Genomic DNA, 139,389 nt, shown 5'->3' on the forward strand with positions numbered 1-139,389 from the left:
CCGGGCTGGCTGCCCCGCTGCAGTCACACCAGCCCGGCTGTAAAAGCAGCGCGGCGCCTTCTCCATGCCTCCCTCTGGGCTGGAAGGAGGAAGTGCGGGGGGAATTTAAAATCCCAAGTAACTGTTTCAAACTGTTTCAAACTGTTTCAAACTGTTTCACAGGCTGCCCTGCAAATGGAAAGAAAGTTTCAGCGCTCCCCTTGCTCGTAAAGGATTCTGTCATCTTCCCCCCTGATTTATCTTTACTCCATCACTCAAATCTCAGGACAATCAGATTTGCTTCCCTCCAGCCCTCTGGGAAGAACTATCAGAGGGCCCCGGGGCTTGTCTGAATGGGAGGAGCAACAAAATCCATCCAAATTGCTGGTGAGAGCAGGTTCACAGAGCTTCTCTGTGTGCAAGTGCTGAGGGGATGAGTTCCAAGGGCTTTCACTCTATTCATACCCATCAAAAAATAAAACTCACCCAAGCCAGGCACACCTCCACCTGCCCGGAGAGGAGGCTGACCGGGTCAAAATAAAGCATTTTTAACACATACATTTAATGAACTAAAACTACTTTTGGGGTTTCCATGCACAGAGAAGCCTCTGAATTACAGAGGAGGGACACAAAAAGTTACACATTACAATTTTTTCCTCTGCATAATGCACTTTTAATTACAAACAACACGACCCTGCCAGAAAATCCTACAGAAACATTTCCTGCAGGGCCAGGGTGGCTGCACCTGGGCCATCAGTGCCTGCACCACCACAGGCAGGTCCACCCCTGCTGCGGAGGGATGGAATAATTCTGTTTCTGGGAGGGGAAAAGGTATCACGGTGAGATAAAAGCGCCTACAACACAGCAATTAGCTCTTTTGCTGCTATAATTAGCAGTGCCATAAGGGGAGAATCAATGCTCACAGCAGCAGGCACAGCTCTGCCTCTACCCCAGAGCCGTGCAGACACCCACACCCACACCCAGCCACGTTTTCTTCACAGGGAAAACAGAATTTGCTGAATTCAGGTTTTGGGGGGGTTTTTGTCTTCTTTGCCACTGAGGCAGGCGAGCCCGTGTCCCAGTGGAGAGCTCTGGGTGTGTGCAAAATCCTCCGTGTGAGCACATACACAGACACACAGACACACACCGGGGGAAACCCAGAAAGCTTTGTGAAAACGTGCCTTGAGGGTTGTTTTTGAATTTTTTATTATTATTTTTTGTTAGTTTGCAGTTTGATAAGAGAGGTTGTCTCCTCACATTACACAGGACAACGGGAGCAGGAAGGGGCTGCGGTTCAGGACCAAACCTGGAAATATGGGCTGTGCTCACATTTTTCTCCCTCCCCTTCCACATCTTGCTGGGTTTCCTTAGGCTTCAGTCCTTTTTCTTTTGCCACAAGTGAGCAGCCTGTTTTTGGATTCTCTGTTGGCTCACACAGGCTTGGGCTGACACTGCCACCCCTTCTCCTCTCAGAGTGACCCAAAGCCTGGCCAGAACTCCTCCTCATCCCCCAGAACGGCTGGAACAGGGAAACAAACATGGAAATCTTGCTGAGACAGGGCTGCAATCAACGCAGCCCTATCAAAGAGGGTGCCAAATGCCTGTGAAAGAGCGTGGAGGGCGGATGAGGCACACGGGGCTCGCACAAGATGTATTTTCTTTGAAATCCAGGACAGAAATGCCCCCTAAGGATGGACTGCAGATGTTATCCGAGATCATTATCCAGATCTGAGCTGTTTGTTTTGCCCAGGGGAAAAATGGCCTTGAGCTTTCCAGTCTCCTTCAGGTGTGACCCAACCCTTTTCCGGCTTGGCCCCACCTCCGTGAGCGCCGCTATTCCCAGATAAGGAGGAACCAGGCACAGGAGAGAGGGCACCAAAGCTCTGGGCATTGCACAGCTCTCCCCAGCAGAGAAACCCTCCCGATCCACTTCTCTCTCACTCTGAGCCCATGCTCTGCCTCTCCGTTTGGGAGTCTAACACCAGGCTTGTGTTTGTGGGGCTGAATTCCTCTCTCGTGTCCTCCTGCCCACCGGCAGCTGGGAAGGTTTTTCCCAGCAGGAAAAGATCTTCCATTGGTGCACATCCATCCCCTCTGGGCGCTCCTGCCCTCCATCACATCACTTCCCTGCCCCTGCAGCCCGGCTCCAAGAAAGGAAAATGGGATTTAAACCAGACCAACTGCTAATCTGGGTTTGGGAAAGGTCTCCTCTCACCCCAGAGCATGGAAAGGGGGAAAGGAGAAGAGCAGGGTCAGGGCAGAGAAGCTGGGCCCTTGGGAGATCGGGAGGGACAGGAACACCTGAACCACCAGGGCAGAAACAGATTGTGAAAGCACAGCCTGAATGCTCCCTGGGGATTTTAGCCCCTCCAGGGATTAATGATGGGATTGAGTAGAGGGAGCTGCACCTTTCCCCATTGCCAGGGGTTCTGTGCTGGCTCCCATCCACCAGGTTTGACCCCATTCCTGGCACTCCAGTGGCCTTGGACCCCTCACAAGCACAAACCCTAAAGAGAGTAAATACAGCACAGCCATGAGACTCCATTGGATGTTATCATCCCCACTAATTCCACCTTTCACTTTAATCATGTTCATTCAGCAGAGAGATTAAAAATATTATAATGAGGAGGGATCAGCCTGACATGTGTTTGATTTCCCTCTTCCACTGCAGACAGAGCTGGGGATGGAATCATTCTCTCTTCAGAGCACGGAAACCTGGCAAACACGAGGCCTTAAGGCCACACACTGAACAATGAGAATACACCAAACAATTGAAGAGCAGCTTTCTCCAGCTGCTTCTCCCACGCAATTCGGCATTTCTGGGCAAGGACAGCGCAGGACTGGTGGTCTTCACTCGACAAAACCAGAAATGTTTCTTGCATGCACAAGAAAATTCCTTTTTGTCGCGTTGGCCGGCGGGAAGCTCCAGGGAGCAGCCCCAGGGGACACGGGCACAGCTGGGCACCCAATCCCCAGCGGCGCTGAGGGAACAAAGGCTCGGTTTCTGGGGTTTCTGGCCGGCAGGGTGCGAGTTTAGCCCCCACGGCAGAGTTTCTGGCCACCAGGGTGCGAGTTTAGCCCCCACGGCAGAGTTTCTGGCCACCAGGGTGCGAGTTTAGCACCCACGGCAGAGTTTCTGGCCATCAGGGTGCGAGTTTAGCACCCACGGCAGAGTTTCTGGCCATCAGGGTGCGAGTTTAGCACCCACGGCAGAGTTTCTGGCCATCAGGGTGCGAGTTTAGCACCCACGGCAGAGTTTCTGGCCACCAGGGTGCGAGTTTAGCACCCACGGCAGAGTTTCTGGCCATCAGGGTGCGAGTTTAGCACCCACGGCAGAGTTTCTGGCCATCAGGGTGCGAGTTTAGCACCCACGGCAGAGTTTCTGCCCGGTCTCGGACCGGCGTCTCTGGGAGCCGCTCCCCCAGCCCCGCCCCGCATCGGCGTTCGGCTGCTCGCGTCTGGCTCGCTGCGCTCGGCGCTCTGCAGGGGCGGGGCGCGCCGCCTCACGCTCTCCCGCTCCCCCGCCCGCCCGCCCGGCGCTTTCCCCGCCGCGGCCCCGCGCCGCCCCGCCGGCCATGTCGTGGGGCTCCCGCCTGGCGCTGGCCGTCTCCGCGCTGCTCTCCGCCGCCATCGTGGCGGCCGTGCACATCCAGCAGCGCCGGGAGCTGGAGGTGAGTGCGCGCCACGGGCCGCGGGGGGGAAGGCGGCGAGCGGGGCCCTGCGCCGGCCCTCAATGCGGCTCCGCCCACCGGCCGGGCAAGCCACGCCCCTCTACGCAGACCACGCCCCCTCACCTGGCCGCCCGGCAGGCCCCGCCCCCACCTGCGGGCTCAGCGTGGAGCCTCGCCCACTGACAAAAGCCACGCCCACCGCCAAAGCCCCGCCCCCTGCGCGCACCTGAGCCCGCGTGTCCCTGCTCCATCCATCCTTCCATCCATCCTTCCCTCCATCTATCCATCCTTCCCTCCATCTATCCGTCCTTCCTTCCATTCCTTCCTTCTCTGGCAGTGTTCCCGGGGCTCTCCCCTGTCTGGCTGTGCTGTCCCACTTGTGTGCCCACTGTTTTTCCTCAGCCCCACAAATGCAGCCTGCTGAAGGACAGACAGCCCTGTGCTGGAGGACAGACAGCCCTATGCTGGAGGACAGACAGCCCTGTGCTGTGCCATGCCCCTGCTGCCCTCTTGTTCTGCCAGTGCAACCTGTCAGAAGCACCACGTGGTAATGGAACAGGGTGGTTCTCTGTGCTGTATTTATAAAAATCAGGGAATTCCTGGCAGGCAGCCTGTGTGCCAGGGAGCCCACAGCCAAAAGGTGTCAGCTGTGACCATGGTGAGTCCTAGAGCAGGGCAGCCCTGCCTGGGACTGGAAGCTGTGTGGTTGTGTGAAGCTGTGCTGTGTGGGCAGTGATGTGCTAGTTTGGACCCTGCTGATGAGCCCAGGGTTATATGAGGGCACACAGCTGATCCTTCCCCACTTACATACAAAAAATTTAGAAAATACACACAGAAACAGCCTGTGCTAAATGACACTGAGGCAGTCAGAAGTTACAGAACACCAGAGTTCAACTTCCCAATCCATAGCCCAGCTGGCTGTTGCTCGGGCTTTGTGATACATTCTGTAATTAGAGGATTATATTGTGTTCCCCTCCAGAGATTGTCTGTCAGTGCTTGAGAGGGATGGAATCTGGAGGATGAGGCTGGTATGGGTAAGGAAGGAGGCAGGTTTGTGTGAGGGCACAGGCAGGAGCAAGGACAGGATGGTTGGGATCCTGGAGTGGCAGCTGCACTTCCAGAGCTGATGGATGTGCTGGGTAGATCACCTAACATATTTTGGGTAGATCACATCACATTTTTGTAGCCGGCTGCTCTCTGATTCAGTGTGCCTGCCTTGGGGCACTGAGGATCTGGCAGGAATAGCTGCTAAATGCTCCTAAATTGCAGCTGCAATAAATGGCAGCTGTACTTTGAACGTGTGCAGAATAAACATCACCCTTGGGTGTTTCATGGGACACCTGAACCTCATGGATCTTTTTGACCCAAATCCCATTGTAGGCTAATACCTATTCAGAAGCTCCAAGGCTCAAAGCTTATGTTTTGTAAATTTAATCTGAGATTTTCTTTTTATAATTCTTCATGGCCAAGCCAAGCAGTAGTGGCTTCATGTTCCACAGATCCAGCTATTTAGATAACATAATGGAAATAAACATTTTACAGTCCTGGTGTAGAGATTATTTCAAGTTTATCTTTATGCAGATTAATAAAGGTTTGACTCTTATAAATTGATGTGCCAGGCCCAGAGTGCTTTGAGCTTGCACATGCTTTTCACGCCTGCAGAAGACAAGCAGGGCTAACTTTTAAGAATGGAGGAAGATGAGAAGATTAAGTTTTTTATTTCAGGTCTTTGTCTCAAATTCTAAAGGTGTCCTTTGCAAAATGTGCATTTTCAAAGTAAATGCATCCACCACCTGAAAGATTGCAGTGTTTTGTGAAGGAAAAAGGATTTACATTCTTGGTGCAGTTGATCAGTTACCTTGTATCTCCTCACATCTTTATTGTTATTAACTGATAGCAATGTAATTATAGGTTTATGAACTTTGTATTCAGTTTCAAATTACTGATTTGTAGTAATCAGTAATTACAGTAATTTGTAGCCTGAGTTCAGTTGATGGAAGCTGGTGAGAAGGAACTGGTTTTATTAGATTAATTTCTGGAGAATTTTGATTATTGGCAGACACGTGGGCTGTGCATTTTCTTAACAAGATGAAATTATTTCTTAAACAAAACCTTTCTGTTTTGATTTAGACAGGAGAAATGATTGCATTTGAAGGTGCAGTCATTGGCATGCTAGGTGAGGAATTAAACTGTGTTGAATAATAGTCACAGACATCCTCTCAAATGACTTTGGGGTCAGCTTTCAAATAAATTATTTCCAGGTGCATTTTGGCATCATTCAAATGGGTCAAAAAATTATTGATCTTTCCCCTAATTATCAAAGTATCTATGTGAGTAAAAATGTCCAGGTAAGAGAGAGAGAAGCAGCAGGGATTTTCTTAGGGCTTTTCCCACCCATTGAGGGGTGGCACCCCAGGTTGAAAGCTGCTGGTGTTGTGTTGCACACAATGTATTTATTTATTTATGTGTTATATATTTACATGATTTATAATGAACACTTTAGGTAAAGGGGATATTTGTGAAGTAAGTGCTCTGCTGTTTCAAGTTTGGCATAAGCAGATTGTGGATTTTTTTTAAGATTAGGACATGAGAAGAAAGAAGCGAATGAAGACACATACCAATTTTTCTTAAAATAGTTTCCAGTTTGTCACAGAATTGTGTGACAAACAGAGCAGAGAAGTTTTGAGGAGCTCCTTCTGATGTGGTAAAGATTTAGGTGAGAGAGGAGAGGGATTTTTTAGATCACATCCATCGTGCATGGCACGGGAATTCCAGGCTCCGAGCATTTGTTTGCTCCATAGCTTTGTCACTTAGTGAACCCAGCCATCATCACTAACCAACATCACTTCAGTGAGTGCAAGTAAAGCAGTTTTTGGTGTAGTGATTCTGGATATTGATGGAGTGATTCTGGATGTCCTGAAGATTCCAGCCACGGTAAATTGCTGTGGGAAGACCCTGCAGAGGGAGCAGAGGGAGGGTGGAGCTGGGGTAGGGTTGGTCCCCATCAGCGTCCCCGGGCTGTGATAAACCCTTTGTGTCCTTTGTGTTTTCAGAGGCTGCGGAGTGGCGTGGTCAGAGATCTGGAGCGTCAGAACCAGAAGAAGGAGAACGTTCGCCTGCTGGAAGAGCAGATCGCTCTGACAAAGCGGCTCATTGAGGAGAGAGACAAGGCGCTGAAGGAAAAGCGTTCCCAGCAGCCCTAGGCACGGGCCTGGCTCCTTAGAGGTTTGATTAAAGACGTTTGAAGGTCGTTTGCATCTCACTCTTTGCAGGTGTAACAAACAGAGGTAACCTGTGAAAGACTGGTTATTTTGTATAAATTATAGTCCAGCCCCTGCGGTTTTGGGGCAGACACAAGCCCATTTCATCTGTGATTGGCACTCACACTGTGGGGGCTTGGCTGTGCCGCGTCCCAGGCTGGGCAGGAACCGCTCAGTGTGGGGCAGGCTCCCTCTAGCATGGCCAACAACGTGCACATGGGCGGGCTGCTCAGCCGCCACGACGATGAGGCCACCAGGACCTCCACCTCCGAGGGGCTGGAGGAGGGTGAGGTGGAAGGGGAGACTCTGCTCATCGTGGAGTCCGAGGACCAGGCTTCTGTGGATTTGTCGCACGACCAGAGCGGGGACTCCCTGAACAGCGACGAGGGGGAGACGTCCTGGATGGAGGAGATGTCCTATTACTGTGAGAAGTGCCAGAAGTGGATCCCAGCAAGTAAGGCTGTGTGGTGCTGGCCGTGGTGGTGTTTGAGAGGTGTTTGTGCTGCCCTGTGTTCCTGTTTCACACCTTGGTGGGTGATGCCTGCTGGCAGGGGCTGTGTCAGACTCTGCTGTCCCGGAGCTGGGGCTCTCCTGAGGAAGTCAAACTGTCTTCTTCAATTACTAGAGAGCATCAAAGTTCAGAAATGTGCCCACACTCACAATTCTTGCAGCTATTTAGCGACCTGGCCTCTCTGCTCACTCAGCTAGTGACCCTTGCTGTAAAGCTCTGGGGAGGAAAAGGACTTTTGTGTGTTGCTTTTGTTTCCTCCCTGTCGATTTGTCAAGTCTGTGGAGCATATGGCTATATCTCAACCTTAATATTTTCCCAATAATGTGAATTTAAGTTGGCCTAGAAACATGCCCAGCCTTCAGCAGCCAGCTGTGGGGGTGTTAGGAGCAAGCTGCAGAATTTGGTGCCTCTCCTTTGGCACAGATACATGCTGTTGGCAGTATAACAGACTGCTTTACATTCTAAATTCTGGATTATCTGATCTGTTATTACATTTAAGAGCCAGATATTGATAAACACCTTGGCTTTGGTTTTTTTTTTTTTTTTTTGGTTTTGTTTTGGTTTGGTTTTGTTTTGTTTTTGTTTTTTTTTTTTTTTTAATTTTATTTTTGATTTGGGGGTTTTGTGGGGTTTGTTTATTTGTTTCTGGTCAAAAATAAGGGACTGTTTAAGTGGCACCTGCCTTGCAGATATGTCAGAGCTGCCCTTTTTGCCCTCTTCGGATTTGCCAAAATTTATAGTGTAAAAATCTCCTCTCGAGGTGTGTTAGTGATTGTTTAGGTGTTAATGTAATGAAACCAGCATCAGACTAATTAATTACTATGCAGTACAGGTAAATATTAACTTGAAATGTATTAATAGAAAAAAATGAAGCAGAGTTAAAGGCAGCATGAGCTATCTCACATGGAGCACCTCATTTAACACTCAACTTGTTTTATTTTACAAACATGCTCCTCTCTGCAGTTGCTGTGGAACAAATCCAAGGAGCAGACAAGGCCAGTTGCAAAGCAACGGTAGCCACATACAAATGTGCAGAGTAAACGAGCTGCCAAAGGGAGATACTGTGCTGTTCCCTAATCGTTCAGTTCTAGGGAGTTCAGTTGTCTCATGTGAAAATAAAACAGACAAACAATCACTTTATTTCATTGAATTGCCACTTAGAAATTCTCTTCATTTACCGAGTGTGAGGGTTTTTTCAGATGCAGTTGCAACTTGAATTCTGTATTTCAGTATAGTAGCAGGGTCTCCGTATGTTAAAAATTATAAAGTTATACAGTAAAAGAGATGACATCCTTGTAGAGAAACATCTTAGGAGTGTGACTTTACAGAAACACTCTAGTCTTAACATTGTTTCCCTGTCCTCCGGTGTCACTTTTCAATTGTTCATGTTTGTGTAAATTAACTCCTGGTGAGTTTAGAAGCCCTGATTTCTTTTTTCTCTGCTGTAGAAACACGGAATTAAAACCTGTAACTTTGGATGCATTACAGGTGGTTCTGTCATTTTTGTTCAGACAAACCTGATCTTGGAAGAAATCCAAATTTCCTTTGCAGCACTTTTTCCTGTAAAAGGGCAAAAAGATTGATTTTTCCCTTTTCATTTTAGGTCAACTGAGAGAACAGCTCAGCTACCTCAAAGGAGATAACTTTTTCAGATTCACTTGCTCTGATTGCTCAGAAGATGGGAAGGAGCAATTTGAACGTCTGAGATTAACGTGGCAACAAGTAAGTGAAATGTTTGTGCCCACAGAACAGCCGTGGGACTTTCTGAAATTGTTGGTGGTTGTGTACATGCTACCTGGAAAAGGAGGATCAGGTATTGATAACAAAGGAGCATTTGCATGAACTGCAGAAATTAATTAGCTGAGGATTGCCTGCACATGAGAACTTCAGCATTTGGCAGGGAAATTGAAAGATAATCATACAAACCACATTCCTTTTCTTTTTTTTTTTTTCCTTCCCCTTATGTTGCTCATGGATTCATGGCTTCAAGCAGGTTTGGAAAAGCAAAATAAATGCAATTTGGCTTCTAGGCATGAACAGTTTTTTGTGTCTAAGAAAATGTAAAACTGGTGAGGTGGCAACATAGAAACAGAAAGCTTGCCAGCTCCCTGGGTACAAAGCTCCAACCTGGCTGCCTGTGCACTTGCTGGAATTCACTGTTCCAGTCATTTGCACACCTGAGCAATCAAAATAACATCTCTTTGCATTCTTTGGGCCTGTAATGGTGTGCTGTCTCATAGAATATCATAGGATCAGCTAGGATGGAAAAAACCTTTGAGATCATCAAATCTATCCTGTGACCTAACACCACCTTGTCAACCAGGCCATGGTACTGAGTGCAGCATTCAGGGTTTCCTTAAACACCTCCAGGGATGGTGACTCCACCAGCTCCCTGGGCAGCCCATCTCAATGCTCAGTCACTCTTTTGGTGAAGAAATTCTTCCTAATGTCCAGCCTGAGCTGATCATCTGGGCACCTGCCCCTCCTGAATCCATGCTGTAGGGGCCAAGTGATGGCACTCAGGATCATCTGTTCCATAACCTTGCCAGGCACTGAGGTCAGGCTGGCTCATCTGGAGCTCCCTGGATCCTCCTTCCAGCCCTTCTTATGGATGGCTGTCACCCTGGCCAACCTCCAGCCATCAGGTGCCCTCTTGGTGAGCCAGGACTGGTGGTAAATGATGGAGAGCAGCTTGGTGAACTCTTCTGCCAGCTCCCTCCTCACCTAGGATGGATCCCACCTGGTCCCATAGACTTGTGAGCATCTAAGAGGGCTCAGCAGGTCACCAACTGCTTCCTCCTGAATAACAGGATTATTATTCTGCTCCCTGTCCCCATCTTCCAGCTCAGGAGGCCACTTGTCCTGAGGACAAGCTGTCTGAAAATATCAGCCTTGTTGGCTTTTCCTTGATTCTTACCCCTAGTCACTCAGCCTTATTGTCATGTAAGGTAATTTGAAACACTGATTGTAACTCCTGCACTGCTTTCTTGTGGTGGCCAGTGCAGGGAAAAAGGTTGGTTTAGGCAGGGCTCTGTGCTGACAGACTGGAAGAGTTTCACCAATTCCAGACCGGGAAAGCAAAGGCTGCTGGCATTGCCCAGGTCTCTTCAGGGACAGACAAAATGAAAATGGGTGAGGAGGAAACCTGTGACCACATCCCTGGGCTTCCAGCAGCCAGAGCTGCTGCTGCTTCTGGGTAAGTGGAATTGAGAGGAATGGTCAAACTAACTTACCTGAAGCAGGAAGAATGGGGACAGTGATTTCTGGATTTTTTTCAGAGTATGTGGCTTCAACAGATCCATATCTTTAGCCAGTTGAAAAGAGAATTATTTTTGACATCCTGAGACAAAACCCACAAAATCCTAGTTATCAAACTGAGAGGGGTTGTGAGGTAGAGATATGGTGAAGGAGACATTAAAGCTGTCCATGTTTCCTCATTTTGATATCTTTGACAATGCATCCCAGAAAGTCAAGGTCCACTGTAAGGAGACCCATCTCCCTGAGAAAAGCAGATTTCAGACTTCTCTGAGGGTGAAATACAAGTTATTATTGGAAGTAGTGCCAAACTGAAGCTGTGTGATTGTTAAAAGATGATCCCAACCTAGCTGACTTTAGTTCTGTTCTAATAAATTAATTGAAATTAATTAAGTAAATATAATTAACAGTTGATCACTTAGGATTTACTTGAAGGAGATATTTTTTCAAAGCTGCCCTTTAGTTTGGGTATGTAACAAGTCAGAGTGAATTTGGTTGTGAAGTGTGTAAAAGACCATTGCCACAGTGTTCCTGATGTATTGGGTTGCAGGATTACTTGTGTTTTTTTAAAAATTTATTTGAAAGTCTGTTTCTCTACCTCCACATTACATTCGGACCCCAGCTGTTCTGTAATTCATTTATACAACATTTATACAATTCATTTATGCACAATTCTTGTGTCTCAGCACAAACCTGCATAACTAGGCAGCTTGTTATTCCCCTGGGATGGAGAAATCTCTGGAAGAATGTGCATCTAACAATAGAAAGACAAGAACAGGCAGCACAAAACCAGGAAGAAGATGGATTGCAGAAGTTGCCTATGAAGTGTTGCAAAAATAAGATATTTATGAGGGAGAAAAGATCTCTGTGTGTGTGTGGCAGCTGTGGGGGTCTGTTCAGCAGAAAAAGCAGAAGGGATTCACTGGTGTCCAACACTTTCTGTTGCAGGTTGTCATGTTGGCAATGTACAACTTGTCTCTGGAAGGAACGGGCCGTCAGGGGTACTTCAGGTGGAAAGAAGACATTTGTGCTTTTATTGAGAAACACTGGACTTTCTTACTAGGGAACAGGTAAAGACATGGTGTTTTCCTGAGGGTCTGATTGGTGAGCCAAAGGAATTAAAGCCTGTTCTACAGATGGACAAGAATCCTAGTTAATTTGGTGACATCTCTGTTGAGCCTTACAAGTGATAAAAAGGGAGGATTTAATATGGAAAATCTGAATGCAGGCATGGGGGTACACTTGAGAAAGAATTAGCATTTCTTACTGGGGAGAAACACCCCCAGGAATGTCACACAAAAGCAATACAAATGCATGTATTTTGGATTATTTCTTATCTTCCTTTAGGTAGCATATGAACTTGCAGAGAACTGAGTTTTTCTAAACAGTCACAATGGGTGGGGCTGATCCTGATATTGCCAAACTTTAGGGACAGAAATGTGATCCAGCAAAGTTCCTTGGCTACAAAGCTTGCCAAAAGACCAAATTCTTCAAGAACTGAGCCTCACCTTTTAGATTGTTTCAGATCATAATGAAATGGTTCTTACACAGTAGGTGTTAAACAATTGGAAAGTTTTTTCACGCTGTCAGAGTAGGAGCCCCTCTTGTAGAGGGCAGCCTTCATTTTCCAGGTGAACAGCACATTTATTCTGAGTGTGCTGAAGCTGTCAAAGCCAAGCCTCACTGTTAGTGAGTGCTGTGGAGGCAGGGAAGGAACTGAGCAATCCTTGGAAGTTGTAGATTTGATTGACTTCACAGCTTCTGTCCTTCCCCAGGGATTTCCTCTGTCATAAGATCTGGCCTGTCTTCCTAACCAGATTTGGTCTTGGCTTTGCTTTCAGAGCTTGTCTGTGCCTCCTTGCTCTGTTCTCAGAAATGTTGTTAGCATTTGTCCTCTCTGGGAGCCACAGGGACCCAGACAGGAGGGCAGCTGGTGGCCCATTGTCCCTCATTCAGGGAACCAGTGCCTCCCAGGGTTTGCTGCTGCCTTTTGAGACTTGCCCTGGGAACTGGGCACTCCTTGCTCTGATTAAAATTCAGAGAGTGATTCGTGGCCTCAGACACAGCCTTCCCACTTGCCTGGACAAGCCACTGAAGGAACACAGACCGTTGAATCGTGTGTGCAGCAGCACAAACTGTGCAAAGATCTTCCTTGGCATATTGAAGTGCAGTTTATCCAGATTTACTGTAACACTCCAGACTTGGAGCTGCAGCAGCTGGGTTTGATCCCCCACCTTTGGGGTTCAGTACCTCAAGGTGTGTAAGGGCAGCACCTGAGTGAACACCAGCTCAGCCAAGCCTTGGCAAGCACAGAATTTCCGCATGTGGAGGTGTGCAAAGGCAAGAAGAAATCCTGAGATTCTGGGCAACTCTGTTGCATGAACCTGACTCTCCAGAGTCAGGGTCAAGGGAGTACCTCAGTTATTGGCTACAAGGGCAATTCTTCAGTATTTCTTCTCACCTCTTCCCTAAGTGACATCTTAGTTAGCCCTGTCCCCAGTTCCTAAAGGAACAAAAAATGCTGAGGTGCCCAGTAAGAGTGCACTGCCCAGCAGAGGGAAAGGCTTAACTGCAGCTCCTTGCCTCCAAGGGGCCAAAAAAGTGCTTCAGGAGTAGTTCAGTGATTGTGTGTCAGTGCCTCTGGCAGAAACACTCTGTCCAGGATGGAAGCACAGCTGGTGAGTAGGGACCTAACCCTTGTTTTCCTCTCTCCCACCGCAGGAAAAAGACCTCAACATGGTGGAGCACAGTTGCTGGCTGTCTCTCTGTGGGGAGCCCCTTGTTTTTCCGCTCGGGGGCACAGGAATTTGGAGAACCGGGATGGTGGAAGCTGGTTCATAACAAGCCCCCAACACTGAAGCCTGAAGGAGAGAAGCTGTCTGCATCTGCACTGAAGGCAAAAGGTAACTCTGTCCCCAGTAGTGTGTAGATTTCTTGCTGGGCCAGAGCTGGGAGATGTGAGAAAAGTTCAGTTGAAACCAGTTTGTGTGCATGGACAGCTCCTTAGTTGTGTTCTGCTGTAATGGCCGACTGAACTATGGGGTATATATTGTAGAGTGAGAGGCCTGTTATATTTTATTACCTTTTTCCATTGTGCTGACTTACAGGTTTTGAGGCTTGTGCAGAGTGGTTTTCTGTGGGTTATTTTAGCTGAAATCCACAATTTCCCCACTTCTCTTTACCCTGGGGAATATCTTTTATCACTAGATGCAAATTCTCCTCTGTGTGGAGGAACAAAATTTAGGCTTTAACAAGGCTTTAGTCATACACTGGCTTGATGCTGCACGTCCCAGAGTGAATTTTGGTCACTTTGAAAACCCCATCTTTTAAGCTCTGTAGTCAGCGTGGTTTTGACTGCACAGTGTGAATCCAGTGACTGCAGGAGCTCAGAATAAGCAAACTCCTTCTGCAGCAGCTTCCAAGCCCCCGCTGGATCCCATCATTACCGTGGAAGGCCTCCGGAAGCGCGTGAGCCGCAACCCCGTGGAGTCGGCCATGGAGCTGAAGGAGAAGAGGTCCCGCACTCAGGAGGCCAAGGACATTCGCAGAGCCCAGAAGGAGGCAGCCGGCTTCCTGGACCGCAGCACCTCCTCCACTCCTGTCAAGTTCAGCAGCCGCTGCCGCCGGCCCGACATCGTGCTGGAGAAGGGAGAGGTCATCGACTTCTCCTCGCTGAGCTCCTCCGACCGCACGCCCCTGACCAGCCCCTCTCCATCCCCGTCCCTGGATTTCTCCGCCCCCGGCACGCCCGCCTCGCACTCGGCCACTCCCAGCCTGCTCTCGGAGGCGGATCTCATCCCCGACGTCATGCCGCCACAGGCGCTCTTCCATGGTAAGGGCCACCCTGAGTTTCCTTCAGTGATGAACCGTGTGCGGTTTTCTAGGAGTATGTTTTAAAAAGGAAGTTCCCAATGAGGTGCAGGATCCTTTCATGATGAGATGGGAAGTAAGTGGCAGTATTCTATTGTCTTAGTTGAGTGTGAGTCTCAGGTAGTTGGCTGTTAGTTGCTGCACTGAGATGTGCAGGATGTCTCTGTTTCGGCCTGCGCATCTGAAGAACGAGTCAGAGCTCTTCAGTTTTCGGTCTAGAAGTTGTTTATTCTTATCAATAAAATTTTCTTTCTGCCCAGCGGAGATCTGCTCAGCAAAGCAGCCACAGGCACTCTGACCACCCCTGAGGTGGTGTTGTCCTTTTATACTGCAAACTACAAATAACATATTTACACTTAATTCCTAATATCTATCACCTATGTTAGACAGTGCACTTCTACTCTAAACCAATCCCAAAGAGCCAACATCACTGCAGAAAATGGAGACCAAGAAGAAGAAGAAGAAGAAAGGCTGGACATGCCCAAGTTCCTCTATCTTGTCCCCATAACCCCATACCAGAAATCTTAAAATCTACATTTTCACCCTATGATAATTTTATTATTATATTGTTTAAACTTCTGTGACTTTCATGTCCTCATACAAAGCTGGTAACTTGCTCCAGGGGTCAAAATCAAACCTGCAGGTGCTCTGGGCTGTGTGCCAGGGTCTCCGAGCCCCCTGGTGGGGTCCTTGGCAGCTCTGGTCATCTGGAGGGATGCACTGAGTTCTGACATGTGAGAATTGACTGGTTTTCTGTTGCAGCCTGGATAGCTGCTAGCACAGTCCAGTTGTGGTGTTACATTTTAGTTAAGTGGTTTGCTCTGTCTCACCCCTTGAAAATGTACGGTTTATTCCAAGCCTCCCTTGAAGTACCATGTATCTGTAATCCCAATGGCCCAAGTCTTATTCTGTGCCCACTTTGAATCTCCCTGTTCAGCTGTGTGAGGGAGATGAGAAGCCTCTTAGCCCTTTGCTCTCTCTTGGCCCCTTTTCCCCCTAGGCTCTCCCTCTCTCCCTCCCCCTTCTCCCTCAGAAGCCATGCTGCTCCCGGGGGTGGCACCCCCAATAAACCCTCATCTAATGAGCACCCTCAGAAGCCATGTGGAGTCTCCTTGCCTGCCTGCTGCTGCCAGCAAACATATAGCTCAGGGAGCCCCCACCCAATGAACTGCATCAGTTTTCCATAGTTTTATCACCAGCTTCTAAGGCCAGAAGAAACCCCCATGATGGTTTCCTGAATGAACAGTGGGTAGAGTTCACACAGTAACTGCTGGACCTCTCAGCATAAGCATTTCACTGCAACACAGATAACACTGTTATGTAGCAAGTCTAGTTTTGTCTCAAATGTTTTTCATGGGAGAAATTTTATTCCCATGGTAATATCCCAGTATTTTATAGGTTTGATTGTGCTGATTAATGGATGCTAAGTTTCAGTCAGATTGCAGAGCAGTGATGCAGGCTGAATTTGCTTAGTTCCTTAAGGAGCCAGTCTTCTGGGTGACAGGAGGAATAGTGAGGGTGTGCTGGCTGAAGATACAGCTCACCAGCTTCACTTTTTGATTTCCCAGCCTTTGGGAAGTTTCAGCAGCTTAAGGTTCCTCAAAAAACATGTGATTGCAGCTCAGGAGGGGCGCTGTTTCCAAACTCCAAACTACAAGACACTTTAGGAGTAGGATTGATGCTGTGTCCCGAAATTGGACTCTTTTCAGTATCCCCCATCCAAAATCAGGAGATCTGGCAGTACGCAGAAATTGAAATTTGTTGGGTAAACCCGCATTATTGTTCTTTAGCAGAAAAATGCTGTGATAACCATTTTTGAAATGAGACTTTGATGTTTAGATTATTTTTTCTTTCCCCTGGATTATTTTGATCTGTTCCACAGATGATGAGGAGCTGGAAGGAGACGGAGTCATAGACCCAGGAATAGAGTATGTGCCCCCTCCCAGTGGGACAGCTGGTGCTGGCACCATGATAGCAAGCAGGAAAAAAGTGAAGACAGCTGAGCAGATCAAGCAAGAGGTGGAGAGTGAAGAAGAAAAAACAGAACGGATGGAAGGTGACAGTGAAGATCCCGAAGAGTCAAACACACCCTTGCAGGTGAGAGGACGAGACAAGGGCAAGTCACAACTGGAGAGGGATGCTAAGCCCAGAGTTCCCAAGCACACCTCAGTTAGCATCTATGAGGAGAAGCTGCTGCTGAAGAGACTGGAAGCCTGTCCCAATGCTCTGAGCATGACCCCAGAGGCCCGCAGGCTGAGGCGCAAGCTGCTGGTGAGGCAGGCCAAGAGGGAGAGAGGGCTCCCACTCTTTGACCTGGACCAGGTTGTGAATGCTGCACTGCTCCTGGTTGATGGGATTTATGGAGCCAAAGAAGGTGCTGTCTCCAGGTCCCCAGTAGGGCAAGCAACATACAGAACTACTAGCCAGGACTTCAGGATCTTGGACAGATACCAGGTGGGTGTTCCCAAATCTAAGTTAGCTTTTGGCACTGCTTATTTTAAAGCTTTTGCTGCAGCCAGCAGTGTCACATTGAGTTATCTGACTCCTAAAGTGAAAAGGATCATGTGAACAAGACTCGTTTTGGCTCGGGGCTGCGTCCCCACCAATGTTCTCCTAAATCCCTTTTTTCTTGGGACATGCTGGTTCAGCACTGCTATCTGTCAGTGTCAGCACCACAAATGTCACTGTTTGTACTGCAGCCCTGCCCAAATGCTAGAGGCCTGGAAGTCACTGTGTTTGTACTCCAGCCCTGCCCAGATGCTGGAGGCCTGGAAGTCACTGTGTTTGTACTCCAGCCCTGCCCAAATGCTGGAGGTCTGGAAGTACCCAGACAGGTGGATGTGTATAGGAGGGAGATGACCTGCAGCACTTTCAGATTTGGGCACCAAATTTGGGAGTGCTCAGCAGAGCCCAGAGGTGGTACCACCGTGCTCCATCCACCCTGTCACACTGAGAGGCCATTACTGTCCCTCCATGTGTTCAATCTTTGCCTGACCTCCCTGCAATCGTTGTGCATTTTGTGTGCATGCGGACGATGCTGCCCTTGCTCTCCCTCCATGTGTTCAGTCTCTGCCTGACCTCCCTGCCATTGTTGTGCATTTTTTGTCACGCAGACGATGCTGCCCGCCACGAAGGGATACCGCCAGCAGACAAGCAGGTTCCTGTACCGCCTGGTAGGCTCGGAGGAGCTGCTGGCAGACCACAGTATTGTCAGCCCTTACACCTCCCGTGTCCTTAAGCCTTACATCAGGTACAGAGGGTCTGAGCTTGCTCTTGGCTTGTGCACCGCCAGCCCACGGAGAGGACACCTTTCTTGGGCAGTGCTCCTCACTCCTCCTCACAGTACATCCCAGTGCACCATGGTAACCCTGGAGGGATAGTGTTGGATTTAGCTGAGTGGTGAAATGGATTGCATTGGGAAGGGGAATCTCCAAGAGGGGGCAAGGGCAGAGAGGGCATTGCTGTAGCCATTCAATGCAAGTTGCACCTGCCCTTGGGTCAGAGCTGTGATTTCCTTGCTCATGCTGTAAGGAAAGACTGGCTGGACATGCTGTGGGGCTGGAAAGTGTCCTGCCCTCTGGCACAAGGGTGTTTTTGCTGAGCCTGGGGCTGCTTCCCCATGTGAATAGAAGACTGTTCTTTATTTTCCTAAAGCTGAGCATGTCAGAAGATATTTCATGGGCAGTACCCATTTAGCTGCAGTGGCAGTTCTTGTTGCTCACTTGCTTTTTGTGTTTCCTTTTCATGTTCCTGGCAGACGTGATTATGAGACAAAGCCTCCAAAACTCAGGCTGCTGGCAGAAATCCGGGCCAATCCACACAGGAATGATCTCAACTGGAAGGCTGAGCCAGAAGCACCCATTGATTACTGCTACGTTCGCCCTAATCACATCCCCACTATTAACTCCATGTGCCACGAATTCTTCTGGCCTGGTAAGATTCCTCCAGTGCTTGGGTTTCCAAGAAAGAAGTGAAAAAATATGTTCTTGGGCCAAATTTTATTTCACTTGGTGTCTGGCTGGTTCTTAGAAACCCATTATCTGATGTTACAGGAATGTATTTGACGTGGAGGCGTGGCTTTGGTGTCTTTGTCTCTTGAGATTGTATAAAACTGGGCAATTAGGCCCTAATTAGCACAGCACTTACAAAAATAGGTGCTAATAGGAGTAGTAGGTAGGTTGGTAGTTAACTAAACTTAGGCATCCAGTGAAATGTTTTGCAAGAATCAGGGGTTGAAATAAACAGTTTCGTACCAGAGATTACTGTTCATTAAGTCTGTGAGAAGGTTTCTTCCTAGCAGCCATAAGCTGCATATATCAGAGTGAAAGTTGGGAGGTCGTAGGAGGAGTGGCTGAGGTGACTCGATCTGTTCAGCCTGGAGAGGAGGAGACTGAGGGGAGACCTCACTGTGGGCTGCAGCTCCCTGAGGAGGGGAAGCAGAGGGGCAGGCACCAACCTCTTCTCTGTGATGACAGGACCCAATGGAATGGCTATGAAACTGTTAGGGGAGGTTTTGGATGGGGATTAGGAAAAGGTTCTTCTCCCAGAGGGTGGTTGGGCACTGGAACAGGCTTCCCAGGGCAGTGGTCACAGCTCCAAGCCTGCCCCCGAGGAGTCTGGACAACACTCTCAGGCACATGGTGTGATTCTTGCAGCTGTCCTGTGCAGGGCCAGGAACTGGACTGGATGATCCTTGAGGGTCCCTTCCAATTCAGCTTATTCTGTGATTCAGTGAATTGCTTTTACAGCTGTGATGTCCTTTATTTCTTCAAGCCTCAGTGGGAAAGGTTAGGTTTGTGTTTTTCTGTGTCCTTTCTGGAACTGCAGGTTCTTTGAGGACAGTGTCCACCCTTTCTGGGGGTGGTTACAAGGCTGCACCCTTTAGTTCTTCTGCAATAATAACAGGGATGTTCATCTGCTGCATGCATCAGCTTCTGATCAGCAAACAAGGCAGCAGGCTAATTTAGAAAAGGCCAGTGCAAACAGAACACACCTTTATTCCAGGTAACTGCTGGCTTTGTGTTTTGATTTGCTGGTGGTGATTCAGCAGGGCTGTAGTTCAGCAGTGCCCATGTGCCCCAGTCAGGATGGGAGCTCTTTTTGCTTCTCATTATGCAAATTGCACAGTGTGGGGGCAAATAACCTGGCACACCTTTCCTTTCACGAGCTGTTTGAGGGTTTGTGAGAGACTCTTGCAATGCCAGCAGAGGCTGAACCGCTTTGTCATAGTCTCCCCTCTCCTGATAATGCATTTGAAGTTCTGGCCAAGTTGGCTTGCATCTTCATTAAGTTCTTCGGGACTCACCCTGTTTTATTTAACATAAGGAGCATGGGTGTGTTCCACCCAACTGTGAACTGTTCATCATTAAATCAGAAAGCTGACACCCCTGTCAGTCTCCAAACAGGAATCCAAATCTTTTCCATGGTGATAAAATTCTGATGCTGGGATATGATTGTTGCACCTTGGTTCTGTTTAGCAGGAGAGGGAAGTGATAAGGATGTAAAGCCTGGGTGCAAAGGGTTTAGCTGCTACAACTTGGGGGTGGGAGGCAGAGATATGCAACTGGGTGAGCATCATTAAGCCAGCACTTAGTTGTTCTATGCCTCCAAATCCTTCCTTTCAGAGCTGTTCTTGCCTCTCCCAAGGCAGAACCAGGTTTCCAGGTAGAGACATTCCCAGGTGTTGTTTGTGTCAGTGCCTTGGTGCCCTAACGGGAAACCTCTCCCTGGCAGGGAGTGTCTCCAGTGGTGAACCATCCTGAGCTGAGCATCTCCCTCCCTACAGGAAAAGCTGCACCCCTGCAGAGACACCAGTGCCTGGGGCAGGGAGTGTTCTGTCCAGACACGCTGCAAGGCACTCCACAGGCAGGGCAGCCTTGCCTTAATTAACACAGCTCCCCATTGCCAATCGATCCCTCCCACGTCCCGCTCCACCCAGCTCACTCTGGAGCAAGGAATAACTCACCCCCTTCTCTGTGCCTGCTGCTTCTGAAGTCTTGCCTCTCATCAGAGTGATTACTGGAAAACACACTCTGCTGTTTTGTTACCCTGTGTTCCAAATACATGGCAGTTGCCAACTTGAGGCTGAAGCAAATGTTTCTGGCACATGTCCTCTGTGTCTTGCATCTCATTTAGGGTCTGTCCACACAAATTATCGAGCAGTCAGTCTTCAGTGCCTTGAGCTGCACTGCTGGGTGCTGACAGGCTGTGTGGATGCTCTAGGACTGGAGCAGCAGGGTGTTAGGCAAGGTAACAAACTCCCAATCTGTTTCTGAGTCCAGCCTCTGACTCACAGAAGCACCACTGCCTGAGAGGCTGCTTCATGCCCAGATTAGAGAATTTGCATGCTAAAAGCAAATGTTTGGATAGCGTTGGAAGCTGTGGTCAGGCTCACAGTGCAGCTCCACAACCAGCTGAGAGTGCACAAGAGACAGCAGTAAGAGCTGCAGAGTGGAGGAAACAGACAGAAACCACAGCAGGCAATGGTACCAAAGCTGAAGCTCAGTTTCATGCATGCTGCTTCTGAAGAGAGTTAAGTTTCCGTTTCATCCTTGAGTCATTTGAAAGGAAATCAGCTTTGTTAGTGTTTCCATGCAAGCTTCCCTGCTAGGCAGATACTGTTTTGTCTGTTTTGTTGTATCATCTTTTCCCTTGCATACTCACCTGGCAGGGGAGGCACCAGGATCAGGCAGCTGGTTTCATCCCCTGCACTCTGGGTGTCCTGACTCCTGGGATTTCCCAAAATGTGGGAAATTTGGCCTCATAATTTACAGTAACAGCGGGCTGCTCTAGCAGGGACTTTGGACTATTCTATTATGCTGTCATCTCTTGCTATCACAAATTTGAACTAAAGGTAAAAAGAAGGGATTGAGTGTTTCTAAAAAGCCTTAAACTCCTGGATTTGAACCACACTTTTGTTTTGGTTTGCAGTGCTTCCAACTGCTGTTTCTCTCTTTCTCCCTAGGAATTGATTTGTCAGAGTGCCTGCAGTATCCTGACTTCAGTGTTGTTGTCCTCTACAAGAAGGTTATCATTGCCTTTGGCTTTATGGTGCCAGATGTGAAGTACAACGAGGCTTACATCTCTTTTCTCTTGGTGCACCCTGAGTGGAGAAGAGCTGGGATTGCAACCTTCATGATTTACCATCTTATCCAGGTAATGAAATGAAATCATCCCTTGAATCTGCCAAAGAATCAGCTCTCACTTCTTCTTTGTGTGCACACCTGCAGCTATTGGAGAGTGAGATACTGGGGAACCCTTTTTGTGAGTGTTTATGGGAGGGAATAGCTCCTGCTTTGGAAGTCAAAATGTATTTAGGAAAACAACCATCCTGGTCATGTCCTCAGAATTAGAGGGATGCTGCACACTTCAGCTGTCCTGGGGTTAGCTCTGTGTTCTTCAGTGGTCAGTAGTTTGTGTACAAGGGATACTGTAAATGGGGTTTAAGGAGGAAATGAGGTAACAGTGGGCAGGGTCAGTTAGAATTATTGCAGCTTTCTTGACTACACCTGGAGGTTTATTCCATGCATTAAATCACTTACTGATCTCAATCACTCACTTGCACTTTTATCCTCTGGTTCAAATACAGATGAGTTTATGATGAAGTGTTTGCAACCTCATTGTTTAAAATGGGCCTTGTTCCACAGGAATACTTGGGAAAATTAATCTCAGCTAACTAAATGGGTGATACTAAAGGAGTTAAACTTCATTAAATCTCTGAATGAATACTGTTATTCAAGTGGCCTTAATTCCACTGACTTTCTTGAATTAAATTGCAGGAAAGGCAGCTTAATTGTGAGTAAAGATGAGTAAGATACATGTTCTTTACAGAGCCCAACTCCACAGTTTTACCACTCCCTGAACTCTCTTGGCAGAGCTGCTGATGGGAAACATTGTAGTCAAGATGAGCTTCCCTAACAAAAACTCACCATTGGAAACTGTTTTATCCTCTTTCTTTTTTTGGCTAAAGCAAGGTAGGGAGTGCTGGCAGAGCCTTGTGAAAGTGATCCCTGCTTTGGAAAAGCACTTTGTGCTCCTGGGCTGCCTGAGGATAACTCTGCTACCTGCACAGCTCTCTGCAGTGCTGACACAGGCCTCTCATCAATATTCTTTAAACTCAGCCCTTGCATCTCCCAGACAGCTCTGTGTCAAGTGTTGAAGGAAATTGCCCTCAGCTCTGTGTGTTGATGTGAGATGTCAACACCCAGTGGGAGCAGGAGCCAAGGTTTGCAGGGATCCAGCAGGTGGACTCTCAGAGACATCCCTCTCCAGCAGGGTGGGATGCTGGAGTTGGCAAGTCAGCCACAGAAAATCCTCACACCTTTCTGTAGGATGTATCACATCAATTAACCTAATCCTGCTTGCATGAAATTAAATTCCCTGTTGAGAGAAGCCAAGCAGATCTGAGAGATTTGACTCTGATTAGGCACACTAGCAATGAGAGATCAGCACTGTATGTTTGGCTCACATGAGGTTTGTTTTGCCATTGCTGACTTTCTGCCAGTGGCAGAAGGGGTTTAGTCCTGTGGAACAGTGGTGGTTGTGACCTTCTGTTCCTCAGTCTCCAGGTTGTAGGTGCTGCTCTGCAGCCTGCTTGGGCTTGGGGTCTCCTCTCTGTAGCTTGAGACACTTTGATTCTCTGCTTGGATTAAGATAGGTCACTGACTTTGGGATCAGTGTGCTGAGTTTGGGGCTGAATTCTTGGGAACAGCATAACTTAACAGGAACATGGTTTGATGCAAATAGTGGTGGCTGGTTTTGATGTCAAAATTTATCTCTCATGCATCTGTCCCAGAGGAATAAACTGCATTTTCTTAATGATCACATTCAAATTTTCTTTTCCCCAAAAGAGCTTCCAATTATTTCTTTTTTCCCTTCCCTCCTTAAATTCCTGAGAGTTTTCCCCTTGAATGTACTATCTTGGAGATTTCCTAGAGGGTATTACTGTTCCCACTTTAGAGTTACCATACACTCAATATACATGGAATGCCATTAAATCACTTGATGAAAGCAGAAAATAAATTATTTCAGCATCTTAATCAGAGTGTTGCTGGTTAGAATAATTTAGGATCTTCAAGGTAACTTCAGCCATGCTATTATTTGCTGTCTGAACTGAATTTCCTGCCTTCTCAGGAGGAGAGTGCTGTGCCCTGAAGGATGGGAGAGGAGCTGGGTGGGATAGGCAGGAATTCCAGCATGACAGCACAGAGGTGCTCAGGCAGTCCCAGAGAGCTCAGCTCTGTTTGCTGACAGGGAGGATTGCAGAGCCTGATCCTCTGGCATGTTTTGTCTTTTCTTCAGGCCATTGTATTTGAGATCAGGGCTGTACACCAAGATTATTTTTAATTAACAATTACTTTAGTAATTTACAATGGGCAGATGACAAATTATAATCCCAAACCTTACATTGTCAGAGAATCCACATTTCCCAGAAACAAAGGCTCGGAGGAGCAGCAGCAGCCCTCCCTTTGCTGTTGCTATGTGTGGTAACTCCTGTGACTTTTCTCACATTTCCTCAGTACCTTGGATCCCTGAGCTGATGAGTGTGCTCACCTCCGCATTCCCCCAGAGGCTGTCTCATTCCCTTGCAGTGATATCTCCTTTTTGTTCCTCTCCCCCTCCCTTGGCAGACCTGCATGGGCAAGGACGTCACCCTTCACGTCTCTGCAAGCAACCCTGCTATGCTGCTCTACCAGAAGTTTGGATTTAAGACTGAGGAGTACATTTTGGATTTTTATGACAAGTATTACCCCTTGGACAGCAAGGAGTGCAAGCACGCCTTCTTCCTCAGGCTGCGGCGCTGAGCTGTGGGAGGGCTCTGGGGAAAAGCCCAATCCATCCAAAAACTCCCCCAACTTTTGGTGGAGGATGTTGGCTGCCACAGGAGAGCTGCAACACACTGGTGTGTTTATCCCTAGGACTTTGGATGTCAGCAATGTGTGGAAAAATGCAATCCAAAAGGATTGATTCCTGTGCTCCAAGGGGAGAGGCCTGGAAATGCCAACTAGGGTACACTGAAACCACTGGAAAATTGAAATTCCTAACTGGGAATTTTCCTGCCACTGTTACTTTGGAGAGCCTCATTAGCAAACAAAAATACCAAACAACATAGTGTTTCTCACTTCAGAGGGGCCCTATGGATTTCAAGTTTTGAAACCTGTCCAAAAAATGTTGCGGGTTTTTTGTCTCTGTTTTTGTTTATTAGCAAAAAATGAACACCTAAACTGAAACCATTCAGTGTTTCTGTGTGGTTTGCTTTATTAGGAACTGTCTTGAGTCTGTGAAGGGAAATAAGGCATTGGTGCCTGTAGCTGGATGTTAATGTTAGGAGAGTTCTGCCCATGCCAGAACTGTAGTCCTGGAACCATGTTTCAGAAATACTGAAGAGTTTGTGGATTCTTGTTATCCCAAGTGCAAGGCTCAGAGGAGACACCTTTGTTTTGCCCCTTCCCTTCCCCTCCTTGCCCTGTGCTCAGTGTGGTTCTCCTAGTGCGCAGTGTTTTGTGTTCAGGAACAGTGTCAGGTGGGTTTGTGTCTAGGCAAGGCAGGGCACCACAGCTGCCAGATCAGCTCTTTGGAATCCTTCCACCTCTCTGTGGTTGTGGGGCTGCAGATCAGCCCTTTGGGCACACCTCTAGCCACAGAGCAGCCTCACAGGCTCCAGCACCCACCTCCTCCTGCTGGCAGAAACCCAGAGTGAAAGTCAGCGGGGATGTTTGAAATGCTGATTTGTAGAAGCAGTCTGCTTGCAGCTGGGAGGGAGGAGGAGAGGGCAGAGGTGGCCCAGATCTAGTTCTTGGAAGCACCTAGGCTCACCTAGCAAAGAATAAATAGAAATAGCCAAGAATTAAAAAATACAACCCCAAACGCTTTCTCTGGTAGTGGCTCTTGTCCTTTTCCACAATGTAGCAGCTTCTCTCTGACTTTCAGTGCAGATGAACAGAAAGCTGCACAGACCAAAGGCCAGGCTGGGCATTTTAACTACAGATCACATCCATTGGGATGGTCCTTTTACATCCAGCCTACAGAGAGCTACGCACCAAATGTGACTTCTCTGTCCTTAATGTTCTGTGTGTACCTGCTGGCTACCTGACTATAGCAGTAATTGCCTTACTGGAGTCTTCATTTTGGTAACAGAAGAGAAAGGGACACAAAGTATGTTTTTATGTAGCCAGTGTCCCCCATCACCAACACAAAACCCAGTGGAAAGGAAAACCAGCCCAGCCAAGGGTTATGTGCCCAGACATCCATGCACATTTCTGTCTGTTTCATGACTGTGAAAATTTTCAATGTTCTTAATGTTCTGAGTTAGCTGGACTTTGAAAGAAAATAAATATATGTCTTTATGAATGGAATTAAAGCCCTTCCCTTGGAAAAGCTTGTCTGTAGTCATACTGTCTGTTAAGGTGTCTCTCCATCATCTTATTTCATTGGAATCTAGCAAACTCCAGTATGGCCCGAGAGGATGCGTGTGGGCAGCTGACCAAGGCAAGAAACTCATTTCCCTACGGGCGCACACAGGCAGGCCTTAGCAAGCTCCTCCTTTCCAGACAGAATTAGGAAATACAAAATAGTCGGAAAAAGATCATGGTTCAGCATTGTGTTCTCGAAGGTGACCATGAAGATCTTGAGGACCATCTTGTTCTGTGGCTTTGTCCCTCAGGGACTGCCAAGTGACAACGCTTTTATAACAGCCCTGTGTCATCGGAGCTGCAGCCAGCTTGTGTTATCCAGGTCCCTCGTTTAACCCCAGATCCTCAAAGGCAGTGAAGTGATCCTCGGGGTGGGAGCCGTGGCTTTGTAAGGGATGAGGTTCTAAGGTATGTAGTGAAACAAGCGGACAAACGATGTTCCCAGCCCTCTGCTTCCCTCTGGTGCCTCGGGAGCCCGGCTGCTGGCTCACCCGAGCTGCGCTTGAGGAGCCAACACCGGGCAGCGGCCCGAGGAGCCAAGCACCGCTTAACAAAGCCCGCCTTTCCCGGGAATAAAGGCGGAACATCCCCTTTCCTAACGGGGCAGCAAATCCCGGGTGTTTGCCTGAGCTCCGATTCGCTGCCACAAGGAGAAGGTTTCCTTTCTCCTGGCTGCGCGGGCGCCCTGAGGGCTCGGCGAGGGCGGCGGGCCCGCCCCGCTCCCGCCGTGCCCCGCGCGCGCAGCCGTTTGAGCGGGGCCATGGCGGGCCCGGAGCTGCTGCCCGAGGTGTGGCGGCTCTACTTCCACTCCGTCCGCGCCGCCACCTTCCACAACTGGCCCTTCACCGAGGGCTGCGCCTGCACGCCCGAGCGGGTGAGCGCGGGGCCGGGGCGGCGGGAGGGGAGCGGAGCGGGGCCGGGCGGGCGCTGATGGCCTCCCGTGTGCCCGCAGATGGCGGCGGCGGGCTTCGTGCACTGCCCCAGCGAGAACAGTCCCGACGTGGCGCAGTGCTTCTACTGCCTCAAGGAGCTCGAGGGCTGGGAGCCCGACGATGACCCCCTGTGAGTACCGGGGGATCCCTCGGCCTCTGCCCCGGCCCGGGGCAGCCGCTGGCGGCGACCGAGAGCGCCTGCGTGTGGCTCCTTGGGAGCTGCTGCCTCCTCTTGTATTTTCTCTTTCTTTTCGCCTCTTTTCAGGGAGGAGCACAAAAAACACTCTGCGGCCTGTGGTTTTCTTTCTCTTCAGAAAGAACCTTCTAACCTGACGGTGCAGGAGTTCCTGAAGCTGGAAAAAATGCGAACGAGAAAGGCACTCGTACGTACACGGCATCTTGGCTTTGAATTGTTCGGCCGGGCTCGTTCCTTACTGTTGTTGTTATCTTATTGTATTTCATATTTCTAGAGTCCCATACTCTTGTTATGATATTCTTAAAGTCCATACCTTCTAGCTGGTTTTCTACCATGTAGCTCTTCTCTGCTCTGCAGTTCCCCATGGCTTCACAGGGGCTCCTCCTGAGCTCTCGACCCACCCCCTTTTATCCCAGTTGCCTTCACAAGCTACAGCTGCTGCCCAACTAAGGACTTTGCAGCTGTAGCTCATTTAGAATAGCTGGGACCCACTTATCCAACACATAGATCTTACAGGGACTCTCTCCACACCTTACCACAAGGCTTTGTGTAAAGTGCTTTGTTGTATCCAGGCTTGGGCTGGATCAGCCGGTGATCCCTTTCCTTGTTCTCTGCTTTATGCAGGATGTATCCTGCTTTCTCCTCAAAGCTGAATGATGCTCCACTTAGTGGTAGACAGTAACATCATATTATTTTTACTCTTTGCAGAAAAAAGAGGTCTCTCAGATGATGACCAAGGTTGAAGATAAAGCCAAGATCCAGCGCTGTCGTATAAAGAATCTGGTCTAGGCTGCTGCAGCTTCATAGTTGCCAGTGACACCTGTCTTGTCCACATGCTGTGGCACTGCCCTGTGACTGAATGGCCGTGTTTCCTGAGGCTGCTTCCAGACTGGCTGTCCCTGAGAAGCAGAGGGAATTCTGCTTCACTCCTCCCACTCTGTCTGGGAGGTACCTGGATTTTGATGCACTGCATACAAAATATTTTTCTGCAAGGATTCTCCTAATTTTCCTGCTGTTTTTTAAAGGATTATTATTTGTGGGTTTACTTGTTTTCTTTTTTTTTTTTAAAGTTTTTTGTAAATCCACCTGTTTGGAGATATTGCTGTCTCATAAAGATAGTAGTAGCTCTGGTGCTAAAACTTGTATTTCTGGTAGCAGCTGACATGCATTTCCATGTTTGTACTGAATATTCTGATGCTTTTAGATGCTTTGGGACATAGAAAGGAGAAGGAGTTTTAAAAATACTTTGAGGTTTTAGGATTGTGGCTAATAACTTGGAGTTATACCACACCTTAGTGTGCCTGATATTCTTGTAAATTTCTGTTTGTAGTTGGCTGCTGCCTTGTGTTGATGCATTTATAAATAAAAGCTGAAGGCAGAACAACAAAGTTGTTTTACTCGATTTTCTGGAGGACAAGACTCTGACCTTTACTGCAGTGGGCTGCACTGACTGCAGTTTTCACATCAAAAAGGAAATTAAGCTCATCAGTTACAGCTTGCAGTGCTGTTGCTCAAGTGTCAGTGTTCATCAGGCATTACAGACATTTCAGAGACATTGACATGTATTTGTGCTTGGGAAGGTTTGGTTTGTCCCTTTGCTTGGAAAGGAGAAGAAAATTTGCAGAATAGAGTCAGCAGTCAGAGGGGGATTGTGCTCTGAACTGCTGGAAAGGAATGGGGCAATCTTGGAGAAACTGTTTCACTGTTACAGGGCCCAAGCTGATCAGACAGGGTCATGGATTCTGCAGACAGAACTGGACACACGTGGTCAGGTGCTCCCAAAGTCAAAGAACCTTCAACTTTATTTGGGGAAGAACTTTGCTATAATAACACATTGATGAGAACAATGTTCCTGTGTCACATAAGTCTGTTCAGTGCTCTCTATCCCCACTTACTTGGAACAGTGAAATAACCTTATTATCTCCAGCTGCAACAGCCAAATCCAGCGCTGAGTGCCCTGCTGCATTCTTCTTTTGCATGCTTGCATTGTAGCTGTAAATACAGAACACATTGGCTAAACTGTTTCAATTCAGTGCACTTAGTGATGAAGTGGCTTGGAGGTGAATATTTATGTGGAGTAACTTTGGAATTTCTGGATGCTGCTTCCCACAGGGACACGGGACAGCCACAGTACCTACCCTAACAGGGCCCGGACACTCTCCTCTCCCTCCAGTCCCAGCAGAACTGCCTCATGGAGAGCTGTGTTGTTGTGCCTGCACAGGAGGAATGAGCAATGCACTTACTACCTAAGGAAACTTGGCAAATAAAACTTAGGAAGGTGAATAGGAGGGTACAGAACACACAGGAAGTGTGGTAGGCTTTGGTGATGTTTATCTTATTAAGTTGAAATGGGTGGGGGAAGGAAGTGAATAGAACAGCAGCTTTAATAACAGAAGTTATGGGAAATCTTCAAAGCTGGCAACTGGGAGTGTGGATAATGTCCTTGAAAGGAACATATTTGTGGAGGAGAGATGGGGTTTAGTTCTCTCTGAACCTGGAGCATGTGTGATTTCTTTTGGTAAAACTTGGCAAGAGCCGAGGCAGAGGATGGGAACTCACTTACGGCCCTGACTGCTGGTCAATGTCAGCCCCTTTCTGCACCAGAGGGGAGATGGCTCCTGTGTGCTTGTTCAGGACAGCAACTGTGAGGGCAGGGCGCTCCTCCTGGCTCAGGGAGTTGGGGTCAGCTCCCTGGAACAGAGCACAGGCAAAGGGGGCTGCTAAAACCACACAGATTCTTCGGCTTCCACCTTGCTTTTGTCTTATGACAGTTTAAGCTGGCAAATGGGCTTCGTGCTCAAGACAAGACAGAGGTTCAAAGTGTGTTGTTTTGCTTTCTTCTGAAAATGTTTGTCATGTCCTAGCTCAAAGCCAGAGTTAATGTGTGTAACAGTAGCCAAATGAGATCCCAGAGCAGAAACAGAGATTATGCTTGCCTTTGCTATACAGAGGACTTCATCCTAAATTGTAATATTAATACTTTTTTTTTTGTTTGGCTTTGATAAACCCAGAGAAGACTGCCTTATCCACTGACCAAATAGAAATTTGGGGAGATCATCTATAAATGTAAAACAGGCCCTATCTTCTCTAAAATGTTTTTTCAATCTGAAGCCTGGTATTGCAAGGCTGTTGCCTCCTAATCATCAAGCTGAAGCTGCATTCCAGGCTAATATTCATGCAGTAGACAGGCAAAGAGTTGAAAAAGGAAACTTCAGCAAGTGTTACTTACATCACTGAGCAACTGTTCTATGAAGGAGATTCTTCCTTTCCCAGTCTGACCCAGTTCATCCAGCAGCTGTCTGGACTCTGGCTGTGGAGACACACAACAGCCAGGAACATTTCACACAGGGGAAAATACAAGTAAGTGGGCCAGATTCTGCCTTGGAATGAAAGTGCAAAATGCACACAGTGGCATGAATTTGATATATCTGAGCCTCAGTTACTAATCCCTGACTTCTTTGGGAATGTTTTTCTTAACCTGAGCAAATGCTGGGTAACCCTGGCTAATATCTCACTACTGAGGTCTTCATTCAGCAATGGGTGTCTGCAAATTATTCACTTTATGGCAATGCAGCTCCCCAGGGCTGTACAAAGATCTGCTCAGCACAGTAAAATTAAACATGGGTACCTGTTTAGGAGTAAAGTTTGAAGTTTCCAAAACTTGTGTAAGTATTTTATTCTAAAAATATGTATGTTTTGCCTCAGTGAAATGAGTTTACTAAATCTTAACAAACAAACAACAAAACCTAAAACGTTTTCCTTTTATTTCTTCCCAGCTTTCAACCTTTTCTCATTTTGAAAGCTCAGTCACTTTTTTATCTCTGGACTCATATCACAGAGCTCTGTATCTTCTCCCACCTGTTGAGTTGGCTGAGTGATCCAAGCTTAGATTAATATACATTTCCCTTTTGAATTTTTCCATGTCATTACTGACAATCCCTCTAGTAGACAGTTCTTTCAGGAAATTTGGTCTCCAGGGGTAGTAAATCCTTGGTTCTTGAATTAAACTAGTCCTCTATGGAGTTAAATATTGTAAAGTCAAGGGAAGATGAGAATACATCCATTTGATGTTGCTTCTGAAAAATATCTATAAGAGAATCACTGCAACAGTCCTCAGACCTAATGCAGTGTCAAAATTGAATGGGTTCAAAATGAGAGAAAAAAAATCTAATTAAACTCTTAGAAAAATAAATTAGTTATTTTCAGTTCTGAACTAAATGTCAGTTACCAATGTTCAGGTTTTATATTAAGTTGGACTTTTAACCCCTGCCTCCAGTCAGGGTTGAAATCTTTCTATTTTAATGCCTGGATGCCCTCCTTCATGTTAATGCTGCTCCATGAATCTTTTTTCCTGTATTTGCAGAGGATACTTACAGAGAGCCTAGATTCCTTTCCCATGAGTGTTCTTGACTTGGTTCTCTTTATTTTGCCTCTTGAATGGAAAAGATTGGGATCATCCCTGCCTACCAGAAATGAAAACAAGTGTTAATTCAAAGCAAAGTCAGTATCCTAACTAGAACTTGGGGCAGAGATCTGGAAATAATTTGTCCAAAATCAAAGCAATATTTATCAGTTTTCCACATGAGAAAGTGATGAAATACTCGTTGCAGCTCAAACTGGTTTTAACAAAAGGTTTGCACAGCTCCCAGTCCAGTGACTGCTTCTTGCCAAGCCTCAGACTGGAAGCACAAAGTGGATGAAACTTACATGTGAATTATGTTAAATGATGCTATAGGAATTCCTGAGTTGTAAAGCTGACTTTACAACTGGTTGATTTAATGAAAACCCGAGTCCAAAATGAGATGCTCAAAATGGTGAGCTGTTACTGACACCAGTGGGAGATTGCAGTTAAACAACATCCCTACATGAATGTATTTCATAATTTCTAATCTCTGCCAAATGTGCCAGAACTGGCAGTCCCTGGCAGAGCTCAGATGTAGAGATAATACTGATGTTTATGGTTCCTGTTGTAAGTGAGTATGTGAAACATCTAAAGTTTAGTGCTATAATAAAAGCACTGCTGTGACCTGTGGCTGAAGTTCACTGATCTCTTCAGCTCTCCAGATATGAAGTTCCCAGGAGCTTTTGAGAGCATCTGTACATTGCTTAAATCTCAACTTGGACACCTTTTCAGACTTAAAAGACCAACTTAAATAGGCACAGAATGTTTGCCTGCCTTGATCTCTAAGCTTCCAAGCACTACTTCTGTATTCCTGATTGTAAAGACAGGGAGGAAAAAAATCTCACCAAAATTAGTCTGACTGCCATCCTGTCCATCTGTGACTTCTGTTCCAGCACTCAGATAATCATTGCTGAGCTTCACTGCTCTGTTAGGATGAATATTCTGTAGAATCATCAAATGCAGGCAGTTACTAAGATTATCATGTAATGATAAATAATAATGATAATAAAAAAATATGATAAATAAATACTCTTAGTGGCACAACACTTGCCTATGAAAAAATACACAGGCTTTGAATAGCAGTGTCAAATTACTACAAGACATTATCATATGTAATTGAACTCTGTTTTGAGGCAAAATTATGTAGTATTTTTTTTCTGAACCTTGTGTTAGGTATTTCTTTTGATTTAGAAAAAAAGTGATACAACCTCAGTTAATGAAATGAAGATTCTCATCCAAAAGAAAGTGTTTCTACCACTTGAGAAATTTCACTTCTGAAACGATGTGATACAGTTTTTCAGGCCTCACATGGCAAGGTAAGCTTTCCAAGATTCCACACAAGAGATGCAGTCTGAATTTTTGATTTTTGAAATGGTAGATTTTCATCTTGAAAAGCTGGAAATGTGTATGTTGTGATTTTTGGAACATGGTAATTCCTGAGATAGAGAATCCAGATTTTGAATAGAGCTAACAGGAGCTCTGACAAAAGTTATCTCCAAACTATTGAAAATTACTAAGCTTCGTTTTTAAGAGCACACTTTGCAGGCTTAAGAAAAGCAGGTTCTGAGATCAAAAGCTAAGGGGTGCTAGAATAATCAAACAACATCAGCTGAAAGAAGAAAGTTAATACTAATAGCAAACTAACAAAATGTGAGATGATAGCAACATAACCACGAAGTCTGGCTTAATCAGATAAAGATACCTGTTCATCCAGCTCCAACAGAGAAACAAAAAGATTCTTTTCTCTGAAGAGGTAAGTTAACACCCTCTGAACAAAAGCATTTCTTGTTTAGACCTGAATTTCAAATCTATCAGCATTACACTGCTCTAGTGACAGCTTTAGACCAGCTGCCTCTCAACAGGCCCCATCCCATGAACTGACCTTGTTAACAGCAGCAAAATTCAATGTAATAGTGACTTCATAGTCATCTTCAGAGATGGTGGCATAATTGATCTAAAAGGAAAGAGCAGCCATTAGTAGATCTTAGCAAAAAACCCCACAGAAGTACTTTAAAGAATAATTCTTGCTGATGGTGTTTCTTGTGCAGCCAATGCACAAAATCACAGATGTGGCCTTTGCCTCCCTGTGATATTGTACCAACACTTCCCATGTCAATGAGAAAGGGGCAGGTGTGTTTTGAGAAACTGGAAATTTCATAACAACTGAAATCCAAAACTGTACTAAGGGTGCATTTCATGGAAGTTCAGTCATTCTCCACCGAGGTTTTGTAGCTGCATAAAGGCTGTGTTGTTCTTGGGACTCCCAGATCCAGGAGAACTGGTGGCTGCTTTAGTGACACCAGTCTGTACTAAAACTTTGGTACCTTTGTGTATCAGTCCTTGAGACAGTACTGCTGGCAACAAATCTGTGGAAGTCATACAAAAATGAGTGCACAGGGGATTGTAGAGGTGGAATGAAGATTATATTGCAGCTGGTTGAGAATTTTGAGGTAAGGTTGATTATATTTCTAATCCACATGAAAAACTGAAAAAGTAGCATTAAACCCAGATAGTTGGCATCTGCTTTGAACCATTTGTTACTTCTGGGGTACTGCTTTTAAGACAATAAACTGACACAAAGCCAAGAAGCAGCAGGAATAGCCTTCCCCAGGCAATTTTATATTCTTCAGGCCTATCCTTTTGAATCCTCTAGCAGAGGAAATAAGTTGAAATGGACTGTATCTCAACTCTATTAAGCAGATATTCTCTTATAGTTGCACAGCAGCTTCTGAACATCCTGGTGGACAATAGATCTCAGTGAATACAGAAATTAGATAGCAAGTATCTACAGGAGTATATACTCCTTAGGAAGGAGTCCTAGAAGGTTCCCACCTTCTTTCTATATAAAAGCAGCTGAGCAAAAGAGTTCTCACTCCCCTTACAGCTCTTAGAATAGGAACTGCCGTTGGAAAAAAAGCAGACAAAAGTCTTCAGAAAAAGACTGACCAAAAAATGGAACAACCAGACAAGACAAATGACACACAGGTCAATATCTAAAGAAAAGGGAGACATTTACTTATCCAGTGGTAGTGCAGCAGCCACAATAATCTTTTCATGGCCCTCCATAGGAAGATATTACTCACAAGCTCCTTCCTACCTTTCCCATTTGAGGTTCTCCAATCAGTGTTCTGAATCCAGGGTTGTTCTGGGCATAGCTTCTTAAATGAGCACAAACATGATCCAGCTGTTTTCTCCAATAACCTGTTCACAGGGAGAAAAATCCTTAAATGTGATTAACATTCCTTCTAATCAAGTCATGGAAGATTTAAAAGATAGCACAATTTCATTTAGTCAAAAAAAAAATTCTGTAGAAAATTCATCTAATCAAGAAAATGAGAAGGAAGTTATACCCTAAAAAGCCAGGTGGAACACTGTTTTATCTGTAGTTATAATTCATCCTTAGGGCCCTCTATTCACAACAAAGCCATGTCTTGGAATGATCCTTAGGAGTCAAAACTGGTTCTGTGTGAAGGGAAAAATCTCACACTTCTCCAGATCATAAGAAAAAAAAAATATACAATTAAGCAATTATGTGGTTTTGAACTGATTTTTAGTTTATTTTGGATAACTGACAGGGAACAATAATCCAAATCTGAAAACTGCAAACACAAAAACTCAGGATACACAACATTTTGATCTGTGTAAATTATCCTCCAAATGAATTCCTTTAAATTCTCTATGTAAGAGCATATTAAAAGATTAAGCATTCCTGCTCTTTTGCTTGTCAGGATTGCTGGGAGAGAGTCAGCATTCCTTTATCCTGATAGAGGGCACAAAACATGAGGGGATGAATGTGCCTGGATTAAAAACTCATCTTAAGCCATTTAGAGCTTTGGCACCTCCTGTCCAGGCAACTCCAGAGCTACATTTTGTTTTCATCATAAAACAAAAACAAAAACAACCAAAAAACACATCAAAAAAACAAAAAACCCAAACAAACAAACAAAAACAAAACAAAAAAAACCCAACAAATGGATTTGTTCTCATTTTTAACTGTTTGTTTTCAGGATCTGGCTGATTTTCTTTTTTAGCATCCTCATGGTAAATACAGAGCATGATTCATTTTGTTGTAAATAAACTGTGTAGGCTTGGTAACCTCATTTCACTTACACAATGCAGCTGCTCTGACCTTATCCTTTCCTTCATGTTAAGTGGAGCTTAAAACAGTGCAAAGAGACCAAGCCAGAAGGAAAGTGCTGCTCTGGCTTTTACAAGACAAAGCAAGGGCACAAGGAAGACTCAAGGCTGACAAATGATGCTATGACAAACTAAACCAACAAATCTTACTTGTGAAGCAGCTTTAAATGAATAGAAAAGAAGGATCCAAAGAACAACACAAATTGTTCCCAAAAACATACAAGCTGAAAGCATTATTTAAAACATCTAAAATAGACTACTTGCTGAGTGATCTCTCCAAAGAAGTCAGTATTATTTGCAATAAAGTGGTTTATAACTAGCCCAGATCCCCAGATTTTATTTGAAAAAATCCAGATGGTCAGGAACATATTCTTGCATGGTTGATGTTCTATTAGATCTTATTATACCCATATCACACTGATTTAACCTTTGTTAGAGTAGAAAAGGGAAGTTCTTTGTAAACTTTACCTGGTAAATGTCTTGGTTCCCGTTCAAAACAGACTGAAAGTACAGCAATAAAAGAAATACAGTATACACCAGAGGATTACTGCTTTGGTACTGCTGTTGTTTGCCCCTTTCTTAACTTTAATATTTTTTTTCAATCTTCACACATGAAAAGAAGGTTAGTTAATAGTTGATATGGTCAAGAAATAATAACCTCCACCATTTTATTTAATTGCTTGTATTTAAAAACTTGAATATCAAATGTCTGATCCTATTTTGACCGAAGAAATAATAGTCATGTTTGGCATAAATAAACAAGATTTTCCTGGGTGATAGTGCATGGTCTTGTTGATACAAATAGTTTCAAGCCATGTATATGACACAGCATGAACTGACTGCAAGAGACATTTATTGATTTATGGAATGAAATTAGTTCCTCAGTCCTTAGCAGGATCTAAAGGAGAATGCATTACACAGTGCAACTTCAACAAAGTCACCTCTGCTAAGTGGATAAAAGTGAAAAGAATTCAAAAGCAGCTCAGAATTTCTGCCCAACTTTTCCCAGTGACAGCAGTTCTCACTCACAAGTCAAGAGCTGTACTTCTGACAGAGATATACAAATATTCAGTGTGACTTTGCTTTTTTCTTGGCTCTATTAGGGGCCAGTCCTGTTTTATCTGACTAAATTAAGCTCCCTGGCATGTTGAGTCAAGTATTTCTTACAGTGATGCCTAAGAGAACATGTCACATTTCAGAGGAAGGGAGGAGGAAAACAGATTTCCCCCGTGATTATTTCAAGAATCAGAGTCCACCTGAATACAGACACACAGAGTCAAAAGAGGAATTTCTAACATCCATTACAACTTTTACTACCCAATAGCAAATTAATTCTGGTAACAGCCTAGGGAGTTGATCATCTGAGTGCTGAAGAGAGCTAGATGAGAAAGTGGATCCAAAAGAGTAACTGCTCCTCTAAACCAGGGTTTGGTGCTGTAATGATTTAAAATTAATTCATCCTATGGATTGCCCAGCTGGAGTGAGATTAAAGACAATTTTGCCCACTGAGCCATTAGATCCCTAATTAATACTGATGGACTGTTTTCAAGGGTTTGGGATCCAGAAAGCTGAAGATTTCTCAGGATCATAAAACTAAAACCTCTAAAAATGGCAAACCATTTAATGACAGCAAACAGTCGAGTGATTCCACAAAGAACTAAGTTGTGGAGGGATAGAATGTAAGAGAACAGTGCAGAAGGTAACCTCACACCTGAGGAGTTGCAGCTGTACTAATCACCAGAGGTTAGGAACAGCCCTGCCCTTAATAGACCACAGCTGTGTCCAATAATGATCAGTGCTACAAAAGAGTGGCTTAGCTGGGTGAGAAAAGAGCTGGAGTTTGTTGGCTGTGCTGTGAAGAAGAAGGAGTCAGTGCTATGAGGAGTTGCTCATGAGAAATCACCAAGAAGGTATGGGAGATTTACAATAAGATGACAACGCAAAGTGACCACAAAACTCACTGTAAAAGAAAGTTGTCTGCACTACTGATACTGTTCCTGCTGTAATCTGTGAGAGGAAAAACTCTTCAATGAGTGATGTTTTTATAATCCTGTTAAGAATCCTTTCTTCCAGTTTGGTTTTCTTTGCTTCTGAGGCTTCTATAATTTATTCCACAGCAGCACCCCAAACAAGTTGCTCATGTAGATGAGCTTCATTGTATTTTCAAGAGCTCTGATCCCCTGTGTCTCAGAGTTTTGTTTATCAATATCCCCGCAGGTGCCATCACAGCTCTGCCTGAAGGCCACATGGCAGGGGCTGGGGAGGCTGCTGGGAACTGGGAGCTGTTCAGTGGTTTCCAATTCCCATACAGGACACCTGCCTCCAGTCTTGTGGGATCTGAAGAGATCAAAGTGCTACCAATTTAGTAAGGCTGCACAGGGCTCAGTAACCCCAATTTTGATATGGCTGATAACTTATTTTAGCTATTGGTGGAGATCAGTGATTGAATTCTAAGGCAATGCATTTACAAGTGACTGGTGGAAACAGACTTGTAAAGATGCAAATAAGTGCCTGACTGATGCCACATTCCATGCATCATAATATTTTCAAGAAAAGAAGCAAGGTCATAAATTGTTTAGAAATCATAAAATCAGAACTTCTAACCTTTTCCAGGACTAATGGCTGTCAGGAGAGGCTTATGATCACTCATCTTTTCCACCTTTTCTTTTTGTGAAATCAGCTCAAGCTCCTTCTTTTCCAACAGTTTGCTTGATGGGTAAAAAAGTCCAATGGTTTGGGTTCCTTTATCTTCTCTTTCTGTTAGTTCTGCCCTTGATTTGGGCAAGGAAACGGGACAAGTTTGCCAGGCAACTTGAGCCTGTAATAGTTTTGCCTGTGGGGGGTTGAGGAGAAGAGAAAATATAAGTAATATAGATATAATTCAATGGCTTACAAGCATAACTAACCAGAACACCAAATTGTAAGGGAATGAAAAAGCTAGCAGGAAGAATAACTATCAATTTTAAAATTTTAATTACCAGTCTGTAACAATAATGCAACTTATCACAAATATTCAAGCAAAATCCAAATTCTTCACAATTGCCAGGGAATGTGTATGGTTTTGTAGGGCAAAAGCTGCTTTATTAAGTATTTGAGTCTGTCTTAAAACAGTTTAAAAACAACTACTACATTTGTGTGAAAGAATACCTTGTATCAGCAGAGCACAAATAATTCACAGCCAATAAGATAAAACTACTTGGAGAGCTAAGACTTTTGAAAGGCTGACTGTTTCTCACTGTGCCATTTACAAAGGCTGGATCAAGGCCTTGGGCTGAGGCTGCTTTTCAGCAGAAAGAAAAACATTTTTGCCCTCCTTGTGCTCCCAACCTTCAGCATTGTCCCAAGGCAATGGAATTCCCATTCCCAAGGAATGGAGCTGTGCTGATCCGTCTTCCCCCAGTAGAGCAGCCTCTCCCCGAGTTCAAACCTGGCTTTGTGTGTCCTACCTGGGAGGATGCCAGGGGGTCCCCACGGTCCATGGGAGTGCCAGGAGAGCTCTGTCTGGATGGGGGCTCTATGTACACACCACAGGATACACAGAAGCGAGCATAGGGCTGGTTGCTGGTCCCACACTTGGAACAAGCAAAGTAGGATGGAGGAGGTCCAGGCTGGAAAATTCAATGCAACATTTGTCACTAGGGAAGCATAGGATGAATGACTCAGGAATGATAAGGGCAGAGGAATGAATTTAAAGGATGTAAAGCACCACCCTGAGTGCCCTAGTACAGTACAGGAATAATGGTTATTTATGCATATAGGGGAGCGTTTCAAATTTTATGTGCATTCAGCTCACAGAGAATAAATTCTGCTTTAGTGTGATCTTAGGTAGAAGCACTGTACAAGGGGAAATTGTTTACAGTGATTGTAACTCTACTGAGCAGCAGTTAAGTACTTGTCCTCACTGAAGTTAAGGAGGCCTTCAGTCAAAACAATTGCATGCATCATCTCATATCTGGTAATTGCCTGTGTAGGTGATTATAGCCCAGAGCTGTTATGGGAAAACTTGCATTGGGTCAGCCTGTACTTTAACCTTTGATGGTTAAGCTACTTTGCCTGAGCACAGGGCTGTTGCATCTCAGCTGATGCAATCACCTGGTGCTTGTTGACCCACGATAATTTGTTTGCATCTCCAAACCCTGGGGTCACAGACTGATGTGGGCTCAGGACATCACCTAAGCCTAAGTTCATTTTTCCATACCCAATCCTCTCTGCTCTAAGCAAGTATCTGGATGCTAACAGTGTTTAGTGACTGGCAGGAGCTTAGCACAGAGCAGTGTGGCACTGCAGCAGAGGAGCAGCCCCAGGTGTGTCCCAGAGGCAGCAGGAGCACCTGCCTTGGCCCCACACCAGGCACAGAAGCGGGCGTCGCTCCGGTTCACACCGCCGCACTTGGAGCACCGAGCCGTCTGCCCGGGCTGGCCCTGCAGAGATGGACACCGGTCTCCTCCAAACGTGGGCTGGTTAAACAAAACAAGCATTAGGCACAAAATCCTCCTCATGAAGGAAAGTCCACAAGCCTAATAAAGGGAAAGAGGAAAGCAAGCTGCTCTGGCAACATAAAGTAATATCCACCCTAAAGGAATTCTTGCAGCTTAGAGTGACTTGGATCTAAATTATAATTTTCATCACAAAACCAAAACCACAGTAAAATGTAGCATTAATTAATTTGAAAATATTTTTAGCAGAACTAGCACTAAAAAATAACCTTATCAATGGTGTGCTTTTAAACTGAGTATTTATTAATAGAGTCCTATGTATGAGCACATATGAAATTAAGATGGAGGCTTCTGTACTGACAAACTTGCATTTTCAAATCCAACACACAATTTTCCTTGCACCTCTCTTTTTAGTAGTACAGCAGGGAGAGGGAGAATGTGTTCAGGCCAAGAGTTTCCTCACAGTTTGGAATTTGCTGCATAAATATATTTTTGCACTCTTTTGCCTTGTGCAAATTACATATTACCCAACTTTTCTACAATTAACTTATATGAGTAAGCAAAACAGGTTTTTCATCTGAAACTTCCAGAGCTTAAGTACAGATCCCAGTTAGGACAAATAGCACTTAAAATGTTTTGTTAGATTTTGCCTTAAGGCTTATGCAGTTTATTTTCTCTACAAGTCAGGAATATGGATAGGGGACAGAAGCCAAGGAAAATTATTTTGATTGCTTACTTGCTGTTATGGTGTAGACACAAACTAGCCCTGTTTTAATCTGTGGCCTGCATTGCAAGTTGAACAATGTAATTAGGGGGTTCAGTTGGAAAATAAAATTTAGAAAAGCACATGTCTAAGTATGTTCTAAATATAAATTATTGAATAGCCATTAATAATATCAGCATTATTGCTATTATTAAAAATACTTGTTATCACTAATTCATCATTATTATTAGCAGATTTTCTGATTAAGAATTATTAATAATTCTTAGTAAGCATTTAACTTTCTCAGCTACTACAGGTCTCACATTCGAGTCACATGCCTAACTACACATGCTACATATTATCTACACACATTTCTGCATTCAGTGAAGCAGCCAAACATACATTTATCTTAGCTAAGTGCAGAATCCTACTGAAATTCACTTCGAAATGACACTCATGTGGCTATACAAGAGACTTTTGCCTCTAGCTATGGACAGTTTTAGAACTCAGGATGTTAATCCTTATAATCAGAAGATTTTAACTTGCAAACCATTACTGTTCTATCATTTTAGTATTTATCACAACATGGAGAAGTGAAATGTACCAGATGTTTTTCATACAGGTTTTTTTCAGAACTGAAAATAAAATTCTAAGGCTAAGGAGCCAAGCTAAATGGGGAGTTGAAACAGGCCAATTTCAGGGGTAACATTTCAGTGCTTTTCTCACCTCTGTCCAGAGTCACAGCCAAACACAAGCATGCTAGCTGTATGCATATAGGAGAAGCAGCAAGTAGAGATAAGAAAAATAATGTAAAAGTGGAGATATGAAAAATAATGCAAAAGCCTATTCTATTTTCAGAAAATAACTGAAATCAGTGTGAATATTGTTCCTGATGTATATACTCAACTTTTCTAATGCAATTGAAAGTAATCTGAACACAAACAAGACTCTCTTGAAGTCAAGCTACCCATTTTCTAAGAGCGTTCTGAGCTTTCCCAAGGGCATTCACAATCCTGACTTCCATGTCAGAAACTTGAAGGTACATGAGACACTCATGTTTAATTGGACATTTGTGGTGGAGCTTCTGTGGGAGGACTGGGCTCAAATGTGACATTGGGGAGAGAATCTCTGCTTTGGTAACACAGGGACATGACTTCAGTTTTCCAGAGATAAAGGATGTTGTGCTGTGGTTTGATTCACCCAGTGTGATTGAAGCCTTACCAGTTGTACTTCAGGCAGTTTGCTCTCACAAGTTGCACAGTGCTTATGGTGAAGAGGATTTCCTGTGCCACACACCTGACAAATGACTTTGCCCTTTTAAACAGAGAGAAAACACATTTCACAGAGTATTTGAAAACTGTTTGAAAACAAAAATACAAAGACTTGATATTACAAAATGCTGTGGTTATCCAGCCCTGCAGATAGAGGATATCCTTCAAGTCTGGGCTGTTCCACACTTTAGTTAGGCCATGTTGCCTCTCATCACATGGGGACTATTTTTTTTAAAATTATGCTTTAGTTTCTTCAGGAGATTCAGTGTCAGTATCTCCAGGTCTTTGTATACTCTGGTTTCAGTTTGCTGAGTCACTATCCTCACAAAAACCAGACAGCCCAGAATGTGCATAGACAATTATTAAAAATAATATAATACCATAGTACTGTGAGGTGCCTTAAAAGACCTCTGGTGGTGAGCTGACCCTGGCTGAAGACAAGGTGCCCAACGAAGCTGTTTTATTATTCCCCTCAGTTGGACAGAAAAGAGAAAATATAATGAAAGGCTCATGAGTTTAAGAGCAGGGAGAGATCACTCACTGATCACTGTCAGGGGAAAAACAGACTCATCTTGGGCAAGTTACTGAATTTATTACTAGTCAAATCAGAGTAGGAAAATAAGGAATCAAACCAAATCTCAAAAAACACCTTCCCCCACTCCTCCTTCTTTCCTGGACTTAATTTTCCTCCTGATTCTCTGTCTCCTGCCCTCCTCAGTAGCATAGGGAAATGGGGGTTAAGATCAGCCCACCACACATTGCCTCTGCTGCTCCTTCCTTCTCAAGGGAAGTTTGTCCATGTCTTTCTTGTACTGGGGAATCCTTAATCCCTTTTTCCATTCAAGCTGTTTTAAATCCCACTAACTCTTAAAGCTGTCCATAATGTAATAATACAAAGCCAGGTTGGATCAAAGTATTTGTAATGAAGTAATCTGCTAGAAAAATGCATGCCAGGAGTTAAATAACTTTTTTTTTTTCTTATTCTCAATTACCTTAATGCAGATGTTGTTTTGGGGCTGCAGCTGTGGAGCTATTGGTGCCTCACAGATAATGCAAGTGGGTGTATTCATTGGCACAAGATGTCTGCATTCAAGGCATGGTGCCATCTGAAGGAAAAGCCACATCACAGTTATGTTAAGGACCACAATGAGATCATTAAGGTTATCACGAGATTTCAGTATTTTCCTAGCTGGAGTCTACATCAGCAGCAAGGTCACTGGAAATATAGCAATTGACAGAAACTGATGCTGATACCTTAAAGATCAAAGGATCATACTGAGAAAATATTGAGATATCTGGAAAGAGAATGTCAGAAAGGTATTAAGGTAATTTTCAATAAAATGAAAATGATACTATAACTATAGTAGGACTGGCAAGGTGCTGTGGTCCTTGAGGGGACCTGTGAGAAGGCTTTCTTTCTGTTTCCAGGAAATTACAATCCTGTTATCCAACTGTCACCAACTTCATACAGCTAATTGAAACTCTCCTAATTATGAACCTAATCTAAGGAGGTGGTGAATCTCAGTCATTACTTAAAACTACAGCATTTCCCAAACCAGAAAACTTTCTGATGATACAGGAAGGGAAACACACCACTGACTTGTTAGATCAGGTCTTGGGAAGAGTTTAGAGAAGACAGTTACACACACCACTCCAAAAACTTGGTGCATATGCCCACCCATGTCACCATGTAAAGTTTCAGGTCTGGTAGTGTTTCCTGACATAGGCAAATAATTTACTTTTTCTTTGTTTTCCTTATTAGAATACATGGCCCTTGAAAAAATCAATTTCACTCATTGCTGGACAATTTCATTGGATCCACTGCTAAAGGTATAGAGTAGAACAAAGCAATTAGAGCAGAACTTTGAAATGAAAGTGTGAGTAGGTACCAGGTTTGCCAGCAGTGACTGTGTAGCTTGCAGAGGCTGCTGTTCTTTGCAAGGATGATGTGTGCATTGCTGTCATGTTTGCAAGGATGATGTGTGCATTGCTGTCATGTTTTGCTGACCTGTGTTCCTTCGGGGACTGGGAAGCGCTGGAATGGCACAGGGGGGATGGGAGATCCACATTTCTGGCAGAAGTGAGCCAAGGGCTCAGACAGGCGAGGGGCAGAACAATATGCACATCTGAAAATAAAGCAAACTGGCTGAGCTGGGTTTAGTACTGCACTGCTGCATAATAATGAATAATCTGCAATTGGCTGTGACAGGACTTAGGCCGCTGATTTCTGAGTTGTGGTGGAACACCACACCATGCCCCAACATCCAGATATGTAGTTCTGAACTCCAAACAGCTTTGCAAGGTAGAAAGCTGTCTGGTCTCAGAGGTCTCTGTGGTCATGATGATCCCAAGATGTGTCAGAGTCTCTTTTCCCAGCCCAGCAGCTGAAGAAGGAGTCAGGATTCTTATGTTCTGGTTCTCAAGGTTGTTTATTTGCTGTTATCTATAATATTCTTTCTCTCACCCACCAAGGTCTGTCTGGCAGGTCAGGTTGTGGCACACTGACCATCTTCAGGGTGGTGTTATCTTTTTATACTAAGAACTACATGTACATTATTTACAATAATTTCCCAATATCTATCACCTGTGTTAGACAGTGTGTTCTACTCTAAACCAATCCAAAAGTGCCACCATCACCCAGAAGATGGAGGCCAAGAAGAAGGAGAAAAAAGGACAAGGCATGACCAAATTCCTCCATCCTGGGACCCTGAGCCCCCATTCTAAAAATCCCCAAAATTCTACTTTTCACCCTGTGACAAACTTATTACAGGGACCTGTTGAAGGTCTCCATGGTGAGAGAAAGACGAGAATCTTGTTTCTTGATCAGAAGGCTGGATTTATTGATATATGATATATAATACATTATAACTATACTAATAGGAATAAAGAGAGAAGTTTCAGAGGCTGCTAGCTAAGTTAAGAATAGAAAGAAAGAATCTATAACAAAGTTGTGTCCAGGGACTCTGTCCCTAGCTTGCACTTGTGATTGGCCCTTAATTATAAACATGGGAACATGAACCAATCACCAATCAAAAATAGGTGCACCCTATTGCATTCCACAGCAGCTGATAACAATTGTTTACATTCTCTTCTGAGGCCTCTGCCTTCCAGAAGACAGAGAAATCTGAAAGAAAGGACTTCTGTGAAAAAATGTCTGCGACACAAACTAACTATCATTCTACTTAAACTTTCGTGGCTTGTAATTCCTCATATAAAGTTGGTAATTTTTTCCATGGGTCAAAATCAAAGGCACAGGGGTCTTGGGCTCTGTGCCAAGGACTCTGAGGCCCCTGGCAGGGGCTCGAGCCCTCCAGAACAGCCAGAGGGATGTCCTGGGTTCTGACAGTCTGGCTGCTATGGAGTTTCATACTTTCCTCCTCATGATGGGAGATGAGCAGGTCTCCAGACAGGCAGTCTGTGTCAGCCCTCACTGCTGCACCATGGGGAGCCACTGATGTAGATCACAGGACTTTTTCAATCCTGATAAGCATTACTGTTCTGTGAGACTACTCCAGTGAGCAGTGCTCACCTACAGCACTGAGGGTGTACTACAATTTGAAAAGATAGTTTATTCTCTGATCCTATGAGTGTTAGGAGGTTTTTTTTAAAGGGGTGATAAGACAGCTGATAACAGACAGTTGAAAACTACATTTAACAAACAGAATGTTTAAAGTCCTATCTAGATGATACTCTGCAGCTATGACCCAATGTCTGTCTTTGCCTTCCTTATTTTTATAGAAGCCCACAGTATTATCAGCTTGGTTGCAGAAGGATCAGATATTTTCCAAAGGACAAGTATGTTAAAAGGAGAAGCCACTTACTTAAGGAAATCTGTTTCACTCTGGATCCTTGACACATGTGTGCTTGCTAGGCTTTTCTGGACAGTCACTGTAGAGGAACTTGTAAACTGAAATAGAGGTAATTCTTTATGCTTTAGCAAGGAAATATTTGCAAAATGCATAGAAAGATAGAAAAGTCAGCTACTGATGCAATTTGAAATAAACTGCACTGAAGTGCACTGATTTGAAGAGTATCTACCATTCTTGATTCCCCCATTAGCTGAATGAAGGACCCATGGCTCCTTCCAGTAAAAATAAATCAAGGCCTTGCTATGTAATTCCACCACAGCATTACTGAATATTTTTAAATATTAACTTGCCAACAAACAGCAGTTAAGTATTTGCTAACTGCAGATTCAGGAATGTATTAGAAAAGAATTAGTAGGAATGCTGTCAGTGTTGATTTCCTTTGCCTGGTTTTGTCCATGCTGACAACTGTGTCCTGCTTTGGGCATTCCTGTTCTAGTGCATCATTACCATTCCATTTAAATCAGGACTGTAGAATCCAGGCAAAGGCATTAATAGCTGAGAGAGATCACAAATCTTCACCTCCTCCTTTTTTTAGACCTGATGACAATCTTGCAAAGTTTTCTTCAGCTTACCCCTCTGCTCACCTGCAATGACTCCATTGGTTGTGCTGAGGTGGATTCCTCTCTGAGCTCTGTGGCTCCCAAACCACTGGCAAGGAGCTGAGCTCCTTGAGAGTATCTGTGAGAAGGTTTTCTGTCTGTTTCCAAGATTAAAATGACAATCCTGTTATTCCACTGTCACCCACTTCATGCTTCAGTTAATACATATCTGAACTGGAATGTTACATACTCTACTTTAGCATAATTTAAAATATATTTGGCCTCCACATTTTGGGTTCAAATAAGCTGCATGGAATTACAGGAAATGAAACTAGAAGAAACCCCACACCTCTCTGACAGAGCTGACTTATGTGTTTTAATTTATTTACAGTTTTCTTCCTTCCTGCATGCTAAAAAAACCCCAGCTCCTAAGAGTAAATTAATGAATCAACATTAATACAATTACCTGCTCTAAAACAGTCCCATTGTTGTTGCCATGGAATAAGAGACTTTATCTACAGAGAAAATCTGGGTGAAGCTTTCATTTCTGCTCAGTGTATTTATTTTGGAATCTTACTGCAAGCAAACATCAGTAAAGAAACTCTGTAAAGGACTTGCAATCCCATCAATTTAACAGCATCTTCTGGCACAAAGAGAAGTACAGACAGGGCCTTGTTGTGTTGCTGAGAAATGAATGACATTTTAATATGTTTTAAGAAGTCATGTGAAATGTATGGAAGGTAAATTTTGTTCTCTATTTGCAGTGTTGAGCAATCCAAACTGGAATTTCCAGAGAATGTTCTGTCTTCTGAGAGGGTTTTGAAATTACCCACATTTTACAAGTTATACAAGAGGAAAACCCTATGCTATTTTCTTCTAGAACAGAAGACTATCTCAGTTTTATGAAGTGATACTGTACCTTGAAGGTCTTGGGATGTTTCATCCCAGGCAGGCTTGATTTCCACATTCAGTCTATTCTTCTTAGGTTTTGTAGTAAATGTTCCACCTTCCTTATTCTAAAATGTAATTTCATTTGAATTTCAAATAAAACTTTTGCTTTTGCTCTAATCCTCTCTTGCTATAGTTATTTGTTAAAATTTTAAAAGTACATGCTTAAGTATTTATTTTCAATGGAAGCATTTGGAAAGCTTAACTGATAAATGTATTTTTAAAATATTTGACCTCAATTAGTCATAAAATACTACTGAGTGTGGGGGGGTAAGTGTCCCCTTGAAATTTTAATATTACAAAAAGGACCAAAGCAGTAAAGATGGGCAAACAGAGAAAATAGAATATGTGAATAAAACTGGCAGTTAAAGCTTAATATCTAAATAATATCATATATACAGTATTTTATACACAAAGGGTTACAATTTCCAAAACTTACCTGTATGGCCATATCTTTCAGGAAATTTTTGTCATCATCTTCAACAGGGAAAAGGAAGTTTGGTTGCTGGTACTCTACCACAAACACCTTTGTCACAATTGAACTCTCCCTGTAGTCCCTGAAAATCAATATCACAAAGCTAAGAACCTGCCACAGACCTGTGTGCTGCAACAAGAAAATCTCTCATGGATGTGGTTTATTAGGTGGAACATCCCTTTCAAGCTTGCCAGTTATCATTGCAGTAGGATCTTGAGCAATATTTATTTGATAAAACAACTGTCATTCTTTAATACCTATTAAATTACAGCAGTGGATTGAAACTGCTGTAAATGTCCAAACCACTCTTGCATGGTTTATTGTCATTAAAGTGAATCTCTGAAAATGTCTTAGTATAAACAGTCTGGAAACAAATGTTAATCCAGGCAGTGATGGCAAGAAAATAAACCTAGGCCTAGGTTTTGTGTGTTATATAAAGTTGTTGTATTGCAGTGCAGACACAAGCACAGGCTGGCTGCAGGTGCTGCTAACAGGGGACGGCAAACACAAATCTCCCAGTGGAGTGGAAGTTCCTGCTCCCTTGGAAATAAAAGATAATGTAACACAGTACAGACAGAGAATTGAGGTGTCCTCTCTCTAAGCCTGAAGTTAGTTTGGACAAACTCACTGGTTGTGCAGCAAAATTCAGTTTTCTTTCAATGTATTGTATTTTTGCTTCACCCAACATTGTTCTTAAGCTATGAGGTTCAGCATTCTGTGATCCCTTGGGAGAAATGAAGAAAATTCCTGGGAAGACCAGCTTCTAATAATCCACAGAACCACTGGATGACCCCAGAAACACCAGCCTGGTTTCTCTGGTGTTTCTGATGGTCACACTCCAAAGGAGGAGCTCTCAGGACAGTACATCAGCCTCTCACCCACAACCTCTGGGATCAGTGGACACCCAGAGTCCAGGAGATAGTACCCAAGAGGTTATCCAGCCACACAAAACATGGATATCCATTTTAATGGATAAAACTTAACCTGAGAAAGCCAAGTCAGTTCTATTCATGAGGATAATTTAGATTGCAAACTGCCTGGGGAAAGGCTCATCTCTCACCTGCAGGGTATGGAGTGCACAGGGATGAGTGTCCCTTGCCAAAACAGGACTAAAATAAACCAAACCAGGATTTGTAACTCACTTTGTAACTGCCAGAGCCTTGACCATTACTCTCCCCTCTGGTAACATGATAGGACCCTTATACTCCAAGGTGTTATAAGGCCCATAGCCAGGTTTCCTACTGAGTTCTGGTTTACTTCCATCTAAAGTGTAATAAATAGAGGCCTCAGGTGTATCTGAAAGAAACAGAAAAAATAATTCCTCATACTGTGGGAACCTTGGGAAAACAAAGTATTCACTACTGTGCTTGAGTTTTCTGACATAAAGGAAATAAACAGGTCCATAAGTGACTGGATGTTTGGGATCAAAACTGTTTCTCCCATGAAATATCAGTTACCCAACAAAAGCAATTTCATTGTAAGCAATATTTCTGACAGCAAAGTATCTGTGAAATGATTTTGCGTGCAAACATTGCAGCAGCTTGTGCATTCCAATGACAGAAAGGGTATTTTCTGCCACAGCAAAAGGTGACAATTCAAAAATTGTAATGACAATGTTGGCAGTAAGCCTGGTACATGATTCTTTCAGGAACTGTTTTTGCAGTTGTATTGCCAAATGCAATTGCATTTTGTATTGCCAAATGCAATAGCTTAAAATTTTGGCCTTGGAAACAATTAAGACTGCTAGCACATATATATATATATATATATATATATATATATATGTTTATTTATTTATTTTAATGTCAGTAATATTGTTTGGACGCATAAAATTACATGCAAGTATATTTGGTGCATCAAACTTGCTAGTCATTTTTTAAGTTTCTTAAATGCACACTTCAAAAATCATGATTAAATGTGAAAAACGTATAAAGGTCAAATATTTCAAATGGACACATAAGTACAGGTTTGAGGTGGGGTTGAAGCCTTGTTCATACCTGATTTTATTTCTATGAGAGTATTTGTGTCTATTTCCCGTTGAGCTTTCCCAGGAGGTGGGATTCGAAGTGGGAAGATCTGAGGAGCTGAGACAGAGCCAGCTGTCATTTTTCCCAGCAATGATCTTTAAAACAGAAAAGTAAAAAGGCAGACAATCATTTTCCTAAAAAGAAGAATGCACTGAGAAATACAGTCTTTTAGCATGACATTTTGTCTTAGTTTCTCTTGAAGAGAGAACACTGGATTCTTTAAACCATTCTGTGATTGTGACTCTGTGTGTTTGAGCTAGAACAGCTGCAGCACCTCATGTCAGCGACACATGGAAGGAGTAAGGGACAAGAATCTCCACCTCGACCATGTCAGATGTGAAACCAGCTTCATCCCACTATGGCCACCTGAATAAGTGGAAAATACTAAAGAAAACCAGCAATTTCTTAAGCTTATGCCAGTTATCATGTGAATCCAGAATATATCCATGAAACAGGGGCCAAACCTGATTTATCCTGATGTACACAGTCATTATCACATCATGTAATTCAAGAATGCAAAATTGCATTTGGATATGATGACATTTTACAAAACAAAGATATTATATACACTCCAGATCTTGGGAATTGATGTTCAGGGCTAGGAAACACATCTGGGCTACAAAGGTTTGGTTCTGTCACCAACCCTCCAGTGCTTCAGGGACCCTCTCAGGGCAATCTGTCCCAGTGCTCCTTTACAGGATGAGGGTGAACTTTTCCCCTGGAAGCCTGGAACTTCCCGTGCCCCAGATTCTCTCTGTTGCCTCCTGCCCCAGTTTTGGGCACCACAGAGCCCAGCCCGGTCCATCCTCTGACCCCACCCACCAACCATGGGCGGATCAGCTCTGTCCCTGACCCGAGGGGGCGTTCAGCCTTCCCTGGTGCTCTTGGCATCCCAAAGCTACAGCGGGTTCCTGGGGAAACCCAGGGCACAGGGAATATTTCTCTGTCTGCTCTGGGGTGCCCTGACCCCCAGGGGAGCTCTGACTTTGACCCTCACTTATGGAGAAAGCTTCCAAGACTTCAAGATAGACCAGAATCCAGAAAAGTGTGAAATAAATTATAGAGAGCAGTATAGGTGTATGATCACTTGGTGAGAAATTTAGGTTTTGGGATTTTTAGTCTGTTGTGGATGGAAGCAAGATGGAGGGCACAGGGTGCCATCCAGGGTTTCTTCTTCATGCTTCTTCTTCCTTCTTCTCCATGGGTTTGGGTGGCATTTTGTAATTGGGCAGAAAAGTCCACATTGCAGCTCTTTGGGAGCAGTTATGTGATTTATGTTATACAATAATTTGTGCTAAAGGAAATTAAAACCATAGCATCTTTGGCATCAAGCCAATGTCGGACAAATAAAGAATGGAGATTCAAACACCAGGAGGACACTGTCTCCAGGAATATTTCAAAGATGTATATTTCAAGGGATTTTTTCATCTGACAAGACTCCAGCAGGAGGCATTTGACAGGCATCATCAGAAGTTCATGCCAGGAAGTTTTCACCTGACAGGATTCCAGGAATTATCCACCGCTTCCAGTAAACATGGCAGCAAAACGAAAAACTACAATAATATGCTAAAATATGCTAAAAAAGAGCCCCTTCCAGAGCCCAAAGGACTGTATAAAACAGACCCCTTTTAAATGACATTTCAGAGACCCACAAGGACTTTGGTGCAATAGGGACCAAATCCTGAGTCTCCTCAACACTGATCACCTGGCTCAGAGTCGACTCACTTGTGTCTTTTTCTGAACTTATACTTTGATAATTTAATAAATTTCCTTAATTATTAATTGGAGTATTCATTTATAACAAGTCATTAGGTTAAAAAGTAAAATAATCTAGGTGTCAGCTCTTAATTGGATAGTTTAGTCTTAAAAGACCTTGTAACAAGAGATAGGATTTTTCATGAAACATGTCTGTGACAAACTTTCCTTAGGATTTTTCCTCCTGAGAAGCTGGGAGGCCTCAGGAACAAAATGTAAACATTGATTATCTGCTGCTGTGGAATGCAACAGGTGCATCTGTGATTGGTCTCATGTGGTTGTTTCTAATTAATGGTCAATCACAGTCCAGCTGTGTCTCTCTCTGGTCAGTCACAGGATTTTGTTATTCATTCTATTCTTTCCCTTTCCTTGCTAGCCTTCTGATGAAATCCTTTAGTATAGTTTTAATGTAATATATATAATAAAATAATAAACCAGCCTTCTAAACACGGAGTCAGATCCTCGTCTCTTCTCTCATCCTGGGACCCCTGTGATCACCCCTACAATAATTGGCCATTTTATGCCTTCTAATAAAAAGCTGCCAAACTCACCGTAATGAGACTTTTACTGATAAGAAATAATAAACACCTGAGTCCGAACACCAATTGCTGTCTCAATTGCCTTCAACCCAAACCCAAAAACCCCAACAGCTAACACCCCACGGGCTCCCTCCGGCCTTTTGGGATCGCATCAATGGAATGAGGACGGCCCCACCGGCACCTCTGTCCGCTCCAGGGCGCGGCCCTCACACCTCTCTCCGCTCCATCGCAGCTCTCCAGCCCCTGCTCACCCGCTGGATCCCTCTGGATCCCGGTCAATCCCTCTGGATCCCTTCCGGTCCCGCCGCTCCCGCTCCGTTTCCAAGGACGCCGCTCCCGCCCCACATTGGCCGTTGCTACGCAACCGACACCGCCCGTCCCCGCCGTCGCGCGTCTCTGACGTCATCTCTCCGCGCCGGGGCCAGCCGCGCCATGGCGGAGGTGAAGGTGAAGCCGGAGGTGCCGGATCCCATGGACATCGAGAGCAGGTGCTGCGGGCGCCCGCAGGCGGGCATGGGGTGGCTGTGTGGAGGCCACGAAGGGTCCTGGGGCCGGGGGCAGCAGGCGTGGCGGGGCCGCGTCGTTCCAGGTCTAACGGGGGTGGTTCGACCCCCCAGTGTTAACGAGGAGACAGATGCTGAAGGAGAGGGTGGTTGGGGACACGGAGAGTTTCGTGCTGGGAGGTGCTTAGGGAGCACTGGGGGTTGGGTCAGGTCACTTTCGGCTGTCCCGGAGTTTTTCTGGTCTTGGAAAGGAAAATGGATAGGGAGTTGGTGCCGAGCTGCCTAAAGAAGCAATTGATGGATCCTTATTCCCCGAGTTGCTCCTGTCGCTCTCTTCCATCCTGACCCCAGTGCTGTTTGGATGAAGCAGAACACGAGTTTTAAAGTTGCTTCTCTCCTCCTGCAGGATCCTTGAGCTGTGCCACCAGTTCCCCCATGGCATCACGGACCAGGTGATCCAGAATGACATGCCTCACATGGAAGCCCAGCAGAGAGCTGTGGCCATCAACAGGCTGCTCTCCATGGTAGGGACAGCCCACCTTCCTCATCCTCCTCAGCACATTCTTAACCACAAGGCTCATTAGGGATGGGGAGTTAATTAGCTGTGGAGAAAAAGAGGGATTTGAGCCCTTCTCTCCTAGGTGGGGGTGTTCTCTGAACCCCCCATGAAATCCCAAGCTTGTGGATTGCTCTGAAGGCACTCAGGAACCTGCCAAACCTGTAAGAACCAAGGCTGTAACTGCAGGAAAGGATCAGCTGGCAATGAGAGTGAATGTTAATTCATTAGGCTTGTCCAGTTGCTTTCCTCTTCAAAATAAGAAAGAAGGACTTTGCCTGGCCACAAGCATGCAGAGCAGAACAATCTCTTTGCCAGTAATTTGCTTCTAAAAATCACTGCCCATCAAAGTTGGCAGCTTTCCAGTGATTGCCACTTAGTAAAAAGCAGAATTTGGTTGCTGGAACTTGGAATTGTTCCAGAGCTCCGCTGTGATTTCTGGGTTTCTGTGCAAATGGGTGCTTTGGTGGAAAGTGAGAGCAAAGTGTACCAGAACTGGATGTCCCTTGTCAGCCATGGCACAGTCAGGAGAAATAATAGGAATTGTGTGGGTGTTGTGGGAAGGGTCAGGAGCTGTTTGTTATTTCTGACAGCTGATGATAAGGGGAAGTTTGTCAGGGGAAAACAAAATATCCTCAAGGCTGTTGTTATTTCCAGTGGTTAGAAACATTATTTTTCCTTTTTTCTTTATTTAGTTGACATTAAACAAGGGTTTTATTTTAGAATTTCAGAATATTCTTCTAAAACACCTGAAACAAGCTGTTTGAAGGAAAGTAAATGTGTCCATCTCTCCTAGGGGCAGCTGGACCTTCTGAGGAGCAGTGCAGGTCTCCTGTACAGGATCAAAGATTCCCAAAATGCAAGGTAAGCCTGTGTCTGCTGGGGAGGTGTGTTGGGAACACAATTCTTGTTTAAAACAAATCAAACTTCAATTCTTGCTTAAAACAAATCCAACTTCTTTCAAATTTTGGACTTTTTAAAAAAATCCTGCTGTCTGTCTTGTTTTGACAGTAAAATGAAAGGTTCTGACAATCAAGAGAAGCTGGTTTACCAAATCATAGAGGATGCGGGCAACAAAGGTACTTTAAATTATCATTGTGAATGGTACTAACTCTGTCCAAAGTCATAAATGCTTGCCCAGACAAAAAAAAATATAAAATCTAATGCCCCATACCTGCTTGCTTTCCCCCAATCCCTTCTGTCCATTCCGTCCCTTTTGCTGGGAGTGGCAGGCAAGCAATCCAAGCAGTGTTCTGGTGTGACTTTTGGTTGGCATGCATGGAAACAAATGGTTTCTTCTATTTATTTCTGTTCACTTCTCTGTTTTTGAACAGGTATTTGGAGCAGGGACATTAGGTACAAAAGCAATCTGCCTTTAACAGAGATCAACAAGATACTGAAAAACTTGGAAAGCAAGAAATTAATTAAAGCAGTTAAATCCGTGGCAGTGAGTATTTTGTGACGTTTTTAAACAATTTCAAACATCTGCTGCATGGTTTGAATGTTTTTAACAGGGGTCTAGGGCAGAGACAGCTGGAGGCAAAATGAATTTTCTCTTTGTGCACCAGTGTTTGACTCTCTGCCTTTAGTGTGCAGGTTTGAGGTGCAACAGATTCTGTGTCCACAGGTCAGCTTTCTGCTGTCTGTCTGCAGTTACCTGGTTCTCACTGGGTCTGCTAAAGCAGCTGGGGGTAGAGAAGTTGGACACAGCAAAGCAGTAGCTTTTTTGTGTTCATGTGACAGATGCTGGCTTCATCTGGTCTGTTATAAAGTGATTAGGAATCAAAATGGGTTCATCTTCTCTTTTATCTCTGAGAGTCAAACAATAAGAGTAATAAGATTCTTTTGCAGATTATCTGCTTGTATGTCCCATCCTTGTGAAGGAGGGATATGTTGTTGGGAGCTGAACCTTTCCCTCCCCCAGGCATCCAAGAAGAAGGTCTACATGCTGTACAACCTGCAGCCCGACCGCTCCGTCACTGGAGGGGCCTGGTACAGTGACCAGGATTTTGAGTCTGAGTTTGTGGAGGTGTTAAATCAACAGTGCTTTAAGTTTCTGCAGAGCAAGGTGAGTGCCAAAGCCACCTGCCAGGTGCCAGGCAAGGCTTAGGTGTTCCATAAGTGTTGGCCATTACTGCAGCTAGATTCACAAATCCATACTGGAGTATTTTTTTTGTCACAGTAGGTGTGATGGTGTTGTATTTAAGGATGGATATTTTTACACCCTGAACAAGGAGGGAAGACTTTTATCCCTAAGGTCCAATGACAAATTGTCCTAGGTGACCCAAAATTGTGTGTTCCTAAGACCCAGCAACCCGGGAAAGGGGAATTTGTGTGTTTTATCCTGGAAGGCAGGGGTGCAGGATCCCTTTAAAAACAGAAATGGACATGAGGGGAGCACCTTTGTTCTCCCTGGATGCCTGAGGGGATTGCCTGGGGCAGGTCTTCAAGTCATACCCGATGTGAAAAATGCCAATCACTTGTTTCTAAAATTTTCAAAGTTTAATAGTAATAAAATGGTTATAAAAATAGTGATATAATTAGAGTAATAATAATTTGGATAACTAGGATTTAGGACAACATGAGACAACAGAAACAAAGAGTTATGGACAGTCTGGGTACCTCTTTCTGGGCAAAATAAGCCTGGAAAAGGACAAATGTTAACAGAGGATTAACCCTTAAAAGCAACAGCCTGTTGCATATTTACACACCTCACACATGATGCATAAATTCCATTCAAACACAGGATTCTGTCTGGGCAGTGTCAGCTTCTTCCTCTGAATCCTGACAGCATCTTCAGGGCTGAGTAAGGCAGGAAGAAGTTCATTTCTTCTGATAATGGAGCAATAAATTCTCTTTCTCTGAAAGATTTAGGTGTCCTGTGGCTGCTATCTTGGTGCAAGTCCTCTCTTTAAAAAAAGTATCTTACATAGCATAGTTTCTATTTAACATTTTGTTATAACCTAAAGCTATATTTAACACACTACTTGAGAAAATTAATACAGCATAACTTTCTAACATAACACATATAATATTCATTTTAATATTTGCAAAAAGCCAATCATAAAATATGCATTTTTCACACCCAAGAAGCTGCATTTTGCATTCCAGACCTGCTCCAGAGGGAATTTTGCAATACCTTTTCCAGCTGAGGAGGAGTCAGAGGCTCTCTCCACTATTTTGCAGCTGCCTGCCGTTTGTTGAGGAAGGGGCAGATCTGCAACTTGTCAGAAAGTTTTTTCCAGTGTTTTTGGCAGTATTGGAGCCTTTTGGCCAAAAATTGTTTGTCCAGATTTTGTTTTGTCCCTGTTCCCCTCTGATTGTTGTTTGTGGAGCTCTGGAACCACGGAGTCTGTTATCTTTTATTTGATATTTTTTCGCTTCTGACTTCTTCCATTTTGTCTCTTATTGGTGGAAGGAGATTATGCATTTTGGAGTCTCCACCCCTTATAATTGTCTTAAACTAAGACACAAACCAGGCAGCAAAGACCACAGGACCAAAAAATCTAGGAAAAGTCACTGTGGTTTCTGCAGAACATCTCATTTCTGTGAGGGTGTAAGGCAGCTGGCAGTCAGGTAGCTCTGCCTAGAACCTAGTCCCTGGTTCATTAAATATGTCTGCAGATTCTAGCATTTGTCTATTCCATTATAATATATTTTTAATTGGCTCTAGGTACAAGCAGAAACTTAGGGTTTTTTTGTCAACAAAATGCCAAATGTTGGTTCATATTAATCTGAACTACAGTGTAAATTTTATGTAATTTATTATAAAATTATATTTGATTGTGCACTGCATTGTCTCGCATACACCAGTTTAAGTGGTTTTAAATGCTAAACATGTCCCAGAAATGGAAAACAAGTTTTGTTTTTGAGTCTGCCTGAAACTGAACCACAAAGGAGGTTCATGGCAGTGGGTGCTGACTCTAACCAACCTTTGCTCTTTCTCAGGCAGAGGCAGCTCGAGACAGCAAGCAGAACCCCATGATACAGAGGAACAGCTCGTTTGCCTCATCCCACGAGGTGTGGAAATACATCTGTGAGCTGGGCATCAGTAAGGTCGGAACAGATTCATCTCACTGCTGTTCAAATTGTCAGTGCATGATGAGCTCTAGGAGCTGGCCGCTGCAAACTTGCTGCAGGTCTCATAAGTGTTTCAGCACCCCACAGCTTGTGTAGTGGGGGTGAGCTTTGTGGCTTTATTGCTTTTTGGGGAGGGTCATTAGTACTGCCTGGCACACCAGGATAGCTTGTGGGTTTTCAAAAATGTGTTTTTGAAAACACGGGTTTTCAGAAATGTGTAAAAGAATTACCATTCACATCCTCGTGAACTGTCTCAGCTGGTTTAGATTTCATCATTTCTCTTAAGTTTACATATGCACTTCAAGGAACTTTAGGGGAGGGGAAAAAAGAAGGGGAAAAATATCCCACCATTACTGGGTATATTGACAAGTATATCTTTAGCAGTCTTGTCTTTTTCTTCTTTCACAATTGTTTTCCTGCAAAACTGGAACTGTATTGTGCTAGGCTGATGGAGACATCTCAGGTGCACAGGGAAGTTCTTTTTGGTAAGACCAAGGCTAGTGCAAATCAGAAATGCTCAGGAGGTAGGAGGTATTAGAATTCCTTTTCTTTTTGCACCTGCACAACTCCATAAAGTTCCCAGTGAGACTGGTGTCTTTTTCTGGACTAGGTTAGAACTCTATGGATTTGTTACTCATGGTGTTTGCTCCTTTCCTCCTTGCAGGACTCACTGGCACATCTTTCCTAACATCTATTTCACAAATTGTTTCTTAGGTAGAGTTGTCCATGGAAGACATTGAGACCATTTTGAACACTCTGATCTATGATGGCAAAGTGGAGATGACCATCATTGCTGCCAAGGAGGGGACAGTGGGCAGCGTGGATGGGCAGATGAGGCTGTACAGAGCTGTCAGTCCTCTCATCCAGCCCACTGGATTGGTCAGGACACCCTGTGGACTCTGCCCTGTGAGTAATTAATTCTGTGTATCATTAGTGGTGCATGCAGCTCTTGAACACAGGCCTGCAGTGCCCACATGGCACAGGGCAAGCTCAGGGCTGAGCCAGCTGTGCTTCAAAGCTGCCTGTGAGGAACAGGTTCTGGTTTTGGTCTGAACAACTGCTCTGCCAGGTGTTCCCCACTCCCAGCCTGTCTCTTTACTGGACTCTATATGAAGATGCTGTCAAGTGTAGCCTGTTCCAAATCATGTTACTGTGTTTCTGATCTGTGTTGATACCAAGCGAAATGATTTCTGTCTAGCTTTTGGTCTCTCCTCCCAAGTCTCCTTTACCTCCCTGTAGGTAAAACTTGCCAGCATGTCCTTTTGTGGTGGGATCTGTTTTTCTCTTCTCCTTCAGAGCTGCCATAAAACTTCCTAGGTTTTGGCCTCTGTTAGACTAATGCTGATCTGCTGGTAAAAAGCAGAAAAATGTGAGCATGTTACACACAACAAGCACCATCCCATCCAACTGGCAGTAATTACTCTGCTGACACAGAGCTTTCTTTTGCAGGTTTTTGATGATTGTCATGAAGGTGGTGAGATTTCTCCATCAAACTGCATTTATATGACAGAATGGTTGGAGTTTTAAAGTGAAAGGAAACTGTAAACTGGATTCATCCTTCACAGCCAAAGTGCCAAAGCACGTTGCTTTTTTTAAAAGCGGACTTGTAAATTTGTAAGCAACTTCAGGACATGGAGTGACAAAGCAGCCATGTGGCAGTTGTGTGAGCTCTCCTGGGAGTGGACTGGAAGTGGAATCAGTGATGAAGATCAAGGCTGAAGTGGAAATGTAGATCTGTTCTTCAGTCAAAACTGGAGATGGCAATGAAGGTGGTTAATAAAACAGATTTCTAAGCAACAGTTCAAAATAAAGTTCAAACAAGGTTGAGACATTTTAGTCTTAACATTTATCAGTCCCTCACAGCTGATCAGAAAAACTTTTAACAAGTGGTACCAAGATTGAGATCCCAAATTTTGCTTTCAGATTAATGCTAGTGATAGATCCTTAAGTTCTAAAGCTGACACTTTTCTCCCATGATAGATTCCATCTAATTGAAGACTATGAATCTGAGGTGGGAAAGTTTCTGAATATGTCATATTCAGAATCTGAATATGTCAAACACTTACTGGTTCTTTATTATATATATATGGTTCTTTATTATCTTTCTTACCTGCTTATTTATCATTAAACCCCTGATTTTTCCTATGTACATCTGTGCTTCATTTCCTGTATTGCTGCCTGCTGTATTTATTCCTTCATCATCCAATTCCTGGTGCTGTTTTCTGCAGCTGTGTTACAAACCTGGATGTCTCCACTGAAATTTTGAGTAGAGATGTTCTGGGAAGATATGTTCTCCACAAGAGAAAGGGTTGCTCTGGCCTGATGATACAGAGAAAATTTTTATGGATTCCAGCATCCAGAGTTGCAGAGGGCTGGAATGACACACTAGGAGCCAGGGTGGAGTGCACAGGGGTTGTGCACAGGCTGCCCCCCTTGCACCACTTGCTGTCTGTGCCTTCAGCTGCCTCTGGCCAGGCTGAATCTCACCACAATTACTCAGTATCTTCACAATGGTCTCCCAGCACTGGGGAGCAATCAGGGGGTCAAGCACAACACAGGGCTTGTTGCATCTGGCTATTTTCAAATGTGTCTGGCTCAAAATAAGCCCTCTGGGCAGTGTGTTGGGAGGGTGGTGGGAAAGCACCTCTGTGGCTGTTAGCAGCATCCTGGGTAACCTGACAGAGGGTTAACGTAGATTTTGGATCAGTTTACCTCATAAAGGTAATGAGAGCTTTTACATCTGCATTTTCAATATTGTCCAGGAGACTGGACTTTCTAAAAGCAATCTGGATCACATATGAAAGTGTTCAAATCTTGCTTGATTTCCATTTCCCTTCTTACAGCACGGATGGAGGACAGAGGCTAATGAGGGTGCTGTACAAAGAATAAAAAACCTCCCATGGTTCCTGTCCCATGCAGGGAGGGTATGGATGCAGAAAGAAAGACTCCTTATGTGGGAGCAGTTAGGTGTGTACTGGAGCAAACAATGAACACTGATAAGCTGCTGGAAAGTCCATGGAGGGGCTGTGATTGTCCCAGTGAGGTGAGCACTGCCAGCAGGCTCTGCTTTTGCTGCAGTGTTGTCTCCAGGTGAAAGGGATGCATATCTACAGAGGCTGAAGGGCTCTGAGGAAAGAGATGTGGGAGTGAAATGACTGGAGCTTTGTTCTTCCTCTGCCCCCTTTAACCACTCAGCACAGAGAAGCCAAGGGAAAAACGCTGCTCTCTTCCCTGGAAGGAGCCTTGGATCCGACACCCTTTATTCCACCCAAGGTAATTTCATTGAGGTGTGGGGTTGGGTTGTCTTTGTCTTCCTGTCTTCAAAGGGGACCTGACACAATGGGGTGCTGAGCCTGCTGCTGCAGAGATAACACCATGTTTGTGCTCCACTGCAGCTAGGAGATAACTTCCAGGGAAACAGCAGGGCTTTATCATGCAGGTATGTCATTTTATGCTCTATAATCACATTCATTGGCAATAAGAAAAAGGAGAGAAAGCTTCTCCTCAGTGAACAGCTTTAGGAAGTAGATAGATGGTTTATTAAGCTCTTTAAATTTTGGCATTGAGTTTATCTGGCTTAGATGACCTTTATGGTATCTGAAAGTTCTTAGCATTGAAGCTGTAACAAGACTTCTCAGATTTGGGGAAAAGTGCCTATAAGGGAAAAGCAATTTCAATTTAGTTTCTTACAGATAGCAATCTGTCTATATGAATCAGAGGAATGATCTTTCTGTCACTCTGGTTCTTCAAGAACCTGGCTGATCTATCAGCCTGACATTCTTATCTGAAAAGGGAGTAAATGCTAAAAGGTAGTATTAATAGTGTCCTGAGTTGTGTCAATCTTCTCCTTAGGGCAAAGCTGTCCCTATTCCAAACTGGTATGAAATGTAATGTTTTGAGGAAGCTACTACAGTAGCTCTAGTACTCAATATGAAAACACATGTGTAGAAAGCTGAATTATCCCTTAAAACATGGATGACAAATAGGAAGCATGATCTACTCATTTATTTTCACAGGCCTCATGCACGAGGTCAGAGCTCAGCTGCTGCAGGACCACGAGATCCCTCGTGAGCTGGAGAGAGCTCATCCTTGTTTTCATGAGCCCTGATCCTGCTGACAACTCTCTTTTGAGTGGTTTCCTCACTAGTAGTAGCCAGCTGTCCAAAGGCAAGCTGGAGGGTGGGCACACCCAGATGCCACACGGGATCGAGGGCAAAATTGTGCTTTAATTCCAAGACAAACACTGGCCACGGTAGCTGGCTGCACTGAGAACTGACAGTGTGCAGCTGGCAGCTATTGCCTGGCACGTGCAGCCTTTACACTCCAAAGTTTAAAACATGAAGGTGAATGGCAAACTTGAGGCTTTGGTAGTGAAAACATTTTCCCCGTGGCTGAGTGGCTGTTTAGATTTTTCCTGAGTTTGGTTGTTTGGCTGCGGGTTTTGTATTTTTACTCAGATGGTAAGTGACACACTGGAGGTGTGATGGTAATTGTTGTTCCTCTGGTGCTGCTAGAGCACCATCTCCTGTCTCTTCCTGGGATGGCTCCAACAGGGAAAAAGCTCTGTCTTAAGCCATACCGGATTCTTTTTTGCCTCCACATGCAGAGCAGATTTTGGGAAGAAACTGCAGTGAGTGAAGACAACAGGGTCTCCTATTGCTGCTAAACACTTGATGCTTTGAAAGAGGGTACAGACACCTCAAACAGAGCTGTCCTCTGCCACACACAGACCACCTGTCCCTCCGCTTGCTCTGCTTGGCTGGGACTTTCTGTCATTTCACCTGTGAGAAATGCATGGCTGGACCCTCCTCAGACACACTTGAGCCCGGCTTAGCTTGCAGCCTGGAGGAGACTCAAAGCTCCAGAGGTGGTGTCCAAGTTCTCGTTGAAAATATTCACTTCCACCGTGAGAAACTTGGTCATTGGACTTTGCTCACTTGCTCAATCTTCAAGAGGTCTTCTGGGGAATGGGGAGGACAGGCACCACAGCTCAAAGCTCTCTTCTCTTTCAGCTGCTAAACACAAATCAAGTTTAGGCTTGTATAGGCAGCCTGTGGTGTTCTCCTTTCTCCCACTTTTTGAGCAAGCTTGTGCTTCTTTCAGGAAATGCTTTTGGGAAAGCTTTTATTTGGGTTATTTGTTCCACAGACACAGAGCTTTAAGGTTGTGCTCCTCTTCCAAAATAATTTGGTTCAACCCAGCAGACAGGTAAACACCACACAGATGTTCCCTAACTTCCTCCCCAGTGGGATGGGAGAGACAATTGTAAAAAAAAAAATAAAGCTTGTAGGTTCAGATGAACACTGTTTAACAGGGCAGAAAAGGAAGGGAAAATAATGGAAAGGGATTATATAAATCATGTGATGAACAATACAGTTGCTCCTCCTCCTGATCATTGCCCAAGGAGTGCCAGAGCAGTGGGCTGCAAACCAGCAGCCAACTCTCCCCAGTTTTATTGTTCAGCATATGATAAGGAATAAGGAATATCCCTTGAGCCCCTGGGGATCAGTTGTCCTGCCTTTGTCCCCTTTCAAATTATTGTGCAGCCCCAGCTTCCTGGCTGGCAGGAAGAACCTGAAAAATCCTTGACTTAGCATAAGAATTGCTCAGCAAGAACTAAATTATCAGGGTGTTATCAACATCTTCCTAATCCTAAATCAAAAAATGCAGCACTAAACTAGCTCAGAGGGAGGAAAATGAATTCTGAAAGTTGAAAGCAGGACACAAACTCAAAATAGTTGCTCAACATTTTAGTGAATCTAAGGTTTGCAGGGGGTGCACTGTGGCCTTGAAGCCCTGGGTCCTGGTAAGACTCTTTGCTGTTGAGATGTGGCAGTGGGAGGAAGCTGTAAACAATCAGACAACTTCAAAAAAAATAAATTTGCTTTGCCTCCTACTTGGAGAGCCAGTCCTGGGCTGAGAATGTTCATCCTACACCTGACAATGTTAGCAATACTAGTAGTTTGAATTTTACACACTTTAGCATACACACATCAGTAGTATGCTACTATTAGTATGAACTAATGTTCACCTCAGACAGCATTTCATTTTGCTTTGTTTTGGACCTGGAACCGTACTCTGCACATTCCAAACACAGATTTCTGTTGCATTTAAAAGAAAGAAAACAGGAAATCACTTGTTTTTAAAATTTTAAAAGTCTAATAGGAATAAAATGGTTATAAAAATTGTAATACAATTAGAGTAATAGTAATTTGGACAATTTGAATGAGGACAATATGAGACAATAGAAATAAAGAGTTATGGACAGTCCGGGTACCTCTTTCTGGGCAAAATAAGCGCGAAAAAGGACGCATGTTAACAGAGGATTAATCCTTAAAAGCAACAGCCTGTTGCGCATTCATACACCTCATCCATGATGCATAAATTCCATTCAAACACAGGATTCTGTCTGGTCATCATCAACTTCTTCCTCATAATCCTAATGGCGTCTTCAAGCCGTTAGAATTATAATTTTTTCTGATAAGAGAGCAATAAATTCTCTTTCTCTGAAAGATTTAGGTGTCCTGTGGCTGCTATCTCGCTGTGAGTCCTTTATTGAAAAAGCATCTTACATAGCATCGTTTCTATTTTAACATTTTATTATAACCTAAAACTGTATTTAGCACACTACTTAAGAAAAATAATACAGCGTAACTTTCTAACACAACACATATAATATTCATTTCAATATTTGCGAAAAACCAATCATAAAATACGCATTTTTCACACCAGGAAGTTCTGTGCTCCCGGCTGCACACGACAGCGCGCTCCCAAGCAGCCGAGCCCCGTGAGGGCAGAGCTGCTTCCCTCATGCCGTGCCAGGGGAGCAACGCGGCACCGCATCGCACACTTGGGAGGGTCATCGCCATTCCAAGGTGGAACCTGCCGCCTTTAGCCAAGATGAGCTCCCTGCCGCCGCCGCCACGCTAAGTTTGGTAGGGGCACGCCTCTCCCCTCCTTGTGAGGGGCGGTGCGGCGTGCCCTCAGCTAAGATGGCGGCGGAGCCTCAGCGGGCGTGCCGCCGCCATGTTGGCGGCGGGCAGCGCGTACCGCTGAGCTGGCCTTGCCGGGCGCGCGGGGCGTGCCGGGAGGGAGCGGCGCGAGCGGCGCGGGCAGGTGGGAGCGGCGGGGCTCCGAGGGGATGGGAACGGGAACGGGAACGGGAATGGGAATGGGAATGGGAGGGTCTGTGCCCCCTGAGCGACACTGGCGGTGTCAGGCGGTCAGTGTCGGCCCCTGTGAGGGGGAAGGGGTCGTCCCCTGTGAGGGGAGCCAGTGGTGTCCCCTGCGGGCGGGTGTGGAGGGGGCGGTCAGTGGTGTCCCCTGAGGGGATGTGGAGCGTGGTCAGCGGTGTGCCCTGAAGGGATGTGGAGCGTGGTCAGCGGTGTGCCCTGAAGGGATGTGGAGCGTGGTCAGCGGTGTCCCCTGAAGGGATGTGGAGCGTGGTCAGCGGTGTCCCCTGAAGGGATGTGGAGCGTGGTCAGTGGTGTCGCCTGGCCCGGTGCTTTCATGGGGTCAGCAGTGTCCCACAGAGCAGGGCTAGGGTCGGGCATGCCCTCTGTGGAGGGTCCCCTATGGCCGTGCCGGGGATCAGTGGTCTGGGGGATGGAAGCGGCACCTATGGCTCTACTGGGGTCTGTGGTGTCCCCCATAGCCATGCCAAGCACACCAGCTGGGCCGTTACACCTGTCCTGACCCCAAACTAGGGCCACAACTCATGTCAAACCCAGCACGGCAGTCAGGGCTCTGCCTGGGGCAGGGAAGTGATGCTGGGCTGCTGCTGGAGAAACATGGAATAAATTTGCCCTGTGGCTGTGCTGCATGCCTGAGATGTCAAATGTGTGTATTGCTGTTCTGGTGTGCGGGGTCTTCTACAGGCAGACTCAGCTCTGACTTTCACCTTGACAGACCTGTTTGTGTTGTGAACCCTTCTGTTTGTCCATCGAATGAGGGGATGGAAACATGGGGCAATTCTGCCTAAGCTTGATTTACATCCTTAATAGCATAGAGGAAAATGTCAGTGAATTTGGAGTTCTGTAGGAAAATATTACACCAAAACTTCCCCTCCTCTGAGGGGACACGTTGCTTCTGATTTTTCATGTGTGTGGCCCTCCTGAATATCCCACCTGCAGTGAGGACCAGGAGTAAAGTAATCCTGGAGCATCTGCAGCTGTAGGTGAACCTCTGAGTTTCCTTGTCTGAAGCAGGTTGTGGAGCTGCTGCTTTTGGCTCTCTGAGTTGCTGCTAGTGCTGTGTGGTGTTTTTGTGGTCTGGATTTGACAAGTAAGTTTTTTGGTAAGCTTGTCCTTGCCTTTCTCAGAGAAGTCAAAAGTAGTGATGGCCTGGAAGCTCTTGTTTGTGCCTTATTTTGAAGAGTTTAGTAAGACAACACAGGGAATGACTCCTCTGTTGTGCTGGGGATATTCCTCCTTGATGTTTTCTGAAGTCTTCTGGACTCTCAGTTCCTTCCTTCCAGTGGGACAATGATGCCATGCACAGTGGGTGTTTTTTGATATTTTGTCATGTTCTTGCTTCTCTTTGTAAGCAGGTCAGGCTGGCAGCTTGGTGACGTTTGTGACTGGTTTGGTGTCAGACGTGGCCTCCTTTTCTCCCTGCAGCATTTCAGCTGAAGGCTCCAGGATGTGTTGCAAATCTGGCCTGTTTTCCTTTACTGACCTAGTCAGGCAGGATTGCCTTGAGGCTGATTTTGAGATGTTAAAAGTGAATCATAAGAAAAAAAAAACAACCTCTTGCATTCTGCCTTTGAGTGTCAGCTTTTCCTGTTTCTTTGTTGGATTTGCTGGTGATTTAATTGGCTGTAACGTTGATGAGAGCCCTGGACAGAAGAGATTAACGGAGTCACGTGGTTTATTTGATAATGGGATTAATGCATTGTGCTGTGTTGGCTTTGTCCTGCAGTGCCTCGTGCCCTCACCTGTAGTTGATGTGCTAAGCTCCTTTGCAGGCTCTGCTGCCCGAATGTGCATTTTTCTGTCCTTCAGGAGCTTCTGGGGGCCATGGCGACGTACCTGGAGTTCATCCAGCAGAACGAGGAGCGCGACGGGGTGCGCTTCAGCTGGAACGTGTGGCCCTCCAGCAGGCTGGAGGCCACCAGGATGGTTGTGCCCCTGGCCTGTCTGCTGACCCCGCTGAAGGAGCGCCTGGACCTGCCCCCCGTGCAGTATGAGCCAGTGCTCTGCAGCAGGCCCACCTGCAAAGCTGTGCTCAACCCTCTCTGGTAGGAGATGCTCGGATGGGGATGTTGGAAGGGGACCTGATTTTCATCTGAGCTTCGCTGCTTTCTTATTGCCCTTTGTCTCTGCCCTGTGCCTGGCAGCCTCTTTGATTTAGATGTGGTGGGCTTGCTAAAATCCGTACATCAACATGCCTGTTACTAGAGCTGACAGGAGCAGAGGGCACAGGAGGATCTTTGGGGAGGCTGTTAAGGCAGAGAGTCCTGTCAGCATCCCAGATAATTTAATGGTGAATGAGGAAACTCATAACAGACAAAGATGCCCATTATACTGGTATACTCAAATCTAATGATTTGAGTGCTCTGGACTCTGATGTTCACTTGTTTTCCTCTGGACTCTGATGTTCACTTGTTTTCCTGCTTCCTACACATCCTGCTGCTTGTAGGTCAGCTTCAGTATGAGCATAATGAAGTAATTTTAGAGGAATGTCTCGGTGCCAAGATCATGTGATGATCACCATGCTCAGAACGTGGTGTTGGGCTGAGAAAAAGCAGGGAATGCCAGGAAGAGGAAGTGAAATGAGATCAAAGCCATGGAAGGAGAGCGTGGCATCCTGCACTAGCAGGATGTTGTACTGGGCTGAGGAGAGTAAACTCTGTGGGCCAGGGAACAGCCTGTTTGTTCTGTGTTTGCACAAGATCTGGGTGGATGGCTCCTGCTGCTCTGAGGCTGGAGCACTTGTGTGCTACAGCTGCACAAACAATAGGACATGAGATGAGCCTAAGTGCAGTGGAAGAATGATTGGACACAAGTCTGTGTCTGCCAAGGGCTGAGCTTCAGAGAGCTGGCAGTGGCCCCTCGTGCTGACAAGCCTGGAAATGGCAGGGCTGGATTATCTAATGAACTTCCTAGTAATAGAACAAGAGTCTGGTCCCTGAAACACTTGCTGTTCAAGCTGGAGTGTCTGTTTCTTCCTCAGTGCTGTGAACCAGCATGGATTAATGAATTAATTGCTGTAAAATTGTTCCTGAAGTGACACCAATGCCTCATTTTTCCCTTGCAGCCAAGTTGACTATCGGGCCAAGCTTTGGGCTTGTAACTTCTGTTTTCAGAGAAACCAGGTGAGTTGGAAAGAGCACTTCCACCTTTTCAGTGAATACTTTATTGATGGCCTTCCCTGGACATGAAACATAAATTCTGCTTCTCTAAATCCCTTCCCTTGGCCTGCTTCTCTTGCTGAACCCCCAGGCTAGTGTACAGTCTGACATACTGTCAGTGGTTTTACTGGCATGCAGAGCACAGCAAGGAGATAAAAATGCATTTTTGTTCCATGTATCTCAGTGTGCTTTTTGCATCTGATATTTAATATTTCTGCAGATTATGGAATTCATTAGATTTGAGTAGACTTTTGCCATCAGAAACTATGGCTAAAAGAATTTCAGCTACTACATTGTTGCTGTTGTAGCCTTACCTTTTATTTACACTGGATTGAGTCCATCCTGCTGGCCACTTGTCTGTGCTTAGGAAAAGAACTGTGGATTTCTTGTAATGAATTAATCAGATTGGTGCAGTGGCAGTAAATAAAAAGTTAAATAACCACATCAGCAGCAGGGCAGGCTCTGTGCTGCAGGAGAGAGCCCTACATTTTTGCCCTGCAGCTTACTTGTCCTAATTTTTTGTTCTCTTTTTCAGTTCCCCCCAGCCTATGCTGGCATTTCTGAAGTCAATCAGCCAGCAGAGCTTATGCCTCAGTTTTCAACAATTGAATACATAGTGCAGGTAAATGAACCACAGGCAAGTCTGGAGCTCCCAGAATTGTCTTATTTGTGACAAATGATATATGTGTAAAATACTCTTAGGATAATGGAAATAAATACCATGTCTGCAAGGTGCTTAAGAAGGGGCTCATTTTATTCCTTGGCTGGAGGCTTTACAAAATGTCATTTCTTCCCCGGTCAGCGAGGTCCGCAGACGCCGCTGATCTTCCTGTATGTTGTGGACACGTGCTTGGAGGAGGAGGATTTGCAGGCCCTGAAGGAGTCCCTGCAGATGTCCCTGAGCCTGCTGCCCCCTGATGCCCTGGTGGGGCTCATCACTTTTGGCAGGATGGTCCAGGTTCACGAGCTGAGCTGTGAAGGGATTTCCAAGAGCTACGTGTTCCGGGGCACCAAGGACCTGACAGCCAAGCAAATCCAGGTGTGCTCTGCCATCCCTCAGGCCAGGGGCTTGTACCTCTCAGCTCTCTTGGGCTCTCTGGGAGAAAGGAGGGCTTGGTGCTCTCAGCTGTGAGCCTGTTGCCCTCCCAGTATCTGTCCTGTCTTTTTGCCTTTGTAAGTGTCTTAGAAGCTTGTTCAGAATTGAGTTTGTGTATCTCACATAATGGACCCATGATCCATTCCTAATGGCAGTGCAAAGATGAATAATTTTACAGATTTAAGTATATTTAATGCTGCAGTATTGCAGGCCTCAGGGTATATTAAATAATAATACAAGTGATATGTTTAGTGTTTGAATAGTTCATCTCTGCTTCCTCTTTACTGTTCTTAGGATATGCTTGGGCTTTCGAGGCCAGCTGTCCCCATGCAACAGGGAAGACCTCTTCAGACTCCAGAGCAGCCTGTTATTTCCAGCAGGTAAGCTTCACAACACACAGCAGGGCAGATGCTTTATGCCCCTTTATATCTGTAGGTCCTGCTTCTAACCCTGGGTTTCCCAGGAGGGGAAAGAAGATTTAAATGGTTTTGTCATGTCACAGTTATTTACCTCCATTGAACACAGTTTTCTCTTTTTCACTGGTAGCTCTCATGCCTTTCAGCAAACTCACCTTTGAACTTCTTTCCTGTTCTTTATGTGATTTTGCCTCCTTGTCAGTTCTTGATGTCTTGCTTTGATCAAATTTTTTATTTTGCACAGGCTTGTTATCTCAGAAAGTTTGCATGTAAGAAAACAACCTGCTTCATGTCTCTTTATTTCTGATTATGGTCTCAGTGCAATTTATGTGTCTGGCAAACAACAGAGGCAGTTTTTTTCTTCTGCAGACTTAGAAGCAGGAAAACACTGTATTTATATTTTTGCAGGTTCTTACAGCCTGTGCATAAGATTGACATGAATTTAACAGATCTGCTTGGAGAGCTGCAGAGGGACCCATGGCCAGTGACCCAGGGAAAGAGACCCCTGCGTTCTACTGGAGTGGCTCTTTCCATTGCAGTTGGCTTGTTGGAGGTACTTCTAGTCTGCTGTTTGAGATGAGCAGGCCAAAGTAAGCACATGAGTGCAGCTGGGTTACAGTGGGGTGCAGAGCTGCAATTTGTCTCTGGTGATATTTGAGCTGTGCCAGCACCAGCTAATGCAGAGTGAGCTGGAAGGTTCCATCTAAATGGTAAAATTTGCAGGTATTTAAAGGTTTCTGATTCTTATGTGTGTTGCCACACAAGGGGTGATACTAAGCATGGGATTTATCTAAGTATTATCTAAGATATAAGTAAAGAGAACAGAAACTGCCTGTTTCCTGTTTTGAAGGCATGAAGCTTGATATGGTTTGAGTTTAAACTTTATCTGAGTGCTATGCCTGTCAGGAAGTGCATCACTGTTTACTGAGGTGGCCTCTAGCAGGGACAGGTCCCCACTGACCTTGCAGGAGCACATGCACAACCTTCTCTAAAGAAAGCATTGTTGCTATTTAATCAGTTTCCCTTTTTTCCCCCCCTCCTCCCCCTCTCTGATATAAGTCTTTGCTTTTATTTTAGGGCACATTTCCAAACACAGGGGCCAGAATAATGCTGTTCACAGGTGGGCCACCAACACAGGGGCCAGGCATGGTGGTGGGAGATGAACTGAAAACCCCCATCCGTTCCTGGCATGACATAGAGAAGGACAATGCAAGGTTCATGAAGAAGGCCACCAAAGTAGGTACTAGGGCTTGATGGGTGTGTTTAAAAGCTGAAACTGAGTGTTGGGTCAGAACATTATGTGGGTTGCATGGTTGTCCTTGAAATAATCTGAGTCTTTGTGTACACTAAATTATGAGGATGGTTAAGGGAAGGGTAAAAAAACTTCCTCCTAGTTAGTTCTCCATCATGGTTTTGTGCCTTCTCAGAGAAGAAAGTATTTCAGTGTTGTTTCTTAGCTGGTGGTGGGTGGAGAGTTTGTTCATCCCCATAGTTGTATCTCCTCCTGGAGAGGAACAAATCTCCCTATAACTGGTTATTTCCAGAAAGCTTCCTTTGTCTTCTTTCATTAAAATAGAAAAAATGTGAAATGTGCCTGACAGCTTAGAGAAAGCAGGATGACACCTGTTCTCTTAACTATCTTTGGGTTCCCAGCAATTCATCACAGACTAGATGATCCCTTGTCATTTATGTTTATATTTGAGACAATAAACTCATCCAAATGCATCCCTCATCCTGGAAGGGAGCAGTGTGCTGCAGCCAACATCTCTTTAGCTACCACAGCCCTGGTGGTTGCCCCATGTGTCCCTTGTGCTGGCCTGAGGTGGGGACAGCAGAAGTTGCCCTTTGCAGCCTCCTAACCCCGGTGTGTGTTCCCAGCACTACGAGACTCTGGCCCACCGCTCTGCGGCCAACGGGCACTGCATCGACATCTACGCCTGTGCCCTGGACCAGACAGGGCTGCTGGAGATGAAGTGCTGTGCAAACCTCACTGGGTATGTTCACAGCAGGGCAGCACCCAGCTGGCACCTGCTTTTTGGGGGTTTTCTGGAGGGGGAGAATACTTCAGGAAGCAATTAGGTGTGCTGGCAGGGCAGAAGGTTTTTTTTATCGGTCTGTTCTAAACTGTGGTTTGAATTTGCCAGGAATTATATGGCAAGCCTCACCTGATCCCAGTCTACATTTCTGGAGTCTCAAAGCAGCATGTGAATTAGCACTGCTGTTAGAAAACTCACTGGTGGGTAGATGCTTTCCTTGTGTGGGCCAGATTTTCTCTGCTTAACAGCTCGCTTATGCTTTCTCCAGAGATTCTTGACTTCCCTGGGCCCAGTTTTAAGTGACATGTCTTAAGGGATAAATGTCTCTGTCCCATACTGCTAGAAATTATTTCTGTGAGGAAGGCTGTGTGCTAACCCAGGCTTTTGGGGACATGGCATGTCGTACTGCAAGTGCAAGGTGTTTGCAAATAACCCCTCAGTGCTCAGCAAGGAGAAGAGAGACTGTTTGACCCTGTGGATGTGTTACTGAGCTGCATCTGGTCAGGCCTGGGTTTGCCAGGGCACTTAGGGGAGGCCCAGCACCTTCCTGCAGCCACCCCTGGTGTGGTGTGGTGTGGTGTGGGTGGCTCCAGCCCTGCTCAGGGAAAGCAGCCTGAGCAAAGAGCTTTCCAGGGTTGAAACACAAACGTTTTGAAGGAAGCAATGGCAAGAAATAGAGTTGAGAGAAGAAACTGAGAAATGTGGAGCACTAACCCGTGTGGCTTTGTAGGAGGTACCCATGAATCTGCACTCCCTGGTATGAATCCTGCCTATGCAAAGGCATGCTCTAAAGCAGTAACTGCATGTGTTTGCATGTGTCAGAGGTTCAGGGATGTATCCTTGGTGCTTCTAGATCCCAACTGCTTCAGTTCCCTTGTTTTTTCTTTCCCAGAGGACACATGGTGATGGGAGACTCCTTCAACACTTCTCTCTTCAAGCAGACCTTCCAGAGGGTATTTAGCAAGGGCTACAATGGGGAATTTCGGATGGCTTTTGGTGCAAATCTGGATGTGAAGGTGAGAGATGAGTTTGATTGCAGTTTCTGGGATGTTTGGGATGTAGGAATGTCTACATGTTTGAGGTCAGATGTAGTGCTTCTTTGGGAGAAGATATTTATTTGGAAGCTTAGTAATTTTGTTGTTGTTGTTGTGTGGGGTTTTTTGTTTTGTTTGTTTGATTTGGTTTTGTTTTATTTAAAGCAGCCTCTCCTCACTCAACAAGGAACATTTCATACAGTTTCATCCCTATAAATATGTCTTCATTATTAAAATGTGGTTCTGCAGATTCACTAATTGTAGCAGTGGGTGGTCTGGGAAAATACCATCTCATTAAAGCTGAGCAACTCATTTAGACTGTGTGTATTCTATTTGATTGACTTCATGAAAAAACCGAACTTTTTTATTTTTTACTTTTTTCAAGACCTCCAGGGAGCTGAAAATTGCAGGAGCCATTGGACCATGCATATCCCTGAATGCTAAAGGGCCATGTGTGTCTGAAAATGTAAGTTTCTGACATGGAAAAATCTTTAATAAGAAATAAATATACAATGCAGAGTTTCTGTCTAGACCTACAGTTGAACCAGAATGTCAACAGTTTTCCAGGAAACATCCCTAGGAAATTACAGCCTTTCTTTGACCAAATTCTTGATTCCTGAGGCTTCTTTTTAACTGTATGGCCTTCAGTAACTTCATTCACACCCAAAAGATAAGCACTCTAGAAGGCCTGCCATTACTTATATCAGAATTTAACATAAACTTGCCTTTCCTGCTGCTAGATGAAAATTGCTGCTTTCTTTTTGATTCTGCGCAGGAACTTGGAATTGGAGGAACATCTCAATGGAAAATCTGTAGTCTAGATCCCAGTACAACTCTGGCCATTTACTTTGAAGTGGTAAATCAGGTAAGTCCTGGCTTTTTTTTTTTTTTAATCATCTTTTTTACTTGTTACAGGTCTAGATAATGCCATGACACCCCCTGTGTAGCAGGTGGATGGTTGCAAAGCAGCCAAGTGTTCTGTGATGAGGAAATAATTTCAGATTTTTTTTGTGTGTGTCTATTTCCTTTATGTGCTCTGGGGGCTTGTTACAGCTGGGAAGAGTTCTGGAAATCATGTTTTGAAGTCTGTGCTTGTGTTTCATTTGCAGCACAATGCACCCATCCCTCAGGGAGGCAGGGGGGCAGTGCAGTTTGTCACCCACTATCAACACTCCAGCACGCAGAAGCGCATTCGTGTCACCACCATAGCCAGAAAGTGAGTACCCCGTGCCAGTGCTCTGCAGAGTGGCAGCAGCTTCAGCTCCCATCTGTGCTGGGATTCCTGGCATCTTGCTGCAGCACTGGCACATGTGGATGCACGTGGCATTAACCCTTTGCTCACCCTGCAGCTGGGCAGATGCACAGACTCAGCTCCAGCACATCGAGGCCGCGTTTGACCAGGAGGCGGCTGCGGTGCTGATGGCACGGCTGGGAGTGTACAGGGCTGAGTCTGAGGAGGGACCTGATGTTCTGCGTTGGCTGGACAGGCAGCTCATCAGGCTGGTAAGGCCAACACCCTGAGCTTGGGGGCATTCTTGATTTCAGTGATTTCAGTGAAATTTTTGTGATTCAGTTTTGTTTGTGCTCGGATCATGGTGACGTCACTGTAGCGTGGAATAATTCAGAACCCAGTGTGATCAGCAAATTCAGGATGGGATAAGTGAACATCCCATCATGCTGAAAGGGATTGAATAAGGGATAGTGAAACATGGAATAATGCAGGTGGGATGGTCACTGGTTCAACCCTCCTGCTTAAAGTAGGACCAGTTCTAAAGTTAGAGCAGTTTGCTCCAAGTCTTGTTCAGTTGTGTTTTGAAATCTCCAAAGGTGGGATTTCTTACACTTCTCTTGACAGCCTGTTCCAGTGTCTGGTCACAGTCACTGGTTTTATATTTTTTTGCCCTCTTCCCTGCCTCTGTCTCTCAATCAGAATTTCCATTTTCCCAGTTACCAGTCAGGTAGACAGCAAGTTGACTCCCTGATCTCACACTCACCAGGCTGAACAAACCCAGCTTCTTCAGCTTCATTTTCTTCATAAGCTGTTCCAACCCCTGACTAACTTGGTGGCCTCTGCTAGGCCAGTTTGTTTGTATATGCTAGACCATTTCCATGTTTGTCTTGCACTGGAGAGCCCACAGCTGGACACAGCATTCAGATATGGGCAAGTTCAGGATAGTAATCTGAATTAATTCTGCAAACTCCTACTGTCTCTTGCTTTGAATTTCACAAGCCCAGATTGTCTAAACCAGTGCTGGTCTTGTCCAAACACCCATGTGGGGTTGGTGCTAACACAATGTGGCACAGCAGACCCTAAAAAACCAGGGCCAGTCAAATAGAGATGGTAGCACAAGCACAAACAGGGGCAAACTGTTTGCTGCAATGACTGTGGGATCATTCAGAGTTTAATTTCTAAAACCACTGATACTTATTTTCAATGAAATGGTGAAATACTTATTTGCTGTTCTGCAAGAAGTGTTCCATAGGGTGCAGAACAGTGTAGGTGTAATAGCCTTGAATTAATGGAAAAAAAAAAAGGTAGTGCTGTAGAGGCGCCATTTCTTTCATTCTTGGATAATTTCAATTCTGGACTTTATGAATATATATATATGTATATAAATAATATATATATAAATAGATTAAATCTTCATTCTCATTCCAGTAAGACAGAAAAACCACTGACTTAAAGAAAAATAACCTGTAAATACTGTAGTACTTGTTCTTGTCAGGTTCATGCCTTGATTGTTTAAAAATTAGCAGAACACCCTGTAGAAAAAGAGATGTAAATTCTATTGAAAAAAAAGGAAAAAATAGAAAAAAGAGATAACCAAAGTACCCATTTTGCTTCCAACAGTGTCAGAAATTTGGACAGTACAACAAAGATGATCCCAACTCCTTTAGGCTGTCAGAATCATTTTCTTTGTATCCTCAGGTAAGAATGTCACTTCCCACAGCCATGGGAAAAGTGTGCAGGGGTGAGTGGGAATGGATAAAACATCTGTTACTGTTTATCAGATTCAGGAGGGGAGGAACAGGTGCTTTTTAAATGGACTGGTCCTGTAGTTCAGCACTGCAAGAGACCAATAATAGAAGAAGTCTGAGGAGTTATTAAGGGGCAGACTTTTCCCCAAAGAATTTGCTGTTCAAAAATACTGGAATTGGGTTGAGATGTTTTGGCACTTTGGCTGACATTTGTTGTCTCACTCCCCTTCCTGCTGCAGTTCATCTTCCACCTGCGCCGCTCCCCGTTCCTGCAGGTCTTCAATAACAGCCCCGATGAATCTTCCTATTACCGGCACCACTTTGCCAGGCAGGACCTGACCCAGTCCCTCATTATGATCCAGCCCATCCTTTATGCCTATTCTTTCCATGGGCCTCCTGAGGTGAGTCTGTGTTTTCCAGGAAGAGGTCAATCAACTCAAAATAATGAGTGGTCAGTTGAAGTAACACTATTTCAGCCAAAAGGCCCCTCTAGAGTTTAAAAAAAAATAATTTTATTTAAAATCATATCAAATGACACTTGGATGGGCATAGAAATTGCTCTCTGACATCCTGAGATCTGAGAGCTTAGGGGTGCCTGATTTTGTTCTTTATTTTCCCCAGCCAGTGCTTTTGGACAGCAGCAGTATTCTTCCTGACAGGATCCTCCTGATGGATACTTTCTTCCAGATAGTGATCTACCTTGGTGAGGTATTGTGAAACACATTCTCTTTTTCTGTGCTCCTTCCTCCTGCCATGCATGCAGCCAGCTTTGCTGCTAGTATGAAATATTAACAAACTAACTTCTTGCAAAGCCCACACAGCATAATGACCATGTCACCTACATGCTGCTTGTTGGAATACAAATCCCACCACTATCAGAGTAAAAATAATACTGGAGCCACTAAGATATGTTCTGCACCAAGTAGCAGTACAGCACCAATGTGCTCTCTGTTGATGGAGTGACAAAACTATCTTTTGTCTCCTTAAAAAGGAAAAAAGCCCAGAAGTTTCTTTCCTCAGTTAGGGAAAAAGACACCTCATGGAACTTGGGGGACTTCACCTCAAATTTAAGGATAGCCAACTGGACGGGAGCCAAAAAGTCCCACCTAAGCAATTTACTAGAAGAAGACAACAAAGGAACCAATCACTTTTGTGAGGTGTTTTACCAGGAGGAAGAACCTGGCTTAGTTTTTCTCTGTGAAGCATTTTGTTATTTTGCCTTTTTTAAATATTTTCTGTTTCCAACACTACCACAGAAGCCATCCTGCTGATTTGATGCCTTCTAAGGTGGCTGAGCTATCTTGGTGTGATATAAATCTCCAAGAGCTTATGAGACCTAGCTCAAAGAGACCAGATATCATAGCAGCTGTTGTGTTGGCTTGGCCATGAAGGGGGTCCCTTACCATGCCTGGAAAAGGCCAGAGACACTGGAAATGAAGCAAGGCAGAGTTACAAGATGATACATACTTTAACAGAGTTGCAAGTATTTTCAGAGGAGTGACAGACTTTTTCTTGCAGGGTTTTCATACTTAAGTACTGAGACTCTTCAAGAAATCAGGCAGTTTTCCAGTTTTAAATACTGGATGTTTTTGAAAGCTGCTGTTCCTTCTCTCATGACTGAGGAAAATGCTTAGATACTGTCCCTTTCTAAAAATCTTCTGGAGTTCCCTTAAGGAGTTTCTATCTTCTATTGCAGAGCAAGACACTCAGCAGGTGGGTAAAATTCAGAGAAGGGAAGAGCTGAGTGTCTGACCTGTGTCTGTACAGAGGAATTGCTGCAGACATATGGTGCATGCAATGGATGCCATGAAAATACTGTAAAGCCAAGCCAGATTCAAAAAGTCAGTGATTTATAAATGTTTCATTTCTGTGTTGGCACAGGCTGAAGCATATTGAAGATTTTCAACAAACTGCTCTGGCACTGCACAAATTGCTGCCAGGTTTTGTGTGGGGTGCCTGTGCTTAAATTCAGGGACAGAAAGTAATGTTGTAGGCACAGTAGTGAAGGTGTGTTTGCCCCTAAGCAGAAGCACATGTAGCATTCTCAGGGTAAAAAGGGGAGGCTTGTAGACATCTCTGCTCCATTTTCATTTCCTCCCTGTCCCATCAATAGACTATTGCCCAGTGGCAGAAAGCTGGATACCAAGACATGCCTGAATATGAAAACTTTAAGCACCTCCTGCAAGCCCCACTGGATGATGCCCAGGAAATCCTGCAGACCAGATTCCCAATGCCACGTTACATCCACACTGAGCACGGGGGCAGTCAGGTAAGGAACTTTCTGGAGGAACTCTTTCTGTTGTTGCCTAGAGCAAGTGGCTCATTCTGCTTTTCTGAAAGGATGGTTCTGGTGGTCCAACACAGATTAGCTCTTCAAAGTACAGAGCTTACATATTTTCTTATCAGCTTTTGCTACAACTCTGTCTTTTAATAGGCAGATCACTTACAGGATATGGTTATGAAATCTGAGGGTGGAAAAAAATGGGAAAGTCAACTTGAATATGTTTTTATTCCCCAGTAAAAAGGTGGGAAATAAATGATTTGGCTGTGTGTCTATAGTTAGCTTGCTAGGACAGTAGTGCTGAATGATTGACCATCTGTATCTTCACTCTCAGACACTGAATGAGGATATGAAACTGTTCTTATTTTCACTCTTTCTGGAATTGCAGTATACTGTAACTTGTGTACAGTGTACTGTACCTGTAGCAGTGAAGGGGCAGGAACTGATGCTCCAAACCAAAGATTTGGTGTTGATTTTTGATGTGACCCTTTTACACTGAGCCCTTTTTGGAAGAGCAGATGTGGCAGGGGAGAAGAGCAGTGCTGGTGTTTCCTGTGCCATGGAATCAGAGCTGCCAGCTGGGCACAGCCTGCTGGAGCAGGGCACTCAGTGCCCCTGGGAGACAAACTTTGTGGAGCAAGGATTTCTGGGCTTGAAACCTGCTTAAGTTAAATTAGTACCTTGAAAAAGCAGAGGAACATTGCTGGTCATGCATCTAGAGTGAGATGAAGCCTGAGGGAGCAGACAGGGCTCTCATTTTACCAAACTCCTCCTCTTTTGTCTTTATAGGCCCGGTTCCTCCTGTCTAAAGTGAATCCTTCTCAGACCCACAATAACCTCTATGCCTGGGGCCAGGTAAGCAATGGAGGAGGTGCTCATGTTTGGGAATGCTGTAAATACACATGGACACGTGTCTGTGTGCAGTGGCCATCCTGTCTCACCAAGTGGCCACAAACATCATTACATTTGTCTTTGGTTCTTTATCATGGTAGCACTGGATGATCAGAATGGAGTTTTCAAGCCTGGATGTCATGCATTTTTAGTATTCTGGAAAAAGCAACTAGCATATGGATACATGTAGATCTAATTTAGCTGAGAATATTAGGCTTTTTTATCCTGTTTGCTTACCTTTGGGCAGCAGAATTCCCAGTGCTTTAGGAAGAAGAGACTTCCCTGCAGCAGTTCAGATTGTAGGAGAGGATAATGTCAGTGCTGTTGGCAAAGAGTGGCATCTGGCTTTTGCAGGAGAAAAAGGTTTTAGCAGGCAATTAGGTCAGAGTGCTGACATTTGATTTGCTTTTAGTTCATCCCCTGTGTTAGCAGCAGTATTTTAGGCTTGTTATTTGTTTTTTCTGCAGGAATCAGGAGCTCCAATCCTGACAGATGATGTGAGTCTCCAGGTGTTCATGGACCACCTGAAAAAGCTGGCGGTCTCCAGTGCATCGTGACTGATCACACTGAGCAGCAGCAGCAGCAGCAGATTTACATGGATCGTGTTGATGACAGAAGTGGACCAATTCATTTACATTTCCTTTCCTCTCTTTTAAACTAAGGATTTTAACTGTTACACGAAATAAACATTCAGGGAGAGTTTTTTACTTCTCCCTTCTAATTTATTTGTATTGCCGTTTGTCTATATTCTGTTCACTCTGCATTTTGCACACATCCTAATTAGAGTAGAAAGGTGTCTTAGCCAACAGAGATTTTGACAGCTTTAGCCTAACTTTTAAGAATTCTCTTTTAAGAGTTCTTAAGAGGTCTCCCAGCAAATGGGAAGCTGTATTAATGAAGAACAAAACGGGTAGGAGCTCTGCTCCATAGCGTTGTCCCCAAATCCCGCTGTCGCTGCCATGGGCGGCTCTTGGCTCCTTTAGCCCCGCCCCCTGCGCATGCCCCGCCCCTCGGCGCGTGCCCGTTTTGTGGGCGGGGCTTCCGCGCGGGCGGCCATGAAGCCGGCGCGCGCCGCCGTGTGGAACGCCAGGGCCGCGCTGGTCTATTCGCTGGGCGCCTGGACCACGCTGGGCGCCCTCATCTACTACGGCCGCATGGAGAACGGCAGCACCGGTACCGGTACCGGCAGCGGGGCCTGCGGTCACCTCCGGGGGCTGGGGAGGTTTCGCTCAGGGAGAGCTCGCTCGGGCGCGCGTCATGTCCGGGGCGGGGCTTGCATGAGGGAGAGGTCGACCGCGGGCGGCTCCTGGGCTCTCATGGCTGAGGGGGAGCTCCTGGGATTCCCCAGTGCCGCTCCCATCGCTTCCCGGCCGGGGAAAGTAACGCTGGGTGTTGCCTGCCCGCCCCTCGGGGCACTTCGGGCTGTGCGGGTGCCGACTGAGTGAGCCGGGTGTCCCTCCTGAGGGGAGATAACATCCCGTGATGATGGGAGAAGCTTGTGCTATATCTCAAATCACTACACTCTTCCCACCCTGTTGCTTTTATTTGCGCTGTGGGAATGGTTTGAAGCTGTGCTGCCGGACAATTAGCTTGGAAGCATTTCTTTACTGAGAGGGTGGTCACACAGTGGAATTAACGGGTGCTCGCACTGGGCTGCTGGGGCTCGTTTTGATGTGGATAGCTTGGGAATCCTGTTGTTACTGCTACTGTAGTACTGAGAATTGTCCAGTACTAGTGCAGGTATCAGATCTACCTCATTAAATCAGTTTTTCTGGCTATGGTTAACAGATCTTTGCTATCTGAGCCTCAGAATGGAAGGAAAAGTAAAAAGAATACATGGCTGCCATGATAAAGGGATAAAACATTTTTATTTTTGTGCTCTTTTTTGTCTTCCCTGCCCTAACCATCTTTTTTATTCCTTAGAGAATAGAAATGATCCTGAGGCAAGCCAACCCCGCAAGGAAGTACACACTAAGGAATATCCTTTTGGATTGACAGTGACAACAGAAATAACTTACAAAGAGGTTCAGCCTCCCCTTACTCGGCTGCTCAGGCGTGTGGTGTCGTTCTTTGTTCCTGATGACGGCCCTCCTTCTGAGAAGTGAGCTGTTCAGAAGCTCAGAACGTTGTGCTGGACCTGTGAGAACATCATCCCAGTGCCTGGCACCAGAGCACTGCTGGAAAACTGTCCCTTGCTTTGCTGGAACAGCAGCTCTGCCCCGCTGGTGTGAAGGTGCTTTCCCAGCAGGACAAACCCAGGTAGATCCAGGCTGTACCTGGGGTGGCTCCTCAGCTGGGCAGCTCTGAAATGGATACTTCAGGAACGATGAGTAAATGGGAAGGAATATAGTTTAATGTCTTGGTTACTGGAGTTCTTAATGGTCCTTCAAATAAAAGCTCAGAGAGATGAGTTACAAGTGTGGAGATGTTTCTGTAAGCTAAAAACTTACTGAATGTTCTGCTCCAGGCTCTTGTTCTTTAGGGGTTTTCCTGATCCTTGCACATGCCTTCCCCTTGCAGGGTACTGTCCCTGAACTCTGTGGCCAGAACTAATCTTCATTCTGTAGGATTTTCCCCAGTCCTTATGGACATCACCTTCACTGTTTCTTCCTACAGCCCTTTTAGGACACATCTTGCCCTGCCCAGAAGGGGAGCTGAGGTTTCCCATCTTGCTGTTTGGAAAGCTGACTCCATCTCCTCTGCCCACACACCTCAGCTTCCAGATCCTTCCAATTGCTGCAGGGAGAGGGTGTCTTCCTCAGGAACTGTGGTGATACAACAAAGGGGGAGGTGGTACAAATAAAAAGAGGGGAAATTTAGGTTTGATACTGGGGTGAAATTCTTGACTGTGAGAGTGGTGAGGCACTGGAACAGGCTGCCTGGAGAGGGTTTGGATTCCCCAGCTGTGAAAGTGCTCAAGGCCAGTTTTTGGATAACCTTGAGCAACCTGGCCTGGTGCAAAGCCCCCCTGCCCTTGCAGCCCACACCTTTGATTCTGTAGGGACTTTTACAACCCAAGCCCCACCCAGCCCCTGCACCTACGGACCCACCTCATCTCCTTACAGCCACCAACCACCTCCTTTTCCCAGCCACTTATCTTTATGTGCACCCTGCAGTGTCCCTATAGCGGATGCCAGTCTGCTTACGTGCATATTCCTTTTTTTGGAAGGCACCCCCAAATCCCTACAGGAAGGGGATTAAGAGGAATAAAAGGAAGAGGGGACTAAGGGAATAAGAGGAAGGGCAAGCCCCTGTCCCATGGAATCCCCCGTCGCGGCGGTGCCGAGGCTGCAGCGGCACCTCCCGTGCGCCGGGGGGCGCTGTGCGCGGGGAGCGGCCGCCGCTGCCGGGCGCCGCCGCTGTCCCCGCTCGGCGCCGGCCGCGCTGCGCTGCGCTGCGCTGCGCCATGAAGGCGATCGTGCAGCGGGTGGCCCAGGCCAGCGTCACAGGTCAGTGTGTCCCGAGCGCGGAGCTGCGGGGGCCGGGCCGGCCGGGCGGGTGTCTGTGTGCGGGGCTGGCTGTGGGGGTGCGCGGGGCTCCCCTCGCCCTGTCCCCCCGCGTGGGGTTGCCGTTGCTCCGCTCGCTCGCGGCTCTCCCAGGACCCGGCCCCGCGGGTGCGTGTGTGTGTGTGTGGGGCGTGTGTGGAGCTCCGTGTGCCCCCTTGCGTGGCGGGCGTGGGCTGGCACACGGCTGCCGTCGCCTCCTCCAGCGCCTTTGTGTCGGCAGCACAGTCGCAGTCGTCTTGCTTCGCTTGTGCTCACGGAATCACACAGGATTCCGAGCTGGAAGGGACCCACAGCGATCGTGGAGTCCTGCTCTTAGCCCTGCACGGGACATCCCCGAGAGTCACACCGTGTGCCGGGAGCATTGTCCGAACGCTTCCTGGCCTCTGGCTGTGACACCTCCTGGGTGCTGTGGCACTGCTTGGGGGCCGTGACACCGCCTGGGCGCTGCGTTAGCGGGGCTGCCCTGGCACGGCCGTGCTTTGCTGTTTCTGTGGTGGCAGTGCCATGCCGCTGTCCCTCTCCTGGCACTGCAGTCACAGTCACCTCCGTGCACGGCAGGCGTGTTGGCAGTGCAGCCCGGATCATCTTTTTGCACTGCCCGTGTGTGTATCAGTGGTGCTGTCCCAGCTGCCCTGCCAGGCACTGCTCGCCTGGGTTCCTTCAGGAGTGGTGTGTCCTGATGGAATATCCCTGCTATTGCACTGGTTTGCACCTCCTGTGACTTTTCTGGGGAGAATTTCTACTGTTGAGCTGAAACTGGGGAGAGTTCCTGGCTGTTGAAGGGTTTGGTGGACACTGCTGTACTTAGCAGGACAGATTGCTGGACTGGAGGACTCATACCCTGGTCCAGCCACTGGTGCACGGACACTTTTATCTTTCACTGGAGGCCTGATCTCCTTTCTTTTTGTGGGATGTTTGCAGCTTTTTGTCCCAGTCATGAGCATGGATGCAGTTTTAGCAGCTGGGTAACTGGTGCTTATCTCAGTTTTAAGACCATATTTATTCTTAACACAGTCATCTCAGGATGAACCACATTAAGATAAGTACATTAAGATAGTTTAAGGCATTTCTTAGGAGAACACTGCCTATTTTTGTGTTTTATTGTAAATGTCATAAAAGGGGTAAATTTCCCGATTAGGAGGGTCTAATTTGCAGGTTGTTGGGAGTCATATTTCAAAAAATCCATAAGGACTCAGGTAGAAATCACCTGCTCAAAATAATGGCAAAGTATGAAGGGAATGGTGGAGTAGAGAAATTGAGTGCACTTGGTGGCATCAACCAGGTGGATAATTTTTCAAGGATTGGGGAGAGTTTTACCACCTTTGTGTTTAAGACAACTGATGCAATTGCAGTATCAAAATCTTCATACAGTGTTTTGAAATGCTGGAGTAAGTAACCCAGTCTGATAAAGAAGTGCTGGCATTGGAAAACTTTTGAAAGAATGCTTCTGTGTGGTCTTTCAAATCTACAAACTTAAGACAGAGGAAACAGGGTTTAGAATGCTGTTTTCTTTAGTGGTTGCACTGCTGAAACCAGTCCTAACTTGTGCCATAAAACAAGACACTGCATTTAGCCTTATTTTTTTTTCCCTCTCTGCTTTCTCCAGTGGGTGGTGAACAGATCAGTTCAATAGGACGAGGCCTCTGTGTGCTGCTGGGCATTTCTTTGGAAGACACACAAAGAGAGCTGGAGCACATGTAAGTCACTCCCTTCCTTTTGCCTTGTACTCTTGTATTTGTGCATTGCTGATAGCTGTGCAGTAGCCAAAAAAATCAGCTATTCCTGTTGGGAAACTCAGGTTTGCCTGTTAATTCCTCTTCAGATTTTACCTTGAATACAAGTTTTCTCTTCATGTTCCATTGAGAAAAATCTGGTCCCGTTTTCTGCTATGTGTTTTTTATCAAGAGCAGACTCTTTTAAATCCTTTTTGAGTCCAAAAGAAATCCCTCCTTCAATGATGGGATTTATGAGTATCATCAGACTCTCCGTTTAGCTTGCACAGGAGTTTTCTTCTTCCTAAAGGCAGGATAGTCTTGTCAGCTGCTTGTCTGCAAACAGGAATCAGTTTTGGCAGCCTGGAGGACTGGCTCTGGCCATCTGCTCCATGGCCACAGAATATTGGGATTCAGCCAGCAAACACATGCAAGGGAGAGCTCTCCAGGGGCTTCTTCTGTCTCTTTTGGACTGGTTATTGCTCTAGGGCTGATCTCAGTCCTTGCAAAGGTAAAAAAGAAACAGGTAATGGAGCTGACTGATGTCAAAAAGAAGGGGTTTTTGTTTTCACATTCTCCATTGGTTGCCTCAGTGGGTAACATCTGCTCTGCCATCACTTCCCATCCCTGCCTGGATGGATGTGGAAGCTGCTCCTGAATTTTGCAGGCAGGAGATCTGTGGCTGCCATGCTCTCAGCACCAGGTTGTTGGGATGGCTGGCACAGGAAGGGCAGGAAGCCAGCATCTGGGCAAAGGGAGTGAGAGAAAGCAGCTTAACCAGGCTTCTCAGGTCCTATTAAAGGAAACTTTAGTAATCCTGTAAATGAAACAACAAACACCTCTGTGAAGAAAACAGAGGAGTGGTGATGGTTTAAGCCTTCTGCTGGGGTCTTCCAGTGGATGCTTTCAACAATCCACTTCATTCAGGAGTTAATTCTGTTTGCTGTTGACACACACAAGTTGGCAAGGATGTTCTTGTTCTGTGCCTTAGGGATGGTAAAACCCTGAAGCTGGACCACAACAAAGTCTCAGCTTTGTCTTGCACTCACTGCCTCACCTCTGGTGCAGTGCAAAATGCCTGGCTGATGGCTGCACTTGAAACCCTTTGTACTTGATATGCTGCAGGTGTGGAGAAGCCAGAAGAAGAAACCAAAGACAGGAGAGTGGCTTGGATGCAGTCCTGACATGGACTGGGTTGCAGTTTCCTGCTGCTTTTCAGGATCCACTTGTGAAAGTCCCCTTGTTGTGTTGAGCCAGTCAGTTCTGTCCCCTATCTCAAGAAAATCGGCCCAAAATTCAAACCACTTTGCTGCCACCTGCAGTTCTGCCCTGTTCCTTGGATTCCTCCTCTCATCCTGATGAAAAAGTGTTGTCATCATCTGGCTTATGGGGCCTGGTCTGGAAATAGTGCTAGGAAGTGACAAAGCAGGAGGAGTATATAATGAATCATGATTGGAATCATGATTGGAAACAAAAACCCACAGTTTTAAACACAGTTTAGGATGATCTCATTTCCTACTGAGTGTGATTTCCTGGTCTGGTGGGAGGATTCAAATTCCCAAAGCTGTTCACACGTTCAATAATGTTGTGACACATCAAAGCAGATAGTAAAGAGTGAACTCTCTTCCTTCCTGTGCCATCTTTATGTTGCTGTGGAACATGCAGCAGTTATTCTGTCCTGGTGCCACACTGTGAAATGCTGGTGTGGAATAATGACCTGACATTTGTGTAAGGGCTCTGCCTAATGTGATGAGATTCCCATGGCTGGGAGTCAAGGGGCAGAGGGATATCTTGTTATGTGGAGGCAGGCTGAATATGCATCTGTTATTGTGTCTGGTACCTGTTGATCCTACAGGGGACAATTTAGGAATTAATTATCTTCTCCTCCTCCCAGGGTTCGGAAGATCTTGAACTTGCGAGTCTTCGAAGATGAAAGTGGGAAGCACTGGTCCAAAAGTGTGATGGATAAACAGTATGAAGTGTTGTGTGTGAGCCAGTTCACTCTCCAGTGCATCCTGAAGGGAAACAAGCCTGACTATCACATGGCAATGCCCACAGAGCAGGCAGAGTCTTTTTATAACAACTTCCTAGAGCAGCTAAGAAAAGCCTACAAACCAGAGCTTATTAAAGGTAAGGACAGAAGGTTGGTAAGGGCCTTGCTGTGACCAGTGCACACTCCTTGTGTGTGTCCTTTCCTGACTGTTGTTTTCTTTATTCTGTGATTTTCTGTAGCTGAAGGGATGTTACCAATATTTTCACTAGAGCCTGTCAGGGTGATTGCTCCAGTCTTTCTCTGTTCAAGCCTTTCTCTGAATGACATGTAGATGTTGTGTTCCATGGCATGTAGATGTTGTATTCCATGACACATAGATGTTGTATTCCTTTTGGCTGCACAACATGAGCACCCCAGAGAGGCTGCAGCCGTGAGAACAAGCTCTGTGGTCAGGCTCCCTCAAAGGTTGGATGTTTTGTGCTGTATAAATTGATAAACCCAAGAGAAGCATTTTTTTTCTGAGAGGTGTGTTTAGTGAGGCTCTACGGTGTCACCAGTGTGTGATGGACAGCACAGTTCCATCTGTCACTTCCACATCCTGTTACGTGGAATTGTGACAGTGGGAGGTGTAATGTGCTGCTTGAGAACAGGTTTTGATTTACATTCTCTTTCCTCAACTCTGTGTCATGTGTGGAACAGTTTTCTCTTTATCAGAATATACCTGGCTTTCCTCTTAATTTATGCTCTGTCCACGCTCAATCTGTTTGGTTTTCTGAGTACTTTTTGTCCATTTTCATATTCAGATTCGATTTTTTGCTACACTTGACAGAAGACAAGTTTCTAGAAAAGATTATTTTTTAATTGGTGTCTGCTAATAGGTAGTGGTTGGCCTTACTTTCCTAATGAGGAAAAAAATTAAAAAAGCTGAGGAAAGATTCAGAGGCTAATTTTCATATTGACTCTAGGTTAGGATAATTATTCCAGTGCTTTCCAAGGAGGCACAGTGAAATGCACACATGTCCCCATGTCCAAAAATGTCAATTTTTCAAGCTTTTCTAGCTTGATATGTTCTTCCACCATATGTTCCTGATAAGGAATGCATTTCTGATACCCCTTCAATCACTTCATATTTTGAAAGCAGCTTTTTGAATTCATTCTCTCAGTGAATAGCAGTTGTGTATCTGGAATGAATATTAAGTGCCCTTATTTTGGCACTTTTTTTTGCCAGTGCTTTCTGCAAAATGAGCTTTCCCGTCTGCATTTTTCTTTCAGTGTTAAAAGCACAGATTTGGACACCCAAGAGTGCTATTGTGTCAGATAACACATGAATTTAAAACTGCTGGCAGCACTGGAGCTACCTGTCAGTTTGTGATTTTGCTTTCTTATTAAGCTGTGCCAGTTATGGTGTGTTGCACCCAAGTCTGTTAAGATTCTCTTAGGTTGAAGTTTCTGCTGTGCCAATTGCTTTGCCAGTGTTTTTTTTTTTGTTTTTTTTTTTTTTTTTTTTTTTTTGCTTCTTTGCTGTCTGGAAAATCTGTACGCACATTGCCCCTACATACACACAGGCACACACACAACAGCTGTAGTTATTGGGAGATAAGAGTTTGATTTTCTGGATTGCTGTAGGTGCCCTTCCCTTTTGATACTACAAATTGCTTAATGCATTTTGGAGGAGTAATTTAATCACTAAAAGTGGAATTTGTGTAGATGAGGCAAAGACAGATCAATGAAGGTCTTGTCCTGTCTCCTGAGAGCCTTGTGTTTTCTGGTTCCTGTAGAGAATTTGGCTGTTGGCAGTTGTAGGTGCTGGGCAGGCAGCTCCTCTCTGCTCCCTGGAGCTGGCCAGCCAGGAGCTGAGTGGGAAGTGTTCCCAAAGAGAGGCACAAACCATTCTTCCACACCAAGAGCAGTGGGACACTTGGCAATTGAAATCTTGGAGAAGCTTCACAGCCATGGTTCCCAGGTCAGCACGTGGGCACCCACATGTAGGAAATAAAAGGTTGCATCAGAAGTCTTTGCCTGTTGTTCTTCAGTGCTTTCTTGTGTTCTTCAACATGCCTCTCCCCTCTGGGGAGCAGAGCTGGTGTCTGCAGGCCTGAGAACTCTTGTTGCAAGCTATTATCCAAATATCAGACCTACCAAGGCTCCGCCTTCTGTTGCAGGGCCTTTGCTCTCTGTCTTGAATGTGGATTTATTCTTCTGAGGTAGTAAAGATTAACATGGCAAGGAGTGTGAAATGTCTTACTCCCTTAGTAGTAATATCTAAGTAAATATGAGAGGATTGTTCCACAAGGAAGAGTTTAACTCAGATTAAGGTTTGGTATAAGTTGAAAGCACAATTATTCTCCATGATTAATTCCCTTTGTGAGTGCTGTCATTTCAGAATAAGTGCTCTTATCTGGAGCAACAGTATTCACATGAGGTTAATTAAGAATAACTTTCCAAGTAGACAAGCTTAGAAGTATAAAACCAGTGTGAAATTTCTAGGTCATAAGGCTTGAAATATGTACAAAAATATTCTGGAAGTAAATGATGCCTCTTTTTCAAGTCTGTATGGCTCAGATGTGGCTCCTCTGACTCATGTCAGGTGCAGATATTCCATCTGAGGAAGGCATGTGTGTTGGGTTTTAGAGGCAAGGAATTTGGAGAGATGGGTGTCCAGCAGAATGAACTTGTCACTTTAATAATACTTCTAGGATCCTATTTTATTGCAGAAGATGTTGCAAGATGAATTGATCAGTCCAGAAGTCTTAAAGTGGGGAAGGATGAAGAGAGTAACTAGGAACTTAAATCTGTGAGGAGAATGGAGGGAACTGTTACAGAAAGATGTTCCTTGACAGTAGTTCTGGTGCCAAAACAAGACAGAAAATGCTTATGACATGGGAGTACTTTGAGTGTTCTGCTAAAGTTGGGGGTTTAATTGACCACTTTATCAGCCTCTGGAAAAAAAAGGGCTTGTGGAGTTTACCTTTTTTTTAGGTCCATACACATGAATGGGAAATGGAAAAGACCAACCCTTTTTGTAAGTGAAGTACAGCAGAGGGATGGGATGATTGTAGAGAGCAGTTTGCAAAGTTGTGTTCCCACTAATAAAGTTTCAGATAATATTCTTTGTTTATTATTTTGTTAAAGAAAGATGCATTAATTCTGACTGGGTTTTGTGCTCACAGGGTTGTAGGTTACCTCTGTGTAACTCTGAGAGACCAGCCTAGGTTACCAGCAGGAATGTAGAAATGGCTGTAGCACATTGGGACTTACTGTATTTGCAGGGTACCCCAATGAAGGAAGGAATGATGAATCTGACTCCATGTTCTCAGAAGGCTAATTTATTATTTTATGGTACTATATTATATTAAAGAATACTATGGTAAACTATGCTACACAATACAGAAAGGATACTTACAGAAGGCTAAAAAGATATTAATGAAAACTCATGACTCTTTCCAGAGCCCTTGACACAGCTTGGCCCTGATTGGCCAAAAAGTGAAAACAGCTCACACCAGAATCCAATGGAACAATCACCTGTGGGTAAACAATCTCCAAACACATTCCAAAGGAGCAAAACACAGGAGAAGCAAATCAGATAAGAATTGTTTTCCTTTTCTCTGAGGCTTCTCAGCTTCCCAGGAGAAAAATCCTGGGTGAAGGGAATTTTCAGAGAATGTGAATGCCACAGGACCTGAGCTGCACCCCAGTGTCCCCTGCTCTGCAGTATTCAATTATCAAATGCTTCAGAGTAGGCTCCTGGTTTTCTTACCTTTTGGCTAAATATAAAGTTCCTTCAAAACATCAAGTGGTCAGTTGGACTGGAGCTGTTAGAGCCTTTAAAATGTCATCTCCTGGCACTGAGAACCATCCTGCTCATCCTGAACTGTGGACACCCTGATTACCTGTAGACTTGGTTTGTTTTGTGCATGTTTCTCTACTTAGCCATGTATTTATCCTCTCTGAATGTCAAGCTACATACCTGGGTGCACATACACTGGTTTTTTTCTTAGTAGCTTTGTGCAGTTCAATAGGCTGTCCTTTTATGTATTTTTTATTTCTTTTTGGTATCACTTTTGGTAAAAACTTTGGTGTGTGTTATCCTCCCAAGGGCTCTGAGCACTTGTCTTTTCCCTTTTCAGATGGCAAGTTTGGTGCCTACATGCAGGTCCACATCCAGAATGATGGTCCTGTAACAATAGAACTGGAGTCCCCAGCAGCCACTGTTGATCCTAAACAAGTAAGTGACTCCTAAGGTCTGTCTGGAAGGATGATATGTATCCTCTGCAAATTTGTAGCATTCCTGTGAAGCAGTACAGCTTCATTGGGTACAAGGACCTTGTCCTTCCTCTGCAGCCTCTGAACGGACAAATAAGTGCATTGTTTTCTTCAGTTGCCTGGCCTTTGAAAGGTTGTGTGTGTGTAATGCAGAACAGCTTTTCACAGTTTATTCCTCCTCCTCATTAAAGCTGTTGATTAATCATGACTCATTAACAATGTTTTTAATTAGTCTGGATCACTCCCCCTGCCTTTAATGAAGTTTCTTGGGTGACTGGATGGAGGTGACGAGGTGCCTCTCTGTCAGAAACAAGGGAATAGTGAATTTCAATCCCAAATTTAAGTCTGGAGTGGACAGAAGAGTGAGCTAGCTCTGCTGAGGAACAGCACAAGCTGTGCTGAAAACCAAATTCAGTGTTGAGGCTTCCTCATCCTCTAAACACAACAGTGGCCAACTTTTTCAGGCTGAGAGAAAAGGGGGAAGGATTGTTGTGCCTCAGCAAGGCCACACCAACCTTATTTGTATAATGCTTCACTTAACCTTGGTGAAATTGTTACTGCAGTTTATAAAAAGGGCAGGAGGGAAGAATCAGGTAACTACAGGCCTGTTAATCTAACCTCGGTGCCTGGAAAAATTGTGGGGAAGATCATGCTGGTTGCTTCTGAAAGCCATTTAAAGGTGAGGTTAAGTCAACATGGATACAAAAGGGAAAGTCCTGTCTAACTGTAATGCTCTTCTACAATAAGGAGGTAAAGGAAGGGGAGGTGGTGGATTTAGTTTTTCTAGATTTTAGTAAAGCTTTTGACACTGTCCCTCACATCATCCTTCTCAGCAAGTCCTCCAACTGTGAATGAGTGGATACAAGTGCCCTGTGTTGCCTTAAGAAGCTTGGTTTGAAGTTGGTTTCATTTTCTTCAAATTCTGTTTCTGGATTCTTGTATCATGTTTTAGCCCCTGAAAAATCTACTTCTGTCTCTAGTCTTTCTGTACCCTTGCAGTTTTAGAGTTCTCAGGCCAAACCATGCATAATTAGCAGCAGCAGCTCTGTTTTTGGAGTGAGAACTGCTGCCCAGTGTGTAGGTGTAAAATAACCAAGGAATTACCGAGGTGTGCAGGATTCTGCAAGGTTTCATTTCTTTCTTGGGGAATATTGACTTGTTTAAGGGTTTTGCCTTCCCAGTTCAAGGCTGCCTGCTTTACCCATCTGACAACACCTTCTTGGTGGTCACAACTTGGGAAGGATGCTGGTTTTTAAACTTTCTCTGGCAGTGTAAGGCCCAAAACTCCCTTGATGAGCCTCTTGAAAGGGCTTAGGGTGTTTTCATGTTCCCTGAGTTAGACACAAGGGAGAAATCCCAACAGGATATTATCAAGAAGTCAAAAGAACAAAAACTTCACTGGCAACCTTCAGAAAATCAGACCGCTTTGGTAAAAATTTAGAGTAACATCCAGTTAACACAAAACATTTCACAAAGCATTGGCTTAACCCATTCAGCTTTGCAAACTCTAAACCTGCCCAAATTTAAGTTGCTCAAAACTCAGAGGAGAGGGAATTAGAAGGAGACAGAAAAGAGACAGAAAAGAATGAATAGAGCTCCCACTCCTGGTCCCAGCAGTGTTCAGCTAATAGAAATTCCAAGAGGAGGTGGGGTCAAGACATCCATCATGCAAAGTGTGATGAGGGAGAGCCAATTTAAATTGTTGTTCTCTTTTCTCTTCCCTGCCCATTTTTTTGCTGACAAAAATCTTTTGATTTGTTTGTAGCATGGGAAGTAAGGCTTAGGGATGGTGTGGTTTTTATACTTGAGCTTGCAGCTTTAGCAAGAAGAGATAGCTGAACCATCCTGCAGTGTTCAATGTGATGTTAGCAGGAAGAGATTAGACAAATAATTGCTGATAAATAGCTCTTTTATGTCATTGGATGTGACAGTGAAATATCTCATTTTGTCTGAGCAATTGTCTTGTGTTTGTAATTGGTAATCAGAACTTTGTAAGTCATTTGCAATGTAATTAGTAAAAATACATTTGGATTAGTCAATCCAAATGTATTTTTTGTATTACTTGTGCTGAGGGATATAAATAAATCATTTCTCTTTTATACTTGGGGTGATGATGTTATCTTATGGTGATAATTCACTGTCTTTTCTAAACTTTTGAAAATCTCTGCCTTCAGGGTTGTTTTTTCTTTTTTGTTTTGTTGATACATGTATTGGTGTTGTGAATCTAAGTTGCAAGTTCTATACAAATGCTCACATTTACAATTTTTTAGAAATAGACTTCTGAAATCATTTTATTACATAATGTATTTTTTCCTTACTTTATGAATAGCTGACAAAACTTGAAAAACAGCAACAAAGGAAAGAGAAGACCAGAACCAAGGTGCCCTCTGAGTCAAGTAGAGAAAGAAATGTCCCCAGAAACAAGGATGACCCCAGTGCCAGCAGTGGAGCAGAAGGAGACGTGTCCTCGGAAAGGGAGCCTTAGCTCATCCAAGGCAGGCCTCAGGTTTGGTTTCTCCTCTCCTCTGGAATGCTTGGCCCCCTACCTCTTTTACTGAAGCAGCACATGCAGAGAGTGTCATTAGAAGTGCTGGAAGGTGAAATTTTATAATCTTGCTGGTTTTATAAATTTTACAACCTCTGCTCCCATCTGCAGTCGCACACCAGAGTGTTGGGGTGGGTGAAAGCCTCTTCCCAGCTCGACAGGAGTTGTGGGTCTGGCCCTGTTGTGGCTGTTTCCATGTTGACTCAGGAAATCTGAAAGTTTGATCTGATAATACGGCAGTGACTTAACTCAGAATCCTGCCTTGTGTTCTTCAGATACACAGGGCTGTATTTCTGTCTGTCCTGACCTAGCAGGGAGCTCACTCTGGAACAGCCCAAATACAGCACAGTCCCCAGCAATGGAGGTGGAAAACAGCTCCAGAACTGCAGAACTGCAACTTCCTTTATGGTTCTTACCTGCCCCTGCTCAGTTTTGCTCTTTCCCAGGATGAATTAGTCACAGGCTGTCTCATAGACCTCCACCATCTAATAAGGACATTGGGGCAGGCATTGAGAGCCAAACTTGCCTCAGCAGCAGGAGATCTCTCCCTTCAGGCACTCAACCTCCAGGACATGCCTAGACATCAGCGAATGGAATTAGGCTGAATACAGACCTGAATCCTCTGTCATGGATTATCTGCCTATGTAGATATGTGTTTATCATACCCTTCCAGTCAGCTTTAAGCCTTCAGGACACAGCTTTCGTTATCTTCCCTCCCCCTCCCTGCTCCCAAAAAGTTACATTGCTGATTTTGACTTTTCAAACGTGTCCAAGCTCTCAAGAAAGTGTTATTATCCTCATCTGCACACTGAAGCCCTGAGCTGGCTGTGCAGTTTAATTATTAACAGCTTTGCAAAGTTAAAGTTTAACCTTTCTCTCATTTTCCTGTCCCCAGAGTTTAGTCTGCCTGTGATTTATACAATTCAGCATCATTCATTGCTCACAAATGTCCTTACTTTTTTATTTTCTTTCTTAAATCCATGAATTTCCCAGGTGGTCAGACATTGGGTGATGATTTCTGTTCTCTGCAGGGTTTTCCCCCACACTGTTTCTGGGTTGTGTGTTGAAATAAGGACATATTAGAGGGTTTGCAGTGTTATTGGAATGATTGGGTGAGTCTAATCTTTCCAATAACATTTGGATTTCTAAGGAGCTGAACATCTCTAAAATGTGGTGTACAGATAACCTAGCATTAGTTTTCATGCTATGACAATAAGTAAAGATTCTTTTCTCTGTGGGATTTGAAGGAATCCTGCAGTATTTCTGCTCTACTGACAGTAATGTTCCTGTTTTTTGCCTTCCACAGTTTCTTAACAAAAGCTACACTGAATTCTTGAAGAAAGACCCAACACTGGCCTCAGCAACACTCTTCAACCACTTTGGAGAAGGATGCAGAATGGGAAAGCAGAGCTGAGCCATTAGAAACCTTTCATTCTGTATTGAACCAACCAAAGCAATGCTATCAGATCCAGTTGTTAATGTGTAGTGTCAGTAGTGAAAAGGACTTGTGACATTTCTGTGTTTGCGTTCTCACACGACTGCTGAGCAAAGGGTGGCTGTGGGCAGGTTGTAGCAGAGCATTTCACTCTCAGTACATGAGCTCCATTTAAAGAATAAATCAGGGTTTTTCCTTAAACTTACACTTGAATTCTGAAAATTCTCTGAGCAGGCTTGTGTATTGATTCTCACTCCGTGGTGTCATGTGCTACCTGTTTCCATTGCAGTGTGTGCAGATCTGTGCATATTTTGGTAAATTGTTAGCTGCTGCCTAGCATCAGGTTAGGCAGTCCAGTCTTTGTGCATGGATTAAGTTATTACAAGAGAAGATCAGCTGCTAGTTGTTTATCATGTGGAACACATCTGTCTTGTAAACTTTTTTAAAACCAGAAAAAAACTTTATTAAACAAATGATGCCAGCTGAGTGCCTGTTGGTGTTTGTGTATTGCACTCCCTGAGTGGATTTAACAAAGTGGGGGACACAGAGATAAAGTTGTACGCCAAGAAACACATACTGTTTCAACTTCCCCACTTTTCTGTTGGAAATGAGGCTGCTGACCTGAAATCTGCTGTTTCTAACTCAACTGAGTCATTTATTTTGTGGTGGCTATCAAAATGCCACACAGCTGCTCCACCTACTGCACCCAGGGCTGCTGACAGACTTCTGTCACATCCAGGGGAGCATTTGGAAGCTGCCAGCGAACAACAAGAGCTGAGAATCTGTGAAATTACCAAGGAAGCTTTGGGGGAAATGAAAGACTGCAAGTTGTTACAATGGCTTCTTTCAGAGGGGATGGCACCTTTTTGTATTTGCTGTTCCCCAGGTCTGCCTTGCCCTTCCAGTCTGCCCTGGGCACCTGCTGTGAGTGCCATCAGAGCTAGGATGCAGAGCTCTCTCCCTGATTGTAGGGATTACTCACTGCTGAGAGCTTTTGATCCAAATGCACATCACAGTTACAATGCTGCACGTCAGGTAACCACTGTGGTTTTTATTGTTTAACTTGTAGGCTGCTTGTATTGTAAAATACCAGTCAACCAAGACAGGAGATTTAGAGCTGCACCCTGACATGGTTTTTTAAATGCCATGAAGCTCAAGTAAAGATTTGGCAAGCTACACAGCTGGCATTTGAACAGGAATGGTGAGTGGGCAGGGTGGATGGAAGTGTTACACTTGCTTGCCTTTAAGAATGACATAATTTCCCATCCGACCATTTATCAAATCCAGGGTGCCCCCAATGCAGGGAATGATTGGCATCTGACTCCATTGAGTCAGAATGCTGAATAATTGCTTTATTAAGACTGTATTACATTACAATTATACTATATTAAAGAGTTACTATACTATACTAAAAGGATACTAAAGAAAAACCTGTGACTGTCTCCAGACAGCCAGGACACAGCTTTGACCCAATTGGCCAAGGAATCCTCAGCAGAATCCAATGGACAAATCACTTCAGGTAAACAATCTTCCTAACACATTCCACATGTGCAAAAACAACAGGAGCAGCAAGTAGAGATAAGAATTGTTTTCTCTTCTTCTCCCCGTGCTTCTCCAGGAAAAACACTGAGAGAGAGAATGATGTCTCTCTCTTCAGAGAATGTGAATGCCTCTTCCTTTATATGTGATATAAGGAAAAGCTGTATGTTTGGGACAGATGCTTCCTGTTCTCCTGTGCCCAGATTATTTTTAAGCATCACAATTAGTTTCAAAAAAACCACCAACCAGCCAAGCCCACTTCATTTAAAAGTACTGTTTAGCAAAAGTTACTGCCTTACTCTGCTGCCAGCCAAACTTGGGCAAGGCCACTTTTGGTTCCAAGTGCAGTCATATGGCTTTGAAATTGGATATTTATCCATGGATTTTTCTGCTTGTAGAGAGCTGCCAGCAAAAGCCAGGACACATGAATTCCTGCATCTTGTTCCTCTGCTTGGTATTTCTTAGGAAAAAATGTTCTCTCACCGGAAGACTCCTCCAATGGAAATGTGCTGCTAATTGTCATGAACTGCCTAAAACCAGAAAATACAATTATTGTAACACCAAAAAACTTTTGCAGGTGTTTTTTTCCAACATCTCCATTCAGACACTGGCCCTAGGGGCTATGATAGTTTGAAAAATAGGATTTTAAGAATGGAACAGTCAGAATAACTGATGTTTCTACAAAGCTGTTTGGAAAAATGATCAGAGTATTTTATTTTGGGAAGTAAATACAGTAGCCCAAATCAAAAGAATATGACGACTGATGTAAGTACCCAGTGACTGAGGTTATAGTGTAGAAACTAGTGTGGACAATTAATTAAAAATGTTCTTATTTATAGAGATGCTCATTCATGGAGCATCCCTACTCTGACTAGTGGAGTTTCTTCCTTTCAGTACCTGCCCAGCAAAAGGACACACAGACCTCCTCAAGCAGCTTTTCAGCTGGTGTGAAGTGTCTGCTCTTCTCTGGCTGCCAGTCCATCCTGAGCAGTGCCAGAGTGTTCTCAGAAATGCCTTTCTGAGAGCTCCTCTGATTTAATAAACAGTTTAGTATTTGCAGCCAGCAGTATCTGAATATGTTTTTGTTCTTTGTGAGTTTAACCTAATACCCACAATATTTTAGAGCTGCTCCTTGTATTTCCAGGCCCAAAATTATTATTGATTTAATAAATATATTGCCAACACATAGGTGTGTGGGGAATGGGCCTCAGTCGTGACTTAAGGAGGGGAGATTTACACTTTGTGCTATTCATGCAAAAGTGTTTTTTCCTCTTGTGTTTAGCTTGTCTGGGTGATGATGACCAATGCCAGATGAGGTATGATGGTGAATTTTTTCCTGTTAAGAACTGGGTGGTTGAAAAGCCTCTGGCTGTATAGAACATATATATGTCTTTTTATTAACCCTTCTGCACTAACACAACTGTATGCAAAAGCTTGGAGCACTTGGGGGTGAACAGTTCATAGGGCAGATGTTATTACCCTGTAAAAGCCTTCCAAGGCATCTCTGACAGAACTTTGAGTGTATTGGTTTTGTAGTAACAGAAATTGCATATCTTGACTCAGAGAAGGTGAGATGAGATCAGCAGCAGGACCAGAGATGTTTATTGCTTTGAGACTATTTCCCTTTGTGCCACCTGGTGTCAGCAGAACCTAAGAAATTGAAAAACATTACCAGTGGATTAAGGTGGTTTTCATTAAAGCCTCCTTCCCTAAAGAAAAATTATCATTCCAATGATAATTGACACTGCTGTTACTTCAGAGTGTATTTGATAAAAGTATGAATGAATCTGTCTTTCATTCTGGCATGAGTTTGTTTCTTTGAGGTGTTCTTGCTCCTCAGAAGTCACACACTGTTTGTTTTACTGTGGATTTTTATTTCTATCTCATGATAGCTCCAAAGAAGTTCTCTTTAATTGCTTCCCTTTGTTTGTTTGTGTGGTGGTGTTCACAGGGGTCCCAGGATGGGGGAAGAGATGAGAATCTTGACTCCATGTTTCAGAAGGCTGATTTATTATTTTATGATATATATTATATTAAAATAAAATGATATATTAAAACTATATACTGAAAGAATAGGAGAAAGGATTTCATCAAAAGGATGAAAGCAAGGAAAGAAGTGGAATCGTAACAAAAGCTCATGACTCTCAGAGAGTCTGAGACAGCTGGGCTGTGATTGGCTATTAATTAAAATTAACCAACATGCACCAATCAAAGATGCACCTGTTGCATTCCACAGCAGCAGATAATTATTGTTTTTCTTCTCCTCTGAGGCCTCTCAGCTTCTCAGGAGAAAAAATCCCAAGGAAAGGATTTTTCATAAAACCTGTTTGTGACAGTTTGGGGTTAGGGGGACACAAGACAGGAATGCAAAGAGCAAACAGAGTTGTTGTCAGTCCTGGAATATTCACATTCTAAAAGCTGTAGTGTCAGGGGGATGCTTCAAAAGGGCAGCCAGCTGGAATATTTCTCCCTATGGAGAGCTGATGGTTGTGTCAGGGTCTCACAGTGCTGAGTTTGCTGTCCCTGAAGCCGGCACAAAGAGCAATCAGCCAGGCAGCATTCCCTGGGGTGCTTTAGGAAGAGGAACAGCCTGGGCAACAAGCTTGTGGTGCCCAGCCAAGGAACTCCTGGCCAGTGTGGAAAATTTCCAAGAGGCTGATAAACATCCCTGGAAAAGAAACCTGAACAAACCCCCTGAACCTGCTAGAATGGTTTATGATATGCTTATTCATAGTGAAGACTTGATGAAATGGGAGGGAGGGTGGAGCAATACAGATGTTTCTTATGGATTAAAAGGAATAACAATGAAAACTTTAAGTTTTAGAAAATTTATTGGAATATAGCCAATACTTCATAAGTTGAAGTATCCACTGCAACCATGAAGTTGCGCGCCTGCTGCAAAACTCCTTCTGTGTTTCAGGGGAGAAGAGGGAGGGGAAAAACTCTTTTATTCCAATTAGTTTAACATATGTATATTTTTAACACATCTAACAAAACATTTTATGAACAAATTTCCATTTTCCCACCTGTGTTCTGGGGGAATCCATGTTGTTCTTCTATAAAACTGACTAAAAATATTTCTGATTTTTTGATATGATTTCTGATATTTCTGATTTTCAAATTCTATTTTTTCCATTATGCTCCAGTGGTGAAAGTATACTGAGCTAGCCAGAATGTCCCTGCAAATAATTACAGTGAAATATAAAGTATTATGGATTAAAATCCATAGAGAAAATTGATCAGAGTATTTAGATTCAGGCTAGTATCTCTTTTTAATGGGAGATATTGTTGAGAAGTCCATGGAGTCATAGGCAGCCACATGCTGATAAGAAAACCATCTTGAAGAGCAGCATAGTGTATTCCTGCAAGGATAAAAGTGCTGACATTAAAACTGAAACTGTTTCATTTGTATTCAACGTGTTTTAGGAAAAATTCAACATATTTTTGGAAAAAAGATTTCAAAACAGCCCAGAAGTTCTGACTACAACCCCCTAATTTCAAATCGTGTTTGGGGTTGGAACTGTGCTCTGTGTTGATGTGTTTGCACTTGTATTTCCCCTGTGCCAGCTCCAGGAATCTCCCAGGGTGAGCAGGATCTCAGAAGCTGTGCTGCTCCTGATGTGGGCACTGGTGGTGGTGATGCTCCAATCTGCACCAGACAAGGCAGAAATGTTTTTGCATATCAATGCCAGGTCAATCACCATTTCCCCCCCAGTTATTTCCTACCTGAAATACATGTGTTTGTAAAGATAAACACAGAATACATTTAATTCCTGTTTCTGCCTTGTGTCTCCTCAGGAAGGTGCCAGATGCTCTGCTTTTGAGCACATTTTATCTTGCCTTCCAGCATCCCTTCTTTCCTCACATCAAGCTGATCAGCTCCTGCTCCTCTGTCCGTTGTAACCCCATGCTGAAAAATGGACCCATCCCCCTGGGGCTCCTCCATAAGCCCAATTTCCAGCACAGCTGGCAAAGTGGGCTTTGTTTTGGTTTTGGAAATTTGTTTAGAAGGATGTAAAAATAAAATAAAAGATGCTGAGAAGGAAAAAAACCCTGTTTGCCTGTGCAGGCATAAATCCCTTTGAGGTCCCAGTGGGGAAATGGGGAATAAGGGAGAAGGGGAACAGCTGGAAGCTCGAGTGGTATCTGTGAGGTTTTTTCCTTGGAGTAAACCAAGTAAAAGATGCTTCAGGTGTGAACTGGATGTTTCTACACTGATGGCAGCATGCCCAGCATTACCAAGTGCAAATGCCATAGGAGATTACTGAAATGCACCAGAATGGTGTTGCCATGCTGTTGTAAATAAAATATATAATACATTGACCTGTAATCTGTGGAGCTCTAAGTCGAGCCCATAGGCTGATCATCTGTTCATCTCTAAATGTAGATGATATCTGTGATACCATCAGTGATATTATTGGTGATATTTCTGCCTGGCATGCGGGAGAAATGATGAGGAGGACTCCATCTTATCAGAAAGCAAATTAATGACTTTATTATACTATATGATTTTATATTGTATTACACTATATTACATTATATCTAAACTGAATCTGCCAAGCACCCAATTGCACTCCCCTGCACAGAATCTCGTGACTGTCACCCAACAGTCCCAACACACACCTGGATTCCATTGGTCAGTGAATCAAAACACTCACACCAGAATCCAATCACCAATTCCCTTCAGGTCAACAATCTTCCACATTGCATTCCACTTGTGAACAACACAGGAGCAGTAAATGAGATAAGAATTGTTTTTTCTTTCTCTGAGCTTCAGAGAATGTGAAACCCAGAAATATTCTTGGGAAGTCGTGCCTTGCTTTTCTCTGTGAAGAGAAATGCAGGAATTTGGGCCATTGCTTGTTTGCATCTTTCTGGCCTGTTCCATTGGTGTGGGACAGTATTTCCCGGCCATCTCCAGGATTTGTACATCTCTGAAGTGTGATGTGGGAGCTCGGAGGTCCATCCACTGTCCTCTCTCTGCTGCTCCTGCTAAGTCTGTTTAACACCACACCATAGTTCTGCTACAGGATGTTTCGCACAGAGGCCAAAAATCAGGGGGGCTGGAAACAGGAGCAATGAGGAAGAGCACAAACATCCTGACCTTTGTGCCACACAGTCCCAGACAGATTCAGCTCCTGGCCCCCCATTCAGAATGTGCAGAAGATGCTGAGGAAGACCTCTGGGGCCATGGCATTATTTGTATGAGGATGGTTTTCACCTCCAGCTCACCAGTGTGGTCATCAGATTCACTTAATTCACTTTTCTTACATCAACAGCATCTGGGTGAAGCAAGGTCTAGTTAATGAGTGTGGGTTGACAGAGGATTAATTTAAATAAACTGAAAATTATGCTTCTGATGGGGAAATCCAGAGATGCTGGAGAAACTACAGCAGCTCTTTGCATTCAGGAAATTTGTCAAAGCAGCTTGGATTACTGAATGTAGATGTTTTGTGTCCTCAAAGCAACAGGGTTTCATAGAGCATTTGTCCTTCTGATTGGTTTGAGATTTGCCAGCTTTTCTCCTTCAAGCCAGATCTTGCTGGAAAATGCATATATACATATATAAATATATAAATAAATATATACATATATAATATACACATATATATGTATGTATATAAACTAAATAAAATTTGTGAAGTGGCACTATAAAAGTGCCACTTTAAAATTTATATGTATGCATATGTCATCTATATAAATATATATAGATATATTCATAAATATATAAATATATATTTTTATTTATTAATATATATTCTATATTCTATATTCTATATAATATCTATATATAGATATATGAATATCTATATATAGATATTCATATATCTATATATTCACAAATATATAAATATATAGATTTAACATATATTAAAAAAATATATATATACACACATGCATCTGTGTCCTGCAGGGTTTTGAAGAGACAGTAACAATTTTGGACACAAACAACTATGGAACACAGTAACATTTTGGGTTACCCTCAACAATCTGTCATGTCCAACCAGGGATATTTAATATTTTCTTATTAAGATCAACCTTGAAGTTACCTTAAAGTTTAGACATGAGCAGGCCCAGCAGGTTTCTGCTTCACAGGGTGTGCTAAATTGTGTGTGCTTCTGTTTTTCCAGACTGATTTGATTGTCAAAATCCTCACTCAGAGACAATTTACTTCTGCCCTTGCTGGAGTCTCCTGTGATGTGATGCTTGGCATGGGTATTTTCCTCAAGTGGAACTGCTCATTTCTTGGGACCACTGGCTTCAGTTCACCTCATCTTATCCCATTCTCAAAAAGAATAAAAATATTTACTGTATAATAAAACACAGTGTAATAATATTTTATGAGATTTTTGTCTAGACCTGTGTTCTCACCCATAAAAACCCTGTTGGCTGAAATCTTGAACAGCCTTTCCAGTAATAAAGTGGAATATATAGAATATAGGTAGGCCCTTTAGGTGTAAATTGGCTGTACAAGCTTCTCAATAAGTGAAGAGAGAGAGCCTGCAGGAGCAGTTTTACTTCTTCCTTCCCCCCAACCTTATCTCCTTGAGGGCTGCAGGGCACACTGAGGTTTGCAGCATCTCATTTCATGATGTGGCCATGTGATAACTCTTTATTGGTTTCTCTGGGAAAGCCTGCAGTGTGTCACCATGATATTTTCTGAAAAGTCCTCTTTGCGCAGGATTTTCTCCTGGGAAGCTGAGAAGCCTCAGAGAGGAATGAAAACAATCATTGTTTTCATATTTAATAAACATTGTTTTCAAGGATTGCTGCTCCTGTGTTTGCTGCTTTGGAATGTGCCTTGGACATTGTTTACCCACAGGTGAATGTTTGGGTCCATGTGAATTGATTTTTCTTAATGGCCAATCACGGCCAGCTGTGTTGGACTCTGAGGAGTCAGTCATCTTTTCTTTTCTTTCTTTTCTTTTCTTTTCTTTTCTTTTCTTTTCTTTTCTTTTCTTTTCTTTTCTTTTCTTTTCTTTTCTTTTCTTTTCTTTTCTTTTCTTTTCTTTTCTTTTCTTTTCTTTTCTTTCTTATAGAATAATAAATCAGCCTTCTGAGAACATGGAGTCAAATTCTCATCTCTCACCTCGTCCTGGGGACCTCACAAGCAGTGTCTAGAAGTCTTACCAGATGGGAATAACCCCTTGCCTCAGCTGCAAGATTTTGCCTTATTAATTTCTCCTAGTCGGTCCATGAGAGCTTAAATGATGTGGGAAGTGGGGAATCTTCAACCATCCCCAGCTGATAATGCTCCTTGTGTTATACAAAGCACGCGTTTGGACAAAAAATGGGGAAAATGGCATGGGTTATTATTATTTTCATTTTTCCTCCCCCTTTTATTTGGCCCTTGAATTTAGAAGTGTTTGACAAGAGCCTGTGATGCCAGAACCCCTGCAGCAGCTCCAGCTGGCAGCAGGAGATGCTCCTGGAAGCAAAACTGAAGGAGGAGAAATGCTGCATCAGGAGAACTTCACTTCAGGTGATTTCTGGACAGTTCTGCTTACACTTGTATTTTCTTTTAATTCTTCATTGATCTTGCAGTGAAACCTAAGCCTTCTTGGGTACCTTAGGGACTCCTTGGAGTTACAAGACTGCTTCCAACAGATGGTTCTTAACTTGTTTCACAAACTATTTCTGGTAAATTCCTTGCTTCTTGCTTTGGCTGCCAGTACTTTGAATTTTACATTTAAGCACTTCTAGCAGTAGGTTGGGGTTTTTTTGTTTGTTTATTTGTGTTTCCCCCCCCAGACACGCGCTTATATCAACTCCAGAAATGCAGCCCACCAAACCAAAACTGTAGTTAGATTTCTGCTATTTTAACAGGATTTTGAGACACTGGATCATGTCCAGAGAAGGACGAGAAAGCTGGTGAAGGATCTAGAGAGTAAATCCCATGAGGAGAGGCTGGGGGGTGTTCATCCTGGAGAAAATGAGGCTCAAATCCATGGAAGGAAGGTGTGGGCTGTCCTCTTCTTCCAGACAACCAGGACAAGGGCACGCAGCCTCAAGATGCACCAGGGGAGGTTCAGGTTAAACATCAGGGAATATTTCCTCATGGAGAGGGTTGTCAAGCATTGGAATGGGCTGCAGGGAGGTGGGGTGTCACCATGATATTTTCTGAAAAATCCCCTTGCCAGGATTCCTTCTCCTGGGAAGATGGGAAGCCTCAGCTTCTCCATGTTTTGCTGCTCTGAATGTGATTTGGAGAATTGTTTATCCAAACATGTGCATTGGTTTTAATTAATGGCCAATCACAGCCCAGCTGTGTTGGGACTCTGAGTCTGTCACAGGTTTTTAGCATTCATTCTTGTCTAGCCTTCTGATGTCTCCTTTATCATAATATAATATAATATAATATAATATAATATAATATAATATAATATAATATAATATAATATAATATAATATAATATAATATAATATAATATAATATAATATAATAATCAGCCTTCTGAGAACATGGCGTCAAATTCTCATCTCTCACCTCGTCCTGGGGACCTCACAACACCACAGTGGTGGAGTCACCATTCCTGGAAATAAAATACTGGATGTGACATTCAGGGCTGTGGTTTAATTGCCAGGGTGGTGTTTGGTCAAAAGTTGGGCTTGGTGGCCTTGGAGATTTTCTCCAATCTTAATGATTCTGTGATTCTAAGGGTTTCTCCTTCTTTTCAGTGATTGCTTTTTGGGGACCTGACAATTTGCAGGTGTTTTTTATATATTGATTTATATCTTGATTTGTATCAACAGCAATGTTTTAAGCATTCTGTTTATGGTGAAGGTAAAAAAGGAATCTTTTCTACGATTCTGTGCTCACCACCTATGGTGTAAAACAGAACTAAAGCCCCTTGTTAATCTGGAGTTTTTATTGGCAAGATCTGTGTGACCTAAGTTGTTACTCCCCACATACTCAGACCATTCCATCCCATGCCTAGGCCTAAAAGTTCCTACAGCTTCAAATTTCATTCAGATTAAATTCTAATTAATAAGGAAACCAGCATTTTCTCATAAACACACAGAGAGAATGATGTTCTAAGTGCTCCTTAAACATCATCAGATGGTAAATTTAACATTAATCCTGGCTGCTTTGCACAAGTGAGTGCCTCTTCTGATTTGCAGGAACTTGAACATTTCAGTGTGAGTGGGTGTAGTGAGTGTATTTAAAATAAAGTGCCTTGATTCTGGGTCAAGAAATCAGGTACAGATAAGTTTAGCTGTGATTTCTACTGCTGTGCCTCCTGAAGGGAGTGGGATGTGCTTGTCTTTTGTCTCATCACTGGCTACACCTTTATTTTCATCTCTGAAATATTTTGTCCTGTCCCTAACAGCAATGTTGTAAAGAATTTGTTTGGCACGAAACCACTAGAATTCAGGGAGGGGGTTTGTTTTTGATTTTTAGACCAGACCACAGAGTTGGAAACCAGCACTGTGTGATCCTTTAGGACAAATTAGTTTTGCTTTGGGGGATAAAGTGGCAGAAAAAAGCAAAAAAATTATGATTATTGCAGTAAAAAATTAGTGAAAAAAATAATTGAGTTGTGCCCTGAATCCTTTATTTTCTTTATGAGAATGATTTCTTTTTTTCCTGTTGGCCTTAAGGTGCTGAAAATGGTCACATAGGTAAAGCCCATAGTAATTTTGGCCTGTTCCAACATGGATGTTGGATGAAATTCCATGCCCCAAGCTTTGTGTCAGGTAGTCTTGGACTCTCCCACCCCATTTTCATGTAATGCCACATTCTGAATGACATTTTGTATAGTTTTTCCATCGTTAGGTGATTTTTTTCCTGCCCTGTCCTGCCAGCTGTAAGGCAGTCTGAATGCTAATGGAGCTGGAATGCATTAAAAGAATGCATTGAGACCACAACAGCAATAATTCTTTAGGTAATATGAATATTGTGCCTATTTATGATTTCATTTGTTATGTTTGGGAAGGGAATCTGTTAAGAGATTTTTTTTTTGAGAAAGGTTTCTATTTAATAACTCTTCATAAGTGAGACACATGACCTATTTCCAGGACAGAAATGTATTGTCTTAGTGATTCTAATAAGCTAATTTGAGTTCCATTTCTGCTTGTTGGCTAAATGAGCAAATGTGAAAAATGAAATTAAATTTGTCTAATTTGTTCCACCACCAATTTTTCAGGTTATATTTACAGTACTGAATATACTGCATTTTTTTTCTGATTTCTGTTTGTAATGTGTGTGGGAAAAAATGGGGCTGCGTCAGTTCTCCAGCATTTTTTAAGGGAAAAAAACCCCAGCTTATTTTAGGGATACACAAGTCCCTGAAATAAAATAAAAACAATCCACGATAAAGGAGCAGCTCAGGAATGGGAGGATAATTTTGAATTACATGTTTGTTGCTGCTCAGTGTGCAAAGCTGGAGAAGTTGAGAATGTTTCTACCCCTTGGTGATGGTCATCATTGCTTTAGTGTGGGTTTTCAGACTTTCACTGATTTATCATCTGATACAGTTTTACAGGTTTAGTTGTAGTTTTGGACATTGCAATGTCCAATTTCAGAGTTTTCAATCTAATTCTAGTTGCAAGCAGGTGTCCAAAAGTGTTTGGAGTAGGAGTAGTAAACCACATGTAACACTTAAGTAGGACTGTAGATAGTAATGAGCCATGAATATGATTTACAGCTCCACTTCTCACATATTTTTTTTTATTATTAGCAGGCAATATGCCACTAATAATATGTGTCTGTATGAACCCAACAGTCTGTCAGCTGAGGAAGATTATTGGCATGTGAATTAAACCACTGAGTCCTCTACATGGAGGAGGTGATTCTCCTCTGTACTATGTTATTTTAGTGCAGCAGAAATAACTAATACCAAAGGATTAAATTTTTAGATATTTTATTATTAACTTAATGACAGGGTGAGGACATTGTGCTGGTCTGGAGAACTGTGCAGCCCCAAATCTTGAAAATGCTATTTCTTGAAGATAGGGTAATTCTTCACTACACAGAAAGGAGTTGCCACATGTCTCAGGTGTGGATTTTGGGAAGGTTGGTTGGGATGTTACTGCAGAGCATTTCACCCTGGAATCCCATGACTTGCACCTGACTGGCAGCATTTAGGAGAAAATATATTTAATACAGATGAAAAATGTTTAAAACTGCAAAATAACAAGGAGATGCTTGATCTTAACCCTTAAAAAAAAAGGGGATCTTTGGCTGGGCTGTCATTGAAGCTGTGTCAGACTGAGGGCTCTCACCAGGCTGATGAGGCTTTTCCACAAACCCTTCAGGAGCGAAAGATGGGCTGGCAAAGTTGTCAGGGCCAGAAATGTGTTTGATTTCTTTAAATCAAAACCAGCCTTTGCAACTTCTGCAACAATATGAAGTTTGGGATCTCTGAGCAGCATCAATAAATGAGTAGCAGAGTGTCTCTCCCCCATCCTTGTTAGCTGGGGAGGATGCAGGTCAGAGGGGTGAGGCATGGAATAAGATTATTTTTCTGCTTCAATATCTCAGTGTTCAGAAGAAGGAAATATTAATTTTAGCTGCAGTTCACATGCTCACCTCTGCACTCCAGAGAAGCCTGGATCTAAATGCAAACCATGGGCACCCAGCACCACTGCAAAAGGGACTGCTGGTGATATCAAATATGTACTTCTGGTTCCAATTAAAACACATTTATTGCTTGGCTACTCAGAATAATGGAAAACAGGGTGTTAGGGGCACCTGAGCCTCTGTGTGCAGTGCAATTTACACAGCCAGTCAGAGATGTAAATCAGTGCTGAAGCACACGTTGTTAGGAGAATATTACTGAATAAGAAATGCTCCTTTTCAAAGCAATCCCAGTCATGAGAAAAAAAAATAATTAAAATTTAGTTGTTCCATAATGTGTCCCAGACAATTAGTGGCCCCAGATATTTGAAGTTACCCGGAGTTGCTAATACTGGTGGCAGTATTTATTTAATACCTGGGTGTTGTGTGGGGCCACCTGCAAGAGCCAAGCCCCCCTTGCTGAGACCTCTCCTCTGGGAAGCCCAGCCCTTTGAAGGGGAGCCTTGTAAAACATAATTGCAGTCTGGATTCTGTGCTTCCAAAAGGCCTTATCAGCCTCATCTGTGTCTTCTGGGAACTTGCCTTGCTGCTGTAATTGAATCAAATTCACTCTTAATGAGGTGGGTTCCATTCAGGAAGGGTGGGTTGGTGAGAAATCCTGGCTGACTTTCTCTGTGTGCCATGCTGTGCACGAAGCCAAGGCTGCTCAGCTGGATGCAAACCCCAAACCAGCTCCCAGCATTAGGACACTCCCTGTATTTGAAATTCAGGGCTTTATTTCACGTGGCACAGGTGAAATCTAAGCAGGTGGGCACGGTGCTGTCTGTCCCTGGGTTTAGTTAAAATCCTCCTGAAACATCCAACCCCCCTGCTCTGGAGTAATTTAGGATACTCCCTGTAACAGCAGAAGTTTATTTGGATGATTCTTCAGTAATGCACTTGAAGCCCACGAGCAGCACGAGGATCAGCTGCCTTATCTGCTGTCAGGTGGCTTTAATTCAGTGAATTTACTGTGCAGGGCACCTGGAAAGCAGATAAAGCTGTGTTGCTTATTTAAATAAGGGCTGCTAATCTCCAAACCTCTTGCCTGGCTGGTCCAAAGTGTACTTTCAAAGGATGGTATGTGGTAATTAATTACTGGGATCAGGTTTAGTGAGGGTTATGGAAAATCTGAACTAAAGAAGTGAGTGTGTGAAGGCTAAATTCAGTAAAATTCAATTTTAAAAAATTCAGTTGGTTCTCTCTCTATAGGAAGGAAGCCATACAGAAAAAATTACTTATTACCATCCTGGAGAAAAGCATCTTTTCTCTATTCCTATATCAAGCATCTTGTGTTAGACCCTAGGTTTGGTTGAGCAACAAGAATAATGCATAGAAATGCGTTATTCAAATGCATAGAAAGAGGTCTGAAGGTACAGGAGATGAAAGCAAAGGTCAGGAGAGAAGGAAATGGGTTCTGTTAGAGATTGTGTGAGACAAAACAACTGGGCAAAAACACCAGTCTGATTTTGGTATTTTATCACCAGGAGTAATTGTGTGGCAATGTGTAGCTCTTAACTACGCCTGATAGAATTAAACTTTTATTTAAAATTATGGCATATTTATGTTTTCTTCTGTTTTTTTATGCATGAAAAGATGCTTAAACTTCCATATTTATAAGCTTTTACCAAAATAATTTCAGCTTTATAATATCATTAAAATTATTACTCAGTTCCATGAAAAGTGCAGGATTTTAAGATTTACTTAGTTTTAAATATTGATTTATATTTCCAATACCATTGAGATGTCAAATGTATTTCAGTAAAAAGATTTTTAGCTGAGTGTAACTTTTAAAAGTGTTTATGAGACTTTGTTGTGTTCTTTGCAGTTTACCAGTTAACAGACACAAAACAAAACCAGCATTTTCCTAAAGAGAGCTGGGCTTTTGGGATTCTCCCCTGTATATTTTTTGGTTGTTGCTTAAAAAAAATATTTTCTTCTGGTTGAACTCAAACCTGAAATCCCTTAATGTGGAAAGACATTTTAAAAAACTACACTGGAGCGTGTACAGGAGAACCTTTGACACAAATCTATCGGAAAATAGAAAATTAGTAAAGATTTTTGGTTTGATATTTTGATATTTTTTCTTCGCTTAGCGCATTTCATTTCCTATTCAGGAGGAAATTCAGGAATGTTTGTAAATCTAGGCAGGAATGACATGGCTTTTTATCCTACGTTACACCATAAGAGTTGCTCATACCCACAGTGTTCCCCAGTTGAGCCATCATTAAAAGTTGTTCACACACTCTAAAGATCTGAAATGTAAGTTTTAGACCAATTCCTGAATGTGTACAAATGCAATCTCTGGTGGAAGGAGACTTTCAAATGCTTGTTAATTCTGTATTAAAAAAAAAAAAAAACAAAAAAAAACCCAAAAAAACCAAAAAAAAAACCAACAAAACCCCAAAAGCTAAATATGCTTAATCTGAGGTTTTTTTTTTTTTTTTTTCTCTCCTCCAAAAGTGCCTCCCTGGTAGCAGGAGAGCCTGGAATTAGAAGTGGGAGAGCAAAATTCTGCAGAGGAAGGTGCTGCCTGAGGCTGAGGCATTCCCCTTGGAAAACAGGTACACTTCCTTCCAGCCTAAGTTCCTTCCAAAAAGAAACAGAGGGATATCTCATTGCATTAGCAAGGGTGGCGCTGTCAAATTGACTTTAGAATTGCTTTTGATGGTTTACTGTCCTTAGGATATAAGTTGGGTAAGGACTTGTTTAAAAACAGCACAGCTGTCTGTGCATTTTTTTCCTTTACTATTTTATTGCTGTTGTGTGCAAAATTTTGTGTCAAAATTTTAGAGGAGCTTGTTTGGCTATGTGGGATTTACCCTGTGGATGAGGGTGCCCTTAATTTGATTTTGGAGGTAATGAGCTGGGAGGGATTCCCTCCAGCTGTGGAGCAAAACCTCTCAGGCTCTGTAGGGGAAGCTGCCTGGGCTGCCAGCAGTCCCTTTGGTGAGGGGTACAGTTGGCAAAAACCCCTCTGCATGCCCCAATTCCCAGAACATAAGTGGGAAACAGCTCTTTGTGCTCCTACCCAATGGCAACAGAACATCAAATAACCAACTGGAATTACCCAGAACCTGGGGAGAAACAGTTACCTTTGCAGAAAAAAATGGTATTTGAATGCATTTTGCTGATTGTGGTGTTTATTTCATACGTGTCATGATTAAAGGAGGTATTTTTTATATGTGACCACTTGCCAGTGATGTGTGTGCCTCATGCTGAATGCTCTGAGATGCTGTCACACGAGCCCCAGCACACACATCAACCTGTGCTCCCAGTACAGCTCCAGGCTTAAATGAGGGGGAAAACTGGGAGATGGTGCCATGATCTTGCTTTTTAGAGACCACCTTTGGTACCCAAAAGGAGCTGGGACTCACTCTGGGAACTGGGGAGAGGAGTTTACATGGGAAAACCCAGGGAATTTCAATGAGAACTGCACCTTCCTAATGTGATTTGTTCAGCCTCTTGGAAAATTTGGGGGATGATAATGAGGATTATTTGATTACATTTTTCTAGGCCATATCCCACTGACTTTGTTTATTAGTTTTGGAATTTGATTTGTATTTGTAGCAAAGTGTTATATATACCCTGCTATCTTAGCACTTGGTAGCAACTAAAATGCAAACAGCAGAAATTATCATAACAAATATTTGCAGCTTATTGTCAATTCTATAATCAAAATCAGGTCAGCCAAAAGGAAAAGATTCAATGGCTCTTTGTCTTCAAATGCCACCCTCCAGAAAAGATTTAGTACATAGAATTTATGATACAATATATATATTGTTCTTGAAAACTTGTGCCTTCAGTACTGCCTCACATCTAACAAAATTCTTCTTTGAAGGGTGATAAAGCTGTGTTAATGTTATTAGAATTTGTTTGGACTATTATATCTAGTTTTAATTGACATAAGTTTTTTGGAATGACAAAGGGGTTTGCCTGGGGAAATTTAATTACAGTTCTTTCTTTGTTTCCACTTCAATTTGAAACTTTACACACGAAAAGCATGATTACCTCCTTCCATTGTTTTTGTGTGTATGTAAGTTGCCTGTCTCTGCACAGAAGCTGTGACAGTGAGCCTGTCACTAACATTTTTAAGGAAGATGTTTGAGGAGAAGCAAGGATGTGAATTGCCCAGGCTTTTGGGAAGCATCCTTGGCAGTTTTACTGAAATTACAGCAGGTGAGCAGCTCTGTCCTTGCACAGCAGGCTCAGCTTCCAGAGACCAAACACAAAGAGAGGGAGGGGAAGGAAAAGCCCCAATTTTCCCCTTTTTCATTTGCTGAAGCAGCAGCAGGTAGGGAGGGCAGCTGCTCTGCTGAGATTGAGCCTCTCCCACCCCACCAGGACTCAGAGCTTGGGCTGAGCTGAGCTCATCCCTTGGCTGAGCATGGGAAATTAAAAGTGGAGTGTTCGTGCTGGCAGGTTCAGAAACTGGTGTTCACAGCTCCAGCTGACATCTGCCCCTGGCACACTGAATTTACTGCCCATCGTGTCTCCTTTGTAACAGAAATCAGATTTTTTTTTTCTCCACATACACGGGAGTAAAAGGTGACATGATGAAATTTTTTTTTTTTAGCAAAGCTATTTCTTTGTAACCCTGCAATATTGTAAAATTAAAAAGTTTTGCTTCTAGAAGATGCTGTCTTCTGGCAGCTGTTACTTTGCTCACCATCATCCTTGTAAGAATGAGTTCATTTTCTTCTCAGCTTGGGGCTTTTTTAGGAAGGGAAGGCTGTGTTTTTAGAGGAAAGACAAAAGGATCTCTCTCATCTTTTTGTTTAGTATCACTTTTCAGCTGGACAACACTTTAAAGTTTGATAACAAATCTAAAAGTTTCTGTGCAACCCCCAGCTTCTTTTGTGCCTTAAAAGAGCTGTTCAGGGACTTGATGTGTATGCAGTTGTCTTCAAAGACATATTTCATATTATGATAGGAAATAGCAAATGTTCAATGGAAGAGTTTGTTTCCCAAGAAGCTGAATTCTGCTGCAGTCCAAAGCAAGACTTTCATTGTAGAACACCAAAGATTCTGTTTAAAACATCTGAGTATTAGGATTGAACTGAGTGAAACAAACATCACTTTAAAAACTTTTATTCATGTTTTCTGACTGCTGGTGTGACTGAATGATGTTGTTTTGTAGAATCAATGGATAAAGCTGAATGCAGATCATTAGGGGAGTAGGCTGGAGCCAGGGTTTACATTTGGGAAGCTGCTGCCTTTTTTGTTTGGAAACAATATCAAAACTACAAAATTCAATAGGTTTTAGTGCTTTTTAGAGGCTACCATAAGAAATTCCACTTTTATTGGTAAGAATGTGGTAAAACATTTGATCTCACTGCCTCAGTCATTAAGGAAGATATTATAATTGAAGATTAGGATAATCTTGTCCTAATGTCTCCAGTGAATGACTCTAAAGCTTCCCTTATGCTCTTTCCCAGTCCCTAATTGCTATTACACCACTGGTGACAGGAGCAGTTTTATTTCCAGTTTTGTTCATATTCTGCCCACGTGGTTTTGCTGGCTCACAACATCCCCCGCAAGGTATTTAAATTCGCCTTAAGACAGGGGCAAATGGCAAATTCTACATTGTTCCACTGCATGTTGTGGATCTGTGTCTCCTGGATTGACCTTCTCAGGTTGTTTTGCTTTTAGAAGCTGAGTTTCCAACCAAATGCTTCCAGGCAGTGGCACTGCAGAAAAGAAGTGACATCAACAAGACACCCAACCAGAGGCAACCAAAACTAACATGCGTAACAGGAACTGGCAGGAGGTGTGAATAAAACTCCCAGCCCAATGTCACAAAGAATATCAGGCTTATGGAACCAACAAAAAGCAGAATCTGTTCCTCCTGAAACCCCTTTGAGCACCTCCACCTCTCCACCTGAGTCTGTTGTTAATCCTCGTGAGCATCCTGAGGGGTTTTTTAATTTTCCAACCCCCTTCCTACAAAAGGTGGTTTGTGTCAGTGAATTTGGGGCTGGACCAGGTTTCTGAATTGAAGAAGAATCTTCACTTTATTCTTGTTTGCCATCTCCAGTGTCTTCAAAGCTGAGTCCTGACAGGTGACAATATGATATTCTCCAAATGGAAATGCTGGCAGGGCCCTGACTTGTGGTGTTCAAACTGCATTGTGCAAAACAATGTGGGATCCCATGGAAGAAATCTGTGGAGATAGGGAGGGACTGAAGCAGGGAGTGTGTCCATGTCACTGTCATATTTTCTGAAAAATCTCTTTGCCAGGATTTATTCTCCTGGGAAGCTGAGAAGCCTCAGAGAAAAATGAAAATAATTATCTGATTGCTTCTCCTGTGTTTTGCTGCTTTGGAATGTGGTTTGGAGATTGTTTATCCAGCATGTGAATTATTTTTAATTAATGACCAATCACAGCCAGCTGTGTCAGGACTCTGGAAGCAGTCACAAGTTCTCATTATCATTCTTGTTAAGCCTTCTGTAAGTATCCTTTCTCTATTCTTTAGTATAGTTTTAATATAGTATAATATATAAAATATAAAATAATATACTATAATATAGTATATTATAGTATATTATTTTATACTATTATATAATATGATATACTATCTATTATATAATATAATATGCTATAATGTATAATATAGTATACTATATATTATATACTATAATATTATATACTATATATTATATACTATATAATATATACTATACTATATATTATATACTATAATATATATGCTATATATACTATACATGATATATAATATATATAATATATATATTATATGGTATATATTATATAATATATATTATATAATATATTAGCCTTCTAAGAACATGGAGTCAGATTCACTTATCTCTCACCTCATCCTGGGGACTCGTGCAAACACCATATATCCCGTTCTGGGGAGGGCTCAGCTGAAAACTCTGAATTCTGCAGGATTGTTTGCCATACAGAAAGGTGCCTCTGAAGAGCCTGAGTGAACTCAGCCCTGTTAAAATCCTGAGATTGCCACTCAGGGGGGATCTCAGGGTTCATTCCAGGTCTCTCCACAGCAGGGCTCCCACCCATCCACAGGGGAAATACAACAAAAGTGAACTCAGAGCTCGAGTGACTTTCATAGCGCCACAAGCAGGGGCTCTGAAATGGATCAGAGGGGATTAAAAACCAGCAGCATGAACTCCAGGTGACTTCAGTGAGCTCTGCTAATTCTAGAGACAGTGAGGAGCTCAGCACTGCTCACAGAATAACAGTGTTTGCAGAAAAATTTAGCAGCTGCTCAGAGGGGAGGGCAAAAGACTACGGAGAATGGCTCTGAGTCCCTTTCATTCCTCTTATCCATTTTCTTCCTAAATGCCAGGTTAATATTTTTAATTCCATTTTTAAAAAAATATTTCTCTTGACTTTTTGTATTTTTAGAGAAGGAAGGCTTTTCAGGCTCAGGGTGAGAACTGTGCTCACCTGCAGCCCCCACATCTGCAGGAAGATTTTGGAAAATAGGGCAGCTGTGCTGTGCCTGCGTGGCAGGAGAGAGCAGCTCAGGGCATTTGGCCCAGGGAGCACATCTGCTGGGGAAATAACTCCTCCCTTTTCTTTGCTCAGGCAGCTCTGTTGTGAAGGATCACTCCCAGGAAGGTAATCCATCTTCCAGGCTCTGAGCTAAACACAGGCAGGATCCTATTGATTTCTGTGGGCTCATAAAGGCACATTTTTAGACATAATTTTCTGCTCTCAGCTCTGGTCAGTGCTTTCAAATACTTGGATTTCATCAAATCAAGAGTGTTTCTGAAGAGGAGATAGTCTTTACTAGTTCTGACTGCATGATCTTGAACAAATCATAGAGGCAGGAGCCTCCTATTTTATATTTTTTGGTCCATTTTCAGGTGACATTAATAAACTGACTTTTCAAAGTGTCAGATATTCCCAAGGTAACAACCCCATGCTTTAAAACCAGGAGAGGATTTCTTCACTAAGCAGACACTGAATTTGAAGGACTCTGCCCTGTGCTCCTTGTTGTACATATTTTAGGGTTATAGTGGTAAGGATGTGCAAAATCAGAGCATCCTCTGCACAGGGAGCTTGAGGGAGCAGGGCAGCTGCTCACAGAAGAAAACTGCCCCTGCAAGGTGGCAAGAAATGCCTCTGTTTTAGCTTTTCTTAGCAGAAAAAGCCAACTGAAAGATCTCAGAGCTACTCTTCCTTCAGAACATGTAAGCAGCACCTAGGAGGGTGCCTGGTTTCTAAAGTCTTGTACCTGGTTTTTAGCCTTTCTTGTCCTAGGGTGGTTAACAGACTTTATGCTCTTTGCCATCAAAATCTCAGAAAACTTCTGTGCAATTTTCATGTATTGTTTGTGTTACATGCGCTGAAAAATAATACACCTTGGGATTTGGGATAAGGAAGGAATGGGAATGAGACACCAAGCGAGTGGAGAGTCTCTTTGAACAGATAAATGTGAAAATTCAAAATTTCCCATATGTGTGGAAACCCAGGGCACTGGGAATATTTCTCTGTCTGCTCTGGGGTGCCCTGACCCCCAGGGGAGCTCTGACTTTGACCCTCACTCATGGAGAAAGCTTCCTAGACTTCAATATAGACTAGAACCCACTAAAGTGTGAAATAGATTATAGAGAGCAGTGTAGGTGGATCACTTGGTGAGAAATTTAGATTTTGGGATTTTTAGTCTGTTGTGGATAGAAGCAAGATGGAGGGCACAGGGTGTCATCCTGAGTTTCTTCATGCTTCTTCTTCCTTCTTCTTCATGGGTTTGGGTGGCATTTTGTAATTGGGTGGAAAAGTCCCCATTGCAGCTCTTTGGGATCAGTTATTGGGTTAAAAGGGAAAATAATCTGGGTGTCCTTCCTTAATTGGATGGTTTAATCTTAAAAGACCTTGTCACAAGGGATTGTTGGTCATTTTGTGCCTTGCTAATGAACTCATGGTTGTGAGACTGTTTTATTGATAAGAAATAACAAACACCTGAGTCAGAACATGAAATACCATCTCAAATGCCTTCAATCCAGACACAGAGAAACTGATAAATGTGGAAAAAACCTGATCTGCTTTCAGTAAGAAGAAAGCAAACTCCAAACCAGAGTGAAACTTGCTCTGCTGCACATTGTGGCTCCAATCATACAATTTCTCTGCAGGTGCCTCTCTTGCCTGCCCCTGATGTCAGCAGGTAAAAGCTGCAGCTCCCCCAGCTTGGGAGAGCCATCCCTGCCCATGGTTGAACCCGTCTCAGTTCTGCCAGGCCTGTTATGGATTCAGCATCCAGCACAGGTTTAAAGTCCCATGAATATAAGACCACTGGGATTTTAGCTTGTGCTAAATTTGTTGTTGGAGTGCCTGGCTAAATGTGTGTTTGAGTTGTGGCCTCTGAAAGTGCATGTTTATATAATGCAATATCCTGATTTGTGAAAGGAGGGAACATAACATTTATTGGGGTATGTGACCCTGTTCACAGGGTTCTTGGATGAGGGAAGAGACAAGGATCTGACTCCATGTTTCAGAAGGCTTGATTTATTATTTTATGATATATATTACATTAAAACTATACTAAAAGAATAGAAGAAAAGGTTTCATCAGAAGGCCAGCTAAGAATAGAATAGCAAAGAATGATAACAAAGGTTTGTGGCTCAGCTCTCTGTCCGAGCCAGCTGGGCTGTGATTGGCCATTAATTACAAACATCCAACATGGGCCAATCACAGATGCACCTGTTGCATTCCACAGCAGCAGATAATCAATGTTTACATTTTGTTCCTGAGGCCTCTCAGCTTCTCAGGAGGAAAAATCCTAAGGAAAGGATTTTTCATAAAAGATGTCTGCGACAGGGGTACTGCAGGAGTCAGGGTAATCTCTGTGCATCCTGAAATCCTCCTGTGAATCCCTGCAAGACTTTGGGCTCAAAGACCCCTGGGCTCAGAGTGCTGCTATGTGAAAAAAACCCATCCATAAAGCCTTTTTATTTATGGATGTTCCCATAAGAAAATGATGCATTTGGAAAAGTAACAGAAAACCCAAATTTATGCAGCACAGCAGTTTTGAAGTAAGCAGGCAGTCTAGACACCTACCAGTTGTTACATAAGGATGCATTGAGGACTCATTAATATTTCACTAACCAATAAAATGTTGTGTATTAAAGTATTCAAATGTAATGTTATCCATTTAGCTGCCTTGCAATGGGAAACAAACCACAAGAAGGCATCTCATAGGAAAAAAACCCACCAGGGTAGACTTGAAAATTGCTTTAGATATAAAGCTTTGTGGGCTTAAAAAAGATGCTGGGTAGGAGAAGGGGAGCAATTTTCAGGGTCTGTCCTGGTTTTGCAGCCACACCATTTAAACTGTACATTGGAGCCTGGGATAAACCCACAACGGGTGATTTTGGTGTGTTCACACTGGTGATGGCAGGTTCAGGGGGCTGCTGCTGGCTTGGGAAGCCTTATTCTTTCTATGTCACTAAATGTTATGTTTGCTTCACAATTCAATGGGTTTTTCCAAGTGCAGGTGTAAATTTGGACTAAGGGAGGTGCTTGAAGGAATTGGGTGCTGAGCTTGCTCTCCAGATCCTTTCAGTGTGCCTTGGGAAAGGCAAATATCCAGGGAGAATTTCAGATTGCAGTGGGTTGACCCTGTCTGGATGCCAGACACAGCACCCCTGTACCCACCCCACAGCCAAAACCTGCCCACACAAACCCAGTTCCCAGACACACAGGGTGTGCTTATTTCCATTTACAAAAAACAGAGCTAAACAAAGCAAAAAACCCAGAAAAATCAAAGGAAATACAAGCAAAAACCAACCTCTCTTTTTGGCTTGGGAGTGACACACTTTAAAAGGCAGCCTTTTAAATAGGGCTGTTCTCAGTAGGGCTTGAAATACTGTAGGAAAAAAAAAATTAAAAATCTGTGTCATCAGCTTTTAGGCAGAAAAAGTGAGGCAGTGCAAATTCTTCCCCTGCCAAGTCTCATCTCAGGCTGTGGGGGTGAGGGATGAGGTGATGTGGCTGTGTCTCCTTTTTGGCTGCCAAGGGAACCAGCCTGTGCACCAGGCCCTACAAACAAAGGAAATTCAGATTTGCATTAGCAGCCCCAAATAAAATGAACCCCAAAATTAAAGCTCTCAATACAGAGAAATGATGGGGTGGCTTAACTGGGATATAGTTCTAGTTTTACTGGGGAATAGCTGCACCAAAATCTTCTGGGTTACACATGTGAATGAATTGAGATGTATATGAGATGCAGGGGTGTGTCAGTCCTTAAAATAAATTTTGGTGGGGTGAAAACCTTGATTATATCTTGGGTTTTAGCAATGAATTTTTTGAAAGGGTAGAAGCATTTATGTTATTATAGCTCATGTAAGATTCTTTTCATCAGTGTTTAAGAGTAAAATTGTTCTGTAAAGTGCTTGCACAGACAACTAATATTGATTACAATTAAAGTCTCCCTTTTGAATCTGAATTTAAGGCATGCTAAATATGGCAAGAGGCTCTGACTTTGTTATTGATAACATGTTTCTTGATGGCTGATATCAGCCTATAGCTGTTTAAGATATTGATCTCCCATAGTATAAATATTGTATATGACTCACAGCCACATTCTGGATAATGTGGTATTAATTTATTGTTGGTTTAATTTTCAGTAAAGGAGATAAAGTTGTGCTAGGTTTAATATACAAACAACTTAAGTAAACATGCCTATTGTTTAGATGTATGAGGTATCGGTATATTTTTAATTTAACTTTTTAACTAATTTTAATGTAACTTTTTAACTCCATGCGTATGTGCGTTCATTTAAAGGCCAGTGTTGTGTTTAAGGCTGCAATAAAGACAAACGAGGATTTCAACATTTAATTCTGTAGATGATGTCCCTCAAATGTAATTAAATCTGATCTCACTTACTAGCAGACAAATGAATAATTCATGGGGTTTAGGCATAATCAGGTTATGAACTTTCTTAAAATTTCAGATGATGTACAAAGGTTAATTTTTATATTAAAAGAAGAAAAGCTGGGATAGTTGTATCTCCAGTGTGATAATCCAGGTTGCCTAGGATACCATGTTAAAGAGACAGAAAGTTCAGGATATATATATAGAGAGTCAAACACGACCTGGTATTTATTTAATCCATAAGATGTATAGATTTTTGTGTGTGTCTGAATAACTCATTATTTCCTCTTGACAAACACAACAGGGAGAAAGGGCTGGGGGAACTGAAGAGGGAAGGGAGAGCTGCAAACCAGGAATGGCAAACATCCAGGAAGGCAGAAGGAGAGAGGCAATTCTGAGCCTGGGAGAAGTAGTGGGTGCCTGGCAGCTTGAAAGAAGCCTGAGGAAGGTAAAGAGAAATTGTGAAAAATGCCAATCACTTGGTTTTAAAATTTTAAAAGTTTAATAGGAATAAAATGGTTATAAAAATAGTAATATTATTAGAGTAATAAAAACTTGGACAATTGAGATTAGGACAATATGGGACAATAGAAACAAAGAGTTATGGACAGTCCAGGTACCTCTTTCTGGGCAAAATAATCCTGAAAAAGGACCCACGTTAACAGAGGATTAACCCTTAAAAGCAACAGCCTGTTGCATATTCACACACCTCACACATGATGCATAAATTCCATTCAAACACAGGATTCTGTCTGGGCAGTGTCAGCTTCTTCCTCTGAATCCTGACGGCATCTTCAGGGCTGAGCAAGGCAGGAAGAAGTTCATTTCTTCTGATAATGGAGCAATAAATTTGCTTTCTCTGAAAGATTTAGGTGTCCTGGGGCTGCTGTCTCACTGTGACTCCTCTCTTTAAAAAAAGTATCTTACATAGCACAGTTTCTATTTTAACATTATGTTATAACCTAAAACTATATTTAGCACACTACTTAAGAGAATTAATACAGCATAACTTTCTAACACAACACATATAATATTCATTTCAATATTTGCCAAAAGCCAATAATACACATTTTTCACAGAAATTAAAGCCATGGCGTGGCTTCGGCCAGCAGCGAGGCTCCCGGGGCCGGCAGCGCTCTTCTCCCTTCCCCGGGTGTTCCCAGGGCAGCGGCAGCCTGGGGGAGCTCTTCCCACGCTGGAAAATCCGCAAGCAGCCATGGGGGGATCAGTCAGCCATCAGCAGAGAGGGATCGGGGGTTCCCTGTCAGTACCAGCGCTGGGATGGCCGCAGGCAAAATCCTTCTACCCCCAGGGCATGGTGTGAAAAATGTGTACTTTATGATTGGCTTTTGGCATGTATTGAAATGAATATTATATGTGTTATATTAGAAAGTTATGTTGTGTTAATTCTCTTAAGTAGTGTATTAAATATAGTTTTAGGTTATAACATAATGTTGAAATAGAAACTATGCTGTGTAAGATACTTTTTTTAAAGAGAGAATTCACAGTAAGATAGCAGCCACAGGACACCTCAATCTTTCAGAGAAAGAGAATTTATTGCTCTCTTATCGAGTTCTTCCTTGCTCAGCCCTGAATATGCTGTCAGGATTCAGAGGAAGAAGGTGACACTGACCAGACAGAATCCTGTGTTTGAATGGAATTTATGCATCATGGATGAGGTGTGTGAATATGCAACAGCCTGTTGCTTTTAAGGGTTAATCCTCTGTTAACGTGGGTCCTTTTTCGGGTTTCTGCTGCCCAGAAAGAGGTACCCAGACTGTCAGTAACTCTTTGTTTTTATTGTCTCATATTGTCCTAATCCAAATTGTCCAAATTATTATTACTCTAATTATATTACTATTTTTATAACCATTTTATTCCTATTAAACTTTTAAAATTTTAAAAACAATGATTGGTGTTTTTCACAGTCATGATCAGGGTTCTGTGCTCTGCTGTTTCACCCAGTTTCCTTTTGTTCTCCTCCTTACTGCTCTGAGAAATCATTGGCTTTGGGAACATCTTTCCACCATGGATTGGATTGAATATATCCAGGCAAGTCCCGAGTGAAAAAGATATCAGGGTTTGCTCAGCCAAGCAATAAACAGATCTTTCATTAGAAATGCAAAATAGACGTGAGAGAAGTAATACACACTGGAACAAAAAGTATTATCTTTGGGATGCTTGCCTGAAATAGCAGCATGCTTAGTGCCTTAACAGAAGGGAAAATGGGTTTGCAGTAGTAAATCTCAGCTCTGACAGCTCTCACCCTGTGTGTTAGAGAAATCCCGCTTTCCCTTCACATGCTGTGTAAATCTGCAGGAGCTGTGCTATGAGAAACACCTGTGCAGCCCTGTCTGGGATCTCCAGCTGTGCTTGGAGGCCTTGGCCTGGAATTCCTCTGGCCTTGTTTGCCTGTATTTTTGCAGGAATACATGGACATTAATCCTTGAAGAGGAAGGTGCTCAGACTTCCCCACAAGCCACCTTTAGAGGGTTCCCTGCTCTGCAGATGTGTAGCAGTGCCAGCACATCCTCTCTTCTTCCTCTGCCATCCAACAGCCCAGGAGCCCTGCTGGGAGTGATTTCAACCATCCAGTCACCAGTGTGCTTTTATAGAGACCATTCATTTTTGCTGACTTTGTTGATATATTGGGTGTGTCCACCATCCTCTTATTTCCCCCCCCTGTTATTCTTAGGCCAGCCATCATTTCTGCTGGCAGCACTCAGCCCTGGCTGCTCACAGTGCTCAGAGCTGAGCATCCCCAAGTCAGCTGAGCTCCCCCGCTCTGAGGAGTGCTGGCACCCAATTTCCTCCAATTTCTCCCATTTCCTGTGGGAATCCATGAAATCAGAGGGTTTTAGGAAAATTGCAAAAGACAGGCCTCATACAGCAGAATTGTGAACAGTGCTAAAGCAGCAGAAAAATTATTTAAGATGTAGAAAAGATATGGGTGAATAGAACAATAAAAGCTGTGTATTAGTGCTTGTATAGGCTTTCTAAGTTGCAAAAAGTTTATCTAGCAAGATATTAAGAAGGTTAAACTTATGAATAGTGCTCTGTGTGTTGTCTCTTATAAATAGGTATTGTATTCAAAAATAAGCAAGCATTGTTTTAACCAAAGCTACGTGTGCCTATGGCGATTGGACAGAACTACTGTCAATGTGCTTTTGCTTCATGTAATTAGCTTAGAAGGTTATAAAGTATGCTGTAATATTAAGTTTTCCAGCCTGCTTCCTAGATTTGTGAGCTGTTAGCATCTTTCCATTATCACAATCATGTAACGAAACTGATGCTGAAAAATAAATAGCACAAGACAATCTTAATAGCAGCCCCGTCCTGTTCGTGTCTGTAAATGAATTGCCAGCATCATTTCCCACTTACTGAAAGGGGCTTTGTTTGCACCTGTGTCAGCCCCAGGGCCCTGTGGATTCAATGCTCCTGGGTTATGCTGGCTGAGCTCTGCTGCCTCTGCAGACTGGGGCAAAGCTGATGTTTTTCAAGCAGGAGTGAGGTAGTGCTGATCCTCTGCTTGAAAAGCCTCAGCAACATCCAAGAGTCCTGCACCAATGGACTGGAACTTCACTCCTGAACACTGCAGGATGTGACAGGATGTAACAAAAAAAAAGCTGTTTCTACTCCAAAGAGATATAACTTAACAGCACTACGCTGGGCCTAGGCTACTCCTCTGCAATTTCAGAGCAAAAGCCACTCATTTTCTGATGGAAGTAATAAAGAGAAGGTGCTCTGACCCTGTAATGTTGGTCATTTGCTGCAGACTGTACTGGGCTAAGTGCACTATCCAGTTTCTTGCTGAGGTAGCTGAAAAAGCAGGTGATGCCAGTGAAATGTGCCCTGGGATGCTGGGAAGGGAATTTGGGTGAAGCATTTAAAGCCATTTATCTCTGAGCCCAGAAAGCTGAGGCTCTCAGGTCAGCTAAGCCACCAAGTGATGAGACAGTTTAGCACCAAATCCCTGAGCTCTAATTTAATGTGGAGCCTTATCTCAGTGTGAAGCCTGGTCCCCACTCCTTTCTCAGGGAGCACAGGGTTATTGCTCAGGATACCTCTGGGGAGGGCAGGGAGAGCAAATGAGCTCCTCTTGCTGTTCAGGTTACATGGATTAGTGATTGATTGATTAATTAGAAGCCTTATTGACAGTCCAGGAGGTCACCAAAAGCCAAGGTCCTGTCTCATCTGAAATACTTGCTGAAAATACCAATATAAGGGATAATGTTTATTTTCTTTGCAGTTTCTGCTAGAGAAGGCTGGGGGAGGAGGGGTGCAGGGAAGGAACCTCCCCAGAGTTTTAGGATGGAAACAGAATGAAGAATAATTGATCTCTGCAGACCTCTTTATACGTGAGTCATGGGACAAAACTATGCTAGCAAATGCACCTGTGTCTTATACCTTGTACAGGGAAGATGTATTGTGGGCCTGTAGCTTCTTCTTTCAGGTTATTTTTAATTTTTTTTTTTAATTTTTAAAAGTTTTTTTTTTTTTGCTTGGCCATCTTTTGCTGATGTGCAGTCAACCCTCACCCAGAGCAGCCTTAGCACAGGACAGACATCCTGTTGTTTATCTGGCTTTCAGAGGTAACAGCTTCTGTAAACTGCCTGTTGGCATTTTGTCCCCTGACTTCAGCGCTCACAAGAAAATTTTCATGTGAATAATTTCTGAATCCCAAATAATAGGAAGGGAAAGCTGTTTCAGGGCTGTGTTTGCTTTCTGAAGCTCACTGCTCAATGTCTTGGACTGAATTTTAAATATGTAGAAATCAGGGATGCTGGTGGAAAAATGCAGAAAAAAACCCCAGTAAAATATTTACTGTATAATGGCAGATATAATCTATATAATGACATTCTAATATTCCATTCTAATGACATTCTACACAGAAAAAGAAAATAATTTTCAAGTAACAAGTGCTTCAAACCCAGCTATTGTGCTGATTCTTAAAAGTACAAATATGCTCTCTTGTTTGTGCTGGCTTATCTTCGAACTATGGACATTTATGGAGTGACCATCTGTGGCAAGAAACATGTTTCTCATCTTGTCAATTCTTTTCTTCCTGGCCTCTCTGAGCTAGGATTTCAGAACCCTTATGCTTGGCAGGTTCTTGAATTTGTGATGCTTCTTTCTGTGCCTGGAACTGCATTTTTAATATCTTGGCAGATGGCGTCCTAGCAAGGGTGAGTTTTACACTCGTGGTTCCCCTGTTAGGGCATTTATTCTGAGGAGCACTTTTGTCCCCAATTACACCACAGTGCAGGGATCTTTTCTCCTCTTTCCCCAGCAGTAGTGAATTTTGCAGTTTTAGGTTGCATTGCACAATTTGGAGCAAGGTGGAAAGAACTTCCACTGACCTTCAGAATTGTGCCTGTCCATTTACATTTCTGTTTCTCCTCTGAGGAAGGAGCACTTGTTCCTCATTGTTGGCAAGTTCAGGACTTATAGGGTAATACAATCTGACCAGTTTGCATTTAGGAAGTAGTAGTAGCAAGAATAATGTGCAACCTTATGTAATTGCATTACAACTTTTAGGATGGTGGAGGAAATAAAGGGAGATCTGGGTAACCCTCAGTCTGGTGTGGGTACAGCTGAGCTGTTATCTCCATTGCCCACAGGAAAGGACAGCTGGCCTTAAAAGCAGTGACATCCATGAACCAGAGTCAGATTTGGCAATGCCTAGAAGTGAGCAGCATTCAAATGCAACTTTTGAATTGCTGGATTGTCACAAAAGGAGGTATTGATTGTTGGGTGATTGTGCTGAATCAGAACAATGTCGACTAATGTAAGAATCTGTTTGTTAGCTGTTAGGAAATGCTGGATTGTACTTGAAGTGAGCATTTGTGTTGATCTAACACTTATTTTCTAGTATTTCGCTCCCACAGCATCAGAAATGTCTCAGCTTTTTTTTTTTTTTTTTCCCCTTAAATTATGTCAGGCAAACCATGTGGGGTACTAAATAGCATTTGCCTCTTCTCCATGAGTTATTCCAAGACTTGAAATGTCTAGAGAACAAAAGATTAAAATCTCTGGACCTGCCTTTTCACTTGCAGGGCCCTCTCCAGCAGGTTTTGGGGGCTCTGTCAGATCCCATCCATCCTGGCAGCTGCAGTGCATTAACTCCTGTTCCCAGTGGTGGTGGACACTGCCTGGCAGTGCAGCAGCATTCTGTCCTCAGCTGCTGCTTTTCCTTGAGTATATTTACAGTGCCAGCACGGGGAGAATTAGCCTCTAGAGCCATATTTGCAGGCCCAAATTAGTCTGCAGAATAAGTCAGGAAATTTGCAGAAAAACTCCAGTGCTCTGAGGGAGGGTGAGGAAAATCCACAGTGCCATAATGTTAAAGCAAGTTGCAGTCCTTTCCAAGGGAAAAGGATTTTTACCATGCCTATGTAGGCACTGTGTAAAATTCAGGTACAATTAGCAGAAAGTGGTCTCTAAAACCTTTAAAACCAGTATTTTAGTATTATGAATGACTTCACTCCAACCTCTACTACCTTCAGTACTGGGATTAACTCCTTGGGGCTCTGAGCATGCAGCAATGATCAGAAAGGTTGCAGGGAGGCTTAGCTGATAGAAAAAGTTGGTGTATGGAATAAAATTCCCTTAATTCCTCAAAGAGATTGGAGTGTGCATGAATGGAAGTTCTGAAAGCTTTGTGCAGGCTAAGGAAATGGGAATGAACAACAGCAAATATGGCTTGGGCTCTTGTGACAGCATGTTTGTTTTTATGAATTTGTGACATCCAGTTGCTGCTCTGTGATTGCTGTGCTTGTGCTGTCCTCACCAGCCTCTGGCTGTGCAGCTCTGTCTTCTCCTCCTGGGTGAAAAGCTTGCTCCCATCATCCCTGTCCACTCCCTGTGCTCATCATGGAACGCAGGGAGAAATTCACCCCATTTTCCTTTGCAGTATCCTTTGGAATACTGAGAGGCTTTTTCACAGCTCCATTCTGCCTTCCTGACATTAAACACCAAATCCATTAATCCTCTGATTAATCCCATGAGACCATGTTTCCCAAAGCCTTGATCTCTCTTAGTTGGAGTCTCTGGATGCTTTTTGTGGGTCTTTTGTGAAGGGTGACCCTCAGAAACAGACACTATTTGATCTGAGAATTAGCAGGAGACCCCAGGCTTGACTCTCAGAGCAGTTTTTCCATCAGCCATCAGAAATTTGGTGGAGACTCCCCTCTGTGAGGCTGCTGATGGGCACATCAGGTGAGAGGCTGTGGGAATTGAAATGGAACCCTTCAGTTAGAATAATATTCCATTTTTTAAACTAAATGAATTAATTTTTATTTATTTCAGTTTATTCTAAGTTTACTCCATGATGTTTTAGCTCAAGGGATGTTTTGATGTGTGTCTGCTGTGTGTACTGGGGAGGAAAAGATAGAAAATTGAGTGAGTAGTCAGAATTTCTGCAAATCTCTTCACCTGTGAAAAGCAATTGCTAAAAATGCTTTTCAGTGCTCCCTTTGTAATCTTGCAAAGAGCAGGCTGATACAGCAATATCTGCATCTCCAGGAGGCATGATGATTTTCTTATGAAAGTGTAAATCAGAAGAAATGCAATTTGTCAGCTTGCCCCCTGAAGCTGGAGTGGGGTAATTTATTATCAGGTGGTTTGGCACTCTGTGCTCTTGAAATGTACAGGAAACAGAGCTGCCTTCCCTCCAGTTTACCCAGTTCTGGCTGTTTTCAGTGGATGTGCTCCCCATTTGTGTCAGGGCAGGAGCAGAGCAGGTCAGTCTCAGACATCTTTTCATTAAAAATCCTTTCTTAGGATTTTTTCTTTCTGAGAATCTAAGAGGCCTCAGAAACAAAATGTAAACATTGATTATCTGCTGCTGTGGAATGCAACAGGTGGATCTGTGATTGGTCTCATGTGGATGTTTGGAATTAATGGCCAATCACAGCCCAGCTGGCTCAGACTCTCTGTCCAAGCCACAGACCTTTGTTATTCATTCTTTTCTATTCTTAGCTAGCCTTCTGATGAGAACTTTTCCTTCTATTCTTTTAGTATAGTTTTAATAGAATATATATCATAAGATAATAAATCAAGCCTTCTGAAATATGGAGTCAACATTCTCGTCTCTTCCCTCATTTGAAAACCCCTGTGAACACCATCACACAGGTCCTTGGTGAAAATGCAAGGTGAACTCTGGTTGCCAGTGCCTCCATTCCTTGTTTTCATGTCAAGTCAAATGCCAGGCTCACTCTGGCAGGGAGGAGGAGGAGGAGGGTGCTTTTCCAAAAATGCCATTTAATTGTGTGTCTCCATTCCCTTGACAATAAAGACTGAAGTGCTCTATTTTACCAGTGACTTTACCCAGCAGCCTGATGTGGAGCTGTCTGTGATTCTGTGGTGCTGAACTCTGTTCCCAACGTGAAATCCATCATATCCATCTCATTTCAATGCACAGGGATTGCTGTGGCATTCAGCCTTGCACAGAATTAGCTCCTTTTTTAGTTCAGAAATCACTTCTATCACAGAGTGCAAAGCTGCCTTGCACAACTTTATCCACTGTATCTGAATAATAGCCCAGAGACTGCTGCACTTCAGATCTTCAGAAATTCTTGCTGAGCAGCAAAGTATCCTTCTTGCACTTAGCATATTTTCCCACTGTCATTAGTTTATGTCCTATTGAAGAGAGATATCAGAATGCTGGAAGTTATTATGTGTCTGGCCTGACAGCTCCTGCAGGTTTCCAGCAGGATCTGGGAGGTTTCTTGGTACAGGCACTGCTTTGCTTTGTGTGCTTATTTCCATTTGTAAACAGAGAGCTGACTTTTCTGGCTGATCCATTCCAGGTTTAACTGGAAAACTTGACAGTAGTGTTCATAATAAGGGGTAGATATGCTTCCCAGATGGATTGTTGTAGTTCCCTTTTCACCTTTTCTTTCCTTACACAAAATGACTTAATGGGACCTCCCTCTATTAGTGTTCAGCAGTCAAACCTTCAAGTGAGAGCTCTCAGATTCTCACTGTAGCAGTTTTTCTGCTTAGCCCAGCTCTGAGAATTCATGCACTAAACAAATTCCTTCTTTTTTCTCTTGCTGGTTTCCTTTTTGTCCCTCCAGAGAGTGCACTTACTCAGCCTGCTTGCTGTCACTTTGAAATGTCAGAGGTGCCATTTGGACATTACTTTGGAGGAAAACAATGACAGGTCAAGAAAAACCCACAGGTCTTAAAGAAGCAGAGCTCTGGTGCAGTCCAATGTTTCTCAATATCTGAATGACATCAGGTACCAGCTGAGACAAGGATATAAATTTCACAGTAACAAAGAGGAAATGGGTGAGCCGGATTGTGCTGTGCCATCTCATCCATTTCAAGTTTTGGTCTTTTTTTTTTTTTTTTTTTATTCTGCATTCAGATTCAAGGATAATTCACGGCATGAGTATTGACTGCTGTCAGAATTCAGAATCTCTCTGAAAGTTATTACTGTAAATGCCTACTTCTGCTTTTTGTTTCGGATAGACCCCCCCTAACCTGAATGGACTAATGAATATAGAATTGGTGCAATTCTAACAGAGATTCACAGGGTTGGAAGGGACCTTAAAGATCATCTAATTCCAGCCCCTCTGCCATGGGCAGGATGGGTGTTCCTCTCCTTTCTTTTTAGCTCTATCAAATCCCTTTGAAAGTCTCCTTTAGTGTGTTAAACCCTTTTCTTTTTCACCAAATACTAAAATAGGGAGTGAGTGCCACTGGGGGATGAGAGTCCAGATAATTACATATATGAGTTGAGCAATTACATGAGTTGTTTCAAGAAGTGTGTGGGTGGAACTTGAGCTGTGTGAGGAGTTTGAAATCTGGTTTGTCTCTGGCCAGGTGTGGACAGGTCACCGCATGGTGCTGACAGCAAAGTACAGCCCGGGATTTAAAGAGAGGATGCGTTTGCTTGCCTGGCCCCATGGCTCCTACTTGCAGGAAAACCACTTTTATTAGCTACAGAAAAGGAAAAAAAATAATTGCTTGAGAGCAGAAGGGAATTTTTACATGGAGCAAAGAAAGGAAGTGTGTTTGACAGCTTTTGATGTCCTAGTTTGATAGATGGTTATGTGTGACCTTTGTCTGCAGAGGCACTGAGAGGAAAGTGCTAAAATCTCAGGAGAAGCCAGTGGAGGAAGAGGGAGAGGAAGGAGCTTCGGTCCAGGGCTCCTGGCAGCCTCCCCAAGGCCTGGCAGCCGTGCTGGTGTGCCAGGGGCACAGCTCCAGCCTGTCCCTGAGGCTTCCCATCACAGGCTTTCCCAGCCAGGGCAAGAGATCCAGAGTCAGTCAGCCGAGCCACTCTTGGAAGCTTAAAAGAGGGAAACAGGGGAAGAATCGAGAGAGAATTTCTGCAGAGCCTGAATGAGTGAGTGTCCCCATGGGAAGCTGTGCTGGAGTCTGGTGGCAGCCAGTGGAGGTGGGATGGTTTCACTGGAACAAAGGACTGGGATGAGAGGATGCTGTTGTAAATCTTTGATTTGTGTGGGTAATGGAGAGGCAAACAGTGATTAAAAACTACTCCTCTAAATCTGTCTGATCTCCTAAGTGATCTGCCACAGCACTTCTTTCCCTCAAGCATTGCTTTGTGTTTCCCAAAAGCCCCCTCAGAAGTGGGATGGGCTCAGAAGTTTCTTTTAGTTAGCAGCAAGATTTAATATCTGATTCCCAAATTGCGGTCTCTGAATTTTCATTCTCCTGTATTTTATATTTCCAGGGGCTATATTAATGTAATGTAGCAGTAAACCTTTTTTCTACACTAATTTGATCATCTAGTTTTCTTTAGAGAAGTTCTGCACTTACAATTATGTCTCCTATACTCCAGGAAATAGCTTTTGTTTTGAATGCTACAGCTGCTACATTTTATTTTTTGCCATGGTGGAACAGCTTTTATGCAAACAGAACTGATTCACCTCATTTACTCCTCACTTCCCTCAATTTCTTCCTGTTGCATCTGAAGCACAATAACTTCGTTTAACTGAATTTGCCTTTCAAAAAGCTACAACTCTCTGGTGCTGATCCTAATTTTAGCCCTTCCTTGGGACAAGTTTTCCAGTGGATAGTTAGGCTCCTTCTCACTTTTCCTAATGATACATGCAAAAAATAATGGCTAAGTGCAGGCAAAGTTAACTGAACTATATATTTTTTTATTTTAACTCAGGGAGGATAATTTTTATCACACTCCTGGTACTGCTGCTTGCTGGTCTATATACATAAATTGTGTGTGTGTGTATATATATATATATATATATATATATATATATATATATATTGTTTATAGACACACATATAATTTTATATATATATAAAATTTATATATGTATATATAAAATATAGATATTTTTATATATATGATATATATTATATATAATAGATATTATTGTTTATAGACACACATATAATTTTTCTACATATAATTATTATAACATTAAAAATTGATATATAGACACACATATAACTTTATACATATAATTATTATATATATAACAATTCATATATATATAACTATATATATATAAAGTGATATATATATATATATATATATATATATATATATCACAATATATATACACATTGTTTCTCTGCTGTGAAATGGAGATGATGTGCCATGCTTGTGCTATTAAAACATCTAGTCACATCCTACTGGAGACAAAAGGAGTTTTCTGTCTTGTTCAAAGGTCAGATTAATTTACTTCCTGAAATTAGGCTTAGGTTTAAGTGCAGCATACCTGATTATCCACAAGGGTTGAACTGAAACCTCTAGAGGAGGGAGTTGTAATCTCTGTAGGAGCTGTAAAACCTGGGGCTGTTTTCTTCTGTAAAAGGGGGAATGCAATTTTCTGGAAAGTTCACTGCTGACTTTGAGGCACTCCTGTGGTTTTACCTGTAAGGGAGCTCCTCTGTAGGTTTGGGGTGAGCTGGGAGCCAAAGGAGACCCCAGGACCTCCAGTGGCCAGAGAGCCAGGATTTGGGCTGGTACCATGGATGATTACAAGGGAGTTCCAGAGTCTGTGCTAGGATAAAAAAAACTTGCAGAGATAAACAGGGATAAAAACAATGACACAGCTCAGATGAGGAGTTGGGAGTGCAGCCCAAATTTATCCAGATCTTCTGCACCGTGGCCAAAGGTTTGGCTGGGGGTCCCAGGTGAGGATGGTCAGGGTGATTGAAAATGTGAAAAACGCCATCACTTGGTTTTAAAATTTTAAAAGTTTAATAGGAATAAAATGGTTATAAAAATAGTAATATAATTAGAGTAATAATAATTTGGACAATTTGGATTAGGACAATACAAGACAACAGAAACAAAGAGTTATGGACAGTCTGGGTATCTCTTTCTGGGCAAAATAAGCCCGGAAATGGACCCACGTTAACAGAGGGTTAACCCTTAAAAGCAACAGCCTGTTGCATATTCATACACCTCATCCATGATGCATAAATTCCATTCAAACACAGGATTCTGTCTGGTCAGTGTCAGCTTCTTCCTCTGAATCCTGACAGCATCTTCAGGGCTGAGCAAGGCAGGAAGAAGGTAATTTCTCCTGATAATGGGGCAATAAATTCTCTTTCTCTGAAAGATTTAGGTGTCCTGTGGCTGCTATCTTGGTGCAAGTCCTCTCTTAAAAAAAAGTATCTTACATAGCATAGTTTTTATTTTAACAATTTGTTATAACCTAAAACTATATTTAACACACTACTTAAGAGAATTAATACAGCATAACTTTCTAACACAACACATATAATATTCATTTCAATATTTCCAAAAAGCCAATAATAAAATAGACATTTTTCATGTCCACTGTGGCCAAAGGTTTGGCTGGGGGTCCCAGCTTGTTGGGAATTTAGCTGACTAGAGACTGGAAAAGTACAAAACCGTGGCTAATTCCAAATCTTGCACCTGCAAGATAACGTGTTCTTGGGCCTAGCGGAGTATGATAAAGAAATGGACAGCGAGATGTGAGAAGTAGAGAACGTAGGCCCAAAGGAATGTGGGTGAGTTAATGGTATAGTTTAACCAATAGATTGCTTGGCTTACAGAATATTCATAAGCTTATTTTTTGCTGTATAAGTGTTTGATGCTTTCTTCAATAAACGGGACCTGTGATGAACCATCTGGTGTCCTGGTCTCCTTCCTTCGACACCAGCTGAGGATGTTCAGGGTGATTGAGAGCACTCAGGGCTCTGACACTGTTGAATTATGCTCTGTTTGTCTGTGTGTGTGTTGGGAAACGTTTTCAGTAGGTCAATTAATTGTGATTGATTTGCTGATTGCATTTAGGGAAAGACAATTAATTTAGAAAGGCCTGAAGAGACACAGGCTCTTTCTCCCTGTGTGGTGCATAGGGATGTCATGCTGCCCAACTCCCAGGTGCCACCTTGTCCAGATGCTGGCTGCAGCCACCAGACTCCCTGGCTGGACCAGGAGTATCAGCAAGGTAAGTGCTGGGATTAGGCAGGAAAAGAGATTCACAGTGAAGCTGTTTGAAAGAAACAGCACCTGAGCAGAGTGAAGGAACAGTGTTTGAAGGCAGCTGGAAAAAGTAAGGTGTATTGAGTGCAGAAGTGTTAATTTGGCTAGTAAGGAGAGTGGGTGTATTTTATACTGGTTCTTGGATTTGTTTGTAATTACAAGCTCTGGTTAACAACTCTGGGTTATTTTGCAGAATCTGAACTAGAGCCATGGGCTCTCCTTTGGCCTGTGTGGAATCTGATGTAATTAGTATTTGTGTCATCCAAAGGCATTTCAAACAAATAAGTACAAGCAAGGAAGGAACAAAGCCGTTTTGGTTATCAGTGGTACAATGTAATTCCTCCTGCAGGTAATTACTGGTTTCCACCTACTTCTCACAGGGCTTGAACTAAATGCTGTGTTAGCAATGTGCAGGCAGAGTTCAGGAGATTAGTGCTTATGCTGCTGGTTCTGGAGGGAAGGAGTAACAACAAAATGCAAAGGCAGTGAAAATGAAGGAATTTTGGGATTATGTTGCCACAAACACTTGACATGAGCAGTTTTGGTTGATTCCCAAAGGAATGGCTCTTGCAGATCATTGCCAGCTTTCTTTTTTTTTTTTTTTTTACACAGTCACTGCCACACAGGTTATCGCTTGTTTCCAGCTCCCAAAAAATATCTGCTGAACCTTGCTGACACTCAAATTTTACAGAGGTGCTGGCAATGTGTGAGGAAGGAAACAAGCCCCAAGCTTTGCTGCTGAAGGGACAGTGTTTGCTGCAAAAGCAGCAGAGAAAAGGTGCAGCAGAAGCAGCAAAGATGAGCATTTAGCATAAAATAAATGAACTTCAGCTGGTTCAATTATAAAACTCTCAGAAGCAGAGTTATGTTGAGGGTTTCAGGATGCACATGAGGTGCTCCATTTCAGTGTCACATCCATGTGTGACAGGCAGGGTAAATATTCCCCAAGAATCCAGTACTACCTCTACCCGGCTTTGTTTGGAACTGGTAGGGCACCTCCAACATGGATCAACAGCTGTGAACACTTTAACTTGAATTAACCTGGAAAAAAGCAGAATACTGTGGTAGCTTGGGAGTTATTTTGGACTCCTGGGTAAACACCATTTAGACTTGTGTAAATTTGTAGGAGATATTTTGACAAAATTATTATTTACCCAAGTTAATATGTGCTTTATTTTGCTGCGTGCTCCATATGTATTTGATCAGTCAGCACACTGTGTACTCAGACTCTGCCTCTGATGGTTTCAAGGCATCTACACCACCGGCTGCTGTATATTTTCAGTTTAACTCAGGTTTAAGAGTGTTACTGGATTGACACCATCTAACATGAGTAATTTTGATGAGAGATTGCCTGACCCATTTCCCTCTAGAGTCAGGAGAGGCTTCTTAGATGTTTAATCCATTGGGTCAAGGCATCTCTGCTGATAGAGAGAGAAGTAAATATACCCAGGCTAATGGTTTTCCTTTTTAAAAATATCTTATTTGCTGGCTGCTTGTTAAAAAGCCTGTGCTAATATTTCTGAGGGGTGCTGCCCTTTTGCTCTATTTTTCCTGGAAGTACATTTCCTACTGATGGCCCTTGGATCCTCCTGGGAGTCAGGATCCAGTAAATAATCTTGGCAGCCTAAAACTCACTAGAGTCATTAGTCTTGTAAGATAATCTTGACAAGCCATCCATGAATATAGCTTGGTCATTATTAATCACAGGTCAGAAGGAGGTGGGGAATAATGGAGAAACTTTCACTTTGTTTTGTTGTGGTTGGGTGTTTTGTTGTGTTTATGCCAGGGCATTGGAGAATAAGGGACCCAAAAATAGTCCTGGTCTGTGGTGTCCTTCAGCTTGTCCCACCCCTGGCTATTCATCCCTCTTATCCATCCAAAAGGGCATTATTTTCCTTCCAAATAAGTTTGTAAAGTTTCAGTTTTCTCCAGTTTTGTGAGAATTTGTCTGGGAATGGTTTAGCAATTTGTGATTGAAATGAATTGTTTCCATTTACTTCAAGTTCCTTGAGGCTCCTTCTTCACCCAGATGCTAATTTCAGAGCTTGCTTGTCCCTGTCCCTCTCAGATAGATTTGTTTCTTTTTTTTTGTGCATCTATTCCTCTCTTTGTTGGTTTTTGGACTGATTGTGATGGGACTGGAATGAGGGCTGGTAGGCAGTGCCATAGAAGACTTCCTTTGTTATCATCTATTGCTTTTCAAGTGTTGTTTGCATGTGAGGGATGAAAAGGAAATGCTTTGTGGGCCATTCCACTGCTCCATTTGCCAAGAGGAGAATTCAGTTCAAAAGGAAAAGGTACATTCAGCCTACAGCTAAAGCATCCAGCATTAGCAGGTAATGGCAGGTAGGGAATCACCATGAGTTTATCTACCATAATTAGTACTGTTTAATTTCTATATTAAGCAGTCATGTCTTTAATTTGTCTGATCGTGTCAAAGGAGGGAATAAACACAGTAGATCTCCTTGTTCCTGCTCAGGGCTGTGTCAATACCCAGCCATCTGCAAAGGTGTGTTCTCTTTCAGGATGTAATTATCTTAAAAATGACTGTCAGAGCTGCCTTTTAATGAGCCTTCTTGTTGTCAGCAAGTGCCTGGCACTGTTCTTGCACTGGAGGTGATGGCAGCTGTCCCCCGAGCTGCACCACACTGCTCACAGTGCTTGGAACAACCTTTGGGATGCTCAGCAACAAAGCTGATCATCCACAGGTGTTGTTTGACTTTGTGCTCGCTGCTGAGAATTTCTCTGTGGTGTTTTCAGCACGAGTAAGAGACACCATAGTGTCACTGTCATATCTTCTGGAAAAATCCCTTTGCCCAGGATTCTTCTCCTGGGAAGCTGAGAAGCCTCAGAGAAAAATGAAAATAATAATTATCTGATTGCTTCTCCTGTGTTTTGCTGCTTTGGAATGTGGCTGGAGGGCTCTCAGGCAAAAAAATATGGAAGCAGGAAATAACAGTTCTTTAATAGGGAAGAAAATAAAAAGATAAACAATTCAGTAAACTAAATCAACACTGAGAGAGTTAGAACACAACCTGACACCCTGCTGGTCAGGGTGTTGGTGGCAGTCCCATTGGAATTGTGGCTGCAGCCCTCCTGGAGTGTCAGGTGTGGTTCTGTTGGAGCAGGGATCCTGTAGAAAGGGTGTATTCTTCCTCTGAAGATCCAGTGGAAGGGGCAGCTGCTGTTCCTCTGGGGAATCCAGTGGAGAAGCCGTGCTGGTGTTCCAGAATCTCCAGAATATATCCAGGTAGGAATGCTTGGCTCCTCCCTGTGGGCAGAGCATCTCCCAATGGGATGCTGCAGTTCTTATCAGTCATGCAGTGACATTCAATAGCCTCTTATCAGCAGATGTCCCCCCTGGAGAGTGGATTGGTTGTGGAAGAGATAAGGAAAACTGCCCAATTAACAGAAGACAACTGCCATACAGATGGCAAATAAAATACAATTTGCTTGGCAATCCAGGACACCTCCTTTCTCCCCTGAGTGCAGGAATTCAATGTGTTGGCCAAGAAGAGGCCTGAGGGAAGGGGCTGCACTGGTTTTTGGGGCACTGCCACTGTCCCAACCTTGTAGTGCTCCCCAGGGCCTCTGGAGCCATGTCACCCTTAGCTGAGCACGCCCCAGGCTCAGGAGTTGTTCTCTATGGGGAAGAATGTGGTATTTGCTGGGTCCCCAGGATGAAGGAGGAATTGAGAATCTGACTTCCTGTTCTTAGAAGGCTAATTTATTATTTTATGATATTATATTGTATAAAATACTATACTAAAGAATAGAGAAAGGATACTTACAGAAGGCTTAACAAGATACTAAAGAAGAAGCTATGACTCTCTCCAGAGTCCTGACACAGCCTGACCATGATTGGTCATTAAGTAAAAACAATTCACATGTTGGATAAACAATCTCCAACCACATTCCAAAGCAGCAAAACACAGGAGAAGCAAATCGGGTAATTATTGTTTTCATTTTTTCTCTGAGGTTTCTCAACTTCCCAGGAGAAGAAATCCTGGCAAAGGGATTTTTCAGAAAATATGACAGTGACAGAAGAGGGCACGAAGGTGCTGACCTTGTGATTTTCCCCAAGCTTTGAGTTAGAGTGGGGTTTTCCTGTTCTAGTGTCCCTAAATCCCAGTGCCAATAAATTGTTTTTCATTGGTACGTTTTAAAAAAAACCAATGTGATTATTTTTGCTTCTTTTTAATAACTTAACACAAATATCTGTGTTTAATTCTTTAATGGCATCTATTATGGGGGACCCTAAAACCTGTTTGTCATGCTACTTAATCTTGCTGTTTCATCTCATATTGGGTATTAGGCCTCACAGCATCTCACAAATCAGATTAGGTGGAAACAAATACAAAGATGGAATTGTCCTGGATTTCAGTCTTGTTCTGCCTCAGACTTAATTTATAAATCTGTTCTTGTTAATAGCATAGATGTGACAGCTCTGTATTTTAATTACATTAACTTAGTATAGTTTATCTACATTTAAAGCAGAAACTATCAAACCCCAATTGGAGCTGAATGTTGTCATCTGTGAAATTTATAATTAATTGAATTATAAGTTTTCTTTGACATTAACCTGGGCTTCTAACTGCAATTTTATCTGTTCTTACACCAGCTCTGGTTAGTTACTTACCTTGTCATTTGCATAATACTGTTGATTATATTTGCTTCTTGAAAGAAGTCAGGTAATAAATAAATAAATTTCTTTGCATACAAAGAAATAGATTAACACTTTCTTTAGCACAGAAGATGTTTATTTTAAGAAGGTATGCATACTGCCCTTGGTATATCTCATCCTTTGCTTTACTGCCCCTCCTGAAAGCCAAGTAAAACTGTTCTAAATCAGATTTTTAAAACTAATTTATTTGAGGAAACTGGTGGGACAAATGTGCTCAGAAATAAAGCCATTTCAATGTGATTAAATGCAGAATAATTAAACCATAATTCAGGTAATTTTCAAAATTAGATTGTCCAAGTCTGCAAAATGTTTTTAAGCTCCAGCCCCTTGAGCTGAGGATTGTGTGGGTGTTAAATAAGGTGACACATCTCTGTCCCAGCCAGATCAATATTGGAGTTGCTTTTAGGTCTGCCTGTCACAGAGGAGCAAGCAGATAAATGGTGTGAATTTCTAAGTAATATTCACAATACCAGCTGCCAGGGATGTTGTTTGCTTCTAAACACAAAATCTGCTTGAGTGTGATGCCTGCCCTGGCAGGTGGGAGCCCCTGGTTGCGAGGTGCTCATTCAAGGTGAGGATGTGACACGTCCAGGACATTGCACAGCACCTGGGGGCTCCTGTCACCTGGGAGCCTTAGCTGCAGTCTGGTAAGAAAAAAAACCTTCACAGGGAGAGAAAAACAAAGGCCTGCTGGTGCTGTGTGTGCTTTCACTGATAATTTGCTAAGATATCAGACCTCCTGTGGTGGCAAAAAACAGATCCTTGAAATCTGTGATCTGACCTAATGCTTCATCTCATTTAGGTCAGTCTTGATAAGTGATGTGTGATGGAGTGGTGGGGTTTTTTTTGGGTTTTTTGGGACTTTTTTTGGTTTTGTTTGATTGTATTTTTTTCTTTTCCCCCCATACTGATTGTTATCACTCCCTTTGTGTGTTTTTTATGGAGAAGGCTCCTGGGCTGGGAGCTGGGCAGCCCAGGTTTGCTGAGCTCAGCGTGCGTGAGGTGCTGAGAGAGGGCAAACCATGGCAGGGACCTGATGAGGCAAATCTGTGCCTGCTGCTGTGAGCTCCCATCCTGGAGGGACTCTGCTCTCCAAACCAGCTGCTGCTTCTTGAGTCTCTTTTCCCCTGTGAGAGCCCAGAGATCCAAGCCTCCCTCTCACACAGCAGCTACACGGAGTAAGAAATGTTTTATAGGCAGTGTCAGACCAAAGAGCTGCTAGAACAGGGAAGAAAAGGAAAGAGACAAGGAGATGAAGGATTTACTTGCTTGTCATCCTTAATAGGATGCTGCTGTGTCAAGTTTAGATAGCAAAAGCACAGATTTAGATGGATACCTACACCCTGGAAGCTGCCTGAGAGCCTGGGTACCTCTGGTGCCCTGATGAGATTGTGCATCATGTTAAACCCATGGCATTTGTGCTGGGAAATGCCCCAAAAAACCCTACAAAAACTACATTTATAGCTCCCTGCTTGGGAAATATGCATCTACCTAAATTTGAAATCTGGGAAGTCGTGTCTGCATTTACCCTGACAGGTGACACACAGTGTTGCTTGGAATAGACTTCATGACGAATAAATGTGTTTGGAAGGGAGTAGCTCACAGTCTGGTTTGATTTTTGGGGTCTGGCACATATTGCAAGGGGGAACTGGGTGCTGTCCTTGAGGTTTGATGCCTTGGTTACATCTGTGGGGTGAGGTTAGCTCTGAATTTCTGGTCACCTTGTTGTGAATTGTTCTCCTCTGAGCTCCATCTCTCCTGGCAAAGGGATGCAGGAGAAAAGAGCTGCGAACAGAAAACATTGGAGCCTGGAATATCTGCAGGGAAAGGGACACCATGGGGCACTGCAGGGCTTCCTGCAAACCTTTGTGACTCAAAAATGCTGTCCCTTCATAGCTAACCCTTCTGCAGGCCCAGTGTTTGTGGTGACCTTCCTGCCTGTGTCCCCTCTCTGTCAAAGAGCCAAAGGTGACTTCACACTGAGGTTAACCCCCCAGCTGCTGCCTGACAGTGCAGCAGGCTTATCAGTGGAGCATGCATTTCATTATTTCCTTTTAGCAGATTCAAGGCTTGAATCCTGCCTGAGCAGGGCAGAAAGAGGAACATCATCCCCTTGCTGTATCTCCAGGTGCATGGAGGATGCTCTTCTGCTGGAAAAAGCTGCTTGTGTGACAGAGATTACTTCCAGAAAACAGGGGGTTTTTATGCTCAACTGCCTGATTTGTCATGCTTTACTGAAAAAAAGATGTGTGAAAGAAGGGAACAAAATTCTGCTTTTCTTTGTCTACTTACATATTAAAAGATTTGTGTTGTGTTGTTTTTTTTTTTTTTTTTTTTTTTTTTTTTTTTTTTTTTTTTTTTTTGTCTTATAAGCGTAAAAACCAGAGTAAACAACTTACAGGTTTACCTAGAAGGCTGTAG

At 43.5% G+C, this 139,389-nt stretch overlaps 8 protein-coding genes across 10 annotated transcripts; 7 read left to right on the plus strand and 1 right to left on the minus strand.

The window, feature by feature from the left end:
- Positions 1-3,536: 3,536 nt before the first annotated feature.
- On the plus strand, positions 3,537-6,853 carry LOC131081861 (protein PET117 homolog, mitochondrial). The gene is made up of 2 exons (XM_058021232.1): positions 3,537-3,650; positions 6,704-6,853. The coding sequence occupies exons 1-2, from the start codon at positions 3,555-3,557 to the stop codon at positions 6,851-6,853; spliced, it is 246 nt and encodes an 81-aa protein (XP_057877215.1). The 5' UTR covers positions 3,537-3,554.
- A 14-nt stretch (positions 6,854-6,867) lies between these two features.
- On the plus strand, positions 6,868-24,776 carry KAT14 (lysine acetyltransferase 14). 2 transcript variants are annotated; one of them, XM_058021230.1, is made up of 10 exons: positions 6,868-7,364; positions 9,025-9,143; positions 11,625-11,746; positions 13,398-13,579; positions 14,089-14,508; positions 16,429-17,000; positions 17,660-17,796; positions 18,304-18,479; positions 21,511-21,701; positions 24,176-24,776. In XM_058021230.1, exons 1-10 carry the CDS (start codon positions 7,109-7,111, stop codon positions 24,347-24,349), a joined length of 2,349 nt encoding a protein of 782 aa, XP_057877213.1. In that variant the 5' UTR covers positions 6,868-7,108; the 3' UTR covers positions 24,350-24,776. The 2 variants fall into 2 exon arrangements, with proteins under 2 accessions (XP_057877213.1, XP_057877214.1); XM_058021231.1 differs by having other exon boundaries at positions 14,092-14,508.
- Positions 24,777-26,695: 1,919 nt separating this feature from the next.
- LOC131081563 (baculoviral IAP repeat-containing protein 5-like) lies at positions 26,696-28,473 on the plus strand. The gene is made up of 4 exons (XM_058020751.1): positions 26,696-26,831; positions 26,910-27,019; positions 27,155-27,272; positions 27,794-28,473. Exons 1-4 carry the CDS (start codon positions 26,718-26,720, stop codon positions 27,872-27,874), a joined length of 423 nt encoding a protein of 140 aa, XP_057876734.1. The 5' UTR covers positions 26,696-26,717; the 3' UTR covers positions 27,875-28,473.
- A 380-nt stretch (positions 28,474-28,853) lies between these two features.
- Positions 28,854-52,517, minus strand: DZANK1 (double zinc ribbon and ankyrin repeat domains 1). Its single transcript, XM_058020305.1, has 21 exons — positions 52,438-52,517; positions 49,863-49,987; positions 49,008-49,161; positions 47,830-47,947; positions 47,362-47,458; positions 46,488-46,600; positions 45,856-45,941; positions 44,043-44,160; positions 43,027-43,140; positions 41,985-42,077; positions 39,959-40,081; positions 39,071-39,232; positions 38,229-38,457; positions 34,585-34,688; positions 33,370-33,441; positions 32,333-32,429; positions 31,460-31,548; positions 30,315-30,395; positions 29,649-29,776; positions 29,224-29,298; positions 28,854-29,077 (listed from the first exon to the last, which is right to left on the minus strand). Exons 2-21 carry the CDS (start codon positions 49,969-49,971, stop codon positions 28,957-28,959), a joined length of 2,283 nt encoding a protein of 760 aa, XP_057876288.1. The 5' UTR covers positions 49,972-49,987; positions 52,438-52,517; the 3' UTR covers positions 28,854-28,956.
- An 81-nt stretch (positions 52,518-52,598) lies between these two features.
- POLR3F (RNA polymerase III subunit F) lies at positions 52,599-59,474 on the plus strand. Its single transcript, XM_058020340.1, has 9 exons — positions 52,599-52,674; positions 53,096-53,213; positions 54,042-54,109; positions 54,257-54,324; positions 54,580-54,692; positions 55,170-55,313; positions 57,194-57,301; positions 58,040-58,231; positions 58,775-59,474. The coding sequence occupies exons 1-9, from the start codon at positions 52,619-52,621 to the stop codon at positions 58,850-58,852; spliced, it is 945 nt and encodes a 314-aa protein (XP_057876323.1). The 5' UTR covers positions 52,599-52,618; the 3' UTR covers positions 58,853-59,474.
- A 4,923-nt stretch (positions 59,475-64,397) lies between these two features.
- On the plus strand, positions 64,398-79,107 carry SEC23B (SEC23 homolog B, COPII coat complex component). The gene is made up of 20 exons (XM_058021052.1): positions 64,398-64,441; positions 66,328-66,563; positions 67,583-67,640; positions 68,212-68,298; positions 68,479-68,715; positions 69,067-69,152; positions 69,597-69,741; positions 70,266-70,424; positions 71,067-71,182; positions 72,117-72,240; positions 72,644-72,724; positions 73,034-73,123; positions 73,368-73,474; positions 73,608-73,761; positions 75,110-75,187; positions 75,477-75,638; positions 75,859-75,945; positions 77,351-77,506; positions 78,308-78,373; positions 78,877-79,107. The coding sequence occupies exons 2-20, from the start codon at positions 66,343-66,345 to the stop codon at positions 78,964-78,966; spliced, it is 2,304 nt and encodes a 767-aa protein (XP_057877035.1). The 5' UTR covers positions 64,398-64,441; positions 66,328-66,342; the 3' UTR covers positions 78,967-79,107.
- A 328-nt stretch (positions 79,108-79,435) lies between these two features.
- Positions 79,436-80,819, plus strand: SMIM26 (small integral membrane protein 26). 2 transcript variants are annotated; one of them, XM_058020812.1, is made up of 2 exons: positions 79,436-79,588; positions 80,333-80,819. In XM_058020812.1, the coding sequence occupies exons 1-2, from the start codon at positions 79,465-79,467 to the stop codon at positions 80,512-80,514; spliced, it is 306 nt and encodes a 101-aa protein (XP_057876795.1). In that variant the 5' UTR covers positions 79,436-79,464; the 3' UTR covers positions 80,515-80,819. The 2 variants fall into 2 exon arrangements, with proteins under 2 accessions (XP_057876795.1, XP_057876796.1); XM_058020813.1 differs by having other exon boundaries at positions 79,436-79,582.
- A 942-nt stretch (positions 80,820-81,761) lies between these two features.
- On the plus strand, positions 81,762-94,349 carry DTD1 (D-aminoacyl-tRNA deacylase 1). Its single transcript, XM_058020234.1, has 6 exons — positions 81,762-81,858; positions 83,522-83,612; positions 85,522-85,757; positions 89,748-89,845; positions 92,213-92,389; positions 93,735-94,349. The coding sequence occupies exons 1-5, from the start codon at positions 81,816-81,818 to the stop codon at positions 92,366-92,368; spliced, it is 624 nt and encodes a 207-aa protein (XP_057876217.1). The 5' UTR covers positions 81,762-81,815; the 3' UTR covers positions 92,369-92,389; positions 93,735-94,349.
- Positions 94,350-139,389: the final 45,040 nt, after the last annotated feature.

Source organism: Melospiza georgiana, chromosome 3 (genome assembly GCF_028018845.1).
Source record: "Melospiza georgiana isolate bMelGeo1 chromosome 3, bMelGeo1.pri, whole genome shotgun sequence".
NCBI lineage: Eukaryota > Metazoa > Chordata > Aves > Passeriformes > Passerellidae > Melospiza > Melospiza georgiana.

What these genes read in the sequence shown, in the direction of transcription:
- LOC131081861 (XM_058021232.1), top strand. Translation starts at nt 3,555, where the DNA reads ATGTCGTGGGGCTCCCGCCTGGCGCTGGCCGTCTCCGCGCTGCTCTCC. An exon ending in AGCAGCGCCGGGAGCTGGAG is followed by an intron (nt 3,651 to 6,703) that starts GTGAGTGCGCGC and finishes TTGTGTTTTCAG; the next exon opens with AGGCTGCGGAGTGGCGTGGT.
- KAT14 (XM_058021230.1), top strand. Translation starts at nt 7,109, where the DNA reads ATGGCCAACAACGTGCACATGGGCGGGCTGCTCAGCCGCCACGACGAT. An exon ending in TGAGATTAACGTGGCAACAA is followed by an intron (nt 9,144 to 11,624) that starts GTAAGTGAAATG and finishes TTTCTGTTGCAG; the next exon opens with GTTGTCATGTTGGCAATGTA. An exon ending in ACTTTCTTACTAGGGAACAG is followed by an intron (nt 11,747 to 13,397) that starts GTAAAGACATGG and finishes CTCCCACCGCAG; the next exon opens with GAAAAAGACCTCAACATGGT.
- LOC131081563 (XM_058020751.1), top strand. Translation starts at nt 26,718, where the DNA reads ATGGCGGGCCCGGAGCTGCTGCCCGAGGTGTGGCGGCTCTACTTCCAC. An exon ending in GCGCCTGCACGCCCGAGCGG is followed by an intron (nt 26,832 to 26,909) that starts GTGAGCGCGGGG and finishes GTGTGCCCGCAG; the next exon opens with ATGGCGGCGGCGGGCTTCGT. An exon ending in TGCGAACGAGAAAGGCACTC is followed by an intron (nt 27,273 to 27,793) that starts GTACGTACACGG and finishes TACTCTTTGCAG; the next exon opens with AAAAAAGAGGTCTCTCAGAT.
- DZANK1 (XM_058020305.1), bottom strand. Translation starts at nt 49,971, where the DNA reads ATGACAGCTGGCTCTGTCTCAGCTCCTCAGATCTTCCCACTTCGAATC. An exon ending in AACATCCCAAGACCTTCAAG is followed by an intron (nt 46,601 to 47,361) that starts GTACAGTATCAC and finishes TCTTGGAAACAG; the next exon opens with ACAGAAAACCTTCTCACAGA. An exon ending in ATTTTGCTGCTGTTAACAAG is followed by an intron (nt 32,430 to 33,369) that starts GTCAGTTCATGG and finishes ATGATTCTACAG; the next exon opens with AATATTCATCCTAACAGAGC.
- POLR3F (XM_058020340.1), top strand. Translation starts at nt 52,619, where the DNA reads ATGGCGGAGGTGAAGGTGAAGCCGGAGGTGCCGGATCCCATGGACATC. An exon ending in AAGCAGTTAAATCCGTGGCA is followed by an intron (nt 54,693 to 55,169) that starts GTGAGTATTTTG and finishes TCCCTCCCCCAG; the next exon opens with GCATCCAAGAAGAAGGTCTA. An exon ending in CACCCTGTGGACTCTGCCCT is followed by an intron (nt 58,232 to 58,774) that starts GTGAGTAATTAA and finishes TTTCTTTTGCAG; the next exon opens with GTTTTTGATGATTGTCATGA.
- SEC23B (XM_058021052.1), top strand. Translation starts at nt 66,343, where the DNA reads ATGGCGACGTACCTGGAGTTCATCCAGCAGAACGAGGAGCGCGACGGG. An exon ending in CAATTGAATACATAGTGCAG is followed by an intron (nt 68,299 to 68,478) that starts GTAAATGAACCA and finishes TTCCCCGGTCAG; the next exon opens with CGAGGTCCGCAGACGCCGCT. An exon ending in CTTTCCATGGGCCTCCTGAG is followed by an intron (nt 75,639 to 75,858) that starts GTGAGTCTGTGT and finishes TATTTTCCCCAG; the next exon opens with CCAGTGCTTTTGGACAGCAG.
- SMIM26 (XM_058020812.1), top strand. Translation starts at nt 79,465, where the DNA reads ATGAAGCCGGCGCGCGCCGCCGTGTGGAACGCCAGGGCCGCGCTGGTC. An exon ending in GAACGGCAGCACCGGTACCG is followed by an intron (nt 79,589 to 80,332) that starts GTACCGGCAGCG and finishes TTTATTCCTTAG; the next exon opens with AGAATAGAAATGATCCTGAG.
- DTD1 (XM_058020234.1), top strand. Translation starts at nt 81,816, where the DNA reads ATGAAGGCGATCGTGCAGCGGGTGGCCCAGGCCAGCGTCACAG. An exon ending in CAAAGAGAGCTGGAGCACAT is followed by an intron (nt 83,613 to 85,521) that starts GTAAGTCACTCC and finishes TCCTCCTCCCAG; the next exon opens with GGTTCGGAAGATCTTGAACT. An exon ending in CAAACCAGAGCTTATTAAAG is followed by an intron (nt 85,758 to 89,747) that starts GTAAGGACAGAA and finishes TTCCCTTTTCAG; the next exon opens with ATGGCAAGTTTGGTGCCTAC.